Genomic DNA, 144179 nt, shown 5'->3' on the forward strand with positions numbered 1-144179 from the left:
AGATGGACGCGCTGATCTTCATTTCACTGCATAAACTTGTGACCGCAGATAGAGGCACGTGCAATCCAATACTATAGAGCAACAGCACCGACATTACAAGGAGGCGTTATTTACCCCAACCGGCCGCGGAGCGGGCCGCGGAGTGTCGAGGCAGAGTGTGGAGTCTGCAGGAGGCTAAGTCTGTCTTCCCTGTTCATTTTTTGAAGGAGGCGTTATTTACCCCAACTGGCCGCGGAGCGGGTCGCGGAGTGTGGAGGCAGAGTGTAGAGTCTGTAGGAGGCTAAGTCTGTCTTCCCTGTTCATTTTTTGAAGGAGGCGTTATTTACCCCAACCGGCCGCGGAGCGGGCCGCGGAGTGTGGAGGCAGAGTGTGGAGTCTGCAGGAGGCTAAGTCTGTCTTCCCTGTTCATTTTTTGAAGGAGGCGTTATTTACCCCAACCGGCCGCGGAGCGGGCCGCGGAGTGTGGAGGCTGAGTGTGGAGTCTGCAGGAGTCCGCGGGATCAGCGGAAAGGCGGATGGACCCTGGCAGGTAAGAACTACACAGTGGGAAACATTTATTTTACAACAGGACTCTTACTCGGACTAGCCCATGTGAAAAAGTGAAAGAAAGAGAAAAAAAAAAAAAACTGTAACATAGGAGTACACCTCACGCTGCCTCTCTGCCATAAGCGGTGAAATGTGTAGAGAGGGGGGACTGCAGGATTTTTCCTTTGACCCCCTAACCCCAAAAACCAGAGACTGGGAATACAGCAAAGCTGGGGGAAACATCATAACAAAAGAAATTGTACCTGCCGTTCCGATAGAGAAAAGCAGGGCGGAACATTGAGTACTATTGACTGTGTACCCTTACTGGAAAGCAATCTGTATGGGGGGACTGCGGGAGATTTGTCCTTTGACCCCCACAAACGCTAAGAATTCAGGAGCACCTAAGACAGGCTCCACTAAGATAACAAAAGATAGCATACAGAATATGAGACAGCAATAGTTACCCCCTTCCAATACCCCGATAGCAACTTACCTTGATTCGAGGCTGCTGTTTGTGCAGGCAGAGAGCGCGGACGTCTGTGCAGAGCAAGAAGCGGGAAGCGGGAAGCAGGGAGTGCGGGCGGCACATGTTATACGCGTTTCCGGCTCTTGCCAAACGCGGAGCAGCGTCAGAAGAAGGGAAAGAGGTGGACGGCACAGAGGAAGGATTGATAGAACCAAGGCTGCCCGTGGAAGAACAGGGCGAAGCTCGGGAAATGACTACCATAATGGAAAAAGTTAACATAGCATTAACCCCTCAAAAACCGAGAAGAAACACAAGACAAACATCAAAGCTAATGTTAGGAAATGCAAAGAAACAAGATGAGAGCCAGAACAGTGTTGCGGAAGAGGGCCATAATCTGAGGCTGATGGAAATGCTGGATAACTCATTCCTAAAAGAGAAAGAAATTATTAAGGGTCTAAATAATAACACTAACAACACAAACCATGAAATATCACTACCAATAAATGACAAAACCGGCGATATGCAGAAAGAAGAATTTAGGCAAACAAGCTGCCTTCAACAGGACAACAAAGAGACAAATCCCAAAATTACAAACATGGAGGAATAAATTAATCCCCAAAGACAGAGGGAAAAAGAGCCATTGGAAAAAACAGAAAAAAGGGAAATAAAAGATCAAATAACATACATTGAACCAAATCCGGGCCTAAAAAAGTTACAGCAAGAACATGATACTAGTAAACACAATCAGCCAATAGTATCACAGAAAGAAAAAGCAATTAATGCAAAAGAGCAATGGAAATTATATTACCAAAGAGCGACTAAATCAGAAAGACTTATAAAAGAGACTGCTCCAATTAGTCAATGTAGAATGGAACGTTTGTCGTTGGATTTAACAGAAATTGAAACATTGATGGAATTACAACAGAAAAATAGGAACAACAAAAAACAAGCTAATTTAGATGAAAGATCAGTAGAATCATGTTATGAAACCAATAGCTGGCAAAATGATACCGACTCAAGTTACACAATGACAAATAAGACACAAAGAGTAAATAGAGAAACAAAGGTAAAGAAAACAGATCAGAAGCCTGGGGAAATGGTTGGCGAGGGTACAACCAAGGCAGAAAATAAACAAGAGACAGTGGCTACATCAATGCTGGATTTACAGAACATGCTGATAGCTGTAACAACACAAACAATGATACCATATATAAAGTTACAAGAAGCAAGTCATGAAATAATGAAAGAACACACTATGATACTTAATTCCATATTCACTAAACAAAAGAATCTAGAACTGTTGATACACAAAATACAAGAACGGCTCAGCATAGAAGCAGAAAATAGCTACATATGGCAACAAAGATTGGCAGAGATAGCAAGACAAGACAGAATGGACAAAGCAACACTCATGGACGCCCTAATCTCGTTCACAAAAACAACCATAACGAAGAACAACATCGAAGGAAATAACCAAAAAGAGAAAGATCAAAATTCGGGAGCACCTAAGACAGGCTCCACTAAGATAACAAAAGATAGCATACAGAATATGAGAGAGAATAATCACAACGATGAAATAGGAAACCAGAACGACATTCAACTAATAGACTTGACAACGGAAGAAACTAAGACAAAAATAAACAAAAAATATACAGAACGGACAGAGGAATTAAGAACAGACACTACAGATCCGCAGCCTGAATCAACACAAGGGAATGCGAATTATAGCATTTTCGAACAACAGACTATGAATAATTCAAATAAAACAAAAATAATAACGGCGAAAAAACAGACAAAAAAACAACAGAGAGGATCCAGAGCATTTCTCAGAAATCTTGCTCAAAGTGCTAAAGATAATAGTAAAAAACCACAGCCCCAACAACACAAAGAAACGAGTACAGTGGATGTGACAACAAAAACAAGCGAAGTAAAAAAAAGAGGAGTAGAAGAATCCACCCAAACACAAGAAATAATAAGTAGGGGCGAAAACAGACAGGCTGTGAATGTTTCATCAAGTGAAGAAGGAAATATGGAATTACTGTTGAACCTTTCCACCTATTCAACACAAGAACCTGAAAAGGCTAGAAATGAAGACAAAATTGGAGAAGCACAACAGGAACAACAACCAAATCCTGCATCTATGTTGGTAATTGATTGTTATGAGGAAACTATTACAGAATCATATATATCAGTTGAGCTATCCAGCGAAGACATTTCAGACGAAGATCTGTATACGGGAAATAGCACTGTGAGCACAATAAGAAAAGATAGATCAGATCTGGGAAAGCAACCTGAAGAAACAAACAAAAACAGAGATGAAAAAGCAGACCCAAGAACGAAACAACCGAGGTATGAAGGAAGATCAAAGCCCGAACATCTTCAATTTGTTGACCCTTACTTTAAAGAAAGTGTAATAAGATTAAAGTTAGAAGGAAGATCGGAAAAAGAGGCAAATATCGTGATGAATAGAACCAATCTATTACGCCTCTTTAAGGCAATTCCTAAATTGGAAAAATTGAAATCAAAAGATCTGAAACAAATCGAATTTAGAGACGAACAGAGATTGGATAAAATCTGGATATACTGTTACTCAAGAGAATTGGAACGCTTAATAGCATCATGTGCGAAAGAACTGGAAGATAGAGGATTCAGAGTGGCAAATGAGGATAAAGCGGACGACATGAATGAAATATCCAGGATGACGCAGCATAAGAGTAGGAGATCATATTCGGAAATCAGTAGTGCAGAAAACAATACATATAATGAAGGATGGGACGACACAGAGGAAGCAAGAAGGAATAATGATGAACAAAAAAGAAGGAACTTAAAACCATATGACAATAAAACACCGAACAAATGGAATTTTGAAAAATCACCCTTCTGGCGAGAAATTAGTATGGAAAAAAGTAGAAATGAAGAAGTGAGAAAACCAAGCCAATAACAACGAACGGTAAACAATATACAAGAAGTAACAGTATGTTCATGGAATACTAGGGGACATACACATCTGTTCCAAACAGATCGACCCAAATTAAATTCAACACAGGTGATATGTTTACAGGAAACATGGCTATCAACCCCCCCAGTATGTGAAGGATTTCTAACATACATGAACCCGGCTATTAACAACATTGGAGGAAGACCATCAGCAGGCCTCATTACTCTAATCAGTCAAGATTTAGCAACTGAAATCACTGAATATCAGAATATTGGAAACTGGGCGCAAAATACTCTAGTTAAAAGACAAATGAGGATAGATCCGCAGAAGAACAAAGAGCCCATAAGCACCCAATACCTAAACATCACTAATATATATTGGAATCCAAAGAAAGTTCCAGAAGAAATGATAATTGATTCTATCTTCACTAAGATAGACAGCATTGCCCAAGAACATAAAGACGTAGAATTTATTATATGCGGGGATCTCAACCTGCATATTTTTGATGACAAAGGAGATCTAATAGCAGATCAACTGTTGGAAAATAGAGCACGAAGATGGAAAATAGAGACACGCAACAGAAATTTTGAAAGATGGGATGCCCTCAATGCAGAAAAAAAAACGATACCAACTTGGTCAAGAGGGGAAAATAAATCAATCATAGATTACATCTATACTAGTACGGGAATCACCCAAGCAAAAGTCGAGGCAAAAAATCTATTCAGTGAACATAGCGACCACTATATACTAAAGCGTTCTTGGGTAATGAATAAAGAAGAACGACACAAAATAAACATACCCACGTTGACGCTAGTAAATAGAATGAACCGGTTGAGAATTCCGCAGAATAGACTAACTGAAATAACAGAAACATTAATGAATTCAGAGCAAAAAGATTCCAACAAAATCAATTATGGGTGGCTAACAGATCAATTCCAAATGAAACAGAGATCGAATCAATTACCAAAACCAGAACGGAAATATATCTACAATCAAGAGATTGCAGAAAAGAAAAAAGAAAAAAGGAAATCTATTAAAAGAGCACAAAAGGAAACACCACAATCCAAAAAAAGAATAATCGGCCAAGCAAAACAAAAATTCAAAAATTGGCACAAAAACGCCAAAATGATGCAAGACCAAGAAAATGCTGAATCTATGATGGCCACCCTGAAAAATCGTAACACCAGAAATTTGTGGGATCTCTTGAAAGCGAGTAAAAAGGCTGAAAATGCAATGATAGTGGATGTCCCAGAAGCAGCGTGGGTTAACTATTTTACAGCTCTTTATGAAGAACGAACAACGGTGATAAAGGAAATTCAACAACATCCGCCAAAGCAATGGAACTTTATATACGACATTGAAGAGATTACCAAAATAATAAAAAAAACTAAATATATCAAGGGCACTAGGGCCGGATGGCATGTCGAATGCAACATTAAAACAAAATCCAGAAGCTTGGGCACAATTCTGTGGCAAAATTATAGATCTGATCAACAGCACGAAAAACGTGCCCGAGTCCTGGAAATTAGCAACGCTAATCCCTATATACAAACAAGGATCATCAAAAGAACCGAAGAACTTTCGACCTCTTGCACTTCTGGATCCGCTAGGGAAAATCTTCGCTAACCTTATACTGACAAGACTAAACATATGGACAAAACAAACGAAACATTAAGCGGTGCGCCAAACAGGATTTGTGCGCAACGTCGGAACAAATGTGAACCTCATGATTCTAAATCTGATGAAACATGAAGCTGAAAGAACAAAAACAAACACAATAGTAGCATACGTTGATCTGAGCCTGGCATATGATAAAATTAATAGAGATCTGCTGTGGAAGAAATTGGAACAATGGGGATGCCCTAATGACATACTAGAACCAATTAAACTTTTGTATACCAACACAAAAATACAAGTAAGAATGACAGCGGATGGAATAATAACAAGACAAATAAACACCTGGCACGGCTTAAAGCAAGGGTGTCCGCTTGCAGCGGCCCTGTTCAGCTTATTTACGTCGGATTTTGAAGATGCTATAAATACACCAACCATCAATCCTCCAAAATTAAATGCGACTGCGGTCCCTTGTTTGATCTACGCGGATGATATCATTTTATTAGCAAAAACACTGTGTGGATTACAAAAAGCTCTTAACCAAACCTACGAATACATGGAACAAAACAAACTGACAATAAACACCAAGAAAACAAGAATCATGTATCTAACAAAGAAAAATTCAAATGGGAAAAAAGCATTTCAATACTACCTCTAAGAAGAAAAATTGATCCAGGTTACCACCTATAAATATCTAGGGATATGGATAAACCAATCGTTGACAGAAGCACCATGGGCAGAACAGCTAAAAGCAAAAACTAGAATGCTAGCCAGACAAGGCCTGTCAATTCATAAGAAATTTGGAAAGTTTTCGCTAGTACCATCGGTAACGTTTTATAAACAAAAAGTGACAGCGATCCTCGCATATGGAGCAGAAACCATGATTAATCATGATAGAACCATATGGATGAAACTGGAAGCGATGTATTGGCGGAAAGTATTGAGTCTACCTCAGAACATGCCCATGATACGGATACGATATGAACTGGGTCTCCAATCATTAGAATCAATAATCGAATGGAAAATAATAGATCTCTACAGAAAAATCAATAGCGAAGAAAGGATACCGGCATTAGAAATTCTAAGAACTTCAAAAGTACACGTCAATAATGTTGCACTGGACAAATGGAAAGAAGCATCCCTGTGTATATGCAACAAAAAAGGGATTACACTGGATACATTGACGAAAATGCCTCAAATCGCAAAAAAGAAACTAAGTCGAACTGATTGGATTGAAACCCAAGAGCAGAAAGATCTATATAAGATGACACTTAAATGTGAGGGAGAGGAAAGAGCACTTAATCAACTGCCAAATTACTTAAAATTATGTCCGGATCGAAAAATCAGAGACATGTTCCTGAGATTCAGACTAAACCTACTGCCAACAAGAGAAGTTTTGGGAAAATGGAGCCAAAATAAAAGTGCAAGTAGTGACTGCAGATTCTGTCAGATAATAGGGAAAACCGAAACACTCTATCATGTAATTATGGAGTGCGAGGCACTAAATCAAAAAAGATTGATCTTTAGCGCCAAATACGCTAGTGCCAAAATTGAAATGGGAAAAGAAGAAAGATGGAGTCAAATCTTAATGGGAAATAATAGAAAGATGGTCGCAACCATAATTCACTTCTGGGAAAACATCATGTCGGACAATAATAACAATAAGGAAGAAGGATAAAAGATAAAAGACATTGGTGTTTGTAATTGGTTATTTTATGAGGAGAATAATGTAGATTGAATGTAAACGATAAATGTAAGGTTTAAGATGTAAACCAAATGCATTTTAATAAAAAAAAAAAAAGTATGTACCCTTCTTCTTGCCTTGGTATATCTACTTGATACACTTCTTATTTTTACTTTGCTTTTCCGCAATCTCACAATGTTCAAAATAGTTTTCTGCTATTTTTACTTTTCTTCCTGCAATCTCCAAAATAATCTGCTCTTTTTACTTTGCTTCCCGCTGCAATCTCACAATGTTCAAAAATCTTCAGTGCGGTCGCTGAAATGGCCTGGGGTCCCCATTCTGCTTTGGCAGACTCACCAGAAGTTTGCAGCGTTTCCAGGCAACCTCACACTCACTGTAGGGTGCATTTAAGGCCTTAAACAGAAATCCCTGTCACCTGAAAAGCTGCATTAAACATTGCCACCAAAAGCAGCTTTTATTCCATCTGATTGACCAAAACGTTATGCACCATATCCAAAAACGGCCTTGTCCTACTGTTAATTCACATGAGGGGCAAGGATTTCAATACTGCAACCCGACACGGCTTTTGTTTTCCCTTTTCATGTGAACAGCACTGCTCTAAAACACTGCAAATGAAAAAACTGCTAGGCCTTTTCTTTTATTCAGAGTCATATCAAAGAACCCTGTGCAGGGGGCCTGCCCCTCTGTTTCAGTGGACCAACAGCAAATGCAGCAACTGCAAACTTACTCAAAAAGGACAAATTAAAGAATCCTATGACCTACAGAACAGCATTTCAAACGTTAGATGAAAAACGGCTTTCACACTGTGAAAGGATAGCTTTGCTCGCACAGAAAATGTCAGATATATGTTGTGGGTGGGATGTTGAATAAAGCCATGTACATTATGTTTCCCCCACAAGACTTCAATCACCTTGGGAAAGGCTCGGAATACCAGAAAAGACTGTTTTTGAGCTCAGGCAGGAATCTTCTCAATTGAAAGCCTTACCTCCCACTGGCGCACCTATAAGTGAACTATTCCACAATGACATGTGATGTGACTGAGGGCGTTATAATTCCCTGCTCTGCCAGATTTTAATGCAGGGGGCTCAGTTACGACAAAGAAAGCAAGTATGGCTAGAGTTTGACCAGGAAGTCTGAGTTCCTCCTGCACCCACTACCAAGAACAAACTGACAAATTTCAAAGGGTGTAATAAAAATATTTGGTCGCCGGCTTAGCCGGTTGGCTGTGGGGGATGAAGCACCACCCTCTCATATGTCACAGAACACCCTTCTCTATTGTAATAATACACATGTGTTTTGCCTGTAAACACTGTTTAATACCATGCACCAAGTGAATATTCTGGAACAGCGCCACGATGCCCCTTGGCCGCTGGGTGCTTAATAAATCCAAATAAATAAATAATATGATAGACCCTCCAAATTGACATTAAAGGATTGCTTTATTTTAGGCATTTTTCACAGCACTCAGAATAAGAAGTAATTTCTTTTTCTGCTATTTTACCATTTGATTGCCAGGCAGCAGTTTGGAGACTAAGTGCATGTTCCTAGGACTTTGTGCAATGAAATGGCCAGTAAAGACTAGTTTCTGGCTGATTTTAAAAATGCGACAAGCATGAGATTTGATGGAAAGATGGAAAATGAGATTAGGAACATGCTTAATCATTTGCAGAGTTATAACTGTTTATATTTTATGAAAAGGAGAAAAATGCACCAAACAGCCATGCTACCTCGCATGGAGTTGGCGGCCAGCTTACCTAATTCCCTATGACTAACTGAAACCGCATATCTATTTCTTATGGTGGCGGCTAGTATAAATATGAAGTTAGGAATCATAACTCAGTTTTTCTAAAAAGTTGACCTGAGAACAAAGAACTGTAATAAATGCCAAGCAGACAGATGGTGCCCCCCCTTGAACCAATGATGCTAGGGGGCGGAGAGTGGAATGGGAAACTGTCCTATCCGGGGGTAGGTGTAATCATAGAATACTCCCCCTAGATTGTACAGTGAGTGATGTCATTTGGGCTATATAAGGGGGGACTGTACTAGGTTGAGGGACACACAAACGCGCAAAAATTCAGGGAGACAGGAGAAGGAGGACGGAGAGGAGGCAGCTGAATCATACCAAGGAGAGTGCAGAGACCAGACTCTGTGCCTAGCTGTCCAGAGTGTCCTGAGATCCAGCTGGCTTTCCAGAATCCCAAACCAAGGCTTAGTTTGTAAGTAGCAAATAGCCCCAGCCCTAAATTGCATAAACATTTCCTTTTTGTAACATTGCATCCAATATTTCCCCCATTGAAACCCCATTGAAATTCCCATTGAGAACCCAAATTGCCAGTGTAATTCATTCACCTTACCATAGAAGAATCTGTATTAACCTGTGTATGTTAGCATAGTCCCTTTGGTAAAACTCTGTGTCTGTGTAAATCCTTAGCGTATTTTTCAAGTAAATCAATTAATTCCCCCTAAGGAAATTCACAGTGTAAGTTGGTTAAAATTGGAAATTAACCACCTTGTCCCTAGTGTCTTTCTTTAATAATTATAGTCATTAAAGTATTGCCTCAAAAGAATTAGTCTCCTTCTAACTGAAAACCGAATTTACCCGTATACTGTGTGCATTACCACACAAACTCCTAATTTGCATCTGTCCTGTTAAAAACCCAAACGTAGCCCCATTGAGAGCAATCCCTTTTGCCTAGAATCCTACCTGTATGTGCCTCTGTCCTTGTCCTTGAAAACCGATTTCTGATTTTGAAAGCTAAACCCCATCCTTAGCTGCCTGTCATTGCAAATTCTGTGTAAATAAAATTTCCATTTGCTGTTTGTATTTTTACTTTTGCATTTGCTTTCTCCCGAAATCGATTGTTCCTTTTCTTTCCACGTTGCTCTGGTGTGCTGATTAGTATCCTATATGTTTCCCTATCTCATCAAGTATAGCACCACGAATTTCCTTTCAGTCTGTCCCCTAGCGGTTATGAGTAGCTGTGCGAGTAATAATCAAAATCCGATTCTGCCATTTTGCTCCGAAAACTGGTTTTCACTTTCTTTTCTGGCTTCCCATGTTGGGGTGGTGGGCTTTATTCCAAATCCGATTTTTCTCTCTCTATCCTTACTCCTTGCCACTGTTTTCTATTCAAAGGAATTAAGTTAGCTGATGTTTGGGGTGAGTGTTGCAGGGGGGAGTGCTAAACTTTGGTGCTATCACTTGATTAAAAACTGTTCTTTTTCCTGTTTTGCCATTAAAGATCCATGTAAACTGTACTAGGATATCTGAACCAATTGTTCTGTAGAAATCATTGCATTTGTGTTGCCACATATTGGTAGCTGCTGTATTTTGTGTATTTTTCCTTTTTCATTAAATAATAAATTAATAAATATCTTATTGATACACACCGGCCTGGTTCCCAGTCCATTGTGACATGGGGTGTTTGTGAAGGTTGGTTGCGAGACAGGTTGGAGGCCTACTCAGAAAGAATCTGTAGTATATTAAAGATAAAAAGAGTTTCTATTGTGCGCCACATTCATTGTCGAGGAAGGAGTTAGTGCTGGAGTGTGCCGTGGAATAAAACCGTGACATCACGCTGCATATTTTTGCTGCCAGATTTCCACTCTGTGCGGCTCCGACGGCTCTCCAGACTCTCTGGCTGCTCAGCTCCGGCACCCTGGCTTCTCTCTGGCTCCTGATAAGGACGGTGCTGCTGCTCTTGGCTGTTGGACACCCAGGGACACTCTCGCAGTTCCTGGCATCTCCATGGCCCACCTCGCTTGCACTATGCTTCTTTCCTTCTTCTCTGCCGGTGAGCCTCTTCTCTTTGCCATACCGACTCGCACCTTCAGCTTCTGCATGCCGACTAGTGCCTCCATCTTCTTTGCCCCGAATCATGCCTATAACCTCCATCCGCCTTCCTTGGAGAGATTACGTTTTCTCCTGAGCTCCTTATCTCAGCGCGGTGACCGTTTTCAAAGGTCCCGCACACGGGTGTTTCAATCCAATGACTAGCAGGTTCACCACACTTGCTGTTCAGTATCAATTCATTCCTCTTCCTCTTCCCAGTACTTGAGTATTTAGGGGAATTAAAGTCCATCGATATAAATTGAGGATTTAGGTGGTTGTGGGAAAAAAGGTCCTTTGATGGATTCTAATGCATGATTCTTGAAAGGTCTTTCTGAATAATTACGCATGGACGATCAGTGTTACCTGAAGGAACACCATAATTGAACGTTTTATTTTTTTGGGAGATTGTATTATTTAGGCCAGAGACATCGTTTTAGCCTAAAGGGCACTGGAGAAAGGTTTGCTTACTTTTCCTATATGGGGAAATTCATGTATGGCAATAGGCCACCAGGGTCTTGGGCAGCAGGGAGTTTTCGACATGGAAAAATCGGGGATACTGCATCTTATCAAATGAAGCCATGAAATCTCCACGGTGGCTATCCCCTCCCATGTGATCCTCCCTCATAAAGCCACCCCCAGGGTCCGTATCAGGTAGCGGCTGCTGTCCCCTGGCCACATGGGAGGAGGCTACCACCGGGGAATCCATGAGGACTCCATTGGATTCATCACAGTAATTAGTTATAACACCAACGGTCCACAGGAATAGTAACCCTAACTTGTAAAGTCCATCCCTAAGTTGTATGTTATGTTATGTTAAGAGCATTTACTAAGCACCACCTTCACCATCTAGGGTCTTATGGCTCTAAGAGGTTAAACTTTACAGAATGAACTATACATATACATATCTATGGGGCATTGTGCCCAAAAGTTCACAAAGTTTCCAATAGTTTTAGGATTTTGGGAAAAGTTAGGGAAATTGCCTGTGGAATTGAAGAATATTCCAAAAGGTTGTCCAGTGAGTTTACTGGTGAGTAAAATGCTTTTCTAGATTTTGGAGTGCATGGTAAAACAAATAAAAGTTATTCACAAACTTTTAAAAGGTGGAGATAGGTGTTGTTACTGCTCACCACATGTTAGACTGGATTTCTACTCTCTGATCTGGTGGACAGATGTGTAGGATGCCAACCTAGTTAGTGAGCAGGGACAACTATGGGAGCTGTAGCCAAACCAATCAAGGTAGCATGGAGAGTGGTCAAGGATAAGTCTCAGGAAGGGGTGAGCCTGGTAAAGGGTCCACAATAATATGATATAACAAGTCATTTATAACGCGCCTGTACACAATGAGTTCACAAGGCAAGTAGTTATAAAAATACTATATTTATTTATGGCCAAGCAAACACTATGAAAATGACTATAAGCAAGTAATATCACAACACTCAAAATAAAATACATATATAAAGCCCCTGTAGCCAGTGCAATAAAATCACAATACCCCCGCAATACTGAAAGGAAAGATAATGGTTAGATTTGCAGTGGCAGTCCACAAGAATTCAACCATAACTTTAGAAGACCAGTCCTAAATTGACTGGGGCATTGTGCGCTGAAGGTTCACAAAGTATCCAGAAGTATTTTGAGCAAGGAAAAAATTAGGATGAATGTCTTGTGCATGGACAAAGGTTCCAAAAGTCATGTAAGGATCTATTCTAGTAAATAAAATTGTCCCCTGCTTTTATAGGGCTTTCGGCAACAAGTATTGCTAAAGGCAAACAAAAGGTAAAACTTTGCAAAGTGTCCAAAACTTTTACAGGTGGAGATAGGGGGGCAGGTAAGTATTGCTGTAACTCACCCCCTGTACTCTGGTTTCTCTTCAGACCTGGCAGGTCGTCAGAGGTTGGTTTTCCCACCATTGTTTCAGGTAACCAGAGCCCAAGAGTCACAGGTGCAAGAGGTGACCTGGTTGGACACACAAGCTGGTGCAACCTGTTACGGTTGATGAGTTCAACTCACACAAATGCAGCACTCCTCTAGGCAGTGGACCAGACTTGGGGATGCTGGTTTCGATGATTGTCACCCATCCACAGTGACACAAAGGGACACAGCTTTCGCAGTCAGTCAGCCTCCTATTTTGAATCCTGTTGAAGCTGGAACGCCGACATTTCGCAGGTGGGATTCATGTAGCATAAGCTGAGGCTCCCCAAAGTTCTGAGCGGGAACACAGAACCTCGAAACCTTTACAGCTGTAGCCCAAACTGGAGTTGGTCAGTCCACAGGATGGTTCCAGGAACACTTTGAAGACTCCAGATGGCTGGGCACCGAGCAGACATCTTCAATGGTTGGTCCCACCACTCCAAGGACCGAAGTACCACCGAAGGCCTTCTGAAGATCACCAGACAGACAGGGCTCCACCAGACTGCAGCAAAAATTGGTCACCAGGCCTTATTAGGACAGTCCACAGGTCTCCCACTTTTTTTACTGGGCAGGATACTTGGCTCCTTGCAGGATAGCTCCAGGTTCTCTGAGGCATGGCTGCAGGACTCCGCTTCTTATCCAGAAACTCAGGTATGACAGAAACTCAGCTCATCTAATGGAAGATCTGCCCCTCAAACACACCCCAGCAGTGGTCCAGTCCGGGACCACTGTTGGTGAAACGCATGTATAGACTCCAGACATACAGAAACCAGTTTGTGGATTGGGACCAGACAATCCCGACCCACTTCCTGGCTTCCAACACACATGGCCTGCACTAGCCCACGAAAAGCGCCGCTTTCCTGGGCAAATGCATCACCAACAAAAGTAATTTTCTGACCTGGCAAGGCAGGATGAAGACTAAAGGACAACATGGCCAAAGAACAAACAAATAATCTTGTGGCACAACCACGTTAGAACACTAGCCACAGTTAGTAGCCAAACGCGATAAACGAGAGGAGGCTACATAAGAATACAGTAAAATGGTAAGAATGCAACTGCTGCCACCAGTGTTTGTCTTTAGGCGCATTTGCAAGTAACCAAAAAATCCTTTTACGTGCATGCATTCTAAGGTGATATTGGAAGATGCAGTGTGCAACATGAAAATGTTACCCAAAATAGATCATCTGTAAAAAGAAAAGTTTCCCAGTACGGACAGTCTGAAGGACTAGTACGTTTCCCCATAACAAGTGAGCAAATGGCCAGAAGTCTTCACTTCACTGTAAAAAGTCAGTTCAAGGTGTAATAACAAAAGTTAAATGTTTGGGGGTCCATAGAATATGGAGGAAAATGTGCTCCTGGAGAAAACGTTCCTAACACTTTTGTACATGGTTGACCTGAAATTCCTCTCTTGGAAGGTGCATTGGAGAATTGGGGTCCTTTTTGGTCATTGAACTGTATCTTCACTTCTCCCCCGAGATGGTAATCCTCTGCTCAGGTTCTTCATTAGGGTGTGCTCAACGTTTAACATTAACCAGGATGTGCACCTACAGGTCTTTTATCAGAAGACCTCATTCCCCTGAAGAAGAGATTTTACACACTCAACCCCTGGTGAGGGCTCTACAAATCTACAAGGAGTGAACAGTGTTCTGTTGTTCAGAGAGCCTTTTTAAGGATATCATTAAAGGCTCCAAGGTGAAGAAGCCTGCAGCCTACACTATCTGCTGCTGGATATGGGCATACATGTGTGTGGCCTACTCGCATGCAAATCTTCCTTTTCCTGTACGTTCGATGAAGGAGTGGCAGAATTCCCGGGCAACAGCCCATGGCATGTCGCACAGAGATGTTTGTAGTGCAGCCACATTGGCTACTATGCACACTTTCCGAATAAGCTTCCGGTTGCCTGTTGGTGGTGATTTGTTCAGACTTTGGTTCCAGGATTCTTCAAGTTTATTATGCCTAAATGTGTTAAATAAATCACATTAGCAGCTGTCTGTCTCAAGGTGGGTCATTTTTTCCATACTTGTTAGGCCATTCAAGGCATAAAATAAGCAGTGTCGCATAGACATTTGCTATGAAATTCTTTCAGTTTGCTAATCAAAAGGAGACTTGTGTAGCTATTTAAGTTGCCCTCTTTAATGAAAGCACAGCTCGACCTGAATTCCTCTCTTGCCCGCACTGCTCTCTTCCCCCTCTTTTCTCTTTTCACTTCAAGTCCTAATAGAGATAAAGTGCCAAAGGCATGTGTGGGAGCGCTAGGCAAGAATTTCCTTTTCTTTTTCAAATAATTGCAAACCAGAAATCATCGGGATGCCCCTTTTATTAAGCTTTCTATATCCTCTCTCGCAAAGACAGTGATGCAATACCATTCCTAAAATGTAGGTTGTTCTATAATGCATGATGAGTGTATTAATACTGTAAAACACTTCATCATCTCCATGCTTTACAGTAAAGTTTAGGTTAGTGTATCTAAATTTCATTGTGTCAACTATTTAATTTTTTGGGGGAAGATGCAGCAAATTGACGAGTGAACACTTTTGAAAATGTACATGATCACGTGCTTTTGATGGCAAACCTATTTCAGTAACCTGCCGGTTGAATACATCTTGTAACTGGTGCTCAACCGATGAGCGAACCCATACTTCTAGACATTCTATATTGTCACCCAGTTGCTTCATACCATGTACCCTGAAATTGAGATGACCACAAACTACAATATTCCATTTAGTTTGCCCAGTTCTCTGCCTGCTACGCAATTCACTCTGTTCGGTCTCTTTATTTCCTCTTACATAATGAATACACAAAGCAAACTATATGCTTACGCAAATTAGTGATCAATAGTTCCATCCAATCTGTACATCAACAGATAAATTGCCATACCAACTGTAGTTAGCCTCCACAGCTCACTTTATGATTATGATTGCATTATATATTACCACCTGCAGGGGACAGCTGCCCGAATTGTTTTCAGAGCCTTTTTATCATATGTATTTATTTGTGTCAATACATGCAGCTAAGCTTTTACATTTTATAGACACTCAACTGTGGCTCGCAAAGTCTTTGCGCCCACTCGCATAGTCGAATACATTTTATGACGGCGAGTAGCATTTGCAAGAGATGTTTGAAACCTTTATGTAACATTTACTTTGTTTTCAGTAAATGTCAAACAAAAGTTTCACTTTGCATGGCTAGCCTCTGGGTGGCAGCAGTGTGCCAAACAAAGCAGGTATGTAGTGACATGCACCATTGTACACAAATCACATTTTACATTTGTTGTCCTCCATTGCGATGGGTCGAGTGCATTTCTCTTAGGTTGAATAGGGAAACTAATTCATCTGATCTGCAGGTCTACTTGAATTTTAAAGAATTTGGTAATGTTCGACTCCTCTAAATAATGTATTTTTTCAGCGGTATGCAAAACTGCTGTATTGTTTTTCATTTCATGTCTTGGGTACAGATAACTTCTGGTGACATTAGAAATATTAGTACAGAATTGCTAATCAAATGGGTCTGTTTGCTAATCAAAAAGTTTTTCATTCACAAACTCCACTAATCAATTTTATTTTTTAAACTATTTAATACCTTAGAAGTTTAGTGCTGTTTCATTACCACAATTGTTTGACATCACTTTAAGTGCAAACATCTTCAGTTCTCTTGTATATAGGGAACCAAAACTCGGTAGATCAACCAATGGAAAACATCACAGTTGTGTATGACTCCTCTTGAAGGCTATTGGAAATGGTCCGTGCTGTTGCCCGGCTGGGCAGTACGAAATTAAGGATGTGGAACCGGAGAGCTTGAAGCAACGTCTTCTTTAATGTATAACAAATTAAAACTAAATAAACCCATCCTAAACTCCTCCCTCTCCTCCCACATTATCTCTCTCCTCCCACCAGTCCCTTGGCGTGCCCTTAAAGTGGCAACAAAGGGTAACATCATACGTCCGGCATTAGCAATCTTCGACCAGGCGAGAGGGCTTCCTGATCAGGCGAAGGGGTCGTGCGTTTCTCTCGCCCAGCCCTTCCAGCTCTGATGCCTCGACTGTCGCGGGCACCCAATGGCAGGCTTCTTCTGGAGGGATCCATAGATCATCTCGCTGTTCCCTTGGTTCTGGATCCGGCTCCGGAGGTTCACAATCTTCTCTCTTAATGTGATGTTTGAATTGCAAACTGTTCCTTGTGATTTCACGATCTCCACTTTGAGCAGTCACCATGGTTCCTTTGATGGCAACTACACTCAGGGGTCTCTGTGCATATCTGGAATCTGTTTTCCTTGTCATGGCCTGCTGGACAAGGACTTCATCCCCTACATGGAAGTCTTTAGGCACAGTTCTTCGTCTCATGTCCAAGCCCAACTTGGCTTGTTCTTTCTTCTCAGTGTCTCTTCTCCAGACCTCAATATCCCCTGCTTCAAGGGCATTGGGATGTCTCAGGATGTGGGTATGTAATTCGTAGCGGATCATTATCTCTGCCAGTGACTTATTGGTGGCTTCATGTGTCATTTTGCGGTAGTCTCGTAGGAGTCTGCATAGTGCTTTGTGTGCATGCTCTTTGAATTGTTTTCTTGATGGACCCCATGAAGTGTTCGGCCATTCCGTTAGCCTGTTAGCCTGTGGCCACCTGGGGGTTATCTTCTGGTGGTTGAACCCAATATGTTTCGTGAATGTTGCAAATTCATGGCTGTTGAATGGGGCTCTGTTATCCGATTTGATGGACCTTGGGATGCCCCACTCACTGAGCACTTCGTCAAATGTTGCTGCCACTTGAGGGTATGCAGTGGTTGTCACTTTTTTGACAATGGGAAACCTTGAATACTCGTCAATGAAGAACAGAAGATATTCCCCTGACTCCACCGGCCCATAAAAGTGAACTGCTACTCTGTCCAATGGCCAGTCCGTGATGTCCGTTGGCTGGAGTGGGATCGGGACCTCCGCTCTGGCTGTACACTGGCATGCCAGACAGTTCTTGACCCAGCTGCCGACCAGTGAGTCTAAAAAGGGGAACCATACATGGCATCGGAGTTGCCCTTTGTGTTGTCAGCTCCTCAATGTCCTGTGGCTTTTTTAATGACCTCTGCTCTGAGCGTCGCAGGGATGATTAGCTGACACCCTCTCAATAGGATGGCGTGGTCCTTGACCGCCAGTTCGGTGTGTATTCTTGCCAACCTCTCCAGCTCTTCTTTGCACATTCCCATGTGGTTCAGAACTGCGTGCCGGTAGTCTTTCCACTTGTTATTGCTCATCAAACTAATGGCCAGTGCCATGGATGGGTCGGCTGCGGATGCAGTCTCGAGTGACAGTGCTGGTGGGAGTGCATTTGCAGCCACGTAATTGATGTATTCAATGTCTCCCGCTCTGGTGGTTGGCGTACCAGTTGGATGTCGAGATAAGTAGTCAGACGGATTTTGGTCCCCACCTGACCTGTGGACGATGTCATACTCATATTCTTGTAGCCTGATGCCCCATCTCTCTATCCTGGGTGGCATTGTTGTGCGTGGGTTCCGGAAAAGGGTCCATAACGCTTGGTGGTCTGTGATCAGCGTGAACTTCTTCCCAATAATGAAGTTATGGAAGTTTTTGCAGGCCCAGACGGCCGCTAGGCTCAGGCTCTCTTTCTCAGCCTGCGAGTATGCAGACTCAGGGGCCGACAGGGCTCTGCCCGCATAGGCAACAATGTGTCTGGAATGTATATCGGCTCCACTCGTCTGCGCCAGGATGGCCCCAAGGCCTACGGGGCTAGCGTCCACTATGATTTCCGTGTGCCCGTTGGGGTCGAAGTATGCCAGGCGGCGTGCCTCTGCCAGGGCTTTCTTGATGGAGTCAAAGGCTTCTTGGCAAGCAGGGGACCAGACAAATGCTGACTCCTTTTGCAGTAGTCTTCGGATCGGCTCAGTGATGGACGCGTAATGAAGGATGTAGCGTGCACAGTACCCGGCCATTCCTAGGAATGAACGGACATCGGCCACTTGCGAAGGTTCCCGTAGGTTAGTGATGGTACTGACTTGGTCGGGGTCAGGCGTCATGCCGTCGGCAGAGAAAATGTGGCGGAAGAACTTCAGTTTCCTCTTGTTGAAACGACATTTCTCGATGTTGAGCGTCTGGCCAGCATAATCTATCGCTGTGCATGTCGCAAGTAGGGCTGCGTTGTGGTATTCAGGGGAGATTCCAAACAAAAGAATGTCATTGCTGTAATTCAGCGCACCTTTGATGGGTCTGATCATCTGTTTTATGGCTTACTGCAAAATTTCAGCAGCAGAGGAAATAACGAAATGTAGCCACCTGCACCGAAATAGGCCTTCATGGGTGGCGAATATAGTGATGCCCCTTGATTCACTGTGTATTTCGAGCTGTTGGTACCCTAGGATCAAACCCAGTTTCGAGAACATCACTGACTTGTTGAGTTGGACTATCATATCTTCTATGCACGGCCCATGGTGGCGCTCTCTTTGTCTAGCGGTGTTCACCATCCTCATGTCCACGCACCAGCGTAGTCATCCACCTTCCTTGGGCATGATAACCAGAGGGGACACCCATGGGGTAGGACCTGTAGCTGGCTCGATGATGCCGTCTTTAAGCAGTTGATTCAGCTCCCTGGAGACGGCCTCTTGGAGATGGAAACCCACCCTTCTGGGGTTTTGGGGGACGGTCCTGACGGCTGAGTCGATGTGTAGTTTCATAGGCGCTCCATTGAGCTGTCCAAGTCCTGTGCATAGTCGGGGGAATTTCGTCGGGATCTCCTCCTTGTTGATGAGGTTTGGGCATGCTGAGGCGTTGATTGTGCACACTGTGCTTGTCTTGTTGCTTCCCCCTGCCGCTGAGTGGATCACATCCCCTTCTCGGAAATGAATGTCAGTGAGACCTCGACACAAGGCTTTGTGGTAGCTGAGGAGACATTGGCCTTTCGTCGGGCTCCTGATGACATGGATAGTGGTTTCCACGGTCAGAACCCTGTGCATGAGTTGGCGTTTGAAATGTCCGATGGTGTAGAGGGGTGACATCGCGCCCCATTGAAAAATCCTAGAATACGTCTTCTCCAGCGTTGGGCTCTCTGGGATTTGCAGGAATTCTTGCTCCCCCATGATGACAGTGGTGCCAGAGTCGACCAGGAAACACAACTTCCTGTTCCCTATCTTGACTGGTATTCTCGGCTCCTCCCTCACCTCCCTATCAACCTGGATGAGGTTGACATATTCATCCTGGTATGATTGGTCATAGCCAGAGTTTCTGTGATAGGGTGCAAACTGTTGTTGGTCCTCATAGTCCTGATAGTTGTGCAGGGGCTCATCATACTCATCCTCCACTTGGGGGGGAGGGGCTGATCCTAGTATCCATAGTCCTGTGCGTAGTCGGTGGATGGTATTCCTCCACCGCTCTAACATATTATCATTGACCTGGGTGGTAGAACCTGTTCTGGTAGGCTGGGGCTTGCAGTGGCCATCCATACATCCTGGTCTGTGGTTGTGGGTTCATTCTCGGGGTAGGGAACGTCTCCCTTCCCTACAGATTGATTGGAAGTGGCCCTCCCTCCCGCAGTTGGCTCATCTTTGCGAGAGGGCAAGGCAAGTCACTGAATGTGGGAACACCATTCCACACCGGTAGCGCTGCCTCTGGGGTCTGGGACCAGACTGGCTGGTGGTCTTGAATGATGTGGACCCTCTGTGCCCTTGACACTGGGTCGATGGATGGACTGCGGCAATGAGTTTGCCGCTGTCCTGCTTTGTGGCAGGTGCGCCTGTCATAGAAGCCGCTTGCGCATCAACTCGCTCAAAAATCCTCACCAGCTCACTCACCGTATCAATTGAGAGGGGCTTCTTTAGCAATTGTTTCTCGAGGGCAGGAAATAGGCATCCTTCTAGGACACGTAGTCGTATCCCTTCTCCCAGGGAGAAAGTATGGAACTGTACGAAATGAAGGACGCAGAACCGGAGGGCTTGAAGCAACGTCTTCTTTAATGTATAACAAATCAAAACTGAAAAACCCTTTCCTAAACTCCTCCCTTTCCTCCCACATTATCTCTCTCCTTCCACCAGTCCCTTGTCGTGCCCTTTAAGGGGCAACAACGTTTAACATGTGCCATGTATTGCACATACCCCAGTGTGGAAATTCCTCTGCTTAATGCACGGAGATTGACAGAGGACAATAGTACAGGCTGGCCAGTGGAGGGGTAAAGGGAAGTGTTGGGTGTGGAGTGCTGTGCTGTGCTGAGGGAAGACAGAAAGGGGTTCAGCGAGGGTTCCTAGGGACACACCCCACATGCAGATAAAGTGAGTCTATTTTGCACCTCCCCTTGCGCAATAGACCTGCAGAATGGAGGGTGTGCAGAATGGATGAATTTCGAAAACAGAAGTTAGGACTATTCGACACTATGCCCCTTTCTAAATGCTGGATCCTCCTACTGTTCGGTCATGTCAGAAGATTATGGAATTCATAATCGGATACCATAACAACATAGCAGGGGGATGTGTGACTTTATCTGCTCGGTATTTTTTTGTTTAATTTTTGTGCTGCTGTGAGATGGGGTGGGGTGAGATGAGGGAAGTCTGTATTTTATGCTTTATATGGTTTCGTCCTGTCTCCCTGTCCCACCCCTTGCGGAGTGCTGGTCCATGGGGCAGCGAGTGAGTGGAAAAAGGGCACACACAGGGCCAGACACAACATAACATTATAGATGGATAGCTTTTCGAGCTCCGTGTGTATTCCGCGCAAGTGACATTACTTGGACAACTCGAGCTTCACTCTTGCTGTCGACCCGTTGTCACTCGGAGTTGGTAGCTACCCATCTATAATTCTATACGTAGTATGTACCTGCTGTAAAAAAATTGCAGACACCCTAAATATGACGAAATGAACAGTGCTGTGGCTAGCTTGGAGTTTTTATGTCTCCATGTAGTGTGTTTAGGCACTTGATTCGAGGGCTGGGGCTTTAATTCTTCCCGGTTTATGAAGGTTGTCTTCGGAAGGACACAGCCCTTCGCTGTCCTGGGAAATTCTGAGTTACCTCACATGAGAAATCCCATGTCATTGCAAAACAAAGCGTGTGACCTGCCTGTGGAGGGCGGGGGGAGCGGTGGACTCGTGTGCAGCAAGGGAGGAAGGGGCGGGCCTTACAGATTAGTCATTTGTGTTTCCTTCTCCTTTCAAGAGTACAAAACCGGGCAGAAAAGCGGTCCGCCTTTCAGTTGGGTTTTTGGCGTAGCCGCGGTAACTTGCCTTAACTTTAAAACCGCTTTTTTTTTTGCCCTTTTTCTGTCATGCGCCTGCAGGAAGTGACAAGTGTCTGGGTGCGAGATCCTCAGTTGCAGAAGGAAGATTATTGGCATTCGTATATAGACTATGAGATATGCGTTCACGTGAGTATTTATTTAATACATGTGTGTTGAATATAAATATTGCTTCGCCAACAGGGGCTATACAAAGCGCATATTGATGGGTGGTTGGGTGGAGCAGTTCGATTGCTGAGTACTTTGCAAAGTTACATGTAACCGGCTGGTGGTGTCAACAGTAAACGGGCACAGCAGGAAACGGTATGCTTTGGCATGCACCACCGATGTCTGATCTTGGCTTCAGTCACTGTGACACAAATCATGTTTATGGGCGCGTATCTGAAATGTTACAGTGAAGTATTTTGGTGGTAGAGCGAACTATTCGAATATCCTATGCATCTGACACTTTAGGGAAGTCCACCGTCTTCATGAGCCCGGGGGAAATAAACTGGTTGGGTCTCACTAAACCCCAAATTAAATGTCGAAAGAAATGTGTTTAGGGGTCCTTGATAGGCTCCTTGAAGTAACCCCTGCATCCAGGGGAACATTCCCACCTCTGCTAGATGTCTACACGGAACGGTGCTCCGGGAAGATCGTTTTTGGTAGAGCGTAACCCCGTCTTCCGGTACAATTCCTCCCTTGGCCGGAAGCCCTGGGTTGTGGGGGTTTATCTTGTAGTAAGCCTTGGCTTGCTGTGGCTTGTCTGAAGGAAGCATTAGTGCGGTGGATGGTCGAGTCGTCGGGCATTGCTAAATCTAGAGCCTGTAAATTGCAGAGTAGCAGCGGGGATTCACTTTTCCTCCACTTCATTTTTCATAAACACCGTAATCATTTAGAAGCAGTAGTTGGTAGAAAGTAATAGGTAATGTTCTGATTACTTACCGGTAATCTTCATTACTCCTAGTCTACTCTTCCTCGTCACAGTACTTACCTCATGAGGCACCCGCCTCCGACACAGGACCTTCTTCTATTTCTTCTTATTTCTATAACTCCTCCCCCACACCCACGTTACTTAGTTTCATATTACCAAGCCGTAGCATGGGACCTTCCCCGCAGGGAGGGTGAGGAGGGTCGTCAGTACTGTGACGAGGAAGAGTAGGACTAGGAGTAACGAAGATTACCAGTAAGTAATCAGAACATTACCTCCACGTCCACTCTTCCTCGTCCCAGTACTTACCTCATGAGGTATACCAAAGCAACAAACGGGTAAAAAGGTCCCAATGAGACAGAGAGTCAAAACAGTGCAGAAACACACACCTTTAATAACTCCAATTTTACATCCCCACAGACAAAACTCCAACCCCGAAGGAACCAACCCCCGAGTGGGAGACATTCAACCCATAGTGGTTGATGAAGGTGCTCTGATCAGCCCAAGTGGCAGCTCTACATATCTCCTGTAGAGAAACCCCCCTTGCATCGGCCCATGAGGCCGCCAAACCTCTGGTGGACCGCCCCTGAACGTGCGAAGGCACAGGCAGGCCCGAAGCCACATAGGCCATGGAGACCACAAGACGGATCCATCGGCTAATGGACACTACAGATGCCTTACGCCCAGCCCCAGCCGGGCCAAAAGTAATGAGAAGACTGTCAGAGCGGTGGAAAGGGGCAGTTCTAGCCAAGTACTCCAACACCACCCGCCGCACATCAATGTTATGCCAAGCCACTTCCTCTGGCGTTTGCGGATTTTGAAAAAAGGCAGGGAGAACCAGATCCTGAGAGGTGTGAAAACGAGAAACGACTTTAGGGAGAAACTTCGGATCACACCTGAGCACCACCGAGTCCGGCAGAACCCTCAGGAAAGGGGGGTGACATAACAGAGCCCCAATCTCCCCAAGCCTACGGGCAGAAGTTATGGCAATCAGAAAAGCAGTCTTCAGCGTCAGATGTTTCATATCAATTTCGGAAATGGGCTCAAAGGGAGGCCCTTGAAGAAACTTTAAGACAAGAGGGAGATCCCAAGGAGGAAGCCCCTTATAAGTACAAGGACGGGAAGAAGAAAAACCCCTGAGCAACTTCCCCACCAACACCTCCCCATCCAAGTGCCCATCAGAGTCCCCCAAAAGGAATTTTATGGAGGCCCACTGAGAGCGAAGCGTGGAAACCGCCAGGCCCTTGTCAAATCCATCCCGGAGGAATTGAAGGATAGCGGGGAGGCCAGAACGCAGGGGGGAATCCCAGACCGCCCACACCAGTCCCGGAAATGGCTCCAATGTCTGCCGTAAGCCTTCAGAGTGGAGGGTCTAAGAGCATTAATTATGGAATCCACCACAGGACCAGAAAACCCCTGAGATATCAGCCTAGCCCGTGCAATATCCACACTGCCCATTGTATCTGGCAGACCCCCAACCGTAGCTCCCCCAGAAGGGGACAAGGCCACTTCGGAACCAGCCAAGGCTCTTGGCACCGAAGCTCCAACAGAGAGGGGAACCAACTCCGGCGGGGCCAGTACGGAGCGGACAACAATACAGTCACCCTGGATATTCTGATGCGCTGAACCACCTGAGGCAGAAGAGGAATAGGTGGAAAAGCATAAAGGAGACCCTGAGGCCACTGCACAGAGAGGGCGTCCACCCCCCACGCACCCTCTGTCTGAAAACGAGAGCAGAAGAGGGGAACTTTTGCTGAGGCTGGAGACGCAAACAGGTCCAGAATAGGGGTCCCGAACCTGACACAGATCTCTGCAAAAACCTGGGTCGAGAGGACCAGTTCCACCGAGGAGGGAAACCGGCGGCTGAGTAGATCCGCCCGAACATTGTCCACCCCCCCTGATATGTGAAGCCACCAGGGACACCAGATGTGATTCCCCCCAAGCACCTATCTGAGCTGCCAGGGCATTCAAGGAGCGGCCGGAACCCCCTTGGCGGTTGATGTAAGCCAAAGCTGTCGTATTGTCCGTCTGGACCAAAACTGCCCGGCCCACCAGCAACCTCCTGAAGTACACCAGAGCCCGGAGAATGGCACACAACTCTCGCCAATTGGATGTCCGATGGCTCTCTTCCGGATCCCACAACCCCTGAGCAGAGAGGACTCCCAACGTAGCTCCCCAGCCCCTTCCACTGGCGTCGGTAGTAAGTGTGGTCACAGGAGGAATGATCAGGGACACCCCAGCCCGTAGTTTCGAAACCCTCAACCACCACTGCAGGGAGACCTGCAGCGCCAGAGACACCGGAATCAAAGCCTCGAAAGCTTGAGATGAAGGTAGCCAGTGGGAGAGAAGGTAGGACACCAAGGGGCGTAGATGAAGACGGGCCCAGGGAACTAGAAACACGCAAGAAGCCATGTGCCCCTGCAATTTCAGCAATAGGCGGGCCGGGACATACTGCCTCCCGAGAACCCTGCCCAGAACAGTCAGCAAGCGACGGACCCTCTCCAGGGACAGGAACACCTTCCCCATCCTGGTGCAAACCTGTGCACCAATGAAAACTAGATCCTGAGAAGCCTCCAGTTGGGACTTCTGCCAGTTCACCAGGAAACCCCAGCCCTGCAATGCCTGGCAGACCAATCGGAGATGAGAAATGGCAGTCTGCCGGCAGGACGCTTTGATCAACCAATCGTCCAGGTAGGGAAATATCTGAATGCCCCGCAGATGTAAGTGCGCCACCAGGGGAGCCACCAGCTTGGTGAAAACTCTGGGGGCAGATCGCAGTCCGAACGGGAGCACCCTGAACTGAAAATGTCGGGATCCCACTGCAAAGCGGAAGAACTGCATGTGGCAGGGACGGAGAGCCACATGGTAATAAGCGTCATCCAATCCCCCTTTAATAACATCGGAAGAATGTTCTGTAAAGTCTCCATCTTGAAGTGTTCCCTTTGGACGAAGCAGTTCAGGGCTTTGAGGTCCAGAATTAGACGGTACTTCCCCGAAGGTTTGGGGACCAGGAACACCCGTGAGTAGAACCCCTGACCCTGCACAGGGAGAGGAACGGGCATGATGGCCGCCTTCAACACTAATTCGGAGAGCGCGGCGTCCATGGCCAACCTCTTATGCCGAGACCTGGGAACCACAGTCCGAACCATGCAATGCTGGACAGGAGGAGACAGGAAATGCACTCGATACCCCCATTGTACTGTGTCCAGAACCCATGAGTCGGAACACCACCTTTCCCATACTGGAAAAAACTGCCAGAGCCGCCCGCCCACCGGCAATTCCAAACCGTCAGGACTTAGGTGCCGGCCCAGGACGTGAAGAGCGTGGAGGACCCCGACCCCCCTGAGATCTCTGAAAAGAATGTGATGAGGAGCCAGGAAAAGACCTGCTGGTCACTGGACCAGCCCCAGAGGAAGATTTCTTGGCCGTTGAAGGAGGCTTGCGTCGAAGTTTGTCAGCATGTTTGTCCGCCCTAAAAACTTTGTGCACCTTATCCTCAAGGCAATCACCAAAAAGCCTGGACCCAGTGAAAGGAAGTTTCAGGGCAGCCGCCTTCTGAGACCCATCAGTCTTCCAGTCCCTTAGGTGCAAATGCCTCCTGGCCGATATACCAGCCCCCATGGCCATGGCTGAACCACGTACCCCATCAAAAGCCAGATCGGCCAAAAACTCAACCTGTCTCTGCATGTCTGTAAGCAAAGGGGCACAATCAGAGCCTTCATTGACAGCCTTTTTCAACTCCCTGAAACCATGCAACACTGTTTCAGCTGTGTAGGAACCATAGATATTTGCTCGAAGGGCCAGATGCGCCCCTGCATGAATCTTCTTAAGGCCGGAATTAACTCGGCAGTCCACTGGATCTCGGACGGCCGCCTCCTCGGCCGACATAGAGGAGCGACCCACCAGGCTGGTGAGGATATCGTCGACCTCAACTGGATCAGACAGCAAAGTCTCGCCCTTCAAAGGGTAAAGTTTGGACATGAAGCGGGGCATTGCAATCTTCTCCGGGTTTTGCCATTCCCGGAGGATTTTTTCCCGGATATCGGAAACCAATGGCAACCCCTTCCTAGGTGTATGCCTATACTGGCGAATAGAAGGGTCGGCCCCCTCACCGGCACCAGGGGCTCTGAAAATCCCATGCAATCCCCAACTTGAGCCAGCGCCTCATCCACTCCTTCTCTGTCCAGATACTTCCCTTCAGCATCAGCCGAAGAGGAACAAGAAGAGGCCGATGACTCCGCGCCAGAAGAAGAGGAGGATGAGGAAGACAGACGCCTGCGCTTGTGTCCATGAGCACTTGTGCGACTCCCTCTACGATGCTTAAGCAGCTTCTTCAACTCCTTTCTGGTCAGGGAAAAACGCTTAGCCTTCTTCTTTCTCTTTCGGTGTAAATCAGGAGAAGAGGAAGACGAAGAAGAAGACAGGACCAGATGCCTGCTCTTTGCAGAATGTTTTCCCATGTTGAGTAAGCTCAAAAACAGTGACCAAGGAAGCCTGCTTCACCAAAGACCCCTGTACACCAAATCAAGGCTCCACATACAAACAATTGCTAACGTGCCTCTCCCACATTCAAATAGAGGCCAGAAAGAACAACAACCAATAGGAACAACATCAATCAATTCCTATGGCAACATGCCTGCAGCACCAGAGGAGGAGCCCACCCTCCTCCGGAGCACGTGGCTCAAACAAGAAAAAGGAGCCGCCAATCCATGCACAGCCGACCATGCAGCATGGCCATGCAACAGAAAAAACATGCCCCCCCTTCTCCTTACCTTAACCCGGGTCCGTTCTCCCAGAACCCGGGCCACGATGCCCTGCGCTGGCCAAAGCCCAGCAGAAACCAGGCAAGGCAGCCTGACTCAACCGGGTCCCAAGCCCCGCAGGGAACCCAGGAGTCTTGCCACACCTGTAGGAGCCGAAGGCCCCACCAGGGGGCCAGCATTCGGAGCTCACCAGCGCCCCGCGCCGGGAAGAAAAAAACAAGCCCAACCTGCAGGAGGCAGGAAAAATTAAAACTAAGTAACGTGGGTGTGGGGGAGGAGTTATAGAAATAAGAAGAAATAGAAGAAGGTCCTGTGTCGGAGGCGGGTGCCTCATGAGGTAAGTACTGTGATGAGGAAGTGTGGACGTGGAGGTAATGTGGGAAGCAGTGCTTTAAGTGAGAAATCAAGGGAGGTGGGCTGCAACGAGGCGTGTGGCCTAAGTGATGGGCGTGGCCTGCAGTGTCTCCAGCACAGGAAAATAGAAAAGCTGTTAGGTTACTTTTTAATTGTCCCGCCTTTGCGATTCGAACCCATGCCTGCCGATGGCAAGCTTGTGTCTCTTTGCACTGTGCTATTTCATTTTTACATTCAATAGACAGCCTGACAGGCTTTCTGTGTCAAGTTGTCTACTGAATGATGCAAAAGAAATTGAGCACAAATAGCACAGTGCAATGCGACGTTGGCTCTGTCTTGCCACCAACAGGACTTGGGTTTGAATCCCCAGCGCGGGACAATACATACAATTGAAATTGCTTTTTTTTTTTTTAAATTGTACCGTGCTGTGCACTTGAACCCGATCCCTGCTGCTGACAAACCAGTGTCGCATCGCACTGTGCTATTTCATAGGTGCACAATTCCATTTGTTTTATGCAATAGACTGCTTTATGTGTCAATCAGTCTACTTAATGAAACAAATGAAATCCAACACCTACGAAATAACAGTGCAATGAGACACTGGCTAGTCATCGGCAGTTCGTGGGTTCGAATCCCACGCAGGGAAATAAAAATAAAGTGGCTGTTGGGTGTAGTGGGAGCCCTGGCTCAATTGAGGTTTTGAGAGACTGCCGGGGTGTGCCCAGCTCACTTAAAACCCTCGAGGGGGTCTTACTTTGGCTTTAAACATTTTGTATAGTGAGAATAGTGCATGTCTGGCTCGGGGTCCTTTGTTAAAAGTCGCGCTTTGTCCGGTGTGGTAGTTAGCCTTGCTACATATGGTTCTATGTTTTTTTAATATTAAAAACCTCCCTATAAATGACAATATGTTGGGTTTCTCTAAACTGTATGGAACGTGCAATACTGACTCTGGCCTCTCTCTGCAGACGAACAGCATGTGCTTCACGCTGAAGACCTCTCGCGTTAGGAGACGTTTCCGAGAATTTGTGTGGCTCAGAGAACGGCTACAAAATAACGCTCGACTTATGTGAGTTTTTACAGCATTTGACCAACACATCGCACTACCCCGTGTCTACACTCGGATCTTCAGTTTCAATTTGCATGCAACAAAGCCTCTCTCTGCCTGGTTCACTCACATACAATCAATTTATGTGAAATTATGGAATGGAAACTCACGCATATGGACTATCTTAGTGGTGTAACTTTTTTTGCTCCTTTTTAAAGACATTCTTATTGACCACTTGCAAAAGAAAACCACACAAATAACAGGACAAACATGGGTTCCGATCCATAGCATGGTCAGCATGCCATAAACATGAAAGTATAAAGAAACAGCAGCCGTAATAGATGTAAAAGTACAAAACTCAGGATATTACGGCCAGTAACAATTTGAATAGAATTAATATAATTAATTTCAGAGCCGCCGGGCGATCGCTCTGGTGGTGATAGTGCGCGGTACAAATATCCTTTAACATTAACCAAATGACTTAAGTTTAAATGGATGAGATCCAGGTGTCTAGTAAAGAACAAATGAGCAGGGACCAAATATAGCATTTTTGTTGGAAAATCGTATGCGGGAGATGACGAGGAAAAGCGTGTGGGAGCGAGAGCAGAAGGGAACATAGAAGTCCTTGTAAGAGGCCCAAATCTCTTGTGTTGCTTTCCTTATGTGGAATATCTTTTCTCTAAGTGATAATGAGAACTTGCTGGAAGTCCATTCCCCACACATTCGTCTTCTCGTTGATTTCCAGACCATAAACATGTCCTATTTCGCCATAACCAGTGCTCTGTAAACCCAGAACTCTCTCGTATGGGAGACTTAAAGATCGAGGGCATAGCGCCAAGATCACTTGGTGGGGGCCCCTATATCCTATGGAGCCAATGATCAGATCTGTTTGGATGAAAATGTTCCCCCAGCCATTTACATTCCCCGATGAAGTCCAGCAGACATCAGATGATACACAGCTTGTCGAACACTAGCCTTACTGGGGACTAGTAGAGACGAAAGACACTTTTCTGCTGGCACAATCTAAGAGTCTGATCTAGTTTCATGCTCTTCACATTCTTGCATGCCCCGGACCGAGTGTAATGACTTCCTGTATCCTTCCACTTACCATCCCTGTATCTAGTATGCGTCCAGTCTTCCCAACACTTTGTACAAAGAACACACAGAAAGGCTTTGGTTAAAACTAAGGGGAGAAGGCTGGTGCCTCGAGGGGCGCTGCCAGTAACATTGCACTCTGCACATTAAATAACCCATATAGCTCACATTGTGTACAAAGTAGAAGCAAAAATAGTTGGGTATGTACATCGCAGGTTGCAGAAGGTCGTTGCAAGTAGCATTGTGGTCCTAGCCAGATCATTGTATCTGCCAAGCTGATTATCCTTCAGTTTAGGCAAACGAAAGGAGTGAGCCGTTCGCTGAAAAAATGGCTGATGCTAAACAGGGTTTCCAGTGAAGCTTCTTGTTCTGTATTTTCAGCGCAGGGTTACCACATCTTTCTTCCCATGTATCAGATTGTTCTCCCCCAGGCCCAATGTATGCCCCCTTGTTTGTCTCCATTGCATTCCAAAGGGCAGCTGTATGCACTTATAGTTGCACTTCTCCATTGATGAAAGGTCTCGCAGATGGGCCAATCCAGTTGCATTCATTTGGACCCATCCTCGATCTTCGGAACTAACACCAGCCAAACCGTCACAGGGGCACCTTCATGACATGCTCTATGGCATGGGTCTGCAACCTACGGCTCTCTGGATGTTTTGGACTACAACACCCGCCTCCCCAGTGTTCTACCCCTCTGCCATGGTCTGTTGTGGGGACCAATTATCAAATAGTAAATTTTAAAGCGCAATATGCAGAGAGGCAATGGAGGTCTTCCTTGAACGTAACAGCTTTAAAGTTTTACTGCGTTTGATCAAGTACGTTTTTCTGCACAAACACACTAGTTTAGGGAAAGGCTTCCCGCACCTCTCTGCCTACCAAAATGCAAGTAGGAATATCCAGGGGTGTTCCTAGGCTAAAATGTAGGCGGGGGGCTAGCCCTTCAAATGTTAGGAGAGGCGCTAACTTCAGAGACGGTGGGGAGTGGCAAACTTAATTGTGTAGGGGCATCTAACTTCTTTACACATTGTAATGAGACTTCTGGTGCAGCTTCAGAGTTACAAGCAGTTAACTCTCCTTTAAATTTTAAAACACCCACTTATGGACGGCTGTGAGAATGAGCTGTCTCCTGTCCCCCCGACCCTTCCAATCACTCTCCTGGCATGTAAGTTCTAACCCCACATCATGAGTTCAATTGCCTAAAAATGTATGCATATGAATGCAGGTGCTAACAATGAAAAACATTTCAAGGCCCCCCGCCATCCCTGCAGTAATGACTGTGAGTTTGGCTGTTCTACCATTACTAACTCTCCTGAGGCATTGCCAATGCTGTACTCTCAATCCATTTTCGTAACTAACCTCATTCCTTTTTACTACATCTACTTCTTTCATACATGTGTATCAGTGCTTCTGTTTCCCTTGCACCATCTGCATTCAGTGTTGCTGCATTAAAAAACTTTTTTGGGGTGTGTTGCTTAATTTCGAATTTGGGTGCTTCTGTTTCCGTTGCACCATCTGCATTCAGTGTTGCTGCATTAAAAAACTTTTTAGGGGTGTGTTGCTTAATTCGTATTTGGGTGCTTATGTTTCTCTTGCACCATGCTGCACTGTTTTATTCTGCTATGCCTGATATCGAACGATACATGCTGGATTGTTTCATTCTGCTTTAGCTAAAATCGAACACAGCTGTGTACTTGCTGTTACAATTTTTTTTTAAATCCCTTTTTGCTGGGTACCCAACTGTTACTGCCTTTTTTTTAAAAAAATAGTGTTTTCTGTGAGGTCATCCTGCATTAACGTTCCCACCTTTTCCTCTTTGCCCCCCCCCGTGCCTCAGTACATCAGCCTGGTAAGTGTACTCCTCACCACTGCAGCTACCATGTCGCTATCTATCCCTCCTATCTTGTCTAACTGCTTCTCCATTTCCTATCCCTCTTCTATCACTAAATCTGATCTGGTCGGAAGAAACTTAAGGACATACTGGGCTCCAACCCAGCCCTTCCCATTGCAGATATCTATGTTGCGGCTTCCGCCAGAGAGACTCTCACAGACATCCTCTTTGTCATCCCCTCACCGGACTTGTGGACCACATGGCCGCCTTTCTCTTTCCCATCGCCTCTTCTCCCATTAATGGTGGCATCTGCTGGGAGGTCCTTCTTGACCTCTTTGCCATTTCCAGGGTCATCATTAATGTCTATCGGAATGGAACCATAATGGTCCTCAACCCAACCTTCTCCTCTTTGAAAGGCTCCTACTTCGCCTCTCAAACCTTGCCTCTCCCCCCTGGACAGGCTCCCTTGCCTACTGGGCCTTCCTTCTCCTCCGCACAGGCTCCCTTGTCCGTTGTGCCTTCCCCCTCCTCTGCACAGGCTCCCTCGCCTTTCCTTACTGTCCCAGCTCCCTTGTCGGCCTTGGCTCCTCCACCCTCCACTATGCCTCATGCTCTTCTGCCACCCTCAGGGATATCGGGGGCATCGTCCCCTGCGGAAGACCTTCAAAGATGGCAAGCTGCGCCTCCTATACTTTCCTCCTCTCAACTCCTCCTGCTGGGTGATCTCAACATCTATCTGGACTCTCCTGACTCCTCAGGGCCCTTCCACAACCTATGCGATTCTCTCTCCTTCTTTATCTTACCCTCTGGCTCCACGCACACAGTGGGCTACACTTTGGGTGCTTTCATCTCTACCGACATCCCCCTCTCCATCCCTCTCACTACCTCCGTCTCTTGGACGGACCACTCTCTTCTCTCATCACACTTGAAGCTCTCCTCTCCCCCTGCAGCCACTCTGAAAGTCACCAGACCCATGAAAAGAGTGACTGCGACTGCCTTTGCCTCCACCTACTCTCCACCTCCTACTCCTGCAGCTGATTCTCACCCTGACACAGCCTTCGCTAACTTCAATCTCTCTCTTACACCCTTGATGCTCTTGCCCCTGTCATGAGGGTCTGACTGAAGCCTTCCAAAAAGTGCAACTCTTGGTACGACTCCGATCTGGCTGCCCTTAAACGTAATATCGACTCTGCATCCACACAAAGAAAAGAGTATTTATTCAAGCCCGCATCTCTGCGGCATCAAACACGGCCAAACATTTCAAAGTCTGTAAGGAACTGACCAATCCTGCAGTAGCCTCCTTCTGTCACACGCACCCAGAACCTTTGCTCGGCCTTGGCTGCACAGTTCACTGCGAAAACCCAAGACCATCCTTTCCTCTCTCTCCTCCACACTACCTCATTCACCAACACCTCTGGAGCCTCCCTTGGCACCTCCACCACCTCTCTTCTCTCACTCCCGTCGCACCTGATGAGGTCGCCAGACAAGTCTGGTCCATGATGGCTTCATCCAAACAGATGGGCCCCTGCCTCTCCAAAACCATTAAGGACAACATAGACTCTCTCGCTCCAGCCTTGGCTGATCTCTGCAATCTCTCCTTTGCCACTGGAGTGTTCGAACTTCTCTTAAGCACTCCCTTGTGCACCCTCTCCTTAAGAAACCCTCTGCCGACCCCTCCATTCCGGCACACCACCACCCTATGTCACCTCTTTCCTGGGCAAACTCCTGGAGAAGCTGGCTATCTCTCAGCTCACCCTCCACACAAACGGCTGGTTGCTTCCACGACCATCAGTCTGGCTTTAGAGCATCCAGAGGCACGGAAACTGCTCTTCTGAACACCCGTGAAGACCTGCTCTGAAATCTCAATGCTACAATGTCCTCATTCTTCCTGACCTCTCCTTTGCCTTTGACTCGGTAAACCACAACATCCTAATAGCACGACTGCATAACACCCTGGGAATCACAGGTCAGGCTCTGGTGTGGTTAACCTCTTTCCTTTCGGACCGCCCATCCCAGTTGGAACTTGGGTCCTTTCTCTCTACTATCACTCTTTCAACTTGTGGTGTTCCCCAGGGTTCTAACCTATCCCCCCCCGGTTCATCAGTGTATACCTGGCTGCCCTTGCATGTGCGATTGCCACTTTCATCTCTAACTTACCTTTGTTAGCGGATGACATGCAACTCTCCTTCAAGCTACCCTCAGCCACCTCCTCTATCTCGCTCCTATTTGACTGTCCGTAATTCAGGCATGGTGTACTGTAAACGACCTCTGCCTCAACGCCAGTAAGATGGAGATTGTTCGCATTGGGACTCCTGCTCCCGCTTTCCCATTGTCACTCTGACCGGCCTCCCTTGGCCCTGTGCCCGCACCTACCTGCGAGGCAAAAAAACCTTGCGGTCATCTTCGACTCCACTCTCTCCTTCTAATTCACATTTCGGACATCTTTAAAAAGTCCAACTACCAGCTAGACCTCCTCAGAGGTACTCTTCCTTTTTTCACCTCCCCCCAGTGGCTCACTGTCTCCAGAGCTCTGGTTCTCTCAAGGCTGGACTACTGCAACAGCCTCTTTCTCAATCTCCCTGACTCTGCTCTGCACCCTCTGCAACTCATCCAGAACAGAACCGCAAGACTTATCCTTGCCCTCAAGCCCAGGGACCGCATCTTTCTGTTGCTGAATTCCCTCTACTGGCTCCTCTTGGCTGCAAGGATCAAGTTCAAGACCCTCTGCATTGTCCACAAGGCTTTCTGGGGCCTGGGACGTACCTATCTGCAATGTTGCCTACCTAAATACTGTCCTTCCCGAGCCCTCCGCTCATCTACCTCCACCCTTCTGCGAGTGAGCCGGTTCTCCATGCAGAGATTTGGAGGGAGATCTTTATCCTCTGCAGGGACCTCCCTCTGGAACAGCCTCCCTGTCGCACTCCGTATTGAGTTTGATCTCCTTAAGTTCCAGAAACTCCTTAAGACATTCCTCTTCTCTTCTTCCTTCTCTATCCCTCTACCCTGCTAACCTCTTTCTCCGCTTTGTCCCTCTCTCCCTTCTTTTCCACGCAGCCTGCTGACTGGCCGCCTGATGTACCTCAGAGTCTCACAGGTCCCTGGCACCATTGCCAGTCCTCTTGCACTTGCCTCCGGGTCTTGCACTTGCCTCATCGTTACTGCACGTCGACAATGACCCATGAGCGCGGTATCTCTCAGCACTTACCCCAGCTTCTGACTGACTGAGAGCACTTGGTCCCCTCCCCCAGACCCCTCCTTCTGCACCTGTCTGCACACTTGCACGATCTGAATGCACCATGCCTTGAAGATCGTCTATCTGTTTTTCCCTTGTCTCCCCTCCTTGCATGGTGGCGCCTCAATGCACTTGGAAAAACTGCAGAATCGGTCGTCAGACCTATTTGCTGTTCTCTACCCCGTTAATTGTATTATATGCACTTGTTCCATGCACCCACTCTGCCCGTGCAGACTTGTATCGTTCTGAAATTCAGGGGCTCTGAATGACTGTTTTTTTCCCCTTGTTCCTTCCCTTCTGGAGCGCTTTGACACACTTGCTTTGTGTATAGGCGCTTTACAAATAAACCATACCATATCAAGGGATCAGACCTTGGATTCTCTGCATTTCATAACATAACCCCAAACCCATTGAAGAAGATCATCACTCATGACTCTGGTGCTTCTGACCCGCACCCGCCTGTCAGCAACGTCACTCCTGATGCACGTCACAATGCCTTTAAATTCCATACAAAGCTTGCATTAGGTTGCAAAACCACGCCTTCTTCTAATAAAAACAGTTTGCAAGTAGAGTTTGGCGGTGCATCCTGTGCCAAGAAAGTTGTTTATTCGTGTTAAAAGTGCTGTATTCAGAACAGTGGTGAAGTGGAAAAAAGGAACAAGTGGTACTCTGCATCTGAAAAGGAGGGAGTGCGGTGTTGGGAGATGGGGGAAGGTAGGACTGTGCCGGATGGGGTTTGACTTTTAGTTTGCCATCTACAGTGTTTCTTGCTGCTTTGTGGCTAGACTAGACATTGCCAGGAATAATACAAAGCCAACAGTTTGGGCTTTTGTGCAAGTATGTGATAGGCACTGATATAATGGTATTACCTTGCGATAAGATGGCAAAGGCTGAAAAATGTAGTGATTACGTAGGCATATGCTGGCATCACCTGGTAAATGCCTTTCTAATACCTCAACCCAAAATAGTTGGCTTTGTGATTGCATGTTTCTAAAGGAGTTCAGTGCATGGAACAGATCTAAATCAAGTGGCTGAAGGCATTTACAACTGTAATTAAGCCATTAACTCTCAGCAGACTGCTCAGAAATAACTTTGGAAGGCAAATGGTTGATGTTAATGCTTGATAAAGCTAGCTCAAAGAGATCCCATGAGGATGTGCTTTTGGAGGGGCAGGTAGTGGGTGGAATTGGCCATAGGAATTAACATGGCCATGGGCAGTCCGTTGGCTGGTAAATAACAAAACACCCCAAGCTCTGCGTCCCTCCTTACAAGTCATCTCCCTCCTAATTGTACTGCAGTTCAATAGTTTCGGCTTACAGCCGGAATTAAACATAGAATGAAGTAAAAGTGAACCTCTCTGGTCAATTGCCCCAGTGGTCCTTGGCTGATTTGGTGAACTCTCCTCTCGTTCTTGTCTCCCTTGCGAGTTGGACCTTTGGTCTTTGGCTTTCTAGTGAGTCGGTGGCAAAAACACAAAGCAAAAGAAAAAAAACACAAGTGAGTACCGCAGCTACCTGAAACACACAACCATTGCTCCACATAGCTGACAAAATATCTAAACCCTTCACCGTACAGAACCATATCTTTTAAGATCTGCACACGTTGTTGTAACAAAGCAATCTTGGCCTGAACCCTCTGCTGCTGCATTAGCCCCCTAACCTCTTTCTTGCAGATCCTGAGGCTCCTAGAAAGTGTGAAAAAGGCAGACTGTGTGCAATGAAATACTCAATATCGTAGCACAACAGGACATAGCAGAGTCTGGGCCAGTACTCTGGATGGCCGAAGCAACTTCAGCGGCTGGGAGCAACAGGGGAGAAAATGTAATGTTGGTTCAACCACAGTTAGGCCGCTATACTAGAATCCCTCGTGCAACGACTGGCTGAGACTGTATGTCAAATCAATTGGTACGAGACTGGGGGAGGGTCAGTTCAGCAATAATGCAATTCTATGTGACAGTATTGGAACCTCTAGCAGAGGAGCACCAGGGTACACCAATTTGTCCCTACACTTATTAAAACTGTCCTATAGTAAGGGTTTAAATGTAATTGCGTATAAGCACTCCAATTTTTGCAGTTGAAGTCAGGATGAGGTTACATTATTTGGCCAGGATCACACACTTAAGCGAAACAGCGAAGCAGGGATTTTTACCCATTCTGCAATTTAGGCACGGCGACCTTCTTCCACGCTTTACTTGGAACAAATATTTGTTTTGGGTGTGAAGGCCTACAATAATACTGCCCTATAGAGTCTACTTACAAAATACTCAAATTGCATAGTAAAGCACCATGACATGTAAATCCTCATAGCAGCATGTTGAGCCAAAATAATATCAGTGTACCTTTTATTTACCACATACCGAATGGAAAACTATAAGATGCAAAAGGCAAAATATCTATTTACCCACATTATTTTCAGCGCTTTAAGAGGCACAATAAAAGAAGTTGTGTAATAAACTCACTTAGGTTTGGAGATTGGTCACAAACCTCCAGCGTCTTATGTATGGTTTTAAGAACATTCAACTAAGGACATCAAAGCAAACTTTACTTTTTAGCATATCAAGCTATTAGACATTATGGGTATGAACAAATATTTCTTGGGGTGCTTTATTGTGTTGCTCGCTTTAACTGTCACAGATTTGGAAGGTGACTGGTGGTCTTTCAGTTGGACATTCACCATCATGCATAAGAAAGGCTATGTTGCTGATGACAAAAGAAACGTGTTGTCGAGTTTATTACGGCACTGGCTGCAGAGCCAGGGACGAAGCAGCCTGGGTGTCTCAGGGGGGCTGTGACTCAGGGAAATTAGCAGTGCTTGTTCATCTGATCCAAGCAGATTGTAGATTTTCCTTGGAAGAAACAAAATGCGCCAAGACCATGTTATTGATCCTTTGAACTGTTAAAGGCTCAGCACGTAAACCCCGCCCCTCAACTCACATTTTGGGGTGGGGGACGTCTGGAGCACGATTAGCTCAATGAACTTGCATGCCTGCTTTGGACTAATGTGAGTTGCAGTCCAAAACATCTGGAGAGCCAAAGGTTGAAGACCCCTGCTCTATGGAAAGTTTCTTCAACCTTTGGCTCTCCAGATGCATTGGACTACATCTCCTATCTGGCCTAGCCAGCATAGTCAGTGGTGAAGGATTATGGGAGTTGCAGTACGAAACAACTGGGGAGGCAAAGGTTGCAGACCCCTGCTGTATGGTGTCTGGTTTATAGAGAGCCAGATCCAACCTCATCAACGCGTTTTTGTTAAATAATTTTCTCAACACCACCACCTCTGTTAATTTCCATCCCAAAGACCATTATACAGTTGAGTGCGGTCACGCAGATACATGCTAATTGTGTGTTTTAAGTGACACGTGCTCTTTGGTCAGGTTACATGTGGCCTAATTCAGAGGCATTTTATAATGGCAAAACCCTGTTGGAAAACGTTTTGTGAGTCGGGCCGAGTTCTCGCAAATTACCTGTTTCGTGTGTGTGTGCGTTGTCTTTGTCTAGTGTCCGTTCACAGCAATGAATGCCGATTTAAAACGTTCTCTAACGATGTTTTCGTGCCTTCTCTTTAACAGTGAATTGCCAGAGCTTCCACCCAAGTCGCCGTTCTTTAAACTTGGAAATTCACAACAGATGGATGAGAGGCGGCAAGGATTACAAGACTTCCTCCAGAAGTAAGTAGCGTGTTCCCACGGAGATAATGTCGTATGCTGAGGACGATGGTTTATCCTGTACGCGAGAGCCACCGTGTGGCTAAAGGGATGAACTGAAAACCTGCTGCATTTTGTTTATTGCTCTTTTCTTTGCTCATTGTGCTTCCTTCTGCCTTACGAGCACTTTAAAAAGCCTTTTCTCGCCAACGTTCCCTACTTAATTGTGTACCCTATTAAATAAATTATAAGCTGAACTTGATTTAGGCAGTCTCTCCCCCGGAGCTTACCAATGCATTCCTGGTAGCTAGCTTTGACCGAAAGATGAATCATTTTGGGGATATTTTGGTTCAAATCAGCCGTCGTAGCCATAAGGGGGGTTTTATTTCTGAACGGTGCCCGCTGTGTTCATCTTGGAATGTCAAGACGTGAAGGCTGTAATTCGTGCAGATGACAAAGGGAACGGCATGCGACCATGCAAAACCGGGCATCAATGAGCATACATTTATTTAAAAAAGCTGTAACATTTATTAAATATAGAAACTTTGCAACTTAGTGCAATTGTATATGATTTGTTATTAGATATTCGATAACGTGTCTTCTGCCATTTTGGACTTGCAGCAGATGAGTTGATAAGTAGGGGGTGCTAGCGAAGTATGCATTGTAGTGATGTCCGTATTGCCAATCATCCTGCATCAGGAAGGGATAAACATCTTATTACCTGGAGGGCCGCCTCTTGTCTATCACCCAGAAAAACAATCTCATCCGCTCCGTACCCCAGTGAATTTAGTATTGATTTTCAGTTTATCCATCTACGTGAACACAAAACAACGTTGTTACCCACACAAACGCTAGAATACGTGTGGGACTTATGCAATTTATGGGACTCTAAATAGAGGAGCGAGTTTCCTCCAGAAGAGAACATCCAAGCCATGCTGATGAATGACTCTTAGATGGTTTTTGACGGGGCAGCTCTGTCCATTGTGTTTCATAGATTCATGGCCTGTCATGTGTTAGTTGTTCCCTTTGACAGACTGCACACGATACCGTCTGACCCCCGAGATGAGGAAACGCAGCTTCAAACAGCCATGATGTCTTTGCCAGAAATTACCAACAATGAGTGATTCTGGTGGTGGCATATCCGTCACATACAAGTTGGTACCTCTTTTATGGAAGAATATCCCAAGATTTCCATAGCAACAGACTCTTTATGTAATAGGGTGCCTTAATAGGAATTTACAAATATGTAAGTGTTAGTTCCTATAGACAACACAACAGCTATGTTCATCTTAAGCAAGGAGTGAAGGATACGGCTCGTTTGTACAGACTGCCTGAAGAGTTATGCACATAGGCCCATCAGAGTGGAATCCTCCAAGCTGTCTCATCCGGCGGGATTTCCCATCGTCAAGGAAGACCGTACACTCACCTACTAGAACTCTGTTCATACCCACCAACCTCTACCACCTACCAGAGCCTTCTGGCACAATAACAGGGTGTGGACCTCCCCACATCTCCAGCAATACTTGTCTTTAGCAGTTGGCTACCTTGAAGGCTAAGCATATATCGACTTGGGCTTATCGGAAGACAACATGAGTTTTTAGGGCATCCAGAAAAGACAATTAGTAGCACAGGAATTGGCGCTTTGACAAGTGTATGATTTACCTAGTAAACGTCCTTTCTTTCTTTCATTCATATAAGATGTCGTCACTTCCAGCACTATGATGGTCTTGTGCAGAACGTGCCTCTTTTAGCTCGAAGTGCTTATATTTTGATTGGCTCTGGGGGGTTCTCCTTGGCTAATCCATTGTTTAAGCGGCACTTAATAGGCTTTCAGAGATTTGATTTCCACAAATGGCAACCACACCAGCCTCGAGAGCTCATTTGTTTTGGTCCTAGTTAATTTGTCCTATGAACTTACTGCTTCTGTAGACATCAAGTAGGTTTCCTCTCGAACAGCTTTTTTGGTCACTCTAATCTCGGCACGCAAGATCAGTGAGTAACAGTACTTGTGTTCTTATGCCACATTTTTTATATTTCACAAAGACGAGGCTGTCCTGTGCACAAATCCAAAGTCTTTTCACAATGTGATTTCAAACGTCCACCTCGAACAGTAAATAGGCATCCTAGTCTTCTTTCCAAATCCTACTTCGGAGTCCGGTAGGTGTTTTACTTTTATGTTTTCAGTGCCCATCATGAGTGCACAAAAGACTTCCGATAGTATGACCACTTGTTCGTGACATAGGGTGTTTTTTTAAAATATCCAAGAAGAAGGAACGGGTAGCTTCCGTCCCTGGATGAGCTCACTCATAAAACCCTATCCGGGGTTTCAAAATAATATTCCAATCAATTAATCACTGTCGTGCAGCTAGAACACAATTACGTATTTCAGTATAGCTTTTCTCACATCTCATTATTTATTCCTGACTCATCAGTGTTATACAGTTTTAGCCAATGCATTTCGGACCTCCGTCCATCGTCAGGGCTATTAACACTGTTATCCATCAACCAAAACTTATCCCATCAACATGTTGTAATACATAAATACAGTGACATTGTTGAGCAGGAAAACATAGATGTACACCTGTGATCACATGCGATCATACAAACCCTATAACGCAATCTTTTATATATAATAAATAATGAGATGTGAGAAAAGCTATACTGAAATAAGTAATTGTGTTCTAGCTGCATGACAGTGATTAATTGGAATATTATTTTGAAACCCTGGATAGGGTTTTATGAGTGAGCTCATCCAGGGACGGAAGCTACCCGTTCCTTCTTTTTGGATATTGCTATTACCTTGAGCCGAGGTTAAAGGGTGAGCACCCACAGCAAGTGGTGCCCACCCTACTCCTTGTTTTTGTATGTTTGTTTTTTTTGCCAGGCACCAAATCAGCAAAATTGATACCTGCATGTTGGGTTACAACCGTGTATAGTGGAGTGCTACTTAAAATATATTGCTACTTCTAAAGGACTCTGTGCTTATTTAGTAAGAAGCACAGTAGTTTCAGTAGCTCATCAGAGATCTGTACCCCTCAGATATCTGAAATGTGGCTCCATGGACCACACTCATGCCTTCTTTAAACATTAAATGATGTGGACAATCAAACCAACACATTTGATATAGCTATATGTGACACCAAAAGAGCAAAGTGAACGAAGATAAGGATGGTATGCAACTCTAGACTTCCTCCAGAGGAAAGCGGTAGACCAACAAGGGCTATTAAGGTGACCTACAAGTCCTGGTTAAAAAGATGGTGAGATTCCATTAAAAATAGCGTATGGCAAACTACCATCTGAATGCTAGGAAAGAAGAACATTAGAAATATATGGCAGATTTTGTCTCGAGGCAAGGGAGAAAAAGCTAATAAAATATTAAATCCCATCCAGGAAAGCGTGTGGCTATCCTTTTTAAGAAATAAAAACTCTGGCTACACCAAACCCTCCAACCAGGAACATTTTCATGGTGGTTGGCCCCTAATATTCACTTTAGAGAACATTGTTGGAACGATAAACCTAAATAATTCTAGGGCCCCCTGCCCAAATGGACTTGCCGGTAATCTTTTAAAACCGGATCCCTATGGCTGGGCACGGATCCTAATGATCCTATTTGAGAGGTTTTGCCAATCCCAGAAGAATCCTCAATCTATTTTATTGACAATTTACAAGAAGGGAGATGGACTAATTCCGGCAAATTATAGATTGCTATCTCTCTTAGACGTGACAGGAAAAATCTTCTCTTTGGTCCTGAACGCTCTACAGAAGTGGGTGGATGATGAACAACTACTTCAATTTAATCGGACTGGCTTCAATCCAGGGAGCTCTACCACTCACAACCATAGGACCTTGAATATGTTACTTCAGAGAGCTTCTGCTAATGTTGGACCTACCATGTATATCATCTTCGTGGACTTTAAGGCAGCTTTCGACACCGTCGGCCACGATAAACATTGGCGCAAGTTAGAGAAATGGGGCTGTCCAAAATGGCTCCTATGTATCTCAGGGGTAGAGTGAGATTGGATGAATCTGGGACCTTTTCTGACTGGGTCGCCATGAATAAGGGAGTCAAACAAGGCTGTATGTTGGCACCGATATTATACAATTTGTCTTTGGCTGATCTCCCTTCCCACTTCTCTGCAGTAGTGGGTTGTTGTCCTATGGTCTCAGAGGTACCACTTTCCTGCATGCTGTACGCGGACGACGTGGTCCTATTTAACCATACATCTTGGGGGTGTAAGGGGGATGTTTGAAACGCTCACTTCCTACTCAGCGCTAAATGATTTTAAAATGAATGTGGACAAGACGAAAGTCATGGTGGCTGCAGCCCGGAAGCCACATCTTCAGGCATCCTTGACTATGTGGAGAAATGCCCTTATTTGGGGCTAGAAATGAGTTCCAACTTAACCTATGACTCGATAATAGAGGCTAAATAGAGAAAAGCCTGTCACCTGACCCAGGTGATAGACACCTTGCCAGACAGATGGTGGGCTACTCTATAGAGGGCATAATCATCTTATATAAACAATGCTTTTACCCTACGGTTCTATATGGCCTCGAGGCCTTGGTTATGAGGGACTTGACATGGTTAGATAAATTGGGAGGCTATTTTTGGCATAGAGTATTGAAACTATCCCCATCGACCCCCATGGAATACCTTAGGCTCGAGCTAGGACTGACATCACTGAGGGGACGACTACAGATTAAGCAAGGCTAGCTACTCTATACCCAAATGCCAATTACTTGCCTTGATGGCGGGAGATAACAGTTCACAACTGACACATAGGAGAAGTGAATTTTCATCCCTGATTCATAAGCTGTACGATAATATCAATTGGCTTCCACATTTTAGCCGGGGCACTAATTATGATATCCTGAAAAAAATATTTGGGAGAAAGATTAATCAAAGGGATTGGCTAAAAAAACTATGAGCATCTGTCCACCTTGTGATCATATAGACATGTAGTCAAGGGTTCGCACAGTTATTTAAGAACTCAACAGTACCTTAGACAGAGCCTGAACTCGGCAGGCGTAATTTTGTTATTAGACTGCACACAAACCAACAACCACTACTTGGCCTACGTGGTGCCTATCCCTTAGCCCAAAGGATATGTTGTTTGTGAAAATTACCAGGTATGGTCGAAACAGCCAGACATGTACTGACTGAATGCAAGGGCTTAGCACCCTTGTATATGACCACGCTTGATAGGTATGTCTATAGCTATGACTCGATAAAGAGTGAGGAGTTCTGGGTTTATTGCCTCAATTCAAAATTGGAAAACCTACACCTTGCACTGTACTGGCTGTGGCACCATATTTTTAAATCCCTTTCAGTGGACAGTACGATCCCTTAACTTGATCTTTTTGAACAAACAAAGACGTGATTTATCGCATTATTATAAAATATTTTCCGTAATTTAATTGCCCAATAGAACTCAATATTTTTTATAACCCCTTATGTCTATTGAAATTTCTTTATAACTGTTTTAATCTGTCGGCTGTTTTGAACTATTAGATCTGTTTGATTTTACCTGACTATATGTTTGTTTTCATGGAATACAATATATTCGTGTTTTAAAATGTATTTTTTCTTTCTTAGCTTTTTAAAAGTTTGTAAAGGTTCTTCAAGAATCGAATGCAAATGCATAAATAAATAAGTAAACATTATATCGAGCGTAGCTCTAGACCTGATGACATATTTGGTCAGGGCCTTCTCCAGAACAATTTAGCTTAACAATTTTTTGGCGTTTGTTAGAATTCAGGTTAATGGTAAATTCTTCCATCTGATAGGCGCTTTAAAATCTCCCATGACTATGGAGGAAAGAGCACAGCATGATGGAGTAAGTTAGTTACTTACTGTAGTGTCTACTCTACTCCTAGTCGATTGCCCCGTTTTCTCCTACATGGCCCTCTCTGCTCGGCCCCTGAAAAAAGATACACCATAAGGGACGGCATAATAAAGGGCTGGCAATAGGGCCAGAATAATGGGTAAGGGAGCTGCTACACAGAGGTGTGCTTATGCATGCTCCCCTACATGCTCCAGCCCTATCCCGAAGGACAAAATGTTCCGTCAGTTTGGAGGAATGGGTACTATGGACCAGGGGAACAGAAGTCCATATACTAAGGAACGTTCCTGATTGGAAGCCTACAAGTAGCAGCATATAAAGTAATATGAACCTAAACAAATCTCTTCTGGGTTTTGCAACTGTATTATTAAAACTTCAGCACATACTGACAACATATGTGATCAGTTCACCTGCTGGCAGCCATTGTTTCACACAGCTTGTTATGCACCACTCCTCGTAGGGAGATTTGTCCACAGCCCTCTACTGAGAGATGTACCAATCTAACTTCAAAGCACAAGGCAGAATATCAACCAAAGAAATTGCCAAACTCTCTAAAGTTGTAACTGGCAGAACAGCCAGGCTTAGCTTAAGGGAGGAGGTAGGCTTGTAGTGAAGTACATTTATTCCCCATAGTTAACCCCAGAGAATACACCACACTGCTATACTGAAAAATATACACTTTAATAGTCACAGTGCATGTATACAACCTGTCCAGTCCTAAACTGAATGGAGGCACAATACATATGAGGCTAAGGGGTGGGGAGAAATGGACAAAAGTAAAGCACATTTACATAGTCATGATCAGGCCCAAAAATGCCATCCATGAACAGTCGCAATAAATTCCCCTTCCCTCTGGTACGTACCAGAAATAATACAAATGTCAACCATACACTACATGAAACAGCTTCATGAAGAAAAAAGGGTTAACAAGTGCCCAGTTCTGCCCAGAGGGCTACCAAAACTTGGGACAATTAGGCTTATACTGCCAGTCCCATAAGGTCTTATTACCCTCCTAGGAAGCATATACAGTAATAACCAGCAGTTATGCAAAGTAACAGATCGTTTTCATGAACAGTAGTGTAATACAACGTTTTGAAAATACATAGATAACCAGGGATACACACCAAAGTTAAAATTCTTTAATGTATGAAACGCCAGGGACTGAAGGAAAATGTCAGTATTCAGTTAATTCCTTTTAGAAGTCACTTCTATGACTGCGTAGATGCTTACGTATCCACATGGAAAACAGGACAAAATATAGAATTGCCAGTGCAGTTATGGGGGAACATCTGGTAAGTCTGCCAGCACACAACCCGAGGGGAGGCCAGAAGAGACTCTAAGGTTCAATTCTATTTCAAGACTCAGAAGCCCCAGGACGAAAGACTGCAAAGCCAGATTTGTGCCAATGTTAACTAATGGCTAACTGCAGCAGAAGGAGACCTGCAGAAACTGAAGTCCATGGATCCTGTGGATTCCTGAGGTAAGTCTGAAGAATAAACCACCAGGCCAAGCTAAGTACCCACAGTGGCATTTTTGAAAAACTCTGGTTTGGAACACTGAAGCAACCTTGCAAGTAGAATATCATCTCTTGCAGGTCAAGTTACTGGATCCAGTCACCCAGAGACTTGTACCCCAGACAAGTGATGACCCAGACAACTCAAAAGACAATTGGCCTTCCCGAGATGGTGAGCTCCTAGTTGGGAGGGAAAATGACCTTAGAGAAGGCACTAGTAAGACTGAGGAACCCAACCAAGCAGATCTAATGGCCCAGAAGGCACAGCGGATAAGCCAGCCACCAGAAAACGGCCACATGAGAAGAGCAGTGGAGGCGACTCAAGACTGCCAAAATGAAGAACAAAGGATGTTCCACCACCCTTCTAGATGACCAAAGCTTTCCACCATGAGTAGTTAATCTTGCAAAACGTGCTTAGTACCGGAGACCAGTCTCTAATCACGGGACCAGGATTCAAACCTGCGTTGCTCTGCCTTGTCTTGCTTCTAAGACAAACATGTTGCCCCTGAGCTATCTTCCCGTTGTATACGGGACATACAGCCTATTCAGTGAGGAGGACCAATGGAAAACAAAGGACAGCTCAGGGAAACTACACCGAATACAGCCAGCATAGCCAGACCTGGTTCTTGTAAGCAGCAGCACGGCTTGTTGGCAAGAATCCCCCAGAAGCACATAAGTAGACCTACCAAAATGGCAGCAAAATTGAGCAAATCCTTTGTCACCTCCTTTTTACCTGCTTTGTTGATAGAATTTGTGATGTTCTGTCATGCTTTTATTTCATTGCTTTTGTTAAGAGATATTCTGAGATTCTACAGGCTGACTCGCTACTAAAGTTCATGTGGCTGCGTAACCATAAAACTGCCCCACCCCCCACCACACACACCTCTTGCATTTTGTTGTACACAGCTTCAGATCAGACACTTATATCGGGGGTACACAACACAATGAGAACAAGTCTACAGGAAGCACTCTGCTGGGCGTGGGATGGATGAACGTCTATTTCATGCCTCAAGTTCATCAAATCTGTTTTTTCTGAATTGTGGAAAGTCCTGCAGACTTGTCCATGGCTGAACCCAATACGCAGTGGATTTACATCTGTCACCTTGCGTGGAATGCCATTGGTGCAATAAAGTATTCATTCATGGTAGGCGACCCCACACCATTCACATTGGCGTTGTTCCTTGGATGCAAGAACATACAGCCTTATGCTGCTGTTATTGTTCTTGCTATCTGCAGCCAACATGGGATGGAACTGCAGATAGTCCGTGTTTATAGCTGCATAGTCACTGTTGGCAGATGGGAGCCGAGAACCAGAAGCGTACTCAAGACTGGTGGGTGTACACCCAGGACAATTGCTCGGTATCTTGCAGGGGTTCCTATCTTCTCTGTCTTGCGATTTTAACATTTGGCATACAGCAAACACAGGCATGAAAAGCTCAGTGTTTTTAGGTTTTAAACTGGAAAGTACATGGACGTGACTTGTTAATATACCAGAGACTTACACTTTGCACCTTACACGCTGCACTTAGTATTGTTGGCTGTGTACATGGGCCAAAGTGTGTAAGGAAAGTAATTCCCGGACTGTTGATACTTTACGTGGTATATTCCATTGTAATTGGTTGTAATTCACGTTAATGGAAAAACATTTTTTTTCACACAGTATAACACTGTACCAGGTGCCTATTGTTCAGGATGCAGATAAGCAAAACTTGTTTCTCATGCCTACTCACGTGCAAATCTCGTTTTTCAGTCGCGCAATGAGTGCCGGAGTTAAGTTGTCTGTATAGACGCTTTTCGTCCAGGGTTTGCCTTCGCCTAGTTTATGATCGTGTGAAGTGCCACCCATAATATTTTTAACAAGGTCTCCGTTTTGAAGACGTGCCTGTTTCCAAGCAAGCAATATTGCTGTGTAAGGGCCTATGGAGAACAGTCTTAAAAAGTTGTATTAGCTGATCTGGCCTCTGGCTGGGCAGAGCAATGGTTGCAACTTGGGGAGAGGTGGGGGAAAGGGCCAGAGTAGATGCTAATCCCTCTACCCGTCTGTGTTTATGAAACGAACTACCCCCTGTTGAGGTATTGGTGCCCTGGTGGAAAGGACTATAACAGGTGTCATATGCCCAGCCCAGAGTGCTGGGCCCGAGGCAAAGCTCGGGGTAACGTTGTTAAGGGACAAAAACATATTTTACAACCCTCTCCACCAGGGTTTTAATGTCAATATCATATGTCAAAATCACAAACGCAAGGTAGAAATAAACCGTTTGACAAGGTGGCTCAGCGCCTTGTAAGGATTGTCGCCGTGGAATCTTGGCTAAGGGAGACGCTGAAGATTGAGTGGAATGTTGGCCGGGAATCGCCAAGATTTGTAGCAAGACAAGGCTACAGGCCTTTCAGTAAGAGTACTTTATTCTGCATAAGGCCTGGCCACGTTAGCGCCCCTCCCCTATTCACATTTATTATCTTGCATCCTTATTGGAAAATAATTTGCTGTTGCATACGTGCCGGAAAAAAGTGAAATCTTAATTTAATGCAGATGGATTCCTAACCTCCTGTGTTATCTGCACTGTTTAAAAACAAAGAGACGTGTCTCTTATCAGTTAATGACAATGAAAAGTAAAAACCAAAAACACGAAAAAAGTTGAAAGTTCACTTCAAATGAGTCCTACAAATGAGTTGGCTATTAAGGGTAATTTAAGTGACGGATTATTTTGTTCTGCTGTACTGCACAGTAGCTGTACTACTGTGTACAGGGGAGCGGGTGCTTGCACTGCATCTTGGCTCTACCTGAAGACATTGTTACGCAGAAGGGACGTTTGATAAGTTTCTTCACATGAATTTTGAAATCATTTTCTTATTCAAGATGACTTATGACATCAGAAGAAAGTGGTATCATGCATACCCACAGCCCCGCCCACCTCCGCCAATCTTGGGTCAGTGTGGAATACTGCTCAGTACTCCTATAGGCCAGTTTCTTCATTAAGAAGAACATTAATGCACTTGCATAGTACACCTCCCTGAACTTCTCATTCTGACTGCTTAGTTTGCTTCCGTTTCCGATGGGCGGCATTGAGGGCTTCCTATGTATCGGAAGTAGCCCTTTGCTCTTGAATTGGGGTGTAGCCTTTTCCGTAATTTTCAAAATAATGCCCCTGCATGGTGCACCCCATGGTCATCTTGCTTTAAAATGTGTTTTCTGTGCACCAAAAGGCCCTTGGGCTGAATACCACAATAATTCTGATCTCCAGTTGTATGGTAATCGATATATTCTGTGGTAATCAGTTCATGCTGCTGCTTGGCCATAAATAAAGCTGACTCTTCGGCTTCATTTGTAAAGTAAGATACCAACTGTTGCTTAGTTTGATTTTATTATGAGTCAGTTCACATGATAATCTGTGCTAGTATTTTAAGGTACAATGTATTTCTCTTTCCTTTAAGATAAATAGCAAACATGTGCTTCACACCTTTGACGCTTCTCAAAGGCGATGAACTAACAGGTTCAAGCTCTGTTTAGCTCGATTAATTGCACATTTGTTCTAAATATGGCAGTTGATGATATTCAATTTATAGTTAACTTTATGCGGTGGGAACAGTGTGTAAATGCTGGCCCAAATATGGCTAGCATACTGGGATTTCAAAGGGACACATCTGTGAAACAATAAAGATACACACAACATTGTTTGAGATATGTTTATTTATTGTAGGGTTGCATGTGTATTTTATTGTGTTTGTTTGGATCAGGTGCTCCTATGGGACCTCCTGTGATGTGGGCTGCTTATAATGTTGGTGACCTTACAAAGTGGAAATGTCTCTCCTGCAGTGTCCCAGGACCGTGGATTAGCCCCAGGCTGGAGGGAAGGGCCGAGTAAAGGAAAGTAACCATCAGGAGGGTTGGGAGGAAGCAGACATAAGTGACCAGAAGCAGTTTGTGTATGCTTTTTTCTTCTAGGGCATGGGAGGCTGGGCAAAGCAAAAAATCCCAGGCCAGGTCTGCCCGGTGTGGCCTGGGTGAGAAGACATATCGGAACCGGGTGGCTCCATCTGAAGCGGTCAGGTGTGGTGGAGAGCAACAGGAGCAGAAACGCCCTGCTCAGGGAGGCCAGGCTTATGCGGGTGCCATGAAGTGCTGGCAAGCCCACCAGAAGCTGTGAAGGCACCAAGCTGTTTGAGGGTGAGCAAAAATCAGACATGAGGAGCAGGACATAGTGGTGGGCGGTTCAGTGTGTTTGTCACTGGACTGTCATAATTAGACCTCTTGGGAGTAAGGGGAAGTGTCCCAACCCAGCGTAGGCATTGACAGGCAGGGCATTGAAGATCCAGTAGGTGCGCTTGTGATCAGCCCCACAGGGCAGGATGGGGCAGACCTGCAAATATTGCTGCCACTCACAGCATGAAGGCAGGAGCAGCACACAAATGGAGGCAGCGTGCAGGCCTGTGTTGGATCTGGTGGCCTGCAGAGTGAACTATATGCCAGTCAATGTAGGCATTGCTGATGCCAACTGAACATATAGCACACGAATCTATTTTGGCTGCTGCCATGAAGGGGGAGCAGTGGGGTTCTAGTTGCAAATATGTAATAGCCAAAGCTTGAATCGTTAGGTTTGAGGCGGGGGGGGGGGATAGAAGCCACTTGTTTTCTTTCATCCTTCTACAGTTGGGGTAGTGGCTTGGCTTATGTCAGTCAGGTGGTTGGAGGCCCCAAGAGCTAGCTTCAGGCTCAAGATAGTCCTGCAACGAGTGATGTGGTTGGCGGTCATGCTAGCTTAGTATTTCGGGACATGCCTGCAAATCAATCAAAGGGGACAATTTGACGGATCAGGAACTTAAGACTGCTATTTACAGTGCCATCCTGGACAATCTGGCAATTATCAGTAGTGAAGGAACCTCCTATAATGAGATCTTGAGTGTAACCTGAGCCTGCATATAGCATTGGCAGCGATGGTAGTAAAGAGGAAGACACTGACTCAGATAGGTTGGTATGATCATTCATGTAGGGAAACAAAGAAAAAAAGCATGATCTGTTCCAGTGCAGTCCCGGGGATAGATGGAGATAAATTGCGTACCTTAATATCAGAAGATAAAATTCTAATTAGAATAAAGAAATAACATTTGCCGAGGACCAGTGCCTACTGCCTGCTCACAATGGTCTGTCAAGGACTTAAAAAAATCTGCCAAAGACAGATGAAAGGCCCAACTGGTAATGAAAGAACAGACTCTCAAGATCAAAGAGAATATATTGTACTGGGCGTGGAATAGGGATTTCGGAAGTACCTAGATTTAATTGATCCAGCGTATGAAAGATCCCTGTATTTACGGATGAGTTGGGGAATAATCTGGGAGCCTAATTTACAAAGTTTTGTGGGAGCCTAATTTACAAAGTTTTGTAACAATGCAGGTGGGGAAAAATGTCCCATGTGTGGGGCAGTTTGTGAAACCCTGACACATTTTATATTGATCTGTCCCAGCACAATAATCCTAACAATATTGTATTTAAGACCAATTCTTAGGGCTGCGGGAGTCTGTTGTGTAGCAGAAACGGTGCGGTTTCTTAGACAACCAGTGTCTTCCTGTGTTGTCTGTGCAACAGCGTGATACTTGCACAGGACTTGGCTGCAAAAAACAGAGGGCCCTGAAATATACTTTAAAATGGAGTGTTTTACCTTTTACACTTGGGCACCGTAAGACGTTTGATTGTAAAAATGGGGTTTGAGTCTGCGTGTAATGCTCTCCCCTATGTGTGGTTTTTAGTACACCTTATTAAGAAATATTTGGGGAATTTTTTGAAGTACTTTTATGTGTAATGTAATTTGACACTTTATAAACGAATACACATTTTTCAACAGTTGGCTTATTCAAGATGTTGTGTGCAAATTAATAGAAATGCTCATGGTGGTTAAATCAAATCCTTCAAGTGTTGCTCGCAAATTGTCGTCTTGGAGACTTTTGTATGTCGTCCAGGTCATTGCAGTGGAATACGGCCTGGCGTAAGTATGTGATCTTAGTGGGTCTTGGGGTTTTCGTAGGGTTTGCAACACCATATGATCGTTCAACAAAATCAAGATGAACTCTGTGCATGGTATTGCGTTTGGGCCGTCTGCCATGAAATGGAAATAAGCAGCTTTGTAGACTGTTCCTGGTTGCCTTCTAAAGATTGCTATGTGTAGGAAGCTGTTCTGTTCCATCAATGAAGGGTCTTCTGTCTTCGAAGATAGCCCCCTTTTATGTAGACCATGCCTGCTTTGCACATGTTGTAGAGTGGTGACCTAGCAGCTCAGATTGCAGTATCAATCCAGTCTCAATCTCTGCAAAGCTTTGTTACTTGCTGCAGGCTTAAATCCTCCACTTTTGAACATTGTGTAGAGGCCCCCCATGCAGGCAACACCCAATTAAGGACCAATTTGTAGATTTGTTAGTTCACATGGCTGCTCAGTGTACAGTTCCTGTGCATCCAGTGTGCATCCAGTGGTGGAAAGAGGGCAGCCGCTTTGATTGCACTTTCAGAATTTTCATGAGCTGCGGCATTCTCACCTGGCATGGGGTTCCCTTCTGATTTTGCAATGCCGCCAAAATAGTAGGTTGTCCTCGAAGATCATCCTCCCTGTTACCAATTCTCTCCCCACAACCTGGGCAGCAGAGGCAGTTGACTGAACTCGCTCTCAAAACGAATTTGTGGCTAACTTTTCTGGTAGGCAACCGTGAACGTTCTTAAGCATCTTTCATTCAACCTGAGCAGAAGGAGCTGCACAGAGGGAAACGTCTGCACGTGGCTTCACTCTGACGTGACCTCCCTTGTTCTTCCTAAATTGGTATCTCGTGGCCTGAAGACAGAGTAACACTTTCAGAGGCAAACAAAGGAGCTTTTGAGGGGGTTGGATGAGTCACTTGGTGTACTGAGCTGCTGCCCCACTTTCGACAAACTAGCCCCTCTTTAGTCTAACCTCTTCATGCAAATGTTTTATTTCCTGAAATTTCAAAAATTTGTTTGGAAAGTGGAAATACATTCGAAACATATGTTTTAAATGTGCTTGCGTAATCCTATCCATGTTTGTTTAATGATACCAAAAATGAGTTAGGACTGATATTGACAAGGGGATGGGGTGGGCCGGAAATCTGGCTTTGTTTTCAACACAAAATGTAAATTTGGTTGTATATAAAACCTGAAATTGACTATAGTTTATTTGTGCTATTAGAAATAATTCTGTAGGCCGAGGTCCCCTTTGAGCACCTAGACCAAATCACTGGTAAGTGTGGAGTTTTCCTTCTTCGATTGTGCTTAGTTCTCGGAATACCGGTAGAGGTGACAGCTTTCTTATATCTTCCGCTCGCTCAGGTACAATCACTGTGTTAGGCAGAATCCTGTGCAGTTCCCTTAGGGAGAACTACACAAGATTAGGACTACAGGTGAGAGCAATAAATCCCCTTTGGTATCAGTCTGTACCACAAAGATTTAGTTGGTAGCTGTGGCTGAGCAGTCAGACTTGTCTCAAGAGGGAGATGAGCAGTATTCAGGGTTTACACAATAGGCCTTCAGTACTATGGCACAAGGAAACACTGACCAAAGCTTTGTAGTAAAAAGTAGTTGTATATTTATTTTACACACTTCTAGATAAAACACATGTATCGCAGTCATCAAGCAAGTTAAATTAAGTCAATGGAAAAATATACACACTCCCAAGTTAAAATTGTAGGCCGAGTGAACCAGAGTGAAAACTTAGCAAAATGGCACAGTGATAACTACACACAAGGGATTCTCTAACAATTCCTCACAAGGGACGGAAAGCACAAGTTATATAGAAATAGGTTCTTACACACCCTAGCAACACTTCCCATAAGTTTGTGGACCATTTTCAGCAAGTCGGTGTATCAGTATAGCAATACCTAAATGAAAACTGAGCAAAATGGCATTTCACAAGGTTTAAAAATGGGAAGGAAAGGGTAGTTAAAAGAAATAGGTGCACCACACAGTTCTAGCTGAGAATCAATCTAAAGAAGGCAGATCTAACAAATGTGACCAGAGTCAGTAGGCCTGTGCCAAAGTCAGTTGGTACAGGGCAAGGGCCCCGGGGCAAAATGTTCTTGTAGCTGCAGTCAAGTCTTTGGCTAACGAAGTGGAAAAGGTGGATGCAGAAGTTGAAAAGACAATGTTAAAAGAGAGGGGCGGCCAACCCAACAGGTAGGTAAAGGGTTCACCTTTAGTGCTACCGCAAAGAAAGGGCGGCCTGGCGGAACAATGTACCTTTAAATGAAGAAGTGGCTCCTGCGGTGGAGGTTGTTCCTGGTAGTTCCTGCAGTTCGGGTGATCCAGCAGAGGAAGAGAGGCTCTCGTCGTGGAGGAAGGTTCGAGTTACTGCACTACCCAGGGATGAAACGAGCCGCGGTGCTGCCCGACAAATAAAAGGTACGCTCCTTTAAATCGCGGTCCGGGTGGACTGGTGCCTGGCTATCCGGCCTCCGAGTACAGGGTACGGGAGATTCGACCAAGGTCCGGGAAGGCGATTGGCAAACTGGTTGGCCCCACCAGCTCAAGGGAAGAAGGCTCTTGCAGGTGAAGATCTTCTTTCGTCGTGTGGAGAAAAGTGGCGAGATGCTGCAGCAGGGCTTCACCGGTGGTTCAGTCGTTGCAGATGTCTTTGGCTTCTCTCCTCTTCGGCTTCTTAGTTCCAGTGGCGACGTCTTTCTCTTCGAGTCCTCAGGACCCTGCTTTTATGCAAAAAGATCCCCATTCATACAGCCTAGCTGTCACTCACACAGTGGAGTGGTCATCTTGGCGGGAGAACCTTCAGCCTATCAGGATAGAGTGCTGAGGCAACCCTGTCCAGGGGTCCTACTCCACCTCCCACACAATGGACCCACCCCAGACTCAGTGGCGCCGAAAGGAAGGAGGGCTTCTCAGCAGAAGCCCGCCAAAAGGACGAACAAAGGATCCCCGACCTGGGTTAGGAGTTTAGAGGAAGACACGAGAAAGAAGTTATATTAAAGTCTGGCAATAAAAACCTACCGGAGTAAAGTTAATTTTTAAAATACATCGGCGGGTATGTTAGAGGCTGTCAGAAAAAGTGGTAGCCTTGAACAATGGGAAAATCCCATAGGGAAATATTCACGGTCGAATATTTATGGTAGTAACTCACTGCCACCAGCCAGAAACCTTTGAGAGCGGGACTGTACGGTATCCTCTCGAAAATGAACCTAGGGGAAAAACTATTAACCCCTTCCAGTACCTCCATAAGAAGATGGGTTGTACTGGTTTAGTTCATAGGATTTAACTAGTAAAGGCAATGGGGACTTTACATGCCCTGGGAGACAGTAGTCAGTCCCAGGGTATGGAGTCTATGTTTGGGGGTCGCTACGACACCCGTGTCACTGCACTGAGGGTGCTGTGTAACACATGTGAATAAAGATGGTTCCTATGGGGTTGAGAAAGATCCCATAGGCATTAAACACCAAAATAGCCTAGAACACACATAGCAAAAATGCCTAAGAGTGGGAAAAAGAGTCTCACTCTTAGCAGGTTAAAAAGAAACGAACACTTCAAATCCAGCAAAGTTGCTGGGGGACTCTATAGGTAAGGGAAATTGGCCATAGAATGAGAATTCTCCCTAACACACTGCATCAGTGGCCGATGGTTATGGAATGTTTGCTTGCGGTTGAGCCAAGGTGTATTTCTGCCTTTTTATTTCCCAAAGCCTTGTTCATCCGATGTTGAAGAGAGCTGTGAAATTTCAATTTCCGAATTTTGTCGTTTTATTGGTCACGAAATTGGACTGCTGAACAACCTCCATACTGGTGTCACCTAGCATTCAAGCTGAAGTGCCTGACTTTTGAAACCACCTTCCTGGTTTCAGACTACAGACTGACACTGAAGACCCTTTCTGAGTGTATTAGGGCTCATTCTGTTGGCTCCTATCCCCCTACATTAGCATCTTGTGCATAGTGTTGAGATGTGCGGAGCTGCAATTGTAAACTCGTTAGACATTGGTTTAGAAAGAAAAGCCAGTTTGGCTTGTGCTGTTGCAAAGCCTTTTAGTCCACTCGATAATTCGTTTTGCATCCATCTGTATTGTGCACTGCTTGATATGTTGTTCAAGTGTGTGGTTACATGAAGAATTCTTCTCTTGTAGCAGCCCCCCCCTGGTGGTGGAGTTACTGCTATTATTTATTTGGTTTTGAAAACCATTGCAGACAGAAGACTGTTTTTCCAACCATGCGAACTTAGAGGAAAGACTACCTTCTGTTATCTGTATGCTTTAGTGCATCCAGAAGATATTCTGGCCCCAGTCAAGGCGCATTTCCTTTTTTCTTGCCCAATGGACTTTTAATGCTAAAATACATTTAAAAAAAAATGCTTGCATGAACTGCTTCTTTACATTATATTTATTGAACAATGTAATTATGTAGGACCACAGAGATCAAAAGTATTTATTTAGTAATAATGTACCACCCGATAAGGAACCCACCCCAAGGATCAACTCCACAGGGAAAGGCATGAAGGAAGTGGGGGATGGAAGAGGGGGCATGGGAGGGTGAGGTAAGGAATAAAAAGGGTTAATGGGAGGGACATGTGAACAAAAACCAGAGGGTATGGGAACAATGCCCCCGGGAACTTAAGTTGTGCCATGGTCAACGTTCACGAAGGGTCATAAAAACCATGAGGATCCATTCACTGTATGCGCCTAGTTCCTCACTATTGTAAACCAACAATAGAGAGCGCTTCGGATGACAGTGATAACAGACAGCCACCAATGTCTTGTGCAGGAACTACCAGCTCTCCTGGGGAACCTTCTCCATGATCATTGATGACAACCCGTATCTGAAAAACACATCTTCTCTATGTGGAACACTTTGAGTTTGGTCGCTAAACACATTTAGACTTGTATCTGTAGCACTGCCAAAGCTCTCCACTAGCATCTGTTTACACTTAAGCATTGACTGCAGATTCTGGTACCAGAAGAATAAGATTATATTTCTGTCTGTGCTCCCTTCCCATCATCTGGGTCAAAGCAGACAACCATGGCTGGGCCACCACCTTCCTTTCCAGATGTCGTGGGTGCCGGGAAGGGAGACTAAATGCCTTTTTGGTAGGAAAGGTCCTTGATTTTCACAGCTCTAATGGGCAAGTATCCTAACAAAGTCTGGGATCAGCCTGGGACCCCCAATACACGGACAGACATTCGCTCCTTTTCTACCGTTCTTATCTCATTCAAGTTTTTACTCCATGATCACCATGGCACTCACTACATTGACCTTAAACACCAAAAAACGTGCACCCCACTCTTTGTATCAGTCACCTTGGCACCCAAGCCACCCAGATGATTTGTTTTGTGAAGCTCTCAGTAACATTTATCTGCCCTTCCATAACCTCCACATTTGACTCCACAGAGGTCAAAACATTGCTCTGGGTTGTCGAGCTTATTGTTCAGACCAAGAATAGCTGCCTTATTTATTTTAACATTTGTGACAATGCCCAGACCTGAGGGTATCACAGTGTTAAGTACAGTAAATACAGTAGAGAGATTCACATAGGTAGCAGGCAGTGGTGCTGATTGCCAGGAACAGTGATACTCAAATTCGTCAAACAGCCAGGTTTATAGTAGTGTAGGATTGTTCATTTCTAATGGATGCTGGTAAGGAGTTCCAAAGAGACAGAGCCAAGGCACAAAAACTGGCCCCACTGGATCTTTTGGTCTTGAATCGCGGAGTGACCAAAAACGTGCTGGAGCTAGATCTTAGCTCCCGAGTGGGTTTGGGGAATGATGCAGTTGTTGAGGTAGCAGAGTGCCACCTTCTAGAGACATCGGTGCGAGATACTTTTTTTTTTTTATTAAGATAAACCGTGCTTGGATGGGGAGTCAGTGAGTCTTGCGTCTAGATGTGTGATGTGATCAGTACGTTTTATACCTCGGGCTGCTTGAAGTGCTTTGTTCTGTAGTAATTGGAGTTTGAAAATGTTGGCCGTAGTAGTGCCCAGGAGTACGACATTGCAATAATCCAATTTTGAGATAAGTACTTGATCGAGTGTGAACCAATTTTCAGGTGAAAGTAATTACCTGGTCAGTGAGATGAGCCTTGCAGTATAGTCAGTGGAAGAGGAAAGTGAATTGATGTGCCTGGTCATGGAAAGGTCTGCTTCGAGGTGGACCCCAAATATTTTGATGTGGTTCAGCACAGGGATGGTAGTGTCATCAATGCAAAATGAAGAAAAGGTGTACAGGTGTTTGAGGCGGTATGGGGAGCCAACAACGAGGAGCTCTGTTTTCTCATCGTTCATGCACAGGTTGTGGGAAGCCATCCAGTTTTGGATAGTACTTTACACAGAGTTCATAATGGCACAGTCCCAGGAGTGATTGCCTGAGATTGGGATGAGTATTTGTGTGTCATCCGCAAAGTTGGTATAAATGATGTCAGTGGAATCAAGGAGATCGAAAAGAGGTTTTGTGTAAGTGTTATATAGTGGGCGAGAGGCAAGAGCCTTGCAGTGTTAGGGAGAATTTTCATTTCTATGCTAATTCCCTTCAACCTTAGCAAACCCTAGCTCTTTTGCTGGACCGAGGACTTTTAAATTTGAACTCCTGAGTGAGTGGGGCCTTTTTCTCACCCATGTGTTTTTCCCTGATTTGGACTTTGTGTTTTCACTGTTTTTGGAGTCTTGACAAATTCCATAGCCCCCTGCTTTTTGTATGGCGACACAGAGCACCTTCAGTGCAGTGTCATTAAGAAATCTTTTGGATTTCTCTTAAAGGCTTAAATACCTTTTCTTGGGTGAACTACAGTTTCCAAAAATAGTAAGATGAAATTAATCTTTCTTACCTTTTCTCTTTGTAGGTCAAGCCCACACCATCTTCTGCTTATCCTACTTTCTCATGTAACATTTGTTGTTACCCTCACTACTTTAAATGGCTGGTGGCAGTGGTTTAATTTGTACTACTATTGTGCTTTTCTACCGCAGGCTGAACCCTCGGGTGCAGTACAGCACCCATGGTGTCCATTTTGTCAAAATGGCCAGTCTTTTTTAAACATTTTCTAATTGTGAGGTCTTTCTTGGCTTTTACTCTGTATGTCGAGGCAGGGTTGAGCCCTTTGTGTGTTTTGCCTCTTGGCTCCAGTCTGTCTGGAAAGAACAGGATTTGAGGGAGGGTCCCGAACTACCCTATCCTTTGTCTCTAGGTGTGCCTGATTGAAAACAGTCCTAATTGGCCGACTGGGTGTCCTGAAAGGAGAAACACTGTGCTGTGTGCTTGACATCCTAGGCTGTGCATGAATGGGAAAGCGTGCTTAAAAGGTGAGGGTTTTGGGATTACAGAAGAGTCGACCACTGGAAGAAACATCCGAAGCAGAAATCATGAAGAGAAGCCTGCTGCAACCTCGTGGACCTCGGAAGTACCGGTGAAGCCCTGCTGCTGTGCTCACCTCCTTTTTCAAATCGAGAGAGAAGAACCGGAAGGGACGACTTCTTCCCTTGGGTTAGTGGGACCAACTCCACTTTGGGGCAATACCCGACTTGCTGTGCCTCTCCGTTGCTGCAGAAGCCCAATGCCAGGGGTCGAGTGTCCATAACCGAGTGCAATGTCTGCCGTGGAACGAATCCGGCCAAAAGCTCCAGGAGCCTCCTAGGGACACTCCAGAAGCAGGAAACCCCTCACCAGAGTCCCCTCACCAGAGTACCGAACCGAGGAAGCAAGGAAAGTGCAACCAGAGTTGTTCTTCATCAGTGCTATTTGCGAAGCGCTGAAACCACAAAGTGCTGCTCAATCGAAGAGAGCCTGTAGCTGCCCTCGACCTTCCCAAGTACAGCCGCAGGAGCCCTCCAGAAATCCTTCCTCTTGTCCCCACGACTGAGGCTCAGGACCCAGGGTCTGCATAGCTTTAGCAAGACGGAATCTAGCTGGACCACTTTTCTTCTAAACAGAGGAACTGTTTGGGCTTGGGGGTACTTCTTGCCTTAACTCGTGCTGTCTCACTTGAGATTTGCACTTGCTTAACTTTGAGTTGATTTCAAGTCCCCTTCGCACAGGCCTAAAAGCTTATGTGTCTTCAGTGATTTCCTTTGAACAATCTGACTTTGTGAAAGTCTTTTATTCAAGAAGTGCATCAGAATTATAGACTTTGTCCAAATAACTTTGGCTGTCTTGGCTCCCTAAAGGCACTCTTCTAAATCCATTGACTTTGGCATTGCTTGTCCCTCCATTGAATACTGTTACTGCTGGGAAAGGCTTACCTTGACTTCATTGGAGGATTCAGTTGTCCTCACCTTTTTAAGAAACTGTTCTAAACTTTTATTTTCCTTAACCCTTCCTTTCTGCAACCCAGAGTCTACAAAGTATATTGGTGTGATATATAAATGCAAATACTAGCCTTGTAATTGAAGTCCCTTCAGGGTGTAGGAGAAATGTATTGAGCATATCCAAAGAATATTCACCAGGTTTATTGATTCTGTAAAGTATTTCTAAAGTTTACTTGAACCATTACAAAGAATTGCCTTTTTTAAAGAATGCTTATTTAAAATGGATGTTGAATAAATCATTATTTATGACTGAAACCTTGAGTGCAAGTGTTACTTGGTTACTTATATTGACTGATTTCATTTGTACAGCTCCACAGCTCACATTTACCCCTCTTGAGATAGGCTTGTTTGCTCAGTCGCACTACCAATTTGTGTAGAATAGACCTTTACCAAAAGGTGGGTTACCTAATACCAAGCAGATAAGTCTTGTGTAGTCTTACTCAGTGTGACTGCACCAATGCTTACCTAACATGCGGGACTCCTTGAGGAGCTGGGATGGGATCAGCAGCGGAGTCCCCAATGAATACTCTGTCCATTTGGATTTTTAAATCCAACAGGGTGGTTTTGGTGCTGTGCTTACGATGGATTTCCTTGATGCCTTTAAAAACCTCTCCACCTTCTGAATCCCCAGAGCCCTTCTCGGGATGGCCTTAGGGCTCGAAGAAATCCTCTGCTGCTTCCCTGCCACCGCTGGAATCTAAAATCTAGCCTCTCCAGTTATTATACAGCCAGCGGAATTTACCGTCTCCGTGCAGGGCAGTATCTTGACAAGGCCTCTAGGGGGAAAAGTATCCCAAGCTACCCTGGTTAAGCTAGCTACTGGGGTTACTTATTATCTGCACCCGCTCTGCCTCCTAATTGCTAAACCAGGACACCCATTTCCATAAAGGTCTAGCATTATCACTGGGTAAAGATGGTCTTTCCGGTGGTGCCTACCAGATACAAGGTCTAGGCAGGAACGGGGCACACAGCATGCTGGCTGGCAGACCACTGAGAGTATCTCACTCCTCCGAAAATCGGAATGTCTGTCGGCATAGTCTTTCTTTGATGGTTTTTCTATTACTTGAATGTTGTCTTGCCTCAGTTAACAGACACATTCATTCTGAACGCCCTAAGATACTGTGTGGGTTCTCTTTTCTGGTGGCACACACATCTTCTCCAGAGTTCACACCTAAGTGATTAGCATTAGCTTGTCTACTTCATGGAGTTGGTTTTGTGTTGCTTGTCGAAATAACTCCCATCTTTAAATATATTCAAGTGCATTGTTTTTGTTCCATTTTCATTGGGTGCTTAATAAAAGAACTTTATTTCGTTTCGAAACATGCTGTGCAAAACTGAAATTGTGGTGATCAGTTTGGAACTTCATGGAACGCATTAAAACCGTTTACACTAAGAGCAACAGAAGGGCAATGAAATTTGAACTGGCTCACTTAAGTATTGTGAACTGGGGTCAGAACCGTTGGCGCACAACACCTTGCAGAACCTTTAAATGCCTTAAATTGAGTTCGCTTGCCTGGGATGCAGCACCAGTAGCCCTTTAACTGCTGGACAGGAAACGGAAGCTAAGTGAAAGAGAGGCCGTCATACGTGCTGCTCGGCTCCATCCCACCTCTTCCCCACATAAACGGTTTTGAATGAATCATCCAAATGTTCGGGTGACTTGAATAAAAGGTTGTTTGGTTATGAAAGATTTCAATCAGTCCTGCTGAATGGCATTGATCTTGGGGCTTGCTAGTGCCCTTATGCAAACATATGCGTTCACAATATGATGGACCTGATCCAGCAGGAGCGCAGGAGGAAGAACGAATGAGTCTAAGTTACTTTGCTGTCGATTGTGGGGGAGGGGTTTGGGGTACTCTCCATTTTAAAATGTTTCTCCTTCGCACATGTACGCACACACTGCTTTCTTTTCACTCTTATAGACTAAAAATTGTTATTTATAGGGATTGCATTATTGTATACAGGTTAGCAAAAACCATGTGAAAGTGCTTCACGTTGTTGGGTCACAGTGCAAGACCAAAATACTATTTTTTTTTTTTAAATTTTTTTTTAATTTTTTTTTTTTTAGCTCACTGTGAGGTGGATGTCTTTGTTAAAAAAACGAAGATACATTTTCAGTCTCACTTCGTCTGATTTTTTTTTTTTTCACCCTTTGTGGCCTTTTGACTTGTCAAATCTGAGTCTGGTTAATTTATCAACATTTTGTGTGTGGAGGAAGCTATTCTTGGGGTGGGGGAGTTTTTTTTTTTCTGTTAATAGCTTTATGTACTTTAATGAGTGCTAAAACGTAATATTCTCTCAGTAGTTATGCGCCCTCTTTTTCCTCTTTATCGCCATTGAATTACAAGTACATTTACAGGTACAAACAGACCAGCATAGAAAATAGCATGACCATGATATAATCGTTGGTAGTGTGTTCAGGTATGTTCACCACACTAGCCTCAGGGTTTCACAAATGAAACATTGTAGCTTTGTTGGGTGTTGTTGTGTGGCCCGCTAAATCATTGGGGTGAAATGGGCCCATGTTCTTCTGGTAGAAACTATTTCCAAGCACCAGGTCCATTTTTGAAGACGTCTATAGATTGAATTGTAATAGTCAAACAGGGAAACATCAACTTTTTACACTGTAGAAGCACACTTGTATGACGGCAAATGTCAGTTATGTGAATGTTTATATGAAACCATGAAGGAGCTAATTTTATTAAAATGAGTAATTTGGCTGCAGATATACTTGTTGACATACAGGTAGATGGCTACTCGCTGCCAAATTCTAATCATTTACATGGCAGACCGCATGTGCACACCGCTTTTTGTCCTGCACTTTTGTACTCCACTGTGCAAAGTGAGTAAATGCTGCTTGGCATGCTTAGATGCTTGCCAGCGGTTACTTTGAATTCTGAGTGCCGCTTGCCATGCTCGCATGTCGGGCAGGGTTTAATTTCAGTTGTGAACACTGCTTAACATGCACGCGCATAGTAAGCAGTATTCACAATTGCAAATAAACTCATTGTACATGCTTTGTGCATAAATCAGGCAGACTCCATAGGTATCTCTAGCATTTGCATCGGCATAAAAATGCACACCGGCGCAAATGCTGGAGCATTTCTATGGCAGAGAGCAAGGGAGGCTGGGGAAAAAGCATGTTGCATTCCGCACCATCTCTCCTCATACAAATAATTGAAAATGTGGTGTGGCCTGAATGGAAGGCTTTCCTTAATCAAGGCTTTTACACTTTCCATTTACGTTGCAGCTCATTAGAACATGGGATCCTAAGCGTCATGGCTACGCTTGTCCCTGATTGGTTGAAGAATGTGTAGGGAAAGTATTACTTATGGACAGTTGCAAAAATTAGGCAGCTTTTTCACTCTTCGTGAATTGTTTTCATTTGCCATTTTTTAAGAGCACCAATTTTAATGCATTCCATTGTTTTCGTTGCAGCTGCAGTGTGTTTAGCTCTCTTTACAACGTTAGTTAAAACGTTGGCTGATTAAGTTGCTATCTTAAGCCATGTGTGTCTATCGTGAGGGTCACTGGTTAAGGACTTTTGGGTGTGTTGTGCGCCCACATTTTAATTTGCATTTGTAATATTCTCACTTCTGAATACAGTTTCCAGTGCATGAAACTAGTTTACATTTTGAGAGAATGCTGAAAAACATTGCCCTTGAAAAAACCACCTTCACTCTAATCTTTTTATTTGCACTCAAAAATGTACTTTCCACAGGCTCTTTGTTGCAGTAGAGGCTTTTTTACCCAATATAGTGCAGATATCAGTTTCACTTCTGTTTTAAAGCAGTATTTCGGTTATCATCTGCTGTAGGCCTCTGAAGCTCATAGGGTTGCTTCTTGTGGTTTCTGTATAAGTAAATGCTTTTATCTGTCACTCCGGCAAAATAATCCTAGACTGAACTTCAAAATGTGCTCATATTTACCCGAAACCATGCCTAGATTTTAGTTTGGATGATTAGTGGTGCCTGAGTGCCACAAGGTGAAGCAAAATAATGCTGTGGAGACAATGACATGGGTAAGTAGCCTGTGCACCAGGTGGGGATGTTTTGCCGTGCCTGTGCTATTTAAACACTAGATTGAACAATGTGTTCTATTCATAGATTTAGTCCACTTCTATGTGAATAGCTTTTGGCAAGTATAGGCAGTTAACCAATGAAATATCAGCACCTCTCTGGTCTAGGCCTGTGTGTCCACCAGTTCCTCTCTCCTTTTGAATCGCTGTCACCTCCTTGCCCAGGATTCGTTCCTCTCCTTGATATCGTGGTCATTCCCTTAAGCCCCTCCCACTATGACAGCATACTCACTGGCTCTGCATCCCTATGCTCCTGCCAGTGGGAAATGGTTTGGTAAGCCATTTACTGTCCCTTCATGTGGTGCGCTGTATGTGCACTTGTATTTGTACGTACGTGTGCGTCCAGGAGAACTTGCATCAGTGTTTGGTTTGTTTGCATGGGGGCCTGTACGTGAGTTAGTTGTTAATATTCCTCAGTGTCTGTGTGTCTGAAGTACCATGAGATCTTTGTGCAGTCTGTTCTAGGTGTTCAAAGGCATCGGTGTCCCGATTAGTGCCCTTCGCTAGGATGCCTTGGGATTGTGATATGCAAGTTGATTGTAGAGGTGTAGTGGTCTGTTTGATGCCTGTTCGGGGGGTTAAGTTGTTGTTGACAAGTGACTTAGTTGGTATGTGTATATGAGCTTAGAAACTGAGAATTTCACTGCAGAGAGGTCAGTGGATGGCCAGGTGGACAACTTGAAGCATCCATTTGGGATACTCATTGTAACATCTCGGTATGGATGCCCCTGGATGACTGTCAGTAGTGATGCCCTCCAGTTAAGGTACATGTGAGGAGATGTTCTGAGGCACCCTGGAGTTAGTGTTTGTCTGGCAGTGGACAGTGTGCATCGTCTGGCCCTGGATGACAGTGGCGAACACTGGGAGGAGTATAAGACATTGTGTAGGACTAGTTCCAAAGGTCTTAGTAGGGATTCCAGAAAGAAAAAACACAAAAACAGGGACACCAGGTATATCTAAACCCCGGTCATACCTGGCAAACACCGGTGTGTGTGTGTGTATATATAGGACAATGAGACCGGGGTTGTGTATGCTTCTGGGTGGTGAGAAAACAAGGTAGCACAACCATTTAATATACATTTACCATTCTGTGGGAGGCCAAAACCCGCAACAGTGGGAGGTGAAAAAATTCAGTTCACATCCAATATGCAATAACAAGAAATGTATTGAATTTGGTTAAAAAAACGCCCACAAAGGATTATAAAATGTATTGTAAAGAATGTTATGTGGAAAAATGCAAACATTTGAGAAATGAATGCATCAACATCAAAAGCAGATTGAATTAAATCAAATGACAAATGAGAATGTACATCAGACCAAAAAAGAACTGCAATCGCCTCAAAAACAATCCATCCACACTTCACTCATACATCGTCTCCATACTACTCACTCAACTACATTCACTTACCACAGACAATAATAATCACATTGAAGAAAAAGTTATCAACACGGAGATAAAACACAAAAAAATGTTTTCACTACAAATAAAACCTAATGAAGCAGAAAAACGTAAAACCAGTTAAATGTTACAATGAGGTAAGTAGACCATCTAGTCAGTACCTAAAACCAATGTTTCATCAATACTATTGGTTAAAATACGAAGACCAAACATGTTCTTTCCCAATCCAAAAGCAATTAATTTTGTGGAAATTCATCAGGGGTTGGATGACATGGAGGCTTCAAGAACAAAGCAGTACTTGATTGTTGAATGTACACTGGTTTCGTGTGCCATGAATTGACACCTGCATACTTAACAGAAGCAAACATTTACTGAACTTCCAGAAAGGACACATCTCTAATGCAGGCATCTGCAACCTTTGGCTCTCCAGATGTTTTGCACTACATCTCCCATCAGCCCCAGTAAGCAGTCAATAGTAGGGGTCCTGGGAGTTGTAGTCCAAAACTTCTTCAGCGATGCAGCTTTCAGACACCTGCTCTAATTGGATTCCTAGGAACATTTTTGCATGCTACGAGTTCAAGGTGCGATATCTAGGAGCATGTCAAGTAAATTTCACAGTAGGGCACGAATTGCATTGGCCACCAGGGTGAACAATTGCAGTGGCACTCGGGAGCAAAATTACAGATGGGTTGTCAGTGTCCATTGTTGAGTGTATAGGTTTACGTGAAGCAAAAAAGTGTGTACACAGCAGTGGGGCTGTTTGTTGTTGGCACCAGTCTGTGTGCGCATGAGTTCCTGTATGATATGATTGTACAGGGATTGGTGTGATTGCAAGTGGACTGCTCCTTGACCTCTGAGTATGCCCCACTCTTGTTCTATGCAATCCATTTAGTTTCTTCCCTGTAGTCCTTAGTAGTCTCTTTCCCTTTGTGCTTCTTTACCCTCACCCCACACTTTGCTTCTGCCTCCAGTTGTTGACTTGCCATGCACCTCCCTCAGTACATGAGCTCATGACTGCACCTTGGCTGGATGAGTAGACATATGATGGCATTACCTGTGCTTTTGCAGAGGGGTTACCTGGAGCTGTATTTTAGCTCCCGTCCTGTTTAACTTATATTTAACTAAATTTGTTGGAAGTAAAATAAATTTGCTAGGCTATGCAGATGACATAGTTATCCTTGACTACACTTCTACAGGACTACAGGCCAAATTGAAAGCATTAGGGGACTATGTAAAAGTTAACGGACTAAGAAAAAAATGATGGAATGTATGTGTTGTAAAAACAAAAAAAAGCTTAGCTGGACTATTGATAGAAGGATTGAAGTTGGGCACACATATACATATCTGGGTGTGATATTTGATGACTGAACTGGAGGCCACAGGGTGAATATATTGAGGAGAAGATTAAACAAGAAGTGAGGTTGTTATGTACATTTAAAGGAAATAATGGTGGACACACAAAATCCTTACTCATTTTATATTCGACTAAAACGTGACTGCACATGTTATATGGAGTAGAAGCGTTGGGGTGTTAAATATATCAATGCCTTGAAGAAAATGGAAAGAAGGACATAGAATGGAACTTGGAAACTTTAGTCATTTTTTCAAACTGAATACATACCATTGGAATGCAACATAGTTGGCATTGAGAGTTTAATAAAAACGAAACTGTTGTTGGTACACAGGAAAATAATGCAGAGTCATTACACCAATTGGCCTTAGATTACAGAAATATGAACTCCATAATTAGGAATAGCTCTATGAAGTGGATACGTATGACTGTTGATTATTGGCCTCCTATGCTTGGCCCTCACAATATACTATATCTGATAATTGGTATAAATCCCTGGTAATGAAGTTCATGAAGATGTTTGATGGAGAACACACTTTAGTGGATTTGGCGACCAAAGTAAATAGTACTAAATACTGTGAATATGCAATGGAAGCTAGGACTAAACCGAAGAATATAAATGCCTTTCCTGATTGGCATACCAGTAGACAATATATGCTGATGAAATTGAATGCAATACTAATTCATGAAATTATTGGTGCTAGATGGGATTCCTCGTAACCAACGGTGCTGTAGATTATGTCGAGAATTTGTATTAGACTCTCTCAATCATTTATGAGATGTCTTAAGGTTTCTGAGTACTCTTCGTCAACAATATTTTAATAAAAATATGAGTTATGTTAATATTACTGTAAAGACTGGACTGGGTATCTGTTCTGCTCTCATCATATTAACTTTGGTGCCTTGGCGGGCGAAGAGGTGACGGTTCTTGACTTCACTCGATGGGGACCCCTTGAGGATGGACCCCCTTTGCAAGAAGGAGTCACTGGGATGTCAAGGCCATGAGAAAGAGGAACCAGACGATGCCAGATAGGCAGCACTTTCGGTCTTCGCAGTGCTCTCCGTTGACGGGTCATTACTCTGGCTGTGGATGTCCCACAAAGGTGAAACTTGCTGCAGACTCTGAAAAGGTCTGGCCGAAGAAGGTAGGACACTTGGGGACCTTGGATGCCTTTCGTTGATGACTGGTGCAGTGGCAGAAGTAGCTGTCGGGTTTCAGGATTTCCTAGTTTACTAACTTTGGATCTTTGGTGCTGCAGCACAGACTAAGGGATGATTTCTGGTGACCTGGACTTGACCACTGGACTCTCACCAAGGCTGGGAGCCCTGGGAAGTCTTCTTCAGTTGTTGGTGGTGGCAAACCCACCGGTGGGCCTTCCCACTTTGATGCGTGCAGATGGTCTTCTTTGGCGGGAAAAAGTGGTCAGATGTTGTGTCAGGGATGTCCCTTGAAAGATTCTTTGATCACGTGGAACGTTCACAGCTCTGCGTGTCAAGCAGCAGTATGTCAAGGCACCCCCTCTTCTGGGCGATACGCAGTAATCTGGCTTTCAGCGCTCACAAACCCTCCTCCGAACCCAGGATGACACAACTGGACTTCTACGGGCCGAGATGTCCACGCACTCCTCTTCTGGACTCTCAAAGATCCTTCTCCTTGATGTCAGGCACATAGGAAGAGTAGCCGGTGCACGATGGTCCCTCATAGCTCGGAAAGAGGTCTTCTAACCAGGTCCTCTCTTGGATCAGTCCTCAGAAGAAGACAGCAGCTTTCGGATTACGTGAAGCAAATGCAGCAGCAGACTTCCTCCTCCAGTTGGGCTCCAGGGAACAGCTTCTTGCTTCAGCTTCAATTTCAGCTTCTGAACAAATTGGTGACTATGGGTCCCTAGATATGCACATTTTCTCCCCATTCACTGAGGCTGAGCAAGGCTCAGTTAGCCAATCATACAGGAGTGCATTCATTCATGCAGGCAGGCTGCCAATCTGGCTCACAGGCATTCAGGCCATTCACCCAAATCAGACACCCATAACAGAGAATGTGAATTGGAGTAAGCACCCAGCCTTTCAGAACACTACACTGCATTCACTCTAGTTTGTCAGGGCTGACACGGGCATTGTCACACAAACCAAAACCAGACATCCACAACACAGAATGTGAGTTTACTTCAGACTCCTTTCATACAGGTCCCAAACCAAGGGTGTACCCACAACACACAGCCCCTGGGAAGGCTCCATTTAGTCTGACAGGTGGCAGCCCGAGAGCCATATATGGTCTTTCCACTCAACAGCAATTCAGGGGAAGGGGGCAGAGTGGGGGCTTCCCAGGGGTGTAAAGCCAATAGAAACTAAGAGGCTACATTGAACATCTTGCCCTTGTCCAGGAATCCATAGATTCCTATGGAAGGGCCTGGGTGTCCCAAAAGTGGATGCCACTCAGAGCCACTGCCGCCAGCCCATATCCTGTTCTGTGGGCAACACACAGGTGCCCAAAAACACACATAAAAGATACAAGGGTGTACCCCAGATACAAGGGTGTACCCCACCCATGGGTGCCAAAAGGGTATCCATGGGTGGTGTTCACCAAAAGGAACAATGAAGAGCTGCTCTGCCAGAGGTCCAGGCTGGACCTCAGAAGCAGAAAAGATATAGAAAACCCACACGCACACAGAAGTGGTAGGACAAGATCTAGGAGGCACTTAACCCCCCAAAGGCATTTTCAGCATCACAATTACCATGCAGGAAATATGGGATTGATTTATGTCAGGGAATGATCTTAATATAATTCACTGTAGTGTACAATTTGTGATATGGTGATGGACATTTTAAATTAATTTCGGATTGATTTTAGATGCAATATTTGATATTAATGACTGCACTAATGTTGATTTAATTACATGCTTTTATGGTATTATTTATGTGTTTTATATACATGTGAATGGTGTAGTTATTGCTGGAGATTGTGATGGTTCATAAAGACATAAACAAACTAAATATATGCTTAATAAAAAAATTTAAAAAATTACCTGGGCTTTTGATGACATTATTGACATTATATGTCTGACGGCACGCTTAGCTCAAAGATGACTCGGTGTGGGCATCCCCTAGGTATGGCTGTTCCTGCCCTAATTAATCCATTCTCCCATGTGACCCACCCCGCCTCATCTTTCGATGCTCTAACCTTTCTCTGTGCTACTTCCATCCTGTGCACTGGCCCTTCCGACCTTTTTTCTGCACCGTCTTCCCACAAGCTCCATCCCATTGCCTGGGCAAGGACGGCAGCACCTAAGAGATTGGTTGAGTAACTGGCAAATTTGGCATTTTAAAGAGACCCGTAGGTATTTGATGCCAGTATCCGCAACTTTCTTGGCACCCTGCAAGAATTTCTTTGTACGTGCTTTCTTTGTTTTAGTTTTGATCTGTACAGTGGTAGTAACATCCAAAGCAACTGACTTGAGTACTTCCAGCCAGGGCTTTGAAGAATGGTAGGGGGTAACTGGAAGAAATGGGAAGGCGATAACATGAATTTCGATCACTGTAGAATTGATCGTCTACACTCGTGAAATTCTCAGTGCACAAAGAAATCAAGTGCCTTGTTGGGGGAAACTGTTGCACTTGCCATGTAATCATTATGGATGGGATTCCTGTTATTTTAGGGAAGCATGTAGCCCGCCGTTACATATTATGTGGACCCATGATGGCAGTGCATGGTCATATCATGACACACATAGGCCTATGATACCTGCATTTGGGCATACAAGTCCACCTAGGAATATAATGATAATGCATAGCCATAGGAGGCTGCACTGGGCCTTGTAATTTTGCCCTATCCTTGCCCGCAGTGTTCTCCCTCTGTATGCTCAACTGTGCTCTTAAACACACTCCTTTCTTGCGTTGCTTCCACTGTCTTTCTTCTCCCCCCCCCCCCTCTGTTCTCCTTAATCATGTACCCCTGTACCCCTTGATTTTCATTAAACAAAACTCCGTTTCTGAAGGTTACAATTTCTTGATGACAATGAATGGGTAATTGTTGATGCAACCAGTGTATTATTTAACAAATTGGCAACCATAAAGGTGAAAGCTTGTGCACCCTTGTTTTTGTTCATGTTCTCTATCTTCTTTTTCTTTCTCTTTTTCTTTCGTTCTCTTCTCAATAAATCAATACAAGCTGTAAAAGCAAACTGTCTGCCATGCGATTTCGTGGTTTTGATTATGGTTTTTCTGTAACCCAGGGTAGAGCAGACATTTTGTAATTTTAAGTTTTTCATCTATCCTTTAGGTGGCAATATAGTGTAAAGAACAGCTTTTCAAGTGATTGCCGATTTAGCAGCATCTAATTGGAAAAGCTGTGTAAATTGTAGCTGTCTTGAGCTTTTAAACCGCCTGTGATACTGCTGAGTCTGGTGGCTATTCCTTTGCGAATGATGGTATGCATTTTAATCTCAGCATAGCATTTAAGGCATATTAAAACCTCGCTACACTAGTTAGTGCGTGGTACAAATACCCTTTAACATTATCACCACGGGAGTGGTCCCCTGGCGCTCTGGCAGATCTGAAAAGGAGGGTGTGAAGGGGGCGTGAGGGGGAGGCGGTTAGTAGGATATGGCAGGAATAGGTAAAGTGAGAGTTGTGGTGTTCTGTTGGCAGCTTCAGTTCAGTTTGTACCGTTCACTGAGCTTAGGTGCGACTTTTCGGGTCGGGCAAAACAGAAGACGGAGACTGACTCAGGAATGACATGTTAAATGTATTTTAATGATAACTAAAAGAAAAATGCCCCTTTGTCCCTATAGCTATGATGGATTTCCTATCTGCTATCTAGCTCTACCACTATATTCAAATAACATAAAATTAGCTCACGTGATGACCTTCTCAGGCTTTCTTAGGCCACTGTTCAGAGGATCTCACTCTGGACATATTTTTCACAAACAGTTCAGTATAAAAAGGGTCCCCTTTCCTTTGAAACTCTTCTGTAAATGTTGCAACTCTCTTTAAATGTCTCTAGTCCTTAAGGTTTGGGAATTATTTCCTTATCCCTTTCCTACCTCCTTACTCACTTTCTCTTCCTTGGCTTTGTTCTGAAACACTTGGCCGAATCCTCCAGCTTGCCATCTCTTTGGGGTTTCCCAAATGTCTCTTATCTCTCTTGGACCTATCCAGACCTCTTTGGCTTTCTGTGCTTCTTAAGCATTGTGTTGGTTTCAATGTTTCTATCACATAATTCATCTCTCAGGTTTCTTAGCCTCCCATAACCCCCTTTCTCTCTGTATGTGGGGCTCTGCTCGCCTACCTCCGTCCTGGGCAACCCTGGTACCTCCTGTATCTCAGTGTGCTCCAGTGGGTTGGTGTCCTAGCTGGGCTGTGGCCGTCCGCCTTCCTTCTCTGCGTTCTTGGTCCATGAGCATCTGCTTCTTGAATGCTGCCTGGCATGGCAGACTCCTGGATTCTTTCCTCTGTTCCGATTCTTTGCAGGGGGTTCCTTAAAGGAATGAGAGTCCTTGTCCCACTTTCCCTGACCCCTAGGGAGGGTTTTGCTTAGTGGGCCCACCTCTCTACACTCAAAGGGGGTGGCTCCACCTGGGGGAGAAGGGATGAACTGCCTAGATTCGTCACACTAGATAAAACTAGAGTGAATGTTGTGTATTGTTTCTACCAGATAGCATTTACTGTTATGCACTGCTGTGATGTCACAGCAGTGAGTAACCAAACTGGTTATTTATTGTTGCATCACAGCAGTAGCTACCCCTTTCCTCTGCCTCCCTGGACCTTCTCAGACTGTAGTTAAGCGGTGGAAGACTAGGTGCCCTGCTCCCACCTTTCCAGCTGGATTGGTGCTGCACTTGGTAGCATGCTGCAACATCCCTGTGACGAGCATTCTTGAGTGACAGACCTGGCAGTGTCATACTTTGCAGCAGAACTGTGACAGGCCTGCTATTCCTGTTCTTTCAGGGATCTGTTCAATGCTGGGGACGAAATGGAGGAGAACTAGAGTGGGTGTCAAAATCTCACATATTTCCTCACATTCCCTGCCCCCTCCTTCCTACTCCCAATGACTTGACTGCACTTTTTACTCCTGCACTCCTGGCCCCTTGGGGTGCTGTTCTGGGATCAGGAAGGAACATGTGGGGGTCCATACACAATATAAAACCATAGCTAGGATGGTGTCCGCAATGGTTTGGCCCACCTCAAACAAATTTCCAATTAGTGACATGTTATCCAACTTTCAGTGTCACCCGGATACCCTTTTTGGAAAACATCAACTGCGAGTGGAAGTTATTCTAAGATACCAGATGAAGAAAAGTCAAAAGGTACATGGGAGCAAACCTTATGCATGATTTTATAAATGTATTTTAATGTGTCATTTGTATAGCTCCTTTCACCATTAGTATGGTTATAACGTGCTGAATGTTAAAGTCCCTCGGTGGACCGTAGTCCAAGTATGGGAAGGAATTTGAGGTGATTGTAGTAGGCGTGTGTGCATATTGGCCAATATGATACGAGGGGGTCGCCAAGTTCCTGCTAGCCACCCATGTCAAGCTGGCATGTGGATGGGTGATGAGAAGTGGTCTAGAGAGGGTATGAGAGAGCGGGAGAGAGATTGTGTACAACCACTTATCACATTTTTGTCGTGAACAGTGGCTGCATTCTTATGGCAGATGTGTTGAGCAAAGTGTCTTCGAGTGGTGTATGATGGCAGATGCGTGCAGGTATGCAGTTGTGCCTTCGGCTAGTTTCCCTATAAATGGAGTGTGAGCAGTTCAATGCGTTGTCAACATTCTACCAGTGATCTAGTATTAAAATGATGGCTACGTTCACCTAGCTTTAATTCAGAGGCTAAATTCTACATGCTCCTAAGGTTCAGTGTAAATATTACCATCAACATCCTTCTAGATTCAACATTCTTCTAGATTCAGACTGTGACTAACTTTTTTCATTCGCCTTCAGTATCCAGGGTAGATTCTTCAATTCGCCTAGATTTCATACAAAGATTATTCTGCATTCACCTAAACTCAGTAAAATGGCTACATTCCAAACTCACCTGGAATTAATGCAGTGGGCGCACACCACAGTGACCTGGAAAAAAGTGATGGCTACATTACACAAGTACCCAGAATCAGTACACTGGCTGTATTCTTCATTTACCTAGATTCTAGCCTGGTTGCATTCTGCAAGCACCTTGTGTCGATTGTACTATACCAATCGACTAGAAAGACCATGCCCACACCTTAAGTCACCTGGCTGCATGCAACCACTGGCTATGAGAATTAGGATGTTGTCTCTTAACTGACAGTTGCTGTCGATTGCTTTTAAGGGGTGTTTGGGGGCACCCACGGTTGGAGAGGGCAAACTGCGGATGGGAGCTGTCCCTGCGAATCCACCCCACCCCCAGACTGGTCGCCTGGTGAAGGCCGTCCTCGTTAAACCACCCAGACTGAGTTTCCTCTGATCACGTAACTCGACTCAGGAACCAGACGGGGACAATTAAAGCTATATCGGGGGGAGCTGCAGGAGGTCTCCCCTGCCCTTATTTGTGAGAAAGTGCAAACATTCAAAATACAACAAAATTATTTGCCATTTTCGGGATTCGCAGTAAAAAAGCACTGAAATCACATAGACCCATGTGGAAGACCGACCAGCTCAATAATCCCCTACTCAAGGATATTTATGCCATTTCACATATTAAGTGATGCAATTTAACGTTGATCCATAATGTTTCACTTAGATGTTTGTACTTTTTAACTGCTATGGAACGTTTTACAATTTTGTTTTGGGGCAACAACTCATGTAAGCCCAGCAGGAATCCACATGAAACAACTGAGGGTCAGCATGCAATCACTGCCACAGGTTCTGACCCCTCTTTGTATCTCTGCAGGCCCTTTCCCTCAATCCTTTATATACTTGTTCTTGGTGGGTGGGGTGTTACTTGATAACTTTGCAGTTTGCCACCTATTTTTTTTCCAGTTGTTTTGATCTTTGGCTTCCTTATGCCCTTGTCTTGGGCCCCTCGTATGTTGTTTACCAGTATACAGAAGGAATGAACTGCACAATACTGATTTCGTGAAGCGCTTGGACTCTGGCCACAGTGGGGAACCAGCCCCTGAACTTACATTTGCAACATTTGAACAAACTCCCATGTTCTGGGAATGTACCACAATGTATCAGTAACGGAGACTGCTTCAGTTATTTGCCGTTTATATTCTTGAGGAGAATCAACTACTTTAGAATTGGCCCATATATCTGCCCCTAAGGAGGGCTTGGGTTTTCCAGCTCCGTTTGAATAACCTACGTCTTGCCTTGAAAAGGACCTGTTTTGGGTCGAAACACGTGTCGGCAGTCTTGTTTTTGCATCAACTCATAAAATCTGTTTCAAAAGCGTTTTTTTGACTGAAGAATCTATTGCTTTGGACTCTTTGTTTCAGTGTATTTGTTGTCCAGTTACACATTCAATTTGAATAGGATATTTACCATTCTCTTATGGCTGCGCAATCATTTAGAGGTGAAACGTTTCAAGTGTTTGTATCCGGTGGTCAGTCAAACTCGAATTTTTTATTTATTTATTTATATGTATTTTTGGGGTCAGGTAAGTAAAAAAAGGGGTAAAATAAAAAAAATGAAAAAAGGGGGGATGGGGGCACCCCCCATTTCGAAAAAAAACGTATAAAAAAAATCTTTTTTCGAAATTTTTTGGTTCAACCTTTTTTTCGATATTTTTTTTCGGTCTTTTCACTATAAACCTTTTGTATCCATTAGCAGTTTTTGAGGAGACTGCTGGTCCCTCTTTCGTGCAGCAACCCAATCTTATTTGGTTTGTAAGGGTTGCATTGACTTTAGTTTGTCTTTTCAAATTTAGTTCTAACGCAGCGCCTCACCACACCGGCACACCTCAATTTTGTTTTTCAGTATACAGATATGCCACTTTTGCCTGTCGTTTCTTGAATGCCTGGGTCTGCCAGATTAGGGTTGACCGTTTCCTTCACTGAAGAGGGTGATGGCCAGCCAATATTTCTGTTTTAATTTTAGGAGCTGTGCTGCCACAATTGCTTGGCATTGCCAGAGTCCTGGAAACTATCAGAGACCCATTTCACCTAGCTTTCTTGTGAAGCCAAGTTAAAGGACTCCAGCAGCCCAGATCACAATTTACAGTGAGATCCTGGCAGTACTGGAGTGGGGGCCCCAAAAAGTCAGCCTCATTGTGAGGACCTTTCTCTTCCCTAAGTTACTATCGCCACTGACTCTAGTGTACTGGCAGGAAGCCACTCTAATGATCCTGGCCAACTTGTGAAATTTGGTCTTTCCATGAAAGGAAATTGAATATTAGCACCCATGTGAGAGGCGTCGGACCATCAGGAGCAAGAACGTATGCTGTTTCCAGCAGTGAATGCCGGTTTCGTGCAGGTCTCCAGGTCTTCTCATTTGGTCGTCCATTCTCTGATCGCCCAAGTGCCCCCACCGGCACCCCCTGACCCCTTCTGGCCCTTTGAATCCCAGTCTTACAGCCACCTGCAGGACTTGCCTTTTCACTACATGCCTCCTCTGTGCAGGCATTCACTCCCTCTGTGCATTGTTTCCTCTGCCTGCCATGGAAACAGTGAAGGGACTCGTGAGCTGTCTTTCCCATTTCCTTTGGCTGGCATATTTGTACTTTTTTTTTTTTTTTCTCTCAAATGAAATGGTACATGCACAGTACACACAGAGCCGATTTCCCAAAAAGAAAAGAAAAAAAAAATCTTGACTGCAAATCATGTATGCTTTAAGTCTGGATGCCAGCATTCGAATAGTCTTAAGTGCCATGCTCCGTGGTGTTTGCACCTACTAACCATCCTGAAATGTTATGCTTGCCCCGGCAGGTACCGGCCATGCATGGTTCCGAAAATGGGACTTAATGCTATATAAACTTTCTGGCTTTAAATGCCATAATAATATCTTTCATGTCCGTTTTGCCGCCTCTAAGGTTAAAGAGGTTTATGCCATAATCCTATCCTTCATGTCCTTTGTTCCCTCTCTAAGGGTAAAGGGTTTTTTTATCATCATGGGTACCACTGATGTAATTTTCTATGTCCGCAAGCAGAGGGGCTCCTATTTAGAAATGGAGTGGAAACTTGGTGAGTAGGTAAATGACAAAACATGTTATATCGGAGCGAGTGAGGCTTTACTCATGAAATTGACAATAGTGCTGGAAGTGTTTAGTTCCCCCTCTCCATGGAGACAACACATTTCACCCACCTTCATTGGTCCACGTTTTGGTATAATTGAGAGAAAAGGACTCGGGTACAGGAGGTTGTGTGTGCATGAACAGAGAACAATTTGCTCACTTACATATCTCACAGTTGTAAATGCCTGGTTGACAAGGTATGTTCCGATCTATTTCTGGGAGGCCAGGGTATTGTGTGTGTGCGTCTGGGGGAAGGGGAAGACGATGATTTCCGATACAAATGTCCCTGTGGTTGATTAAGTTTTTATTGTGGTCGCTTGTACCTTTCTTGTTGATCAGTTTGTATATGTGCTGAAGGCTGCTCAACCTACATTGCACAAAATAATAAAACTGCAAAGATTTAAAAGCAAAGGGGGACAATGTTCATGGTGTCATATTGCAACAGGGATCAACAGAACAAAGATAATATTTTGTAAGTGTTTTATTTGGGATTTAATCTGCAGGATAGACCAAAACAGGGAAAGGGGGACAGAGTAAGCGACACAAATGTCTCCCACATCTCTGAAAGGAGTCTCCTATTCGAGGATTCTGAGCCTCATTCAGTGTGTGCTTAATGGGGTCCTGAACCTTGTTTCAGGTGCAGACCTAATGGGGTCCTGAACCTTGCTTCTGTGCAGGTGCAAAGTGATTTCTAACCCCTTCTTCCTAATGAAGGTATTATGTTAGCCTTCTCTGGACTTCTTTGAGGAGCTGGAGGGAGCATACTAGCTTCTCGTTGAGTGAGCACTAGAGCCAGATGGGGTGACTCCCTGTTTGGCCTGCTGGGACGTTAATCGGGCCCTAAGAACCCCATCCACCTCTAAGATCTAATTCCTTCTGTGCTCCATCACATCTCTACTCCCATCATATGGGTTCCTCTTTGACATTTTGCCACTAGCTTATTTCTCCTCCTGCCTCGATCTCCGCAATGGGATCAGGTGGCCCTCCTCGATCATGCAACATCTGCTAGATTTGTCCTCTTTATTTACTTCACTACTGGGTGGATTTCTCCAATAACCTTATCAAATGTTTTCATGTAACACCATCTCCCCCTCTGGTTCCCACCCTCCTCTCACTGATTCCTTCGCACTTCTCCATCTTGTTCTAATCAGTTGCTGACCTTCTCTCCCATTGCCCTTTGAATTAGTCCAACCTCCTCCTTAGATTTTGCCGTTTTCTATAAATGCACCCTCTGCTTCTGTGACCTAAACCCCCTTTCTCTCAGCACTTGCTTCCATACGTTCCTCTGTGGCCTCCGCAAGCCCAACAGTCCCCTCCTCTCGAACTAAGTCTGGCTCCTCCTTATTGGCACCATCTGCCTCAAGATCTTCTCTAACCTCGACCTTAATTTCAACAACCTTCTCCAAATCAATACCAATCTTCCCAATAAACCCCTTCTAATGAATTGTGTTCTGCCACGGATAACTCATCTTTGATATACCGATATCCTGCTTGCAGCTTCAGGACCTTTTTCAACAGCAGAGAGTTCTGTGCTTTGTTGGGTCAATGTCCCTTGGTGCCTTCCATCCCTGCACCCTGTGACTTTGTTGGTATAAATAGCATGCACTGTTCTCGTTGCCTCAGTTCCGTTATTCCACATGCACAGAACACTTGGAACAGTTTGACTCATCTCAGCAATTCTTTTCTACTGCGTAGTACTGTTGCTTGGAGTAAGTCTACTCCGAAGACTGGTTTCAGGAGGTGTGCAGACTGTGATTCGAAGATGTCAATCACAGATCCGCACAGTATATGCTTTTGGTGTCTTGGTAAAGAACACAAAGTCGACGACTGTGGTTTGTCAGTCCATGACTAGCCAGGCCTTGAAAGAGAGGAAGTCTAAGAAATGTTCTAAGCGGTTGAGGTCAAAAAGCAATTTTGCGTCATTCTCCATCTTTGTCTTCTCGAAGAAAATCCAAGAAGAGACACCATCGTTCTTCGTCATCCAACTCCTTGCCCGACAAAACAAAGGTATGTTTTCCAGAAAAGTCAGTCTCAGCAGCAGATTAGGGAGAGTTCCGTCTGAAAATTGAAGTTTTTTTCTCGAAGGCGGCCCTTCCAGGTCCTTCGAAAGAGCCAAAAAGGATAACGATTCCACTGCACCTTCTAAAGCTGGCAGGGAGTCATCGAAGGTGCCGACTTGTGTGCCCAAAAGCCTGGGTCAGAAGCCTCCCAAGATTCCTAGTCAAGTGGTGTCGACAGAAAAACAACCATCAATGCCAAAGGCTTCCACATCTTCTCTGTTGAAGGATTCGGCCTTTAGGTCTTCAACATCAAAGCCATCAACATCATCCTCCGATCCATCTTTGAGTTTTAAACCGTTGTCGAAGAAATACTTTTTTCAGTCCTTTGAGTCCATTGTTGAGGAGGAGGAGGAGGGGGGGGAGGAGGGGGAGGAGGATGAAGACTTTGTACCCTTTGGGTACAAACATTTTGGCACGTTTAATGTCCCCGAGGAACTAATTTCGGAGGAATCCCGAATTGAGGAATTGGCTACTTGCCTTAAGGAAGCTAGTGGTTTAGACACTTCTCCAGCAGTGTATTTTTCTTCGCGAGACTCAGCTGTTCATCCAAGTGCTGTGTACAGGACAGTGATGAACAGAGTCACTGAGTATTTAGGTTGGGTACATCCTGCAAAGGTGATAGTACAGCATGACCTTACAGGTATCCTGGACAACGGACTCCCCAAAAAACCTGTAGTGTCTTTCCATTCCGCACTCAAAAACAATATCCTGGATAATTGTCAGAAGTCTGATACCACTCCAGCCGTCAACAAGGAGTTTGTGTAAGAAAATATAAGCCATCGACTGTTGATCACGATTTTCTCTCCTGGCACCCTACTCATGAGAGCTTGGTTGTACACGTGGCTTCTTCTACTCCTAAAGCAGCTGCTTATCCATCCATCCCTCCCAGTAGGGATGACAAAAAGTATGACTTGCTCGGAAAAAGGGTGTTGTCCGATGGGAGTAGGGCGCTCAAGGCCATTAATGCGTCTTGAGTAATACACATTCACCTTGTGGGATGTGGTCTCCCAAGTGGCTGAACATTTTCCTGAGGGGGGAAATGAGGGATGACTTCATGAACACCATCAATCATGGTAAGGACTCTTCTGGAAGTCAGTCTCTCCAGTCGGGATTGCATTTGTCGGACTGTGTTGGTCGGTCTATGGGAGGGAGTGCTGTGATTCGCATGGCACACGCATCTGGATTTTCTTCTGATGTCCAGTCAAGACTTTTGGACATTGCCTTTTGATTGGTCAAATCTTTTTGGGGCAAAGACTGACAACAGCTTAGAGAAGTTGCAAGCATCTAAGGCGACTGCAAAATCCTTGTTTGCAGCCAACCGTCAACTTCAACAGCACCATCCACCTTCCCAGCATTGCAGAGGGCATTCGTTTTGTTTCTATTCCTCCTTTGGACAGAGAGATAGATGTCAGCCTGCCCAAAGAGGGCAAAGTAGGTTTCCGCATGCACTATAGGCTGTGGTGGAGGAACAGCTCAGGCAGTCACCGCTTATTACCCTATGCCACTGCTGCATACCCAAAACCTCTGAGTTCTTCACTCGCAAGACGCAGGTGGCAGGCAGGATAACTCTGCATCTCAAGGAATGGCATACATTACTTCGGATGCTTGGGTGCTGCAGACAGTAGCTCAAGGGTACTGTCTCCCATTTATTTTATAAGGTCCCTAGGTTGTCCCCTGAGCGAGCAATCTTTGGGAACCAGACCCAGTCCTTCTGCAGGCGATTCTCTCCCTGCTGGAGAAAGGTTCTGTGGAAAGGGTACCTATAGTGGAGGAATACGAGGGTTAGTACTCCACTTACTTTCTGGTTCCCAAGAAAGACCGAGGACTGCAACCCATCTTGGACTTGAGACGCTTGAACAAGTTCCTCAGGAAGAACAGATTCAAGATGGTCACTCTTCCTCTAGGCCCTTCAGCTCCAGGAATGGATGGTGTCGCTCGATCTTCAGGATGCTTACTTTCATGTGCCGATACATCTCAAGCACAAAAAGTACCTGAGGTTCGCCATTGGCAGTTTTCATTTTCAATTTTGAGAACTGCTTTTCGGGCTCACCTCCACCCCAAGGGTTTTCACCAAGTTGATAGTGGTGGTGACAGCGAACATAAGGAGGGGAGGGATTCACATCTTTCCCGACTTGGACGATTAGCTGATCAGAGCTTGTGCTCTCGAACAGGCTCTGGAACATCTCAATAGCACTTGTCACTCTATCCACAAACCGAGCTTCCTTGTATTTTGTAATTTTATTAAATTTATAAAGCACCTTTCGCCAAAGGCGCTCAACAATAATAAAAATTCAAAAACAGTCCAATCGTAATGATTCAAATGAACACAGGTTACATCAACATAGAGAAAGGAAAAAAGTTTTTAAAAAATGTTTAAGGAGCAAGAGACAAAAGAAGGTAGAGTTTAATATTTGTTTGGAAAATGCGAAGAGATAAGGAGGAGCGAAGTGACAGAGGAAGGGCATTCCAGTGCTTAGGAGCCAAAAGAGCGTAAAAGGGATGAGGCACTGGGGGGCTTAGGAACAGTTAAGAGAAATAGATTCTGAGATCTTAAGGGACGTAAATGGAGATAGAACGAGAGTAGGACGGAAAGTTAGGGCGGGCCAAGCCATTGGTGCTTTTGAAGACAGTCGAGAGAAAGTGATAAAAAAGACGAGATTTGAAAGGAAGTAGTGAAATTGAGAGCAGGGAGGATGTAATAGAAGATCTAGAGGGTAAAGATCAAAGACTAACGGAAGAGTTCTAGATGGAACGAAGAGGGAAAAGGTGGCAAGCAGGGAGACCAAGCAGTAAAGATGAACAGTAGTCAATATGTGAAAAGACGAGGGAAAAGAGAAGAAGTTTAATGGCGTGTAAAGAAAGATAAGGGCGAGCGTGGCGGATGTTAAGGCATAACGACAGGAGCGGGCAATAGAGGAGATATGAAGGGAGAAAAAAAGGGAAGGTTAAAGGATAACACGCAGGTTGCGTGTTAAAGGTGAAAAAGTGAGAGGATGGGAAAGGAAAGAGAGAGGGGATGGAGTAGGAGATGTAGAAGGAAAAACGGAACCTCAGTTTTTGAGGAATTAAGATGTAGAATGTGAGAGGACATCCAGTTCTGAACAGCTACAAGACCATTAGAGACAGTGAAGTACAAATCAGAATCGAAGGGAGAAAGATCTGGGTGTAATCAGCGTAAAGGTGGAAAGAGATCGAAAGGGGAGATAAGGGCAGAAAGAGGAGCAGTATAGAGAGAGAAAAGAAGAGGGCGGAGTACCGAGCCTTGGCGGACACCATAGAGAAGACGGAGTGAGGAATTAAGAGTGTCCAGCCCAAATGATGGAATAAGTCAGTTGCGAAAAAAAAGTGCGAAACCATTCAAGAGCAGATCCAGAAATACCTAAAGTGGAAAAAGAGGAGATAAGAGAGTGACAGACCTTCAGGTCCAGAGCAACGTCACGCAGGAACTCCTGTGGTGGGCCTGCAAGGAGAATGTGATGATAGGAGAACCTTTTTGGCAACCCTGTCAAGAGATGACGGCATTCACAGATTCTTCCCTCACCGGCCGGGGAGCTGGTCCCCATCATAATCCAGACTAAGCATAAACCTTATAGAGCTGAGGGTAATCAGACTGGCGCTGATGGTCGTCTTACAGTCCATATATGCGAGGAATGTACTGATGATGATGGACAACACAGTGGCCTTGCACTACCTTAACAAAAGAGGAGGTGTAGGGTCACAACCACTGTGCAGGGAGGAAATGCAATTCTGCCTTTGGGCATTGCAAAATGAAATCTCCATCAGCAGTTCACCTAGCCCAGAGAAGAGAACATAATGATGGACGCTCTGAGCAGGCAGAACACAGTCTCGCACGAGTGGGAGTTAGCTCAGGAAGTCCTTTTAGAGATCTTCGCCCTTTGGGGAACCCCTCAAGTGGAACTGTTTGCATCCTGTATCAACAATTCAATTCTGTTCTGCTCCAGGGAATTTCCTCAGAGAGGAGCTCTGGGGAACGTGTTCATAGTGGACTGGGATTTTCCACTCCTGTACATGTTCCCGTCATTCCTCGTGTTATTAGGAGGTTTGGGAAGTCCATGATCCCGATTGCTCCGGATTGGACCAGGAGGACATAGTACCCATAACTAGACATGTCCACCTACCCTGCATTCCATCTTCCCCAGAGAGCGGACTTGCTCACACAAGAAGGAGGCCGTCTTCTTCACTCAGAAATCAGAACTCTGAACCTTCCCGCTTGGTTTCTGAGAGGTTAAGATACAAAGATTGTGACCTCCGGAAGACATTATGGAGGTGTTGCTTTCGGCCAGAAAACCAGCAACAAAAGCACTATACCACTACTGTTGGAACAAATTTTGCAGCTTGTCTAGAGCTAAATATATTAATCCTTTCACTTGCAATACACCTGTAGTGCTTTCTTTTTTGCTGCACCTGACCTACCAACTACGGCCAAGGGCTATCTGGTGGCGTTATCCATCTACAAACGCACCCAGCTCTTATTTTACAATACCCATGCTCAAGCGACTGACAAGTATTTTGCCACCGTTCCCTTTCATAGTCCCGGCTTAGGACCTGAACTTGGCTTTAACATTTCTGATGGGAGCTCCTTTTGAACCTCTCCATTCCTGTCCACTCAGGTGATTAACCTTCAAGACAATCTTTCTAATGCCCATCACTTCTCCTCGCAGAGTAAGTGAGCTACAGGCTCTATCATGTAAGCTTCCTTTCACTACATTTTCCAAGGAGAAGGTAGACCTGAGGGTTCGCCCCTCCTTCCTTAGAAAGGTGGTGTCCAATTTTCATCTGACACAAAAGAATACCTTGCCAGCATTTTAGTTACCTCCTCATCCTTCCAAGGAAGAAGAAAGGTTGCACAGACCTGACCCAAAAATGGGTCTGTTTATATATTGCCAGATTGGCAAATGTCAGGCAAGAAGATCAACTCTTTGTTGGTTACACTGTACACAGACTTGAGTCAAGCTGTGACTAAACAGATATTGTCATGCTGGATCCTTCTGTGTATTTCAGAATGTTATTCTTTGGCTGGAAAAGACGTTCCTGAAAATCTAAGAGCCCATTCCACTAGAGGAATGGCAACCGCTTCGGCTCTGCAAAGAGGTGCACTGGTGCAGGACATTGTTAATGCTGCCACTTGGTGTTCGAAACACACCTTCTGAAAACATTACTGTCTGGACACCTTGTCTGGTCAGGATGCTAGGTTTGGGAAAGCTATTTTACACAATATAAACCAGTAAAACACATGGGGGCTCATTACGAGTCTGGCGGTAGCTGTGCCGGAAAAACCGGCAGGCTGCCGCCAGACCGGTAATTCCATTCCGCCTCTGTGATTGCCAGAATCACCAGGGCATTACAACCCTGGTGACCCAGTAATTCTGGAGGCAGAATTCTGTAAAGCCCCATTCCCATGGAGTCCCATGGTGTTTCCATGTCTGCCTGCAGGCGGGAGCTGTCACTGCCGCCAGGTTTGACCTGGCGGGAGAGACCGCTTCCGCCTGCAGGACTCGGAATCAGCCGGTCCGGAAACAACGGTGGCGGTGGATTATCACCACCGTTGTTTCCGGACAGGATGACATTTAATGAGGTCCATAGACTGCTTCCACCTCCTATCTAACTGCTATGGGTGTCTATCAAAGATGAGGAATCCGTGGGAGGACCCAGTCCATTAGAAGAGCAAATTACTTACCCCTGGTAATGTTCTGCCTACTGGGTGTTCCTCCCACAGATACCTCATCGCTCTCCCAGCCTACCCCTCTAACAGTGGGTGAATTTTGTAATATACTTCTCTTTCAACCCCCATGCGGTTTATGTATCCTCAAGTTGGATGTGCGAAAGAGGGGAAAACTAGAACTGAGTGAACGTCTGCAGTGGATGCTATTTGTACCAACGTCACGTTCGAGTGTGGGGATGGAGGCCACCGAGGGACATTGACCCGACGACGCACACCGTCCTCTGCTGTCGAAATGTTTTCCGAAGCTGCAAGTTGGATATCCGTATATCAAAGATGAGGAATCCTTGGGCGGAACATGCAGTAGAAAGAACATTACGAGGTGTTAGTAATTTGTTCTTCTCCACATATACACCATTCTTCTTCTAATGGTCTTTTTCCACTTTTTCCTCCAATGCGGCAACCTCTGCCTTTAGGTATTCGCCAGCCCCCTCTTTAATAACACCACCTTTCTCCTTCTGTTTTCCAACCTTAACCTTACTGTTGCAAACCAACTCCTGCAGATCTTCACACTTTGTTACACTAACCTCCTTACTTTCTCCAGCCTCCTCAGCAAACTCTCCAGACACCACCTTCAGATATCTTGATTAGCCACATCAACCTCTGCCTCACTTCCTCCAACATACTGCACAAACTCTTTTGACACCTCTTCCAAATCTTATGCCTTAGTCACACCCATCTCCACCTTAGTGTAACTGTTTTAATATCAGCAGCCTTTTCCTTGGTGTCTGCGTTTCTAAGACTGTCACCCTTCCACCCCCCACCCTTTGGCCTCCAATATCTTCCACTCCTTCTCCAAACTTCTTACCCCGCCTTCCAAATTCCAGTCTTCATCTCCATCTGCAAACCTCAGCCTCCTTGCTCAAACCTCATACTCTGAGACACTTGTTTTTTTATACGATGGTGAGCCCTACCCTAGGTCTCATATCTGGGCTAGGGGTCTGACATTGTGGGTTAACATTAATTTTCCCTGTGATTGATTACGGGGCTTAATCACACCTAATGTCATTGTGAGGCTCTGGTGGCAGTCCAAGCCTTTAGATACCATGTACGCCATTTTGGATTTGATTTGCATGCTGTTTGTGACCTCAGGTATGCCGTCGGGGGCCTGGTGTGGTGTTTCACCATCCGTGTTGTGTTTGGGGGCTGATAAGCTGCTTCATGGGAATTTCTCACGTGTGGTTTCTGTGAACCTTTTGTTCAGTCACAAATCTTTCTATATTATTGCTATTACTTGTGGTAAATTGGTTTCTGATGTTTGTCAATCTGCTTAGAATCACATGCTGTGCATAGTCCGACATCCAGTGGTAACCGCAGAGTATTGCATCTCGTCTTTCGAGAATCGAAAGGGGACGTCCACATGGGCGTGCCTGTAACACTATCCCTACGTGACGTGTAGTGTACCCAAGATCCCTCACACGTCGAATTCCCTCAATTGTTTTTTTCCGCCCAGCTAACTGGTCGCCCTTATGCAGAGTTCGTAAAGAATATTGCTTTTGTCCCACAACCTTTGGTCGAGTTGTTATATAAAGAACAGTTAATATTACCCCTTCCGTCCATTGTCTCGAAGGCTGTTCCAGTCCCCGCCGAAGACCTGTACATATCGACAGAAAATGATCTGTCGGCGTTACCAACCACGTAACCGGGCCTTCCGCCGGCCTATACAGTAGGGAGAGTGGGGTTGGGTGGACATTTCCTTCTAAGACTGAAAATGCCTTTCCTTTTGTTCACTCTTTCCCTGTCTGTCATAGTCACTCTTGGTCACCTCAGCTATAGAGAGGATTCCATTTAGATTTTGCCCCATTTGTAAGTGAACATTCCCATGGAGGGATAGTACAGATGGTGCAACCGGTGCTTGCCGCTTGATCATAAAGAGGAAGGGTGTGCATCCTGTAAGCTTCTCCGCCCCAAGACTTTAAAGGGGCGTAGAGTTAAAAGGTGGGCGGCCTACGGTATGTCCAGGCCGCGACTTCACCCACTGCTGCTACCACTGAATGTGATGACGGCGAGAGTGACTACCAAACCTCTGAACCGGAGGTTGTCGACCTTTCAACGGAAGGTTTACGTTCCACATCATCTGTCCCCGGCCCGATAAGCACATCAAAGGCCTTGCCATGGGGAGATCACACCCCGGCAACTAAGAAGACACGTGCATGACACTAAGAACACAACCCCTTTGTCAAAAAATACATCAGAGCCAACGGGTGGACAGGTAGTTCTGGTCATACCCATCGATCGACGAGATCGGCAGCCCTCCCCGCAGCCGCCTACGTGCCTGACTGGGCATTCCAAAACAAAGAGCGCTACCCACAAAACTCACAGTTCCGTCGACACGCATCAGAGGAAAGTGTTTGGCGACGAAACAAAGGACAGGAGAAGGCATTGTTGAAAGTTACGGCGACCGATAAAGGCAAGGCCCAAATCCCACCGAAACAGACTTCCGTACAATCAGCAGACATACCTACGCACCTCCCGACAGGTGAGGAAGTCGAAACCAATCTTGCAAGGATTGTAGCCACCGATTCACATGAATGGCAGGCTAGGGAATCTCCGGTGGTCTCCTAAAGATCCAAACATCCGTCGAAATCTAAGGACAGTGTTCTGAAAGAAAGAGTAGGTCACAAACAGACCGCACCTTCATCGGTCCCGGCAGAAAACCTCTCTGAGGGAGAGGAAGGACTCTCTTAGATGCTGAGGGACAAAGCTCTACATTTCTCAACAGAAGAGAGTGCTAGACAATTTATTTTGAAGGAAGACCTAGAAAAAGACACCTTTCCACCCCCAGACCACTCGAAATCTTCAGTCTGGACTAGGGAAAAGTTTGAGGACTGCATGGAAAGGCTAGACAAGTTTGTCTCGCATGCAGAACAACCTAGACGGTCAAGAGAGGAAAGCCCTGCCAACCCCAGAGCCAAATACCCAAGGCTTTTTGACCCTCTTTAGAAGAGGACATTTATAATTATGAACTTACGGAAGAAGACACTCCACCAGTTAGGGTAGAGGAGAATCCCTTCTATGACGAAGAGGAACTTGAAGGCCCATTCAAGATGAGCCCATGGAAGGATGGGGGGGGGGGTAGAGCCAGATGTGGGTGAACCACAACCCTGGCAGTCTCCAGAACCACAAGACCTGGACCCAGATTTAAAATTGCCACTGAAGAGGCATCACCTGAAGCTGACTTTGAGGATATACTCAAAGAAAAGCCACCTACTAGCCAAGCCATACCGATACTCAATTCGATTAGAAGACTCATTGCTCCATCCTTGGCCCCACCTGCTTTTACAAGAGGCGTACATCCAAGAATTGAAAAACTTTCACCCCTCCCCATCAGACCCTCTTTACATTAGAGGTTGTTCTACCACAGAATCTTTAGTGGTCACTACCACGAGAAAAAGAGCAGGGGTTCCTTTATCTACAGGCGAGGCTCCCCCTGACAAAGAGGAGAAAAGACTACGCCCTGGGAAAAAGGGTTACCACAGCGACTGCATACTCCACACGCATCGCCAATAACAATACCTTATTGGCCAGTTACGCAGATGCGCAGTGGGCCCTAATACAAGAAGGCCTACAGGAAGCACCAGAACCTCTGCGGACCCGCCTACTTACCACAGTCTCTGAAGGCAGACCAGTCAACCAGAGTATTTTAAAAAACACTTTAGACTCTGCCGAGACAGCCAGCCGAGCCCTCGCTCAAGGCATTCTCCTCAAGAGACATGCTTGGCTCCGAAATTCAGGGTTTAAACCTGAAACGCAAGCAGCTCTTATAAACAATCAAGTGGAAGAATCCAACTTTTATTTATTTAATTATCTGTATTGCGCCGTTAACTCGCGAGTTTCGGGGCGCAGAAACGTGGACACAAAGACAACAGAAATGGACGGGACAGTTGCTGGAATCAAGGATTTAGTGGGTCATGAGAGTCTAGGTCAGTTGAAGAGATATGTTTTCACTAATTTACGAAAACGTAAGTAGTTAAGATTATTTCCTTATGTGGGCTGGCAGGTTATTCCAGATGCCTGCTGTAATGACTGGGAAGGATTTTCCCAGTCCAGATCTAAGTTTGTGTGGCATCACTGCAATCCTATTTTGATCCGAGGATCTCAAGGCGCGGCTTGGAACATAAGGACGTACTTTCGATTTTAGATAGCCTGGTGCCTTCCTTCCTGTGGATGCATCTGTGGGCTATTGTGAGAGCCTTGAAGTGGGTTCTGCTCTCCACTTTGAGCCAGTGTAATTCCTTCCTAGATGCACTGATGTGGTCTGATTTAGATTTGCATTTGATTAACCTACCTGCGTTATTTTGGATAATCTGGAACGCTTGGATGTTTTTTTTGTGGGCTCCTAACATAAGTGCGTTCCCATAATCCAAACGGGAGAGGATGGTTGCTCTGGCTACTGTGGCACAGTTGTTCTCCGTGAGATACGGTGTAATAGTTCTTGTTTGGGAAAGCGGTCGATGAAGCCTTGGAGACCGCAAAAAATAAACATGAAACTTTAAAAAGCCTAGATCAAATTACTCAAAGATCTTCCACAAGGTGAGGGTTTGGAAACAGGTTTTTCGTGGCCAACGCTTTACTCAACACTACCCTTCTTGAAACAACTGGAACTCACTGCAAGGAACCAGTACTTACAATACCCCATACCCCCAAAGGGGGCAGCAACGAGGTAAAGGAAGAGCCAGGAACCCGACCCCCAGAGGCTCTCCTGCCCCAGGCTCCAAATGACTAGAAGATTCGGGTCCCCTCCCATTCCTCCCCGGTTGGGGGCCGGCTGTCATCATTTCTGAAAGCATGGGAGGGAATAACCATGGACCAGTGGGTGCTAAAGACCATAGCCCACGGATACTGTGTAGAGTACAGGCAATCCCCAAGATACAGACCACCACACCAACGAAGACTAATAGCAGAACATCTTTGCATACTTCTCCAAGAAGTCGAGATACTAGAACAAAAGGAACCATAGAGATCGTACCTCTATCACAAGTAAAGGAGGGTATTTATTCAGTGTACTTCCTTGTACCCAAAAAGGATCTAACATGCTTCCTGTTCTAGACCTACACCCGTCAAACAAGTTTGTAAAACCACAAAAGTTTCGCATGGTCACCCTGCAGGAAGTAATTCCCCTGCTCACACAGGGGGATTACATGACAACTCTAGATATGAAAGATGCATACTTTCATATTTCGATATTGCCAATGCACAGAAAGTACCTCAGGTTTATTACAAGACAAACATTACCAGTTTAAAGTACTACCCTTTGGCATAGCATCTGCACCAAGGGTATTTACAAAAGTACTAGCAGTAGCATACCTGCGCAGGCAAACCATCCCAGTTTATCCTTACCTCGACGACTGGCTCATAACAGGGGACACCTACACAACATGTCTATCAAATACCCAAAAGACCATAGATCTTTTATTCAGCCTAGGTTTCTCGATCAACGAGAAAAAGTCCAACTTAGACCCCAGTCAAGTCAAACAATTCCTAGGGGCTCTAATTCGAACAAAGGACGGCCTCGTATTCCCCTCCAACGAGAATGTTCAAAATATGTTTCAGATCCCTCACTATGTAGCTAGTCGACAGGTAACAGTACGCAAGGCTATGCGACTGCTAGGAATGATGGCGTCATTCCTCACGCGCGCCTATGCATGCGTCCAATGCAGGAGTGGCTAAGCAACCAGTGGTGTCAGGCCAACGGACAGTGGGACGATTTAGTAGTAGTCTCGCCGGCCCTAGTTCTCTCGCTGCGGTGGTGGTTGAGGGAAAACCTCTTGAAAGGGAAATCATTCACCACCCCCACAGTGGAAGCCACTCTAACTACGGATACCTCCCTTAGAGGGTGGGGAGCCCACCTGCTCCAGAGGACAGCAAGCAGAGTATGGTCGCCAGACATAGCGTCCAACCACATAAACCTGCTGGAATTGCTGGCAGTGTTCAAAGCACTGAAAGCGTTTGAAACACAACTACAGGGAAAGACTATCCTTATCCTTACAGACAGCACCACGGCCATATATTATCTGAATAAACAGGGAGGCACTCATTTTCCAGGGCTGTCCAAACTGTGTCAGAACATTTGGAAGTGGACTCTCAAACGCAACATGTTCCTGTTATCACAACATGTTCCAGGGGAACTCAATCTTCTGGCAAACGTACTCAGCAGAGACTTTCTGTTGCCCAGGGAGTACGAATGGCGATTACACGGAGACATCATCTCCAACGTTTTCTCACAATGGGGTTTTCCAGAGATTGATCTGTTTGCAACCCTGGAAAACAGCCAATGCCAAGATTACGCCTCCAGATACCCCCAGAACCAATCCAAGGGGAACGAACTCTGGATAACATGGTCAGGGAAATTTGTTTACGCTTTTCCCCCTGACTTACCTTCTCAACAAGATTGTGCACAAGATGCACCAGGAACCAGTCACTATGATATTGGTGGCCCCCATGTGGGCCCGCCAACCCTGGTTTGCTCATCTGATGTCCCTATCTCCTCCAGTCAAACTGCCTTACCCGCAGACACTGAAGTTAGCGGCCTGGCTCCTGAGGTCATAGAATTCGGACACCTGCACCTCCCTCAAAGATGTATGGACATCCTCAGGGAGGCTAGGAAACCTAACATTAGATATTGTTATTCTAGTAAATGGAAAGGATTTGTCATCTGGTGTAACTCAGAGCATCAACCCAATCGACTGCTCTCCCACTCACATTGTCTAATACCTAACTCACTTACTTGATTCAGGCCCAGTCTTCAACTCAATAAAGGTGCACTTAGCGGCACTTTCAGCATATATAACATCACAACAGAAGGTGTCATGGTGGAAGATTCCAGTGATTAAGGCCTTCATGGAAGGAATAAAAAGAATTCACCCTCCCATTTGTAACCTGGCTCCCGGATGGGACGTAAATGTAATGTTAACTAGGCTTATGGGAGTTCCTTTCGAGCCAATGCACAAAGCAAGTCTTAAGAACCTCACCCTCAAGACTCCTTTTTTAATTGCAATCACCTCCATTAGAAGAGTAAGTCAACTGCAGGCACTCTCTATTCTAGATCCTTGTGTAACAGTTCATAAAAACAAGGTGGTTTTGCGCACTCACCCTAGATTTGCGCCGAAATTAATTTCCAAGTTCCATGTGAACCAGTCAATAAAGCTACCAACGTTCTTTCAAAATCCTTCAAGCCTTGGGGAAAGAACCCTGCACACACTGGATGTACGCAGAGCTGTCATGTTCTATATGGAAAGAACTCGTCCACTAAGGAAAACTAATCAGTTTTTCGTTTCAGTGGCCACAGGAAGAGAAGGAGACGCAGTCTATTCCTAGATGGATTGTCAATTGCATTACATTCTGCTACAATCGTGATAAGCGAGAAATGCCCTTCAAGCCTAGAGCACATTCCACTCGAGGCACTTGGGCATCCATAGCATTCATTGCAAATGTTCCCCTTGAGTCTATTTGCAAAGCGGCAACCTGGAGTTCTGTACACACCTTTACAAAACACTGTTGCCTAGACACTCATTCTAGGTCTGATTCTCAGGTGGGACAGGTAGTACTAAGACATCTTTTCACTACTGTTCCTTCTCACAACCCACCTCCAACTCCGGGTACTGCTCGCTAGTCTATGCATAGCATGTCATTCTAAGCAGATTGACAAACATCAGAAGACATGCATTTTTTTTCTGTACTCACTCACGATAGTCATAAGGCTCCCTCTTGGCAGAAGAAATACAATCGGAGGGACCTCGACGCGTGAGGGGTCTTGGGTACACTACACGTCACGTAGGGATAGAGTTACAGGTACGCCCATGTCGATGTCCCCTTTCGATTCTCGAAAGACAAGATGCAATACTCTGCGGTTACCACTAGATGTCGGACTATGCACAGCATGTGAATCTTAGCAGATACAACCATCAGAAATGCTTTTACGGTAAGTAATGCATGTCATATCCCACGTTTGCCAACTTACAGTTTCACAATTTTTTTTTAAAACCTACTTTTCTTCTCCCTGCCCCCACTTTATTGCTGCAAAATGCAGATGGTTAGGTGTAAATGCGAGAGGGTGGTGGGCATTGTAAGCGTGGAAGCGCAGTGGTTGGGTTGGGATTCTCCTCCCTGCATTTTGCAGTTCAAAAAAAGCGAAAACATTTTTGACAAAAAAATTGGCAAAGTATAGGTCAGCAAAAAAAACTTGCCAATGGTTCATAGCACCGGCAAATTAGTGTGCTGGCAGTCCTTCTGTGGATACATTTATTTCCTGGCTAAAGGGTACACTGGCTGTACTGGGAAATGGTGCTTGTGGTTCTCGAACCAACACCCCCTTATTCTGAAATGGAGTACAGGTCTCACAGTACATCTCCCTAAATTTCGCAAAAATGACAGTGCTCCCCGCCAGACCTCTTGAAAACAGTAACAGTGGGGAAGTTTGTATTGTGTGTACTGCTGAGTATTGATATTTGTCAGACTTTGTGTCTTGCTATTGAAAGCTGTAAACTATTGCATCTGGGGATTAGAGACATTAGATGTATGATGGGTTTGGGAAGTTCCTAACCCTATGGTAGGTCCTTGGGGGCCATTATCATGCCCCAGTCTCTTTGACTGTCCCCTGCTGTGGTCACTCAGCTTGGGTCTTCATCACAGTGGTAAGCCAGTAAGTGAGTCGTTTCTGGGCCTTTCTGATATCAAGCTGGAGTACCTTCTAAATATTGAGGGTAACCCATTGGAATATAACCAACCATCCAACTATCTGCGACTTACTAGCTAAAACCGACAGCAGTGAATGCTGATTTGGGGGACAGATTCTTATTTAAGTTTGAGTCTGGGTCGTGTACATCTTTATAGGTGACAGGAAGTCATGTCAATGGCAGAAGTGAAAATCTCAACAGTAGCCAGTGTGGGTAAGTATACTGGACTGTCTGGTAATGGTCGATTTTTAATTGTTCAAATAAATTCTGACACATGTTTAGTCATTTTATTGATTCGACAATTGACCTCTGTGTGGCTACAGTTGAACTGAACTTTATTTCCATTCAAAAAGAAACCTCTTAAGGACCTGACCGGACAGACAATGCCAACACAGGACAGTAGAAACCACACGGCCTAAATCTCTAGTGCCAGAAGTGTGATGATGCGTTCTTCATAATCTACCCCAGCAGTGTAAAGTACATGTTGGGCAAGGGAGACTGCATAGAAAAACCTGAACGTCCCACGAAGGCCTTACTTGCAGATAATCATTTGTGTGTGTATATATATATATATATATATATATATATATATATATATATATATATATATATATATATATAATGTGTGTTTACATTTCTAATAGTAACAAACTGACTTGCATGTGAACGATTCAGTTCAACAAAATGGGTCGCTCTTCCAACTTTGACCCCTCTCTCAATTCTCATACCCTGCTGTTTTGCATTTCTATTTATGCAAATGTATAAAGCACAAACATTCACCCGAAGGCAGCTTGGAATCCTTTGTGTTCAAAAAATGAAATGTCCATCTGCACAAATTCAGAGGGGAAAAAGCCATGTCTTATTTGGTTTACAGAAATGTAATGGTGTTTAGATGTCTGTTAGCGGGAGAGGGAGTGGAAGTCAAGATTTTGTTAACTCGTATTAAAACCTCCTATCACCTACACGTGATGGGCGTTCAGCCGAGAGTTTGTCAGTTGATAGTTGAAGGAGAGGGAATGTACCATTGGAGCTTTTCAGTTATAAAAAGAGTGTTGGAGCCAAAGACTGCTTTATGAGCTAGGACTAGTGCTTTATACTAGATTCTCACTCGAAACAGCAGCTGGTGCTCTAGTGTTTGTCGCTTCACAACTTTAAAAAAAAAACTGCAAAAACAAGATGACTGCCATGGATCAGGGAGAAGGGATCTACACGTAGTCCCTTCTCCCTTTCCATGGCAGACATTACCGTGATGGAGCTGCGCCAGGGTGTTGGGGAAGGCGGAGATAGGGGCACACTTACCGGAGTACCCGCAAGAAAGATGTCCCCCTCCCGCTTCCGAGGAGCTCGTAGCAGGAGTTTTACCATGTTTCTAAATGTATGCAAATATCTCCTCATGAATATTAATGAGGGATCTCCTGAAAATCCGTCAGGGTTCCTGCCCTCTAGGCATGGAGTTGGATAACCTTGGAAGTCAAGGCTGCAAAGACAAACGGATTGTGCACTGGGGTTTGGTTTTGTGATTTATTAGGGTGGCATGCTAATAGGTACCAGGGCCAGATTACCTAACATTCGCACCCAGGCAAAGCATTGGGAAAATACACTCAGCAGGGATTTTGCTCCATTCCGTATTACCCAAGTTACTGCCACTTGCTCTAGAGACCCTTGATGTTTGTAACTAGACTAATTGGTTTCTGGTCAACTAGCTTTAACTGTATTTTCGCACTTGCTTGTACATGCACCTTGTTGCTAATTTGAACTGTATGACTGTATTTTCCTACAACCAAGTTCTCAAGTATCCTTGTATTGTCTGCGCCCAGCTACCCTTTGGGTTTGGTTTTGCGTATACCAAATATACCAACAAACAGGTTTTTGTCATAGTCCCGGTTCAATTGGGCTGTGTTTGTATTTTGTTTGCTCTGTAAAATAAATAGAAATTGGTTCACTACAGTTCTTTTTATGTTTCACAGCAAGCATCGTACAAAAATAGGTGTACTATATTTTTTGCCCAAATGTAAACATTTTCAATAATTAATAAGCCTGTTTGCTCCATTCTGTGATATCGAATCGGTAAAACTGGTGCTACATTAATTTTGGGCAAGGTTTAGATAAACAGGCCACAGGAGTTCTACCCAGTGCAGGCGCACAAAGCAATAAAACAGGAATGTCTGTAGATAATTAAAGATTTCACAAGGGCCACGACCACAATGCCCCAGTGTGGCTCTGCACGATCTGGAACTGAATTCTGGAATGTAGTCTGTATCAAAATCTATATTGCACGTTTGCTAATGTCGAGGAGAGCTTCAGACAATTGACACTGAAACATATTTGCTGAGGGAGATTCTTGGCTTTTGTGACTACATTGTAAGCACAAGAATTAGAGAAATAGTCTATGAAGCAGTAATAGACAATTTTGCAGCAGCAAAAACCATGAGTGCTCTTCATTTAGACAATTACCATAAACAGAAGTTAATGAACACGAATTCCTGTTTGTAATATTGTCCTATGTATTACTTTTAAGCACAAAATCAATGAATATTTGAATTGCTATGTTTTAATGATGTTAGGGAGCGATTGAAGTGAATGACTTGTGGTACTGGAGGAGGGCGTGGTGGGGTACAGTGTAGGGTTTTGCCGTGTTTGCTATGTAGCCTAGAAACTGCACTGATTACAGTGGATATATTAGCCCACGTCATCTTATAATAAAGGCTTCACTGTTCCCCCCCTGCAAATTTCATAGAAACTAAAACCTTGATTGTATGTGGGTCCCCAAAATACTATATGTATAGGACCCCCAAAATATTACCTGTATGGAGGATTTCGGTATGTCATAATACTTTGCACTTGTCATTGAAGTGCCCAAATTGGCAGCAGGTGAGCTCAAGTGCCATAACCTGTTCCGACATCACACAAAGGCCATTCATGTATGGCAGTATATGCACAGTTTGCTTTTTTTACTCACTAATCAATTTATTATACTGACGTGTTTATTCAGTAGGAAAATACACCAGTCGAACTATTTTCCTTGACTCTTGGGGCCTAATTCACAGAAGCGTTTTATAATGTCAAAACCCAAAGGCCCTTAATCTCGTACTGAAATGAATTTTTTGGACACTGAGGTGCACTTGAAGTAGGAGTGGCACTGTGGGATGCTTGTACAATGTTTCACTTACGTGTATGCTATGTTATCCAATATTTATACTGCACCCATCACCACCCTAGTGGTCTTCCTGCCTTTTTCCGGAATGTGGCATATTGTGACCCTGCCTGCATCCCTACTTCAACAAGCATATCCGTATGGCACTTGAAATTCCCTCTACAGTCGACGATTCCAGATGCATCACTCACAATGCATGAAACGGGCACATTTAATGATAGCTAGCATTATATAACGTATAGTGTTGTGTCTGTATGAAGCCCAAAAATGTGTTTGTGCATTTTACATATTTGTATACTAAAATGAAACTGAACATGTTCTCCAAAGTTGATATGGGGTGTGATTGCATCTTTGGCTACATTGTAGACTGAGTACCTTGCCCCTGTAAACCTTTCATTTCTTCGTTTCCCATTTAGGGTGCTCCAGAGCCCCTTCCTGCTCTCAGACAGCAGGCTCCACCTCTTCCTGCAAAGCCAGCTGAGCACTGACGATATCGAGGCCTGTGTGTCGGGACAGACCAAGTATTCCGTTACCGACGCCATTCGCAAGTTTGCATCCTCAAATCGCCGGTTTCCCGAAGAAAGCGAAAAAGCCCAAGTCCAGCATCATTCTGATTATGATTCAGAGAGGTACATGCTACCACGTTGCTTCGATGTGTTGGGCTAATGAAAAAAATGAATTGACTCGGCTTTTATTGAGCTGTGACAGCTCATCATAGCATTCTTCACACACCTCCTCGCCGAATTAATGAATGCTGGGGAAATTCAATTATCTGCTTTCTGATTATGTGAATTTCATTTAGTCAGACTTGAATTATTTGCGTTTAAATTATCGAGCTAAAAAATATCCAACTTCGCTCCCAATGGCTAATTAAAAGTCCAAATTTCCTGTCTTTGTGACTAAAGATAATTAAAGTTCTCCTCTGCTACTCCGGCCTTGAGTGTGTTGTGAAAAGCAATTTCCTTTTTTTTTCCTTCTGTTCTGCAGTTCATCCTCCGGGCCTGGGCATGGCGATGACAGCATTTCCCATGGATGCAGCGCAGACAAAGGTCACGAGGAGCTGAAGAATAATTTTAGCCTCCCCGCCCCAGTAAATCAGTCATGAGGAGACAAAGCAGTCCAGAGTGGTGAACTGTTTGCAAGAAACTGCCTTGCAAAATGATTTAGTTCCTCGCTGGTTCGTTTTGCCCATTTCAGTACCCTCTAAAATGGCTTAGGATTCCATCTTGGCACATTTTGCACTACAGGCTTTCAGCCAAAATACTTTACAACAAGGACGTCCCAACACCCTAAAGTGGACATGGAACATTACTTTTGTTTCCTGAATGTAAGCACAGGGTAGAATATCATATGTTGTTGTTGTGTGTCATTGACCACTTTCTTCCCTTACTGTGTATATTTCAGGCTTGCATTCCGTATTCTTAAAAGACCAGGCTCAGGCATTAATATTTGTTGTTTATAGAACACGCTCACAGCTCCTGCAGGGAAACATGGCTGCGAAGTACACCTGCAGCTATCTGTGTGCTGCCATTAAGGATCTGTGCCACAGGCCTTCCTTCTACGGGCACTGCGGGGCTGACCGACTTCCACCTTTTTGCAGTGTCCCTCTTCTCCGACCCCCCTCTCCCTCCCCATTGGGAGCCATCACTGATGTCGCTCTGTCACCCAGGCTGGGCGACAAATTCATGCAGCGTTCCTCTAGCGTTGTTCTTCTACAGGTCCGCTAAGAAAGAGTGCTGCAGTACGACACCTATGGTGGCGGTCACAAATTGCTTTCAAAGGTATGTTTCTCCTTCCTGAGGCTCGGACAGCGAGGTCGGTTTGACGTTGGGTAGAGGGTCTGGGGATGAAGGGAATTATTTAAACATGTATTTTGATTTGTGATACTACCCTTATAGGAAAAACACAAAAGATGAAATGTAATGGGTGTGACCTCCAAATATCCTCCTTAAGTGTAACCAGAAATTGTTTTACCAGAAACAGAAAATATTTAAAGATCCAGAAAGTATTTAATTACTATGCTTTTCTGAAAGCAGGATTTAAGGTTTGTGGACCTGGAAAAAAACACTCTTAACAGTCGGTGGTGACCCTGCCATTTGATGGAAAAAGTTAAAATAACATATTTATAGATGGCCCTAGTCACCGTAATCAACATATGCTGCCTTTGTCAGAGAGAGTAAATTGGGACCCATTTCTGTGAAATCTTGCACTTCACTCCATATAAGCTAAAAGGTTTATGTGCATTAGGCACATAAACCAATCGTGCACAATTTTAAATCCAATTATTCTTCAATAAAAGCATCCTTTACCAATTGGCTTTTAGTGCAGCGGACTTTAATGAGCTTGGCTCAGACCCACACAAAAGCTACTCCGTTTCAGGACAGGGACCTAGTAATGTCGGTTTTCACAGCAAAAGCCAGCATAGGGAAGGGATAATGTGACGAGGTGCCATATTCGTCCATCGAGCATCAAATCTGGCCCCACTGTAAAGCAGGAAGGCCTGAAAATGTCACGTCGTTTGGGTGCGCAAACAACCATGTAATAACTTGGGGTTTCATGTCTACTGGTCTTCAGTTTGTGTTCCCTCTTTTATGAAAAAGCATAGCTGCTAAATATATCATTCAATAATCAGGATGATTTTCTGTTGTGTGATTTTTGTGTAAATTCTGACCTTCATGGTCTCCAATGTGAATATGTCAAACCAACGCCATGTTGCTATTTTTCCAGCAAACTCCTTGTATTGGTTGGCAATATTTTGTTAAATGGGCACATTTCCCTTAGCTGTATACTTGGGCTCTCTTGCTAAATGCTACTATTTTGAAAACAATGTATACTACTGATAGCCGAGTGGAGATGTGGTTTTGTAAGTTTGTTGTCTGTATTGAACAAGTATTATGAAATTGTAATCTTGGTTTTCCCACTTACCAACTTGTGTGATCTTACTAAAATTGCTATTAAGTTGGAAAAAGTGTTTTCTGGGCACATGTTACAAACTGTTTAGGAACTGGCTATACCTAAAAATAATGTGAGACCAGCAACACTTATCAAGGAAACATATACATTACATATATCTGCTCATGTGTTGTGGGTGTGAGGTGAGTGAGGCGGGATTGGTGATGTGATCTACATCTTTTTAAAACCCACACCCTTCCTATCTGCATTTTTGTCACTTGTTGTCAATATATTAGTTTGCTGTAACAAATCTTTAGTAGGATACAGTTGGAAAAAAATGTGCCTTTGACGTTACATAGGTTTAATATATGCGCAAAGCAAATAAATTGTATTTTTTGTACAGTGATAATGTGTAGTAGCATACTTTTCCGTGTATTGCCGATCAGTTTTGCCTATCAGCTTCGTTTAAGAGTCTATCGGCATATGCATTTTTTTCTGTTGTAGTAAGACTGCAACTGATACATAAAATACCCCCTTGATATAACCACACTCAAAATAAATGTATACACGTAGTAAGAGGAACAGTATCGTGCACCATTCTGAGCAGTTAAACTGGTTTAGACCACCGAAGAAAATGGTGTTATGCACTGTACTCATTCATATATGTGTATAAAAAACAGAAAATGTGAAATCTGAAAGATTTCTCATGAGATGTGTCGCAGTTGAGAACCATTGGTAAAGTACAAGTAGTAAAGCATGTTCTCCGATTCCGAAGTACAGTTTCCATAAAAGGAACACTCCAAGGATCATTTGAAAAAGTACATAAAACTTACTCTTTCATCCACTGACACCCCACCTCCCCAGTTTATTTTGAGTATGCCCCTGCAAGAAACTAAGCTAGCTAACAAATTTGAAGTCTGCATTACTCGCCTTGGTACCCACGTTTCCCTATATAACTGACCCTAGCGATCCAACTGCCAGTTCCTCTGTTTCCACCCATGAGGTTAGGTGAAAAAATTGCTCCTTGCATCCACTCTTTTTGGGTTCCGTCCTTTTGAAATATTTTGCTCCTTTGAGAGGAGACTTTCTTTTTTAATTTTAGTGCGTCAGACAATTGCAGGTTGCCCTGCATGCTTTTTATTTTTTTAACTACAGTATCTCTCATGTAGGTTTGGGTTGTTTCAAAACTTATTATTGAAAGATTTTCATTTTGTAACCTCCTTTACCACTAGGTGTCCCAAATATCTCCTGTCGCTTGCTTCCAGATATAGGTGCTCCTTCACAGGTGCCATCCGGGCACAGCCTGTCACATGCCTCGGCAATGTACACCCACTGGTGTCTTGTGCCTTCTCCTTGGGAATCACATATAGGTCCCTCCAGAGAAGTCTTCAGAAAAAGCAGGTCAAAGGAAGGGATTCAGTGCTAGAGTTGACCACCAAAATTGGTTCTCAGCCGCTGACCTTTGGAATTTAGTAAGGAGGTTTAGGATACTGGGCTCAGTGTGGGTGGTTGGGGAGTTTATCAGTACTTGGCAGAAAATTGCATCTCCAGATCTTGGACTTTCTATGGGCTGTTCAGGGACAGACTGTCCTGGATCTTCTAACCACAGATATCCTTCAGGCTTACCAATGTGCTTGATGTGTCTGCCAGCAGTTGTGCATTGCTGGAACAACATTTTGACCTAGACAAGGTCATTACGGTACTGAAAAGGGGCTACTCTCTGTACAGGTCTTAACCCTCCGGTATTGATCAGGGTCTGGCTGAATCCCTCGAACCAGCAGTGGTGGTACCGCTGGTCCTTTCTTCGGCAGTCAAGCACCGCTCCAGCCGTAAACCTGGTCCTTTGGTGCCAGAAGCTCTTGCATCTTGCTAAATCTTCATGTGCCCCCTGCCTGAGCTTTTCCACTTCTGCTAAAGCTCCAGACATTCAACAGAAAAGAAAGAACCCACATACCTCCAACCAGTTTCCAGGCATTATTCTCCAGTACTGGATTCTTAGAGCTCAGAAAACGGGTAGGACAAAGACACACAAAGCTTCAAGAAGCATTTCCGGGTGGGCCTGCTTCTATCCCGGGACTGACCAAGGGCCTGATGAGTTTGTTTTTTGGCTTATTTACAGTGTGCTGAGTAGTCGGGTATTCTCTTGGACCGATTGGTAGAGACTTCCAGTTCCCAGGTTTCGATTTTATTTTCAGCGGTCCTGGAGTTGTCTGCTCTTTAGCCTACAGTGCGAAACGTGTTTTTAATCATCGCTCAGTGCCATGGCCTGTTGCTTCAACATTCAGCAGCTTAAATTTTGGTTGACACACAATGCTCTCTAGTGTCCTTCTAATGCTCACCGGAGAAATATATTGGTTGCCTAACCACCTGATGGTTGGAATCGAGACGGCTACTATATGTTATGTCCTCTGGTATGTTCCTGGAATTTTTGGTGGACAAACTCAGGGACTGAGTTGCCCCTATCCCAGCATCAGGCATTCATCCACATGGATTTTCTCCTGTAGCTCCCGACAACAAATGTGCCAGAGGCTGCTCCTAAGGGGGTTTGCACATTGTACAATACTCCTCTGATGAGCAGCTGCAATCCTGCATAGTAGGCACTGTAAAGGTTTAAGGTCTACAGCATCAGATTTGGCTTCTCCCAAGATGCCCAGTGTTGGGGGGGGGCGTTTTCAAACAATTAAAACTAGAGTTATCTTCTTTGGTGCCTTTTGAGTCTGCTGGATACGATTCTGCCGGTGAACCATAGTAAATACCATACTCGGGGCCCACCTTTTCAAAAGACCTGGATCAAATGCAGGCCTTTGAAGAATGATTACTTTGTAGTGCAGGGCAGTTTGTCTGTTGCGTCAGCTGTCATTACCACCACTTTTGAAAAGCAGCACAATTTCCTGGCCTCCCAGGTTTTCCACACTCTGTCTAAGGAGAGCATGGCTTGACATGTAGTGGCCACGAAAGTTTACCAGAATTCAAGCTTGGTCTGTAAAGAAGTCCACTGTATCTCCATCCTGACTTGTTACTCATCATTTTCCTGAGATGGACACGTTATTAAAATGTTTGCCCCAGGATGCTGCTGAGCAATTTCCTACCTTCTTAACCTTGCAAAGGTGATGTCCTTGCAGTAGCTTTTTGTAAGGAGGAACGTGACAAATATGGTACTTATAAAGGGCGATGATAAAGCAACGTCCTTATTTGAAACATTGCATTTTAAAACTGATGTGCAAGAAGAGGTTCTGGAACCTACTTTTCCATGGCAAGACCCACTTTGCTCTAAACATGGACACATTGTTGCAGCAATGCAACTCTGAAGTTGAGATTGACATGTCTTCAACAGGAAAGTCTTTCAGGCCTTCTGTGTGTTTCTCACAGGGATTTATAGGTTCTAAGTCAAGGTAACCTCAGAGAGACAAAATCAATGCTGCAACAAAAAGCAGACTTTCCATTCCAAAGTGAAGCCTGTGGTTGCGGCTTTTTTGGAACCCAGTAAATGCTATGCCTGGCACGTCTTTTTTTTTTTTTATTTTTTATTTTTTTTACCTGAACCTCCTATCATTGTGAATATCGTTACCCTGCTGGTAGGGTGTAAAATGAGCTGTTTTCGTTTTCCAATAGTTTTGAAGTTTCAGTAGCAATGGGCCTTGGATACTCTCTGTACTGGGTACTCCTTCAGGTTTTCGCTGGTTCCACCAACATCACAGTCGTCATCGGAGAGTGACCCCTGATTTGTTGTCTCAGGTAACATATGGTCCTGATGTTACAGAAAGTTCTGTAACATCAGAGATGGCTAGAATTGTATTAGTTTCCCCCTAAAAACCAGTGGGCATAAGAGCCATTCTGGACTTGTAATTTCTAAATCTGTCCTTCAATCTGTAAACCTTCCACATCTTCTCTTCAATAGATGGACTGGTTGATGTCACTCGATCTTCAGGACACTTACTTTCACATCCTCTTCAGGAAACAATGTTTCACTATTGGAGGTCAATATTTTTAGTGCCTTTCATCTGAACGATGCCCTCATTCCTGGGTGTTCATGAAGGTCCTAGCCTTGAAGGCTGCACACCTCATGCTTAAGGGGATTCGTTTGTACCCCTACATGGACGATTGGCTGATAAGTGGCCCTTCCAGGACTTTCTTGAGATTACGTGCGAGGTGTTCACCTGAGACTTTCTGGTGTTGGGAGTTAGGAGAGAAGTTTGAGGATTCAGTTTCTAAAGACTGTTCTTGTCACTTCTTTGGGGATCGCTTTTCCTCCTCCAGTGAGGATTGCCACCATAAAGGAGACCATCAAGGCTCTCCAGACAAGAAGCTTGATTTGGACCATCTGGTTAAAAAAAGAGTAGCTGTGCTTTTTGGTTTCTGGCATCCATGTTGTGCCCTTTGCAAGGCTCAATATGTCGGAGGTTCTGTATCTTCTTTCCTGCCAATAACATCAGCATGCAGATTCTCTGCACAAGTTGTGGCAGGTTCCCCACAACTATTGCAGTTGGAATCGGGAAGAGCATTATCTCCTGGCATTCCTTGGTAGAATCAGGAAGAGCTTTTTCTCCTGGCAGTTCCTTTTCAGAGTTATACCCTTCAGAATTCATGGACTACTGATGCATCAGAGTTTGGTTGGGGATTGCCCATTGCATCAGAGTTTGGTTGGGGATTGCCCATTGCATCAGAGTTTGGTTGGGGATTGCCCATTGCATCAGAGTTTGGTTGGGGATTGCCCATTGCAGCACTTTACAACGCAATTCTTTTGGCAGAAAGCTTTTCTTCCTGTGCTGAAGAGTTTCAGATTCCCACTGACAACACCACTGCCTTGCTACGTTAAAAAGCAGGGGGTGACTGGCTCTCGCGCTCCATCTGATTGCAATCTAGATTTGGCTTTGGGCAATTAGAACAGTCTGTGTAGCGGCAGTTCTTGGTCATGGTTTTAGCAACACAAGACAGGCAGACTCAGTCAGTTTCGGCTCTCCTCCAATAGTTGGGAACTGAATCCAGATGTGGTTCAGAGCACCTTTCTGTGGTGGGGTTTTGCCCAGACAGATTTGCGGCAAGAACCAACAGGACATTTTTGTGTTATGGTTGCTGAATGGGGAAGGCTAGGTTTCCTGTGGGGGGGCAGCAGGCGGCGGGGAGCGGGTAGTGCCTTTTATACTTCTCATAGATCGGTCCGGCAAGATCCTCTATGACGTCCTGCTAAGACCATTTGTACACAAGGTTTTTCAGAGCTTCAGGTAAAGCTTAAACTCTGCAATGATTTTCATCACGCTGAACTTGCCAGTGCCACACACATTATGGTCCCCTAATCTACTACTGTTTTGGGACAATTTCTTCCTTTGAGCAAAGGGTTTATCTCGAACTCTTCGCTCATCCGCCTCCAAATCCCTCAAGTGTCAGTCCCTTCTCCAAGCAACGAGTTGGCGGTAGATCTTTCCTCGGCTGGGGCCTCCCTCTGGAACATCCTCCATGAAACCTGAGGAGAAACATCTCCTCTTCGGAAGCACCTCAAAACCTTTCCCTTTGCTTCTGCGTTTTCTCCTCTCCCCTGCTGACCTGGCTGATTCCGAACCTGGACTGGTTACCTGGCCACCCTCTGATCCCGGACCCAGGTCCCTCCCCCGCCAGTCGCAATCACCTGCACTGCCTGCCTACGCAACCCGTGGACTTGGGGACTGTTTCTGTATCCCTACAGTCCCACTACCAGCACTTGTCACCTGATGTTTGCACTCACCTTTGCACTTGCCACCTGCTGACCGTTACCTTTACTTATTGTTATTATTCTAATCCCATGTCCTGCACTGTCCATTCCCCCTGTACTTTTCACCCCCCCCCCTCCCCCATTCCTCCTATGCACTTGCGAGATCTGAATGACACCTGGCCTAGTATTATCGTTGTCTGTCCTCCCTTTGTTCCCCCTCCCTTGCCTCGTCGCGCCTTGAATCAGTTGTGTATAGGCGTGTTATAAATGCCATTTATCATATCAACTATGTGCCATTGTCCAGCTTGATGTGTGGGAAACTAGTTTACACTCGGGAGGTTATTTCACGGGCCAACATTACAAAGGTCTGCAGACACGAAGTATTGAACTCGGAAACAAGCAAGTGGGTACACCTGTCATTGGGCTCTGACGAATAACATTAAGCCTCATACTGTGTCCATAGACCGTGTCTTTGCAAGCAGTGGCATCCTGATTGACTCTTGTAAACCCTATCTTTCAGCTATTGCAGCTTGATCAGGTGTGTGAATCTGTTTGACCTGTTTTGTTTTTCATGTAGGATTAGCTGGTCCTAAGGATTGCTCTGTTCTTCATGCCTAAAGTTGAACCGGGAAATCTATTTCTGTTTTTTAATATAGGCCACACAATTTCCCAGCAGAAGATTCTCTGTATAATTTGGATGTGCATAGGACCTTCATATTTTATTTCGACAGAATCAGACCTTTTTGCAGGTCAGACAACCTTTTCATTACTCATAGTGTGCCCTTTGAATTCAAGACAACCAAAGCCGTCATTGTCTAGGTGGAATTTATTTTGCATTGCAAAGGCATACACTCTCTATGGTCCACATGTGCATTCTACAAGATCAAAGGCAGCATCATTATTATTATTATTTGTATATTTGTTTTTGGTTCTAAAAGAACTTTTACAAATGAGAAAATTATTCTCATACATTAATAATACGTACATTAAAAGAACAATAAAACAATACAATGTTCCACATATTCGTAAGTATTACAGATTCCATATCAATTAACATACTTTTAAAATATCGATTAAACCTGAATCAGACGTTCCAGATATAAAACAGTTAAAACCATTATAAAACCCCATCTTAATAGTTCATAATATGTAAATGGTTCACATGTCCACAGGTCTACCCGCTTTCTCGCCCCGGGGACTCATCCACTAGGAGCCTCAAAATAGAGCGCCATAACCAATATAAGTCGATCTGTAAGCTTACTGTCTCTGCATTGAGGCAAGCCGTCCAAAATTCGAATGCATTAATTGCGTCGTATACACGCACATGTTTCCCAAGGATATGCTGATGGAGTGATTTTAACGCAGTGCAATCAGTAAGTACATGTCTTGGGGTCTCAAGATTCTCCTCCATTTTGCAGAATCTGCAAATCCTATCTTTCTTTGGAATTTAATAAAGCCCCTTTGAATATTAACAAAGGCAGCTGATTAGTTTGCAACCTGAAAGTGACGCACCGCCGGGTTTGGCCATTAATATAGATACGATTGGGCTCTCAGATATTGATGGGTTGCATGGGAGACATAACTATAAGATCGTAATACTCATTATCTTTCCAAATGCATATACCCATTTCTGAGGGACTTTTACCCATGCAGCTTTGTAGGAACTGTTCACTGTATGTTTTTTTTCCAGGTAAGACTCTGGCCATGATGTACTGCGTAGACTAATCATTTGAATTGCCACTTGATAGATGCTGTCATCTCCTTCTCAATAAATGCTTTTCTGTGTAATCAGCCCCAATAAGTTCAGAATGAGGTAGAGCCAATACACTGAAGAGTAGCAAAAATGGACTTAATGGTGATTCAGCTACTCTGTCTGTGGCTTTCACAACTTCCACCCAGCCCTCCCTGTGTATATACCAGTGCCACTTAACTGCTGCTTGGTGTAAAGGGTTGGGAAGGAACTTGGGCTGTTTATTTAGAGGAGAGTGAGTACCAGGGGCTTGTAGTTCAAGATTTCACATCTTTGGAAAGTTTTTTTCTGCCTGGTCGCCTGCGAAAACGGTCTTCTCCAGCATTGGATCGGACATAGATTCACATGCTTGAATATTCCCCGTCGTCAGACTGGGAATCCCCTTGTGTGTATACATAATTACTAAAACCACAGCAATGGAATTGCCTTTAAAACCACAGAAAGGCCCCAGGTTGTAGCCTAGCCACCTCATTTCATTCCTTTGTGCTTTAGCCAATGAGATGGACTGGGCTAAAGCCTAGGCAGCCATCCTCAGATTATTCACTGCAGTCTAGTAACAAGCAATCCTCCTTATCTCTCTGAGCTTTTAAAAAAATGTTGACTATTTTGTCCTTACATTTCACAGTTTTTTCCACAACAAGTTTGGTCTGTTTTCAAAGATACAATTCTAAACATTAGATAGTATGTTTTTTTTCTATGCAAGATTCCTATAATCAACCCGATACGACTCTTCATACTGTCAAAGACACACAAATCAATAACTTTCCTCTTTTTAATTTTCACCCGTCTCTTAGCCAGATATTGAGAATATTCTTCTATTGCTCAAACCGACAACCTGTCCTGGTGACTTTAACTATTAAGTACTGTTCAGCATCTCACAGTCCCCTCTCCCCCTTCGCGATCTCATTTCATTATAGGTACCTATTAAGCTTAAGCAGGCTTGGGTAGTGCCTTTTTTTTTTTAACGTCTTTTCATTCGTTTATATCAAAACACTTGAGAACACACACAAAAGACTCTTGGCCACAACACTGTTGATGTAACAATCCCCTCCCTTTGGATCCCTTCCTCACTTCCCTCTCCCCATCCCTAGACAAAGGCAGGTATGAATGCAGACCAACTCTGGATGGAAGCTTGAAGCATTTAACTTAAGTCCAATATCTTGGCAAACGGGTGTAACCTGTTTGCCAAGATGTTTGTAAAAATGTTGTTCTTCACATTTAGTAAAGCTATGAGTCGGTATGAGCCACACTTTACAGGGTCTTTATTGAGCTTAGCGATGAGGACTACCTTGGCTTCCTTCATTGATTGCGTCATACGCCTTAGTGTCCTAAAATGGTTAAATCACTTAGTAAGGTGTGGGGTTAGTACTCGGCGGAAGGTCTTATAAAAAAAACACCATGAACCCATCAGGCCCCGGAAACATGAGTGGTAGAGATTTGATGACCCTCAGAACCTTTTCCGATGTGATATCTCGGTCCACCTTCTCCACCCCCGTGGTCCCCACCATTGGGAGAGTCGCTTTGTCCATATAGGCCTTTTGCAACACTCCAAAGGGATAGTTTGATGAATATAGGGTCTTATAAAAATGTGCCAACCCCACCTGCATCTCCTCAGTTTGCATGATCTTCATTCCATGTTCATTTTCAATTGAGTTAATCACTCTTCATACAGCATGCCCTCTCAAAACCCTAGCAAGCAGTTAACCTGATTTGTTGGCACTTATATAGTAGCACTGTCTTGTGTTCAGTAGTGACTTCTCAGCTTTCTTGGTGTGCAGCATGTGCAACTGACTCTTGGTTTCCCTGTAAGCTTTGTAGGCCTTTCTCATTGGGAATTTGTGCTCCTTTTGTCTACACTCCAACTCTTTTTCTAGTTTAGTTTCTAGGGCCCTTAACTGTTTACCTGGTTGTGCTTTGAGCATTATCAGATTGCATCTTATCGTCGCTTTAAAGGCGTCCCATCTCACTGCTTCAGACGTCGATTCAGTGTTGTTTTCTGCAAAGAATGTGATTATCTTGTTCTCGATTTCATCCCCGAGGACTGGGTCTCTAATTCAACTGGGGCCCTCCAGCTCCACAAATTGTGCAATGTCTTCGGGAGGAACAACCCCATTGAGACCGTTGCATGGTCAGCCAAAGCTACTGGTCCCACCTCTACTCAGTTCACTTTTCCTGGAAGTGAAGCTGACACTCATATCTAGTCGATCCGGGACTGAGATTTGTAGCCGTTCGAGTACAATATGAAGCCCTGATCTTGCCCTTGCCAAATGTCTTTGAGGAACAATTCCTTAATTTTGGTCTTTAGCGATCTTTACGCTACTCACCCCCTCTGGGTCCTACACTCAGCTCTATCCAAATCTTGCGGCCACGCTAGATTCAAGTCCCCCAAAATTATCATCTCTCCTACTGCGAAGTTCTCCAAGATTTTAAGGCATTCTTTTAGAAAGGCCTCCTGCCCTGTGTTTCACACTTTCGCCACCGGATCACGCCACTCACTAGGACAATATCGGCCCTCTCTGTCTCCCAAGCTACTTTCCACCCGGCCCTCGTTCCCCTCGCTAAATGGCAACAAAACAACTGACGTTTTTATCTTGACTGATGCATGGAATAGCTGTGGGTAGTGTTTTAGGCTTAGCAGGCGTGGCTCGAGGAGCTTATTTGGATGGGCCAGGTTTGTCATCAGTGGGGCCAATTTCCACTGGGTGTGGGTGTAGGAGTACCCTAAAAAAGTTCTGCCATTAAGCTACATTTCTCAGATTCGTGATCGAGCAAAAAATATCAGCCCTGTCCTGGAAAAATCCATTTGCACTCTTTAATTGCTTTTGACTGTGCGTCTGCTTTAAAGGGTTCATATTCCTGGATTCAAACCCAGGTTGTTAGGACTAGGGGTGGCACAGTTAGCTGAAATACCACTTGAATGTCTGATAAAGATGCTTGTTAGGATTGAACTCCTTGTCAGATTTAAGGAAAAGGGATTCTAGGGCAAGGCTGACAGATGGCCCTGGGTAGGTGGGGCATGGGTTTAGTTTATTATTTGTAGAGCACACCTAACGCTAGGGTATCTAGGCGCTTATATTGAAGTACTTGTTACAAATACAATAACAGCAAACAATTGACAGTTGGCCATTGACTTGTGTTACATATCAGGTCAACATGCTGGCATAGGAGATGTATACAGTGAGGACTAAGACACATACAAGTGGAAGGATTTGAGTCCCTTTAGCACGCCAGACACTGGCCACATATACAAAGAGACGGTTAGATCGACACAAAGAACACAGACGAAGAGCAAGGCAGAATTTTAGGTAGGCTATAACTCCAGTGGTGTAGACAGTCGGAGCTGATTTTAATTTTGCTGGCCGAAGAGCGTGGGTGTGGTTACGGCGGGATGAATTAAAGGCTGCCACGAGTACAACTAATGTTACAGGTTTTTACTACTATTAGAGCTGTGTGTTTAGGGGTACGACTCTGGCTTGTAACAGCCTTTTGGCCTCACCAGGTTTTGGTGATATAAAGTGATTTGCCCAGGTTCACACAATTTGTTCAAGTTGGAAATCTGCTCTTCCCCTACACCTGCTCATCCCTTCTAAAATCACAGGCTCTCCAGTGCCCCTTCCAAAGTCTTCCGCTCTCTTCTTCCATCTGCTCCTTTGTTTCCAACCATAAGCTCCCTAACTACTTTGACTTTCCATTTGCTACTTCATCTTCCATCTGCTCCCTCATCTCCATAAGGAAAACTATTGCCAAAGCATGAACCATTAAAACTGTATACTGTAGAAACCTTAACAGGAGTCTGAGAGATTAATCACAATGAATCATGCCCTAAGAGCAAAAGATTTGTACCATTTTCAACATAATGCTATAATTGAGCTATAGAGAATGTACATAGCAAAAGTGCAGAACAAATAGTGTGGCAATATCGGTCTACTTATATTCTCTTCCCATTTGCTCTCCCCTTTCTATTCTATTCACCCCTCCATCACTTCAACCCCCAGTCACCTTCCATGAGCTCCCCCTAACCATCATTCACATTTACCACCACTCCCACCTACCCCGCCGTACTCGCACCATGTCTTCTTGGCCTGGCTGCACCAAATCGATGATGATGCCACCTGCTCCTCTGCAGGAGCTGAGCAATGAGGCCCCCAGTCATGATTCCTTCTCTAATGGTGGGTGTTCAACAATAGCACCCTGAATACAGTGGCCACTCACAGCAGGCCATGGAGGAGGTGCTTGTGGTCCAGTCGAGTTATGAAAGACATACCCCTCATACTCCTCTATTTAATAATGAAGCAAGGAATCGGACATTTTGTTTCTTACAAAATGACATTTTGAAGCACAAAAGTTTATTTTTTGTTGCAATTTTACAGCACATATTAGAGTGTATGGAAGGGCTAGCATGCATGAGAGAGTGGAATCAGGAGGTAGATGCAGGTTCAGGGGTTTCAGGCCTTCTGGTATCGCAGTGAGGGGGGGGGGGGCTGCTGCTCCCCTGTCATTTTCTGGTACACACTGTTTACATAATGTTTTTTAATGCAATTGTCCATGATGACTTCTTATTTGACATCTTTACGTTGATTTGCTATTGAATGTCGCAATTTTGTTCAATAAAAATGGGATTATATTTTCCAAAGAAAGTTAGGTGTGTGTGTCGGCGAGCCCTGACCTCTTTGTTGCCCAGCTATTAAACCATGAGTGGGCCTTTTTTGGAATATCTCGTACTGTAAACTGATTCACTTCTCGGGCACCTAATTGTTTCAGGAAATGCACAGAGAGATTAAATGATTTGATCAGCATTATACACTTTGGTTCAGGGGTAAAGCCAGAATTTGAGCCTAGCCTGAAATGTAGGTACTTGACCACACATCCTCCCAGCTCAAGTTGGTACAAAAATGTATTAAAGTTTGGTTTTAAATACTTAATAAATACTCATTTGTATACAGATTACTTTAAAAATGCACAAGTTACCTGATATACCAACCTGACAATGTATTCATCATTGTAAGAATGGGTTGATGAAAAAAAGTAATGGGGTAATTTTGTTTTGAATTCTACAGTGCATGGAGGGGACCACTCATGTTTGCACTTTTTTTTGCAAAAGTACCCCTAGAGGCAATTTTAATTGTTTGTACCAAGTACTGGAAAAGTAAATGGCAAAACCTAGGCAAATCTCCTTTTTTCTTCACTTCTATACTAAGTGTTTGCAAAAGTGTAAATCTCTCCCACAATTAATGATTTGGAATCTGCATACTTTTACCAATAAAGCTAGAATAATAGGGGGTCATTTTCCATGTCGTGCGGAGTAGAAAAAGCAGTGGTAAAAGTATTTCAAGAGTGTAGCTTTATTTTCCCCATCCTGAATGGAAGCTTTCAAGCTCCAGAATGCAGATTAATGAGAATTTACAAAAAGTCTCATGCAGACAGACACAACGTGACATGAAATGTATAGCAGAAGCCAATGTTTCACACTGCTTGTTCTGTAGCCCCATAATTTGTAATCACTCAACAATCCCACTTACATAGCTCATTAAAAATCTTTTATCATTTTAAGAAAGAATTGCCAGTTACGTTTTCCTGTCACTAATCACATCCTATTTTAATCTGCTGCTGAGATATGTTAAACAGATATAGGAGGATAATGCCACCATCACGTCCCATGGGAGCTGTCCACCATTGCTTCCTTTCCTACCCGTTGTGTGGACTCTTGTCTATTATAATGTCCCTCAGGTGGGTGTCTTCCAGAATCTCCGCAAACATGGCTTGAATTTGTGATTTAAGTATAGAATCCTCAATGTTTTCCGGAACATATTTAGTTCTTATATTGGATCTCCTGGCTCTATTTTTGAGATCCTCCATCTGTAGTTCAAGACTTTGCGATAATTACTCAGTTGTTCGAGGAGCTCACTGTTTTCTTTGATCTTATTATTGGATTCCTGCAGATCCCGCTCCAAGGTGTCAGTGAGTTCTCCGATTTGTGAGATCTACCTCTTCAGGACTGCTACTGCAATGTTCAGGTCGGATCTCAGCAATTGAAATTGCGCCTGGATTGAAGACATGATAGATTCCTGGAAGTCCTTGAGACGTTGCTGGAGAAATTGTTTAGTCAGACCCTCAGCTGGGTTGGACCATCCCTGATTCTCAGGTGCCGCCATTTCCTCTTCTGTTCATTCCCCTTGTGAGGGGCCTCCGGAGCTCCATAGACGCCTATAGCGGCCCGATCCAGGGCGTTCAGTTCTGGGGCATCCCCCAGATGGTTTGGGATGTCTCTTCGGCATAAACTCTTGCTCAGGCAAGTTACCTCCATCTATGCTCCTGGGGTCCTGGGACACCCCTGCTCCTAATGGCCAGGCTATTTCAGGAGGTAGACTCACAGGAGGTTGACCGTTCCTGGGCTTAGTCCGGCTCCGGGGCCTCACCTGCTGCGTTCAGTGGCAGGAACCTGTCAGCTCTGCCACCTCTTTTCATAGTAGAACTGCGGCCGGAGTCCTCTCGCTCACCGCTATGCCAATCTTAGATCCGTGGGACGGGGGGTTGCCCAGCCTCCAGTACTTTCCTGCGCTCGACTGCTCTCCTGACCTGTACTGGTGCCCCCTGCCCCCAGAGCTGCTGACAACGGCCTAGATGTACAGTGGATTGGTCGGAGTCACCTCGAGCAGTCTCCATCTTTGTTTCCTATGCCCTTTGTCCTCAGTCCCAACCTTTGGAGACCTTTCTTTGGGCATGATCTGCGCTTGTCTGAGCTGGTCCTGCCGCTTCCTGTGTCCTCCATGCGCTGGCTCTCTGCGCACCACCCTGCAGCCTCTCTCCTTCACTCTGGCTCCTGCAGTCTCCGCCCCAGAGCCGTGGGAGAGAGTCCTATGGGCCTGATCCGCTCTATTCTGAGTTGGAGCCTTTGCTTCCTGGTGTTTCTCCTGCACGGCCTCTTCGGATGCCGTACAACCTTCCTCGGTCAACCCAAGGTCTGCGCCTGGGACGAGGCCTCACCGACCACAGGTGAGGAGCAGCTTTCTTCTTCCCTGCAGCTCGAGAGTCCACTGAGCTTTTTACAAGGGTCGCCCCTTGTAAACCAACATTTCAGGTGTGCCTTATTCCGGTAAGAGCCGCCTCAGTGTCTGGAGGACGGATGAAGCTCGGCAAGTCGTGTCTACCATCTTGTATCTGAGTCAAGCCTGTTTTGAAGAAGCCTTCCTTGGCAAGCCAAGACGGTGCCAATTACTCTCCAATCTCAAACTCGCCATTTTTGCTAAAGATATTAGATTGCTTCACTCCAACTTCAAGATCGCTTGGAATGAGTCCAGCTTCTAGGGGATCGTCAATCTGGTATCCGCCCAGGCAGAGGAACTGAAGCCGTCCTCTTATACATCAAGTACACCCTTTTACAAATCATGGATCGGGGACACGTGGGTCTTCTGATGCCCCTTGACCTCTCTGCGGCATTTGATACCATTCCCAACTGTCGATGCTTTCAGGAGGCATTGGACTTGACAGTGAAATGGCTGTCATCGTTTTTATCTCCACGCACATTATGGATTAAGGTGGGCACTAACATGATCTTTTGGCCAATCTGGGGGCAACATTCCAGAACTATGCAAATGACAACAAGATGTTTTCTGCTTGGATCAGAATCCTGCAACTATTTCCCCACATTCAGTCCATTTTTAATTGTATTGAGTGTTGAATGGCCCTACATTGGGTAGGGCTGAATCAAGGCAAGAAGGACATTCCCTCACCCACTACGCTTTTTAAATCACTGCTAACTTACCCTGGTTTTGTACTGGGGGAACATACCATCAAAATACAAACTAAGGTTACATCAATGGGAATGATTTTTGATTTAACTCTTTCTATGGTACCTCAAATCAACCATAGTTTGAAAAGCTAAATATTATCTAATGTTGCTTCGACATATTAGGACTCTCCTCTCCAAACATCACTGCTCTATTTTGGCTATAGCTCTAGTTGGGTCCATATTAGACTACTGCAATTCCATATACGCCTGGTCTACTCTATCCTCTATTCCTAAACTTCAGACTCTGCAGAACCCTATGGCCAGAATTCTTATCAACACGGCCAAGTCGGCACCTATCACTCCTGTTCTTCGGAGATTACACTGGCTGCCAGTAGAAGTTCTTTCAAACTGGTCTCCTTAGCTCATAAATCTCTATGGATCCTCCCCTCTCTATATCAAGCAATGATTTATGTGGCTGTCTTGCTCCAGACCTCAACGCCCCTCTTATTGTAATCTTATGTTCATACATCCAGCCAAATGGGTCTGCGAATTCGGCAGATCCAGTGCTGTACTGACTGCCAAGCTGTGGAATCGCCTCCTATCACTCCTTCGTAATATGGACAATCTTAGTTTTTGCAGGAAACCGAAGTCCACCTTTTTTTCTTAGCTGTAGGATGATGCTGATCGATTGCAGTGTGGGACGAGCACTGAGACACCTTTTCGTAGTAGTACCTTCTATTACATATAAATAGATGAACCTCCCATAAATAAGTCCATTGCCAGGAAGAATTGCAGTCCTTCTACCTGCCAGGTGGTTGTTACTGTGGGCAATAAAAGAGACATTTTGAGAGACAGATTTACAGACAGGATTAGGGGAAGAGATATAATACGATGATATGATATGGCATTTATAAAGCGCCTATACATAAGTGTTTCAAGGCGCGACGAGGCAAGGGGGGGGACAAAGGGAGGGACAAAGGGAGGACAGACAACGATCCTACTAGGCCAGGTGTCATTCAGATCTCGGAAGTGCATGGGAAGAGGGGGAAAGGAAAAGTGCGTGGGGGGAAGGGAGAGGGGAAAGTACAGTACATGGGAAAGTGGGACAAATAAGATAACTAAGGCAAATAAAACAGCCAGCTAGTGGCAAGTGCAAGGATGTGCAGACATAAGTGCTGGTAGGGGGACTGTAGGGATACAGAAAACCGATCCCCAGTTGCAGGGGTTGCCAGGGAGGCAGTGCAGGTGAGCAATTGATGGGGCCTGGGCCAGAGATCAGAATGGGTGGCCAGGTAACAAGTGCAATTTCAGTCAGGAATTCGGGAGGGGAGGCGAGAAAGCAGAAGCAAAGAGGAAGGTTTTGAGGTGTTTCCGGAACCGGAGATGGTTCTCGAGTTTCAGGGAGGCAGGAAGGCTGTTCCAGAGAAAGGCCCCTGCCAAAGAAAGTGATCTGCCACCAACTCGTTGCTTGGAGATGCGACTGACCCTGAGGGAGTTGGAGGCAGATGAGCGAAGAGCTCGAGAAGTAAGATATTTAGGAAGAGAGAGTTGAAGGTATTGCGGCTCCAGACCCCAGAAGGCCTTGTGTATGATGTAGAGGGTTTTGAACTTAATCCTCACAGCCACTGCAGAGATTTCAGTCCTGGAGAGATACGATCCATGGGCTTGAGGCCAAGGACAAGTCTCGCAGTCCTGTTCTGGATAAGTTGCAGAGGGCGGAGAGTGGAGGCAGGCAGATTTAGATAGAGGCTGTTAAAGTAGTCCAGCTTAGAGAGGACCAGGTCTCTGGAGACAGTGAGCTTCTGGGGGAAGGAGAGATGTGAGGGGAGGAGAGTCCAAGATGACCCTGAGGTTTTTAGCTTTGCAGGAGGGAGTGGGAGGAGGGCCAAGAGAGGCCGGCCAGAGAGCTGCAGGGAAGGAGGGAGTGGGTGTGCTGATGAGTAGAATCTCAGTCTTACTGGCATTAAGGCAGAGGTCGTTGGCGGCACACCATTCCTGGATGGCAGACAGACAGTCGGAGATGAGGGAAGGAGAGGATGAGGCGGCCGAGGGTAGCCTGAAAACAAGCTGGGTATCATCTGCATAGCACTGAAAGTTGGGACAGAAAGCGTGATGTGGTGGGCAAGGAGTGGCAGGTATTGGTTGAACAGCCAGGGAGAGAGATTAGATCCATGGGGGACATTACAGTTAGATAAAAAGATGTCGGAGAGGAAGGACCCAAGTTGGACCTGGGAGGGTCGGTCGGAGAGGAAAGAAGTCAGCCATGCCAGAGCCTGACCAGTGATACCCAGGTTATCATGGAGACAGTTGAGCAGGATGGCATGGTTGACAGTGTCAAAAAGGCAGAAGAGAGATCAAGCAAGATAAGAGCGCACAGGGTGTTAGAGTCAAGGTTGGTGAGCAGGTTTTCACAGATATTCAGGAGAGCAGTTTCCGTGCTTCTGGCAGCTCTGAAACCAGACTGATGGTCAAGAAGACAACCAACAGATTTAGTGTGGAGATTGAGCTGGGAGATGGCCAGTTTCTCCAGGAGCTTGCCCAGGAATGGAGTGATGGAGATTGGGCGATAGTTAGCCGGGCAGGAGGGGTCGGCAGAGGGTTTCTTAAGAAGAGGGTGCACAAGGGAGTGCTTCAGGGGGGAAGGGAAGACTCCAGTGGCGAAGGAGTAATTGCAGAAATCCGCCAGGGCATGAGCCAGGGAGTCGATGTGGTCCTTGATAGTTTTGGAGGAACAGGGGTGAACTCTGTTTCGACAAGACTTTCATAGATCAGACTTGTCTAGAAACCTTGTCTGGAGAGAAAAGAGGAAAGGCAGAGAAGGAGGGAGGAGGAGTGGCTGCAGAAGGCCCAGAGGAAGAGCAGGAAATAGTGGGAGTGGGGCGAGAGGAGGAGAGTGAGGACAGGATGTCCTGAGTTTTTGAAATGAAGTCAGAAGCCAGTGCTGTGCAGAGGGCCTGGGAAGGGACAGGAGAGGTAGAGACTGCAGTAGAATTGGCCAGTCCTTGCAGATTTTAAAGAGTTTGGCCGAGTTGTTAGATGCCGCAGAGACGCAGGCTTGGATATGAGCTCTCTTCTTGGTGAGGACAGAGAGCCGGTATTGCCTTTGCAGCAGGCGGCAGGCCAGTTTGTCAGAGGATGAACTTGAAGCACGCCATTTCCTCTCGGCAACCCTACACTTGCGTTTTAGGGTGACGAGGTCTGAGTCATACCAGGAGTTACACTTGACTTTGGGCTTCAGGCGGATTCTCATGACAGGGGCAAGGATATCAAGAGTATCAGATATAGAAGAGTGGAGCGTGGAGAGGGCTGTGTCAGGGTGAGAGTCAGCCATGGGGGGAAGAGGGGATGAGAAGGCAGTGTAAGCCTCAACTGACACGCGCTTCATGGGTCGGATGACCGAGAAGGTGGGTGGCAGTGACGGAGGTGGCTTGGCCTGCGGGGTAGGAAGGGTGAGGTGGGAGGATAGGAGAAAGTGGTCACTCCAGGAGAGAGGAGTGGAGAGAGGGACAGAGAGGGGAAGGTCTGAAGAGATCAGAACATCGAGAGATCAAGAGAACAATGGAGATAATAGAAGTGAGTGAGCTAGAAAAGGGAAAAGGACAGAGGGGATTAAGAGCAAGCAGATAAAGGGTGAAAAGAAATGGAGAGCTAAAAGGATTGGTTGTAGACTTGGTTGGAGAATAAAGGGGAGACTGGAGGATGAAGACTTGGGTGTGAGGACCCCGTATTTGGAGGTGAGAAAGCTGAAGGTGATCAGAAAACTGATGTTAGACAACAGAGGTGGAGATATAGCTGAAAAAGAGAGAGATGGAAGTGAGATGAAAGCAGCATATCTGAATGGCCTCAGAGGATATCAGCAAATAGGGTGAGAGTGAAGGACGAGAAACCAGAGGCCAGGAAGAGAGACAACCATGAGCGAGAAAACATTTAAAAATATATATTCAAATATGTGCAAGGAAAGTGTGTACTGTCCCCCTATGTGCTCTACCTTATTTTCTGCATATTCGAGGGAAGCTTTCACTGCTGAAGTCCATTTTGTACCAATGAATGTGTGAATTTGTGTTTGTGAGAGAGGCTTGTGCTGCTAAAGCCCATATTGTAACTGTGAGGGAAGTGTGCACTGTTTCACTTGAGCCTTTTCTGTGTTTGTCAAGCAAGATTGAAATGCTTACGTCCATATTGGACCTCTTCGACTTGTGTGTGTGTGGCAGTAGCCCTATGCATGCAAAAAGGTATAACGTGAGGAAGCCTGAAAGGAAACAGCACCTCCAGGGAACAAAATATGTATCGACAGCCTCCATCACCAGACGTGAGAGAAGGCCCTTCCATAAGGTTTGAATGAGTACAAGTCAAGCGATGGTTTTACCAATGAAGGCATGCCCCTGCACACTCACGCCAGAAAAAATACAGCCAGCTCGGGAAAAAGGCCCAGGACACGCTTGCAAGGATAACAAGTATGTATTTTAAGAAAATTGAAATGCATCAGCAAAGAACCCTGCTGCCGCTGAACATTCTGAGTTTCGTAGGGACATGCAGCACAAACGTCACTAATGATGTCATGACATATAGTACAATTCTACAGTGCGGATTGGAGGGACCCTATACATGTAGGGCCTGCTTCATATGGGATGCCAGGCCATTGGTCAATCTTCATCTGTCCATCTCCTTCCACGTGGGCGCTGCTGGGCTCGTCATCCGAGGTGAAGCTGGCCTAACAATTAATTGGCTAATAACACAAACAATGTTATTTGATTGTTGTAACAAGCACCTGGGAGATACATGGATGGGCTTGTGGGTAGCCAAGGTCACACTAACTCACAAGCCTCACTCACTCTCAGACAGACCACCAACTCTCAAGGTCCTCCACCTTAGTTTATGGCTATAATTTGTTGCCTCCCTGGCACCTAGCTGCACAAATCATGTGACCCATTTATGAAGCCGTGATAGCCTTGCCTTCTGATCTTGGTGATCAATCGAGGGATATAAATGTTTTATGGTTGGTGGACTGGGTGGACCTGTGGGATGCAGGGGTTTCAGGATGAAAGCATTGCAAAGCTTTATTTCTTGTGGGGGATCATTGGGGGCAGGAGGGACTTGCTATCTGTCACTTGGGATGGTACTGCCAAGAGGCGCTCTGCTCCCGTCTCATGACTTTGCAGGGAGAATTTTTCCCAGGGCGTGAGAGCCTGTAACTTCTAGGACAATGGAGGATCATTTGGACTCTGTGAGACATGGCAGGGGTGGGGGTCATGTTCACGCTCATGCAAGGGATCTACTACTATTCACACAAAATGCTTGTCGCCGCGCTTGGGCCTACATTCTAAGATGGCTGCTGTTCGCCAAGATGGCATTCACACCTGTATCTGCCATAGAGCTTGTAATGCATGAACTAAGGTGATTAGGCACCCTCCTCTATATGCACCCCTCTTCCTCCTGCTCCCTGGATGTGCTCTATTAGCATTTTAGTTTTTGTTCAGTATCGCCTAGGGGCTGGGAAGACCCTCTCTCCTTCCCAACACCCGCCATGAAGCTTCTGCTGATATGTCCCGGTCTGTACATTTTCTTCAGTGTCAATGGGCTGATGGTTCTTGTGGTGCTTCTGTTCTTTGTGGTGGTGGGTAGAGGGGGGCTTACACTACTGCTGCCACTGCTGTACTACTTCCCTAGTATTGATTCAGCAGGGGAGCTGCAGGTAGAGCGAGGTGCACACTCCAATATTGCCACAGCAAAGGTTGCTGTAGGTCAGAATTGAAGTATGTTGTCACAGCTAGGTGGGTGTGATGTAATGTGATGCGAAGTATGAAATCTTAAGCAGAAAAATGCTTGCCTTCCTGTGCTTCTCTTTGATCATCTTCTGCCTCGATCTCACCATGCAGTTTGAGGGGGGGTATCTCCCATTTTAATGTGCATTGTAAAACTCTGTTTCTCAATCTTATGACCCTGTCTAGCCTCAGTGAAGTGATATGTTGTAGCAGTGGTTGGTTCTTTTTATGTGCTCACTAGCCTTCCCTATGGCATTTTTCGATCTATAAGTACTATGGACATAAACTCTTTCACTGCAGCCGGTTGTACCCTGAAATATTACACCCCCACTCCTGTCCTTCCCTGGTGTATGGCAATGTCCAGTGAAAGAGCCAAAAGCAGAAGCTACCTGTGGGCTAAGTGAGAAGTGTGAAAGATGTTCATTGAGGCAGACTGTCTGATACAGATATTGGGATATTTTGGGCTAGACTGGTACCTTCGGAAAAACAGCTATGGCATTCATTGCCTGACAAATGAAATGCTGTGCCCCAATCCTAACTTTATCCAATCTTTAAAGGAAGACTTGTATACTGAGAATATTGACATCACACCCAACACTCCAAACTTTAAACTCTTAAATTAGTATTATATATCCTCATGACATGCTAATACACAATACAATTACAGGTTATTAATATCACTACTTAACTTGTACACCTATGTCCCATCCCCTTTCCTCCATACTTGTGGGATTTCCGATCCCATCCCACAAGTACCGAGGAAAGGGGACTATGGACAAAGAATACAGATGTGTTTTTTTGGTTTTTTTATTGTGTATATGGTTTATTAAAACCGTAATACAAAATATAATCACTATTAAATATCAATTTATTAGATACATTTGACATAACATAAAAATACTTAACTCACAGCTTAAACTACCACTACTCATTAAAAGTGCAAAAGACTTAACTAAAAGTCACAATCAATAATCCATCCATAAACAAACCTCAACCCCACAACATCAAAAGAACAAAACAAAATTCCTATCCATAAACTAAATCAAATTACCCGAATGGTCAATTTTCTCCCATTCATCCTAGATCTTTTAAATAATGTGTATAAGAGCAATCATTATCTTTACTTGATTTCCCAGTAACAACTGTAACCAAAATTAATTTGAAGTCAAGAATTCATTTACAGTAATAAAAGTATACTCTAAGGCAAATCTAGCAAAAGATTGATGGGACATAGCGTGTGTACATAAACCCTCCAAAATTAGTGTTTTCAGGTCTCTAGAGTCCCTTGTGTCTTGCAGAGAAGAAAACCTCTCTTTTCCATTGACAATCCTTTCCTCGGGCCCCATGTTTCCAAGGTGTGGAGTTCGTTTAATCTAAATCTCCTGAATACCAAGCAAAACTTGGTATTGGTATGATTGGGGAAACACTTTAGGTAACCGGGCATGGTATTGTAGTTCCTTAAAGTCCTGGCATATTATTTCAATGAAATATATGTGTTTAACATATCACACTGTTTGACCCAGTCAAACTCGTTTATCTTCAATTTCTCTCTGACCGGGTTTACCTCCAAAAGGTCTTCATCACACCCAGCCTCCCATAAATAATCCTAACATTCATTTCTAAAAGAGTTTAACAATACTGAGGATTCTCTTTGATGGATTTCTTTTAGGATCTCATACGAGGAACCTTTTGGCGGATCTAAAGTATGTTGCAATATCATGACCTGCCTGGTATTTATGATAAAGTTTGTATACCCAACTCCAAACGTATGGCTACCAATGGGGTATGTTTTGGAAGTCCTAGAATGCCTTTCCAGGCTAAACCATCCAGGATATCTAGATCTTTATTACTCAGCGTATCTGTTACCTCAATGCCAAAAAGTAGCAAAAGTAGTACCTTTTGCTTATAAAACCTTACCAGTGGCATCAAAGTTATTCACACAAATTTTGTTCGATTTTTCTTTTTCATTTGGGAGAGTAATGAAAGTTTTTTCCCATGAAGACCCTTAGCCACATCACTTTTATTATTTTACTATAGGATACCCCGGATAGGTAATGTGCTCAGAGGTCTCCAATTTATGGTTTTCAATATGCCAATTAAACACAGCACTTTTCTTCCCATTTTGCCATGTTTAACTTTTAGTTATTTTCCAGGTAAATATGGAAGAATTTAAAAGCTGCTGTAACCCAATCACTGTTGTATCCAGTAAAATATTGTCATCTGCAATCGAAAGGAATCTAAGATATCTATGCCCAATTTTAGCAGGGAAAGATCTACTTTTCTCCAAATCATCAGTCAAGTCATGCAGCCCTGTCTTAGCCCCTCTTTTGTTTCAATTTCTTTGACTAGGCTTCCCTCCATATCGAATCAAACCTACATTCAAATACGAGTATGAAGTGAGATGATCATCTTCAAAAGTCCCTCTGGCATTCCCCACTTATGCAGTTTGTTTCACAACATGATTCTGTAAATGTTGGCGAAAGTCACGTGAATATCAAGAAAAGTGATGTGCAAGGATATACCCTGCCCTCCCCTACTTTGTCCTCTTAACAGTTTCATCAGGAAGCCATATAGGTTTGTGCCCGCTCCCTTCCTGAAGCCTGTCTGGTGAGCAGAAACTGAACCTGAACCCAAGACTCCAAATGCCTCCGAAGCAAATATCTTGCTTGTGCAGTCTAATAACGATGTTTCTATAGTTCATCTGCAAGTCGCGACCACTTTTGTTTTTATAGATGAGAACAGTGTAACTTCTATGCCAGGAATCAGAATGTCTGCATTCTTCCTTTATTTGCTCAAATAGCGGATGCAGTAGGGTAGCCCATAATAAAGGGTCCCCCTTCAGGATATAATTGGACAGGCCATTGGGGGCCACTGGCTCTGTAGGGCTTACATAGCGTTATTCACTTTTCAATAACTTCTATGCTCACAATTCTGTCTTAATTTCAGTTTTGTAGACGGCGATGAACCAAACTTCCTTCAAAACGTTTATCCAGGATTCCTCTGAAGTTGGGTTTGTCTGAACTCTTTTCTGAAACGCAGCATTAAAATGTACACCTTGCCAGAAGGTTTTAGATTTATTATTGTTCAGAATTTATAGCATTTTGTCCATCGATGTTAAACATATGGGCTTTTCTCCAATTTGTATAACTTTGTCGTGTATTCATCACAATTGACAAACTAGTCGGAATCTATCAACACCTAGAAATAATACTCTGCAGAGATCTCAACATTAACTTAATCACACAGAATGGTACTCCGTGAGCTCTTGATCAACTCTCACCAAAAGCATCAAGATGGATGAATGAAATAACCACGCAAAACCTCACCCTCCTAAACCACGCAAGGAACAATTCCACCTCTCTTATGCCAACATGGGCCAGATGTTCCTCAGTCACAATTATTGACTACATATTTCTTTCACAAACTCTGCAACAATCAGTCAAGACAGCCCAGACGATACCTTGTGACAACAGCGACCACAACACGTTAACAGTCCACTCGCATGCCACTACCAACCAAGACATACCCTTGAAAGTATTTTCACTCGAACTTGATGGAACATCCTCAAGGCTTCGCATTCCACAATCAGCGATACCTCTTTTACCAACGAAACTACTCGCATCAGCTAAAACTGATCTCGAAAAACTGAACTACGAGTGGATTCTGCTTCCTTTTCAACAAACAGTAAAAAATCATCCTTATAGAACTCACCTACATACATATAATCAGGAAATTGCAGAAAAGAAAAAGGCGCTGGCAAAATCGTTAAGACACCTGAAGAAAATCAAAGCAGTCGAAAGCACCCTGCAGATTTCAAAATTGAAACAATCGTACAACTGGAAAAAATCTCAACAAACTATCCTGCTGCAAACAGATGCAGAAACCATAATGAAGACTTATCAATCAAACAACTCAAGAGAACTTTGGAATCTATTGAATGACAATCCTCAAAAACAACACAAGCTAACGGCCAATGTACCACAACAAAAATGGATTACCCATTTTTCGATTATTTATGCGGACCGATGCACCAATCTGAAGAAGTAATCAACCAATAACAAACCAAAATGGACAGTATCCGTCTCCTACAACGACCTGATATGCATGATCAAAAATCTCAACTCATCCAAGAGCACCTGGTCCTGACGGACTCTCAAATGTGGTACTAAAGCAAGACCCTTTGGCATGGGCAAACTTCATGTGCCAGATAATAGACATCATAAATACACATAACCAAATTCTAACTACCTGGAGAACGGCTACAATCGTTCCGATTCATAAACAAGGACCACGCGACCAACCACAGAATTTCCGCCCAATTGCTCTACTGGACCCACTGGGAAGGTTTTTTACAACAACACTTCTGAGACAACTCACTTCTTGGGCCACTTGCAATGGGCGATTCTCAACACGACAAACAGGTTTCACGCCGAAGGTCGGAACTAACATCAACCTATTACTACTACATCTCATCAAACACGAAGCAATCAACAACAAGACTATGATTTATGCTGCATTTATTGACTTAAAGATGGCTTTTGATGTCATATCAAGGCAAAAGCTATGGGCAAAACTAAAAACATGGAATTGTCCTCCAAACATCCTGGAACCAATCATCTTAATCTATTCAGAAATTTCAATAAAAGTGAGACTTACAAAACAAGGCTTGACCACCAACTCAATAACCACATCAAATGGCCTAAAACAAGGCTGCCCTCTGGCAACAACTCTCTATACTCTTTTCACATCAGACATCGAACAACATCTGACAAACAGCAAAACTAATCCACCGAAAATAAATTCAACACCTATTCCGGTTATGGCATATGCAGACAATATCATCTTGCTTGATAAAAACCCATCTGGACTACAAGCTGCCCTGACATCACTGAGCAATTACATGAACAAAAATGGACTAACGATCAACATCTCAAAAACTAAGACTATGATTCTAATGAAACCACAATCAAAACCAAAACAACAACCACAATTTAACATCAATGGAACACGACTAGAAAATGTCACAACATTCAAATACTTGGGTATACTAATCAACCAATCAAAGACTGAAGATCAATGGTTGGATAAAATGGAACAAAAGGCCCAAACACTTGCACGACAGGGATGCATTCTACACAGGAAATGCGGAAAATTCTCATTCAAACCAATCATCGGAACAGAAGCAATCATGAACACAGAAAAAGTAAACTGGGTGAAATTCGAATCAAACTTTTGGAGCAAGATTCTTTCTCTTTTGCAGTCATATCCAATGCCGAGAATATGCTACAAACTAGCAACACAATCCATCAGATCCTTTGTATGCTGGAAACGACTAGATATATATCGTAAAATATTATCGGACGACAAAATCCCTACCATCCAAATCCTGAAAACCCAACCAAACACCTTTAACAACACGGTGTTAGAAAAATGGAAAACATCTATCATCAAAGAAATGGAGCAAGAAGAGAGATCTGAGGAGCTTCTAGTCATGCGTCCTCAACACGCCAAAACCAAATTGTTACAGAACGACTGGATCAAGACCATTCAACAGAAAAACACCTACAAACAGACCCTTCAAAGTAACAAAGACAACAAAAAAATACACGAACCACAGCCGTACCTGCTAAAATTTCCTGATTGCACCATCAGATCAACATTTTTAAGAATCCGGCTGAACATTCTACCAACAAACTCTTATCTCGCCACAACAAGACAGATCCCCAAAGCACAAAACTAATGCCGCTTCTGCAAAACTGAAACTATACCGGAAACCATATTCCATCTGGTTATGGAGTGTCAGTCTCTCTCACTTCAACGCAAGAAGTTTGGCTCCCACTTTGATTTCGCTTCCCAACAAATGAATACAGAAGAAAGATGGGCCGCCATTCTCAGTGGTAACAACAACAAATATATATATTTATATAATTGCCCTTTTCCTCTCCAGTATCCTTGATCTCCACGGGAGAAAACTTTTTAAACCACAACACAGCTTTTTTCTTTTTTTTTTTTTTCCTCCACTTTTCACTTTACTGCACACATAATGCACAGTGATGGAAAAGTTTGACAGCAAACTAAAACATCAAAAAGAAAAGACAAAAAATAAATAACTTTGTCGTAAACACCTTATATCCTTGTTGCAATGAGACTTAGACAAGGTATATTATTTTCCCTAAGATTCTGAACAGTATGCAGTAATATTTGTTTCTGTAGCATTACCTCCTTATCGAAGGAATGCATATTTAGGATAAAGCCCTGAAACAACCTTACTAACTGGAATCTACAAAAGCTGGCTAATAATAGACTTGTTTTGCGCTATAGTATAAACCATTTTAGTATCATACTTCTTTATTAAATCTCTAAAAATCTTTATGCAAAAGTTCAGTTCATCTCTCGACAACACCGATCTTCTTAGTCTATTTCCTTGCATATCAGTTTCCAGGTTAACAAGACTCCGGGCTCCCAATGATAAAGGCAACTCAATTTGTAACCTTCATTTCAGGTAAGAATGTTCACTCTTTACAGTTTCTAACACCTCTTAGGACTCAACCAAGGTCAATTTGTTCGAGGCGTAGATATAGTCTATGAATAATCTATGACCGCCATTCCTCCAAGTCGGTTTTGGTGTAATGTCTCTCTTAACTTGCCCATTTAACATATTTCATTTTTTATTAATATACATTCAGCCAACCTGGCTTTGTATATACAGATACTTACATAATAAAACCATAAAACACATAAGAATTGACACTTCCCATGATAATAATAGTAAAACATAAAAATGTAAAAACAACTCTTCAGATAATTCATCTAAAATGTCTACACATGTCAAATAGAAGTTTACCATATGATATATAAAATTAATATTATTTCCATTCATTAGCATGCCCCATGAAATTATCATCGCAGTTCATCATATTACATAGGATTTTACATATTTGTTCCGTATCCCATCTATACTCTCATAGTATATCAAAATATTTTTCATGGAATCGATCTTGGTGCCTCCAAATAATCTACATAAGCAAGCTTCTCTACAAAGACCAAGTCTTACACCCTGGATTTCCAGTAATTTGGTCTTATTGAATTTCAGCAATAAGTACTATTGTGCTATAAAGCTGATGGGGATATGCTACCACATAAATTGGCACCGGCCTTCGTGCTAGCCAATATTGAATAACATTTCCACTGTTCACATTAGTGAGCAAACGTACAGTGTCAGTTTATCTACTGTACACAAAGTCTTTGTTTCAACCAAGCAAGTAATCCATTTCTCTGGGTTGGTTTTATGAATCCAAATTGCCAGGTCTTAATTTTTTGATAAGTGTACCCAGAGTTTCAAAATAATCTAACACCCATATGCTTTAAAAACGTCAACCATAATGGTGCCATTATTAAGGTTTTCAAGTTTCTCATAGCACATAACCATCCTGCTATTATATTCCACGACAAAACTTGTATGCTCGAAATCTAATCTTAAATATTCTATTGGCAGTTTTTTAGGCATTCTGAACAACCACCTTTAGAATTTTTGCTTCAAGTTTGTCCAGGAGTGCCTTGTAGCTGTCACCCCATACTTCTACACCATATAGCATACAGGGGACAATCCTTGACACATAGAGCAACAAGATGATCTGCATTGATCAGCCACCATGTCTGCCAATGAATAAGCTCAAAGTATATGCTATCTTCATACAATTGAGTTTGTTTGCTTCCCAATGATAGTTCCAAGATAACTTCTCATCAACAAGCACACCTAGATATTTATAGTGCCTTACAATTTCAACTTGTTCTTGTTTAATCTTCCATACAAATGTGGGTGGCATATATTTTGCCTTTCGCAATACCATGATTTTGGTTTTACCAATGTTAATACGTAGCCCATTTATACTAGCACAACTTCCTAGTGCATCTAAGATACATTGAAGTAGTCCCTTAGGTGTGTGATCTAATATGAGCAGGTCATTTGCGTAACCCAGCCAGCCTATCATGAGGGCTCCCATTTGTACTGGGCGGGCATCAGCAATGCAGAATGCTTGAGCTATATCAGCAAGGTATGTTATGTTAATTTATTTTATAAAGCGCACGCTCGCCGAAGCATCTTGGCGCTAACAGAGACCAGGCAGGCGAACTGTCAACAGAAAAGAGAGAGTAGGTTTTAGAACAGATAGGTTTTTAACAGTCGGCGGAAGGCCAGATGATTATCCGTAGATCTTAGTGAAATGAGCAGAGAATTCCACAATTTAGCTGTGGCCACCGAGAATGAGTGGCGCCCAACTCACTGAAACAGGTAGTGAGGAACAGAAAGAAGACATGAGCCCTTAAAACGTAAATCGCGGGAGGGCAGGTAGGGCAGAATTTTTCCCAAAGATACTCCGCACCTGACCCATAAAAGGCCTGATGCACTATCACTAATGATTTAAATTGCAAAAGCTGGCGCTCTGGCAACCAATACAATGATCTGAGGACGGGGGAGATGTGGACTCTGTAGGAAGTGCCAGTACACACACGTGCAGTGTAAAGGTTTCCAATAGGGCGTCACACCGGACCAGGACGCTTGCCCTTAGCCTAGGATGTTGCGCTCAATTAGAATACTTTTTTCTTTATTTTCTACAAATTCAGATTGAGCTGGCACCCAACCCGTCTCACACCCCCTTTTACAAATACCCCGGGTCACAATGGACCATGAACCAGGCCGGTAGGTGGGAATACAATATTTATTTATTTTAAATTCAAAGAAAAATCACACAATTGAATGTTGGGCAGCAAATCTCCAATGGTGTGATAATTACAGAATAAATGATGAAATACACCTACTTTGACTTTCTGTTATAACAAATCCAAAGCACAGATGAATAGGAGCAATTTTACAGTTCGGGTAGATAGCACCCGAATTAAGATTTCCTCCTGAAATGCTCCTTCAAACCCCAATTAATCGAATTCTGAGTGGATAGAAAGGCTGCCACGAGTCAGGGATATTAGGCAGCAAACAGAATTCAAATCTGACCTACCCTCACAAAATAAGAGGCAGAACCGGATTTTAAAACCTTTTGCAATAGCATAAAGTGACACTCGGAATTGACAAATAATTAAATTAATGTGTGTTTGAATCAAGGAGGTAAATATGATGTATCACAGTATCAGGGATGTAAAATCACTAGCATCTACAACGCAAGGTATCAACAAAAGGCATACAGTTCAGAAAGCAACTTGAAAGTAAGAACACAGTGCAGTCACACGTTGAAAAGGTGTATTTTACACTTCTTGCAGTTTTAAATGTAAAAACGGTTTTTAAACAAAAAACCGGTGGAATAGACAGAATCAGAATGCAGTTTTTAGGCTGGGTGATAGATGCACATCCCAGGGATAATAGAGAAGTGAAAGAGTGGCTCTAGCTGGATACCTGGATGAGATGTTCAATGTGGAAAGAGATTCGGTTTTGGGAAAATAAACGCAGTTAAAAGAGAAAGTCAGTTTGGAAAGAAAGGACAAGTTTTACTTAAACTAGATTATCAAAAAGATAGTGCTGCCTATGAAACAGGTTAAGTGGCCGCATTAACCCCCTTCACACTGCGCGTCTCTTTAGGTGGAAGTTAATTAAATTATTCAAAATATGACTTAAGGATCTATGCAAGACAGAGATGAGTAGAAGAATGGTGCTAACACTTAGAGATCAAGGACAGGATGCACAGAGAATTCTGACAGTTTTAGACAAGTTACCAGGGTATGGATAGGGTTACTTAAAGAGTGGAACAAAGACAAGATGTCAAGATGGGGTGAGCTATGTGTGGCTATGGGATGGGGACATACTCACAATCCGCACTGAGTTTGGGATTTGGGACAGCCAACTGGGTTTCTGAACAGTGAGGAAATATCTGGTCATGGTCACAGCGGCGGACTCTCCTAGCAAAAAGGCTACCACAGCTTTTACCCCTAGTTATTGGGATTTTTTGTGGGGTTTCTGGATCAATGGGGTCCTGCCTGGATAGGGTCATCCATGCTCTGGCCTGGCTGTAAAATCTGGAATCTTGCAAAGTGGGTGTGGAATATCAGGATACGCAGGAGCTGGAAATTCAGAACAGAGTCACCCTCCTGTGAGCTTCCCCCTTTATTTATAAGGCGGGTGACATCACAGGGTTTATTGTTGGGCAGAACTAAACTAGACCCACCCCTAAGAACCGTATAGGTCAGCCTATGTTGGTCGCCTCCTCAAGGAGGGGACTCAGTTTATGGGGTAGTGTTTTTATGAGGTGCAAAGCCATCCCCAGTCCTTTTTGCCTAAAAATCAATCTTAACATAAACCACACATTTATACAATTGTAGCACTTTTGCAAATTACATAGGCAAATTGTATATTTCATGCAGAGCATGGTAATCCAATTCCCAGGTCTGTATGACATTATTTTGCCCTTCTAATAGTTTTTCGCGATTTTTAGTGGGAAGCACTTCACCCAACATCCCACAATTTTAAGCATGTGTACATATTTTCATAGGGCATATTTCCATTCATTTTTAATGTTCCACCATATGTACTTTCCCCATGATTCCCATTCTCCTGGCATTTACGTCCCATACATGCTATGGACAGCTACGATATCTTGTTTGAAAGCCATGAAAATTACCTTTAATCTGTAAAACATTTAGATTACTGCATTGTCCGGTTATAGAATTACCAGTCTTTAAAGTTTATTCATTAAGTAGTCTTTTAAGCCAAAGTGCGCTGGCCTTTGTCCTTCAACTGGGACCATTTTTTTCCAGGCTACCACCAAATGTCAGTTTAGCCCACGGATGCAATGGAGTTTCTCAGTTTGAGTGAATGGTAGGTGTCACTTCAAAAAGTAACATGTAGGAGTCCCAGAATCTATTGTGTCAAGCTGGAGCTCAGCCACAAAGTCTGATGGGCATGTGATATTTCTTCCTATTGGCCATTCAAAGTTTCCAAGAACAAAAGCTAACACGTAGGTATGCCAGAAATTAATTGTGGCTCCTTTTGGGGGAGGGCCACTCCTGTTGCTAGCACACAAATGTCCATGTAAATTGAGCATGAAACCTGTTTGGCTAATTCCCCAGTGCAACCAATGCATTTATTTATTTCAAGTCTGTTGAAATTAAATATTATATTATATTTTACCTAAACCCCTTACATTTCTAGGCAAGGACAGGGCCTTATTCAACTTTCTCTGCCTTGTCTTCAAATCTCTCCATGTTCTCGCTCTCCCTTATCTCTCCTCCCTCCTCTCTTTCTACTCGCCCTCCCGTTCCCTTCGGCCCACTGACCATTTCCTTCTCACTGTACCTCTGTCCCCCTGTGCCTCCTCCAGTTTCCGCTCCTTCCAACTCCTAGCCCCTCTGCACTGGAACTCCCTTCCTCTTGCAATCCGCTCTACCCCCACCTTCTCCTCATTCCGCACTTCCCTTAAATCTCTCCTTCTCCATTCTCCTCCTTGAAACCCCTTCCCCCTTCTGCATCCCCTCCCTCCTTTATCTTTCCCTGTGACTATCTCCGTCCCCTCCACTAGCTCCCCACTCTCACCTTTCCCCTTGCCGCCTCCTACACATCACCTCCCCTCCCCTCCCCCAACCCAGTCCTGCTCCACTAATCTCCCTCAGTAAATTGCTCTTCTCACTGTTTTTGATTCATATTGTAATTTTGCTTCTAGCGTTATATTGTTTGTTTTCATGTATTAAGTTGTTCAATTGTACAGCGCTTTGGTGTAAAGCGCTCTATAAATCAATAAATACAATCAATAAATACAAAAATACAAAAACATTACACTTTTAAAACAGGCATTTTTCTTTAAGTGTTTTTCCGTACGGCTGAGAGTAAAGTTTCTGGTGATTTCCCAGATCATGCCTCACACAGCCTGTCATTTGGTGATGATGCTTTCTCTTGCTGTAGCACAATCTGAATGTGGATGGGCACAGCTAGATCTCCATGGATCAGAACTGTGTATAGTTTGAATAGATAAAAAAAGAGCATCAGGGCGCCATCACTTTAAACGCCAAATATTTCCTTTTTCAATGTGGAAATGTGGAGCTAGCAGCAAAGCAGCGCTGCTTCTTCATTCCCTTCTTTGGTGCATGTAAGAAAACACACTGGCAGCCTTTCTCAGTGTGCTTCCTGTTCCATCTTGCCCAATAGGTGTTTGGCAAGACAGTGCAGCCATCGTGTTGTAGCTGCAAAATGTAGTTTTGATTCGAGGCAATGGTGCTCAAAGGAGCCAGTGCAGCAATTCTGCTGTTAACTGCTGAAATGCAGCTTGGAGATGGAGGGGAATACGGCTGAATGGGTAAATGTATCCCACAACCCCTCCCCCCTTCTGAGACTTCTTTTCGAGGGAGAGTCGGGCAAAGTGGGGTTCATCAGGTGGAGTCCTTCCATCAGGGAGCAATACATCATTTTCCTCCCGTTGTCTTTCATTGGAGAGTGGAGCAACACCCTCAGCTTTTCCTTCGGTCTTTCTTTGTGGTGTGGAGCGACACCCCCAGCTTTTCATTTGGTCTTTCTTTGTGGTGTGGAGCGACACCCCCAGATTCTCTTTCGGTCTTTCCTTTCCAGGTCCCCAGGGAAGTCCTCCTTGGTCTAGGAGGAGCCGAACCAGTATGAATCTAGTGAATCAATAAGAACCGGTTACAACATTTTCCTACTGACTGCCTTCCCTGAAGGTGGACAACAGTGGGACACACATGCTTTACAATCATTACAGTGTGGAGACAATAACAACACATAAGACACAGATAAACACTGGTTTTTACTTTACTTTATAATATTTGTAAAGCGCACAATGGACCCGCAGGTGTGATGGCGCATACAAGACAAAACCACAAAAAACAAACAGCAGGTGACATTCATCATGCAATTGAACAAAACAATGTTTGAGGGTAGAAATGACGGGAAGAAGGTACCTAGCGTATTTAAGTAATTAAATTACAGTGAGATGCACCTTTGGGCATATAATTACAGTTTCTAAGAAAAGCAGGTAAAGTACTAGCCCCACACCCCATTATGATAGTCATTTTCGGGAATCGAGCACCAGTCACTCAGATCTATCCTGCGAATGATTATCAGGTCAGTCCGTCTGACCACCCCTTGCCCTGTCCTTTGCCGCATCCAGGCAAGTACCTTGTTGCGCAAGGATTCATTCGACTCTTTGGTTCCAGTTCTTGGAATGTTGGTTATGATGAGGTTTCTCTGATCCATAATAAAGTCAGATGTGTGTTTATCTTTTATTGATGGCATTTCTGACTTTTTTACCTGAACGTTCCGTGACAGAGCCCTCTTTAGTTTGGAATTCATTGTTGTGATCTGTTTGGGCTCTTTAAGAGACCAATTAGTCTCATATGGCAATAGCAATGGGGGAATTTCCTGTATTCCCATTATTTTTGAGGTGCGGGCTTTCTTATTATGAGTCATACAGGACTTCGAAGGTATCAATGTTTCCTCCCTACACAGATGAGTTTGAGTGGTTTGGCCGACCAAGTCCCTTTGAATGAGGGCTTGACAGGCCACATCAACTCCAACGGACTGTAAAGGTGTACATGACCTAATGAGCTCAATTGTCTGCGAGGCAGTGTCCACTTTAGTAGGCCGTGGGCTCAGAGCAAGATCGTTCAAGGCATTGGCCAAAATGCCAATATCAAATGGGTCCTTACATAAAAGAAGTTACTTTGCAATGTTGGCCATAAGCTCAGGCCAATGGGGTGGGCCAACAGCATCAGCCTGCACTAGATTAGGCGACACCCTTTCTAGGCGAGCAGGGATTTTCGGAGAGATGGACATTTCATGCCTTACCACGGGTAAGACATCTGCAGTTGGATCTAGCATCATGCATTCCGTGGTGCTAGTTGAGAGTACTTGGGCTGCTTGGACTGCTGAACTGCACTTCACCGGTAAGGTCACCCTGTCCTGGGTTGAACATCCTGCTTCTTGAAGGGAGGGCATAACAGGGTCTTCAGAGTAGGACATTTTTAACATAGGAAAGTTAGACTGATTATTAAGCACTCTGTCTCCTGCGCTCACTGAGCGCTAAGACCTCTGATACCCGGTCTCTGTTTATGCCTGGTGGTGAGGCCATAGAGACCACTGGGACTCCCAAGTCCAACGTTGTAATGTGGTTAACTCGCCTCTTCTTAAATGACATCCTAGTCATACTAGAATTTCTTTTGTTGGTGAGACCCTTTTTGCACTGATAATAAAGAAAAGTACTCCCTGTTAGACGGGTATACCTATGAACCTACTTGTTGCCTTCTGGTTCTTTTTTCTTATTCTCATTCTCCATATGTCTCCTCTATTTGATTTTCTCTTGGCTCCTCAATCAGCTGCAAAGTGTGCCTAGGGTGACAACTCTTTAACTGATTAATATGGACCCATTTCTCTTCTGTCAGCTCTCCTTTGGGGATGTGAATTCTGTAGGCGACAGGTGAAATTTTATCTACAATTTCAAAAGGCCAGCACCAGCTGGGCAGAAATTTCCGCTCCTTGGTCTGGTTCCTTTGGAAATTGTACAAGTAGGCCTTGTCTCCTACTTGGTATTTCTTTTCGGTCGTTTTTAAGTCATATTGAGTCTTCATCCCCTCTGCACATTTTTTCCAGATTCCACCGAGCGTGCACAGAAGCATGTTGAAGGTGTTGTCTTAGATTCTCGACATACTCATGTGTTGTGGAGGTGTTTATCAGTGTCTGCTCTTGTGTTCTGTAGAGCAGATGCTGAGGTAGCACCATCATTCGTCCAGTCATTAGCTCAAATGGGTATATCTTGGTCGCAGAAGATGGGGTAGATCTGATGGCCATAAGGACAAGCAGTAATCGGGTGTCCCAACTTGGTCCAGAATCTGCCACAAACTTTTTTATAATGCTCACAATTGTTTTGTTGTACCTCTCAACTCCCCACTAGAGGACAGGTGGTATGCAATGTGAAGTTTCCTTTTTACCCCAAGTATCTCCCACATCTTTGTCATCACTTCGCTGGTGAAGTGACTTCCTCGGTCTGACTCAATCCTTTGGGGTAGGCCAAAACGTGAGAAGATGTGGTTGATCATCAGGGCAGCTGCTGTTTCTGCCTTGCAATTTGGGGCTGGGAGACATTCCACCCATTTGTTAAACAAGTATGTTATGGTTAACATGTACTAGTTCCCGCTAGAGGAGCAAATCACAGGCCTGGTGAAATCTACTTGTACATCTGACCAAGGCAGTGTCATCCCCCTCTTCTGGAGGGGAGCTCCTTGTGTGAGTGAAGTTGGCTGAAATTGTGCACGCACAAGACACCCCTTCAAATATTGGTCGAGGCCCTGCCCCATGTGTGGCCAGTATGTAACCTCCTGCAAGATTTCTACAGTAGTGTCTAACCCCCGATGACCGGCTGTGGCCGCGACATGGGCATGACTTAGCATCAGGCTTCGGAATGAGGTAGGTACCACCCACTGGTCACAACCGGAGATGGATCTCCTTACCAACAAATTGTCTTGGATTCGGAACATTTTTGGACACTTCATCAACACCCTGAGGTCCTCTTTCCCAATTTAATCGGTATCTGTCAAAGGAAAGTTCTCAGGGTCCTCAATGTGTTGATAAAATTTCCCAATAATCTGATCCCCTTTTTGTGCTGTGATTAAATCGACATCTGGGGTCTCCTTAATCCACTCGGCATTTGAGAGTTCATTGTGAGCATTTGTCTGGGACCTAGTAAAAGCAATGACCTGGATTTCCCCCAATAGGGACTCGATCTCCAGGAGATCCCCCTGGATGGCTCCAGTTTTGGCCAGCTGATCAACGAGGTCATTTCCAGTTTTGCCTGGCCCCTCTATTCTGGAATGACCATTGATCTTCTTCCCATAGATGGTCACCCGATTACAGGTGACCAGATAATCAATATTTTGTATTAGCTTGCCATGTTTGAGCAGTTTATTAGCACACAGCATGCCTCTAGTTTTCCAATTAACTAGGTGTTCCACAAACCCGTTGCGGACATAATCTGAATCAGTGATGATGACCAGTTTGTGGAGTTGGTGTTGAATGGCAGTGATGATGGCTTGATGAACTGCCATCAACTCCACCACCTGACTACTACGAGGGATGATTTTGTACCCATCGGAGGGTTCCAGGGCATCATTCACCCAGGCATTCCCAACGCCGGCCACCAGTTGCCTTTCCCCGTTGTTGTCAACATGGTAGGAGCAACGGTCAGCATAAACTGTGGGCATCCCCTGGTACTTGTCTTCTTCATAGACTTTGTGCAGGGAATTCAGGTACGCCTCCATGTTGTCCTGGGTTTTTAGACTTTCGTCCTCGAGACAGTTTTCTCTGGCACAATCATGCAAGTTAGCCAGACCTTGCGCAAGGGGACTCTTCTTGTTTCGGCCATATCTGACCTCCACAGGAAAGCCTTGCATTGACAGAATCCAGGAAGTAATTCTGGAATTACTCACATTTGTGGGCCAGATTCTGTCATTTTGGAGTTATTGCAAAGGCTGGTGTGGAGTCTCCACTATGATGTGTCCCCCTGGATGAACAGGCGGTAAATCTTCAATGCCCACACCATTGCCAGGAGTGCCTTCTCAAAATCGTACAATCGTTGAATCTTTCCTCCACAGAGGATAAAGTCTTGCTTGCATAGGAGATGACTTTATTGACCTTGTCATGCTTTTGATATAATACTGCTGTCAAGCATGTATTCGAGAACCCTATCTCCAAGAAGAACTCCTTGTTTTGACAGGGTAAGCTAGACAAAGCGCTTGTGAGAGACTTCTTTTGAGTTGTTCTACTGTCCCGGCTTGTTCTGGACCCCACTCCCACTTGACCCCCCCCTTCAACAGATGGATCAGGGGTCCTGTGACCTCTACGTAATCCTCAATGAACTTCCTACTGTAATTAGTCAGTCCAAGTAGGCTTTGTAGCTCACACAGAGTTTTGGGGTCTTTCATTTTTAGGAGTGCTTCCACTTTCTTCTCCTGGGGGCAGAGACCCTCACAAGTTATTTCAGGTCCCAAGAAGTTGACACGAGTCCTGCACAACTGTGTCTTTTGGAAGGACAGTTTTGCTCCGGCAACCCTCAACTAGATCAGAACATAACAGATTTTGGCTATGTGTTCCTCCAAAGTTGAGCTTTTTCTCAAGACATCATCCACATAGGCCAGGTTACCCCTTTCACCCAAGTCGGGCATGGCCTTGTGTAGGAAGATGTAGAATTCATCGCCGGAGTCCGGGTACACGTGTACTGCTGCCTCACAAAGGTAAAAGCCAGCTTGTATTGGTCCTCCCTATTGACAGGCACAGTCCAGTACCCATTTGTCAGGCAAATGGCAGTGTATACCTTTGACCCCTGTATCTGGGCCAGCCCTTGGTCAATGTAGGGGAGAGATAATCGGGACATGTGAACCCATTTGTTTAGCTCCCTAAGGTCTGCGCAGAGTCTCCATTGGCCATTTGGTTTTCAAATCCCCAGCACCGGATTATTAAAGGTGCTGTGGACTGGACTAATTATCTCACGGGACTCAAGGTGTTTGATTATTTCCGCCAGGGACTCCATGGATGCGAGAGGTAAGTGATAGTGCTTCACAAATACTGGAGTCATTCCATGGTCCGTGGCAATTGTTGTAGTATGGATCTTGGTGCGACCGCAGTCGTATGAGTCCACAGCAAAGATATTTTGGAAATCTAAGAACACCTGCTTCAACTTTTGATTTTGCTCCGGAGTTTCACAGGCATCAGCTAGGCTGACCCACTCTTCAACCATTTGCCTTAACACTGGAAAGACTTTGGGTTTTGCTATCTCAGCGGCCTCCTCCAATTGGGTGGAGAGGTCTCTGGTTAGAGTATTGACTTGGACAGAGGGTTTCGGGTAGGAGAGGCAGTCATTGTGGACCTGGAATATCACCTCATCCTGCCTGATGTCACAAGTCACATCTTCCTCCCTGTAAGGGTAGCAAGAGTACACCAGGAAATTCCCCCCTTGCTGGGTGAAGATCCTGTCTGGTGGTATGTCATCGTCACTGTCATTTTCAAAGCAGTCATTGGGGATTGGTCCTATCAGTTCATTTCCTAGATCCATGTAAAAATGTCTGTCATCAACCGCCATTCCAATAATGGTGCCTGCGCCCAGAGTGATACTCCTGAGGTCGCTGTTATCACCACTATTGGAATGATGTTGTGGTCTACATTGACTAATGGTGTTGGGTTCAACCCCAGCCCCTGCTGTTGAAGATGGGCATTGAGATGTACATATGCATCAGGATTTTGCAGTTTCTGTCCTCTTAATTTTTAATTCAAGTGGGAATTGTCAGGTCCATCCTGGGATGGTGACCTCCTCTCCAATTTGAACTTCAACCACATACGGCAGCGATTGAGCTGACCAAAATACTTTCTCAGAATCATCAAAGCCCCAAGTCGGGACCAGGCCTTGTAATTTAACAGGTCCAAATTAATTGCAAACTGATTGAGAATTTCACTGCCTTAATAGAATGATGCAGGGACATCTCGCACGACCCAACAATTATGTTCTATTCTTTTGTCACCTATAGAAATTTTGAGCATACACATGCTACGCAGGAGATGTTTGGAATTGGGAGTTTCCAGGCCCATTTCCCACTTATCGATCAATTTAAATGTGGGAATGGCTGGATCTTTTGGGAGGTTTCTGAACATGGCTTTGCTGATGAAGCTCTTTCCGTTGTTCACGCACAATCGGGCGAGAACAGACTCCTTCCCCTCATTTAACTGAATAGGGACGAACAACTGTTCTCTATTTTCTGAATGTGAGCTAAACTTTGAGCTGGCTTCTCATCACTTTTGACTATAGAATTGGGATTTTCAGATTGTGAATCAGTATAAAATGGCAAAGTATTTCCTTCGAGTGTGGAATGCCACTTAAAACAGGAAGGTTGATTTTCAGGAATGGAGAGTAGTTCCCATCACCAGTTTTGTTGTCCTACAGCAATTACTGTAACGTCAGGTATTTGATTAATCTGGAAAGGTGCCATTTAAACTAACATTGTTGACACTCCGTTTTAATTTTATTGGCCTGTTAGACTGAGTCCAGAGGACCTTATTCACGCAGTCTATTAGGGGAGACAACCTGCAAAGGATGTCATTCCCTAGTAGACAGGGTGTTCCTTCTGGAGCCACGACTATGACCGGGTGTTTCACCTTATGCCGCCCAATTTTTATTTCCAAATCTGCAGTCCCCTCGACAGGAATTTAATTCCCGTAGAAGTTCTGGAGTTGTCCAGGAAGAGAGGTGAGAGGGATCTGGTGTCTCCCCCCCCCTTCCTGAATTTAGCTGCTCAAAGGCCCTTTTTGACAGGAGAATGGCTTGGGATCCAATATCCCCCAGTGCAGAAAATGCACATTGCCCTTGCACTTGCACTGGGGCATAAAATCTCTCCTTCTTCTCAAGTGGACAAAGGTAATAGGCATTTTAAGCAAGATGGGTGGTCAATTTCTTTATTTTGGACTCCGCCAATTTTCTGTGCCAGAGTCTGGGAATCTGTAATAAAAATTTGGCATCCTGAAATAGATGGAATTTCGGAATCCCCTGTCTCCCTTATCTCTGTGCTGCCCCCTCTTACCTGGTGGCAGTCACTACAACCAATTTGTGGGGAGGATCCCTCCATTAGTATTTTTTTCTCAGGATGACAATTCTGGGGTTCAGGGATGGGTGACTCTGAATCAGTCCCCACACCCACCCAGTCTTCATTTAGATGTCTTGGGACCCATTTTTCTTTGGGAGGAATTCCCCCGTCCCTGAAGGAGAGGATTTATTTTCCAGACTCCTCTAAGGATTCTTCCCCTTCAAACTGGAGGACACTAACTTCCTCCACAAAATGGGCCTTTTGGATGTCTTTATTTCTCTTGCCCACCCTTTCGGGGGCAGGAGATGTTAGTTCGGTTCCGGGGTGTCCAGGGGCTTTTCACGGGTGAGGAAGGAAGCTTCCTCTAGGGCTTTACACCCCTTTTCCCCCGTGCCTCCTCCTCGGGAACCGGTGAATTATCAGCGTTCTCTCCCCGTCATTGTTCTGTGGTGCCAGACAATCATGTTGAGGGCTGGTGAGCCCTCAACATGTGACCCAGATCCTGTGTGAGGTTCTGGACCTGGCGTTCCAGTTGGGACACCCCTTCCGGTGGTACGGGGGGTCTCTGTTCATGCCTAGGTGGTTCATGGGAGGGGTATCTATCCCTTCTCCCAGAGTACCCCGGGAATTGGGGATTTTAGTAACCCTCCACCCTTGGCCTCCCCTCTCCCGGATTGGGTAGTCTGGGCTCCTGAAAGCGGGGAAAGAAAGGAGGGTTGTCCTGCAAGTTGGGGTTTTGTGAATACTGGGAAAAGAAACTTAACCCTGGATTTGGCAGATTACTGCCCTCCTGAGGGAAGTTTCCTGGGACGGTACTTACCTGGTTGGATTCCCCCCTTGGGCTGGGGGAGTCCATACATACCCCAAGATAGGTTGGTTGCCCTTGTATCTGGGACTTGTATAATCAGGAGAGTTAGGGGTCCCATTGGAGGCATTACCTCCCTGACTGCCACCTGTTGCTGATTGGTTAGAAGGCCTTCTTTGCCTCTGGTTTAGCTGGTTTTGGGTAGGTGCATTTTTAGCCCCCCCCATTTCTAGGTCCAAAATGGGGGCAACCTTCACCTCCACCACCTTAGCGTCAGCAGGGGTGTTGGTTGGTTTGGGTTTTGTTTACCTGATTTTTTATTTTCTGCAGGTTTTTGAACCTTATAGATGCGGTTTGCCTGCTCTATTACCCAGTCCAGGGATCTTTTATCATGAAAATTCCTCACCAGCTGAGTCATGAAGTATTCAGGGAGCACATGAAAGTAGTTGGTTATAAACTCTCTGCTATCCGTGTGCACCCTCCTGGTGGTTTGTGCAAAGGCGCGTTTTAGCTCCTGCACAAATTCTCGTGGGGCCTGATCTTCTCTGCATTGTAAATTGTAGGCTGCTTTGCGAGCCTCTTGGAGGTTTCTGTGGGCAGAAAAGTGTTTCAAGATGGCCACCCTGTAGGCAGGCCATTTTAAATGGTTTTTGTCTTCCAGTCCAGCAAAGAAGCTGAAGTACTCCGGAGAGAACATCCATTTGGCATAATCTATGCAGTTCTGGCTATCTTTAAGGTGAAAAGTGTCCATCATTTGTTCATAGAGTTCCAAATGCCCCCCAACATAATATTTAGTGTTTTTGTGGTACGCTGTTATGAAATTCCTAATGGCCTTGATCTGCCTAATGGGGTCTTTCACCAGAATTCTCTTTAGTTTATTTGCCTTCTTTTGCCATGTCAACCGAGTCCACTCACCCTCAGACTCAGAGGTGCTATTGTTTGAGTTCCCCTTATGATCTTCTAGGTGCTCCCTGATTCTGTGATCTTGTGAGGGGCTCTCAGAATGGTGGGGCCTTGTTTCCTCTCCCCTGTGGAGTCTTCTGACTCCTCCCTGCTTCCAGGGTTGGGAGAGGATCCCCCCACTGCCCTGAATGGGTGGAGGTCTTCAGAATGCTCTTTTGGGGCCTTATTTCATGCCTTTGTTCTGCAAATCGAACCAAATGGCCCCTTTGAAGATAGTGCTTTTGCAGCTCTAAGTCCCTGACTTTCTCCTCATAGGAGGCTTCCTTATCAGAGGCATCAGCCATATTATTTTGGTATCTATACAGGGACGCCCGTCCATCAATTTCTGGGGGGCGCTGACCTGTCAGCTCCATTATGCTAGGTCTATTTAATTCTGACTGCCTCATGGTTTCTGGCTCATGTAAACCAGCAGACATGAAGTCAGTAGTGTACAAAGTATTAAATGGGTTTGAGTGCCTTAGTACGCAGGTGTTCATACTATGATCAGGGGTTGCCCTGTCCCTCTCTACTTGTTGGGGTCCCTCCAGTTTGGATTAAATCTAGCATACTGTTTCTCCAACCTCGCTAGTTTCTCCTTCTCAGACCCTACCTCTTGATAATAGGCAAAGGTCTGAGCCTTTTGCTCGGCTATCAGGGCTTTACTAGCCTATATGACCCCCTCTTGAGCTGCTACCTACTGGTGGAGCCCATCGTTCTCCTCAAAGAGGGCCTCATTATCTTTTTGTACTGCCTGTACAGTTTGGGAACACTGAGACAATTTTTGTTGCAGGAGATTTAACTCCTGAGTTTGTGCATTTTAAGTTCAGGTGTTCTCTTCCAGAGAACCTTCTACCTGTCTGGTGTGCTCCAATAACTTTCCGTATTCTATTTTGAGTTCATTTAGTTTCTGGAGGCCCAACTGTTTTTCCTTTAAAACTGTTTTTAGATTGCCTACTTCCTGACTTAGGGCCTCTTTCTCCTGATTTAGGGTGCCCCTCTGTTCAGCCAGGTCATCCCTTTGTTGCTTGATAACATTTAATTTCTGGCGCTCTTGATCAAATTCTGTTTGGGAGACGAGTTATTTAATAATTAATTTGTTATTCTCCTCTTCCAATTTGTCAACCTGTTTTTGTTAAACGATTATCTGCTCTGAACAGGCCTGTTATATTTTATTTGTTGATTCAGCTTCTGTTGACCCTCTTCCAGAGAGTCAACGTTTTCCTGACACTCCACTTTTAATGCATCTAATTGGGTCTCTTGGTCAGATGTATTCTGTTGTTGCATGGACTAGTCCTCTTTTATCTGTTTATTGTAATTTCCAGATTCTACCTCAGAGTCTTGGCTCTTTTTCAATTTTTCTTCCACTAATTTTAGCTCATTCTGGATTTGAGTTAAGAGTTCAGATTGATTTTGCGCAAGGGTTTTGTTTTCTCCATGCTTGCCTGCATCACTCCCATATGGAGATAAATGTAGGCTGTGATTCTGACAATTTTAATCTGCTCCTCTTTAATTTTCGGAGTCATGTACAACTCACTCAAAGCTTGATGTAATATGCCACCGTTCTGCCACGTGTGCAAGTCCATGGCAGTGACCTGTTGCCTCATTTCTTCTAGCCAGACTGCCTCATCTTGCTGCTGCCATTCCCCTCTGACAAATAACTTGTGCAGAAGGTGCTCCCGAACCATGTTGATCTCTACTGTGGCCATTTTTGGAAAGTGTTCTTTCTTTTTAAATTTAT

The 144179-nt window shown here is 44.5% G+C and overlaps 1 protein-coding gene across 1 annotated transcript; it reads left to right on the forward strand.

Annotated features, from left to right (window-relative positions):
* Positions 1-22096: 22096 nt before the first annotated feature.
* SNX10 (sorting nexin 10) lies at positions 22097-100610 on the forward strand. The gene is made up of 5 exons (XM_069648219.1): positions 22097-22333; positions 29197-29297; positions 39003-39101; positions 97726-97938; positions 98297-100610. Exons 1-5 carry the CDS (start codon positions 22235-22237, stop codon positions 98412-98414), a joined length of 630 nt encoding a protein of 209 aa, XP_069504320.1. The 5' UTR covers positions 22097-22234; the 3' UTR covers positions 98415-100610.
* Positions 100611-144179: the final 43569 nt, after the last annotated feature.

The sequence above is a fragment of the Ambystoma mexicanum genome, chromosome 2q (genome assembly GCF_040938575.1).
Source record: "Ambystoma mexicanum isolate Mex_15411 chromosome 2q, UKY_AmexF1_1, whole genome shotgun sequence".
Taxonomy (NCBI): domain Eukaryota; kingdom Metazoa; phylum Chordata; class Amphibia; order Caudata; family Ambystomatidae; genus Ambystoma; species Ambystoma mexicanum.

Excerpts from the sequence above, each read along its gene's own strand:
- SNX10 (XM_069648219.1), top strand. The coding sequence starts at position 22,235 with ATGCGCCTGCAGGAAGTGACAAGTGTCTGGGTGCGAGATCCTCAGTTG. Across the intron at positions 22,334-29,196 it reads ACTATGAGATATGCGTTCAC|ACGAACAGCATGTGCTTCAC; the intron begins GTGAGTATTTAT and ends CTCTCTCTGCAG. Across the intron at positions 39,102-97,725 it reads TTACAAGACTTCCTCCAGAA|GGTGCTCCAGAGCCCCTTCC; the intron begins GTAAGTAGCGTG and ends TTTCCCATTTAG.